This window comes from Macaca mulatta, chromosome 12 (genome assembly GCF_049350105.2).
Source record: "Macaca mulatta isolate MMU2019108-1 chromosome 12, T2T-MMU8v2.0, whole genome shotgun sequence".
In the NCBI taxonomy this organism is placed as follows: domain Eukaryota; kingdom Metazoa; phylum Chordata; class Mammalia; order Primates; family Cercopithecidae; genus Macaca; species Macaca mulatta.
Window position 1 is genome coordinate 133,107,950 of NC_133417.1, and position 112,503 is coordinate 133,220,452.

At 40.9% G+C, this 112,503-nt stretch overlaps 2 protein-coding genes across 2 annotated transcripts; one reads left to right on the plus strand and one right to left on the minus strand.

The window, feature by feature from the left end:
* Positions 1–20,541: 20,541 nt before the first annotated feature.
* LOC100424464 (protein Cripto-like) lies at positions 20,542–22,145 on the minus strand. Its single transcript, XM_077956528.1, has 3 exons — positions 22,000–22,145; positions 21,348–21,496; positions 20,542–21,032 (listed from the first exon to the last, which is right to left on the minus strand). The coding sequence occupies exons 1-3, from the start codon at positions 22,143–22,145 to the stop codon at positions 20,542–20,544; spliced, it is 786 nt and encodes a 261-aa protein (XP_077812654.1).
* Positions 22,146–36,754: 14,609 nt separating this feature from the next.
* On the plus strand, positions 36,755–88,699 carry DAW1 (dynein assembly factor with WD repeats 1). Its single transcript, XM_077956665.1, has 12 exons — positions 36,755–36,828; positions 41,278–41,422; positions 42,702–42,760; positions 45,263–45,385; positions 51,411–51,510; positions 64,581–64,688; positions 66,524–66,630; positions 67,819–67,921; positions 68,723–68,837; positions 83,303–83,379; positions 85,882–86,044; positions 88,280–88,699. The coding sequence occupies exons 1-12, from the start codon at positions 36,761–36,763 to the stop codon at positions 88,312–88,314; spliced, it is 1,203 nt and encodes a 400-aa protein (XP_077812791.1). The 5' UTR covers positions 36,755–36,760; the 3' UTR covers positions 88,315–88,699.
* The last annotated feature ends 23,804 nt before the right edge of the window (positions 88,700–112,503 follow it).

Below are 112,503 nucleotides of genomic sequence, written 5' to 3' on the forward strand. Positions count from 1 at the left end.
AAACAAAAAAACCCATGTGCTGTCTAGCTGAAATTCAAAGCTGCTGGGGTGTCCTGTATTCGATTTGCTAAATCTGGCAACTCTATCCCCAGGGCAATCTTGGCAGTCATGAGAAAGTAGAACCCAAAGATGTTGCTGGATCTCAGAGCTGCAAGAGAAGTGCACAGGAAGGCTGCCTAGATGTTAGGACTTCTGACTTCCAAAACTATAAAAGAATACATTTGTATTTTTAAGCCACTAAAATGTGGTAGTGTGGTACAGTGACAATAGGAAACTAACACATAATCTAACACATTTTTTCCTTTTTCTGTTTCTTTGTCTACCCCATAGATAGAGACAATGCTACACTTGGAAAGCAGAACCATTTTGTTCATTTTCAGAAAAGAAAACTGAGGACATAATTAGTATTTTCATTTGTAGAGTAATTCTCAGCATTCTTTCCTTGACGCTATCTACACACTTTCTTATATTTCTCTTCCTCTTCATCTAATTCTCTCCCTCTTCCCAATTCTTTCTATTCCTGTTTCCATTGCTTTTCTTTTCTCTATCAATTACCCAACCATCATCATCCATCCATCCATCCATCTATCCATCCATCCATCCATCCATCCAACATCCTCTTCCATGCTTTGTTTTCATATTTCATGTAAAAGAGTACTTTTCAAGTTCACTCATATCCACTTTCCCAAAATACTTGACACATTTTATCCTTCATCCTTCCTTTCATTATGTTGTGTCACTAGTTATAAATCCATTTGAGTAAAGAAACTTTCCTTTTATAAATACAATACCGGCCAGGTGCAGTGGCTCACACCTGTAATCCCAGCACTTTGGGAGGCTGAGGCGAGAGGAACACAAGGTCAAGAGATCAAGACCAACCTGGCCATCATGGTGAAATCTCTTCTCTACTAAAAATACAAAAATTACCTGGGCATGGTGGTATGCACCTGTAGTCCCAGCTACTCGAGAGACTGAGGCAGGAGAATCGCTTGAACCCGGGAGGCGGAGGTTGCAGTGATCCGAGATTGTGCCAGTGCACTCCAGCCTGGTGACAGAGTGGGACTCCATTTCAAACAAACAAACAAGCAACAACAAAAAATGCAATACCTCCAGTTTGGGTGTCAAATTTCAGCATGGGTCTGGGGCACTTGTTTAAAAGCCAGTATTTGGGAGATAATCATTTTGTAGGTCTGCGTGGGGTTCAGGTGTTTGTACATTGGTTAAGTATTTTGAAAAGTGATATGCAGAGACCTCCTGTTTGCAAGACTCTGGGATTTCACAGATTGGTTTTTAAAAAGTTGTGGGGGATGCAGAGCAGAGGGCTGTTTACTAACATACAGTTCCCAGTTCTTTATCAGAGCAAAGTCATTACAAACCAATGAAAAAGCAAATGTGCCACCATTTCACTAAAGAAAGGACATTTTAACACCATAAATATGGGAAGAACAATTTTGCTATAATGAAAAATGTATCTTAAGAAAGCCCAGGAGGTAAACTTATGTTGATATATAAATTTTTAAAGAGATTATATTAAGGAATTCAGATATTTTACCTTACTTGGGCTTTTTTTTTGTTTCTTTGTACAAGCTTGTCAATTTGCACATATATATTTGGTGCAGTGTGAAATGAAGTGACAATATCCTACTTCTTCCTGGATTTCATTTTTATCAGTTATTGTTAAAAATCTGTTCCCACATGCATATGTTGGCAGAAATAGAAACAACTTTCTTAAAGCTATTTCATTCAATCCAAAATATTGTGAATAAAGATGAAGAAGGAACCCCATGGTTTCAGCCATTTCTCCTGCTTTTCCTCATTCTCAGTAAAGATGAAAGCTGCTCTGGTTGGTGATCTGCCTGATTAGCAGGGAGAACAGCCAGGGCTGGCCCCAGGGAGCTTAGGGCTGAACACCTAAGGCCAGAAAAGAGAAGCCTGGCAGAAAAAACCTCATCCTAGGTAGATACCACACCATTGACTTCTGTTAGGGAGCCACTTTTCTTTTTCTTTTTTTTTTTTTTTACGTTTGGAAAATGTGATGAAAACTTGCCAGCCAGTGGTTCTCTGGAGCATATCAGAATTGAAGCAGGGTTTTTCTCAACCCCTTCATCAGACTTGCAACAGGGGTGACCCATTTATTTGGCCTGTCATGCTTAACCTCTCGTGGGAGGAAGCACATGAGCGAGTGAGTGTAGGATCTGGCTGGCCACTTTGGGCGCTGGAAGGAGCAGACTTCATGTGGGCCCTGCAGTGGTACCCAGGTGGGTGTTCCTGCAACCCTAAAGCCCCAGAGGGCATGTTATAATGCTCTCATCGCTCCACCAGTGACAGCAAAGGGCCATTGTGATGGCCTTTTTTGGTTTCCTGCACTAGATGGGTACCAAGCTCTCGTCTGGCATCCAAGGAGAATGAGGTCGCATGGACACCTGAAGGATGGTGAAAGTGGAGAATTTTATTTAGCGATGAAAATGGGTCTCAGCAGAGAGGGAAGCTGGAGATGGGGCAGGACAGACCAATAATCTCCTGAAGTCCAAAGTTAAGCCATCTCTCCTCTGAAGTCCAGCGGTCCCTCTGAAGCCAAGTAACCTCTCTCCAGTCAAGTCACTTCTCTCTTTCTACTGACTGAGTCTGGGGTCTTTATAGGCACAGGATCGGGAGTGGCACAGGCTCTAGGTAGTTTTGGAAAGGGCAATGTTTGATTGGTAAAAAGACATTATTCAGAAAGAACCAATTGGGAGAGAGCAGGCAAAAAGGGATAGAAGTTCTCACTTTGGGCCGTGGGTTTCAGGCTTTTCAACTCAAAGGTGGAGTTTCAGTGGGGTCCTGCCCCTGTCTGCCTAGAATTTATCTGCCTCCTGCCTCTATCCAAATCACCTGTATTGCTTTTAAAACAGCTACTTTATCCTAACTCAGACCTATAGGGTTTATTTTTATTTAGTTTATTTTTCTTAGACCACACAAGTGACCTGATGCTCACCTTTGTTAAGAATCTTGCCATGCATGCATCAGTGGTTCTCACCCCTGGCTGCCTGTTACGTTTACTGGGAGAAGTGCCTGGGCCTTACTCAGGAATGCTTTGCATTGGAATATCTGGTTGGGGATGATGGGGCTGGACATCAGTGGTTTCTAAAAGCTCCCCACATGACTCTACTTTGCACCTGGGGTAAAGAATTTCAGGGGAAATACATTTGGATTCACATAATTGTGCATACAGTTTCAGGAGCTCAGTGTAAGGAACCCTGCACATGACAGTTGAAGCCAGTCTTTAGTGTGACTGAATAAATCACAGGGCTTCCTCAGGAGGCAGACCCAGGACAAGCACTGTGATACTAACTAATGCTTCCTGAGGACTTTCTGGGTCCCCGGCCCCATTTGAGGGGTTTCCACTTATTGCTATATCTCTCAGGGACTCAAGAAGGTCAGCATTTTTATTATCCTCATTTTACAGGAGACAGAATGAAGGTCAAATCAATTGTCTGGATTCATGCCCCTGAGTAATGATGTAACCTGGCTCAGCACTTGTTCCCTTAACCAGAATTATGGGCAGGAGGAAGAAGAGCTTGGCTGGGAAAGGATTTGGAGGGGATTGTTGAGAAGGGAAGTTAACGGAGAAGCCCCCAGCATGCTGGCAAGCCAGCATGTTGGCAAGTAAGGGTGAGTCAGCTTTGCTAAGTGCAGAAACTGAAGGAAAGGCACTTGGGAACATCCCCGGGCGGGAAGGAGAGTTGGTGCACGAAGTTTGTTTGATCAAAGACAAACTTCCTTGTCCTATTTCAAACATTTCCCAGAGCTTTGTACCCAGAGGAGAGGATGAAGACTGTTTTTCAGTGTGAGGCATGAGGCATGTAAACTGTAAAGTGCCCTTCAGTGGTGAGCTCTTCTTATTACCATGTGACCGCTCAAAGAAAAGTAATTTGAATTGAAGGTATAGTATTATACCTGCAGTCTCTAGAATGAAGGCAGTCATGGCCCCTTTCCTTTGTATTGTTCCAACCACACCAAGAGAAGCAGCCATGCTTTGAAAGGAGAAAAGAAGATCAGGAAAATGCTCTTAGAGGATGGAGTCATAAAGACGAGGGCATTGGAAACTGTGGTGTGAGTAACAGTGGGGTTTCAAGGTGATCTTGACGGCCATGTAAAGCTGGCTTCCGCTGGGCTGTCCTATAGAAGAGAAGTTAGATATGCCAGATACAGTTCCAAGGGCTAACCTGGTAGGCAGAGGCAGGAGGTTTTATCCTATCAGAAGAAAGCTATCTATCTCCAACTGTCTTGAGAAGAGTATTGTTTGTTACCAGAAAGAACCAAGATACGGTGAACAATAGCTTCAAAGAGAGTGTATCTTTCAAGGTCTTTGTAACTAACATTCAGTAGTTCTATGATGATTCCTCAACCTCACTCAGTTACGGAACAAGAGTTTATTGGCATTGTACTGAACTTGAGTGATGCAGTGGTGAATTCGCTGACTTGGCAAGTAAGGGAGAGAAAAATAAACAACTCCATTCCTATACTTATTCCAAGACCTAGGTGTTGAGTTCAGATTCTTTAGCACTGTGTTTCCTATTTACATTTTATTTTATTTTTTGAGACAGGATCTGGCTTTGTCACCCAGGCTGGAGTGCAATGGCACCATCTTGGCCACTGAAACCTTGCCTCCTGGGCTCAAACGATCCTCCCACCTCAGCCTCCCAAGTAGCTGGGACGACAGACGTGCACCACCACGCTCAGTTAATTTTTGTATTTTTTGTAGATATGTGTTTTTTCCATGCTCCCCAGGCTGGTGTTAAGCACCTGGATTCAAACAATCCTCCCTCCTCGGCCTCCCAAAGTGCTGGAATTACAGGCATGAGCCACTGTGCCCAGCCTTCTATTTATATTTTAGAGTTTTCTCTCTCTCTCTTTTATTTTTGTGTCCCTCTTTCTTTGCATTTAATATCTTCTTTTCCTCTTCTGTAGCCATCTGTCTCTTAGTTGTTTTTGCTTGTATTTCCTATTCTTTCACTTACTCCATCCCTATTACCATTAATATGTGGGTGTACTCTATCCTATATATCTAAATATCTGCTCATTGTTTCTATATTCCTGGTTACAATAGAAAAACCAAATTAGTATAGTCTTCAAATATTTAAGCATCACACATAACTTTCATCAAACCCATGACATATTTCAATAAAAGAGAAAATAATCCCTTCTCTCCTCCAAACCTGTTCTCTGAAAGGGGAACTTCTTTCCTCCACCTTAGTCATGGGAAGTACTGAGAAGTTTACACCAGAAATGATATCTAACACTGTATATTTTGATACTGGATAATGAATAGCTTTCTTGTTCTGCCTAGGGTTATCAGGTGCCAAACATTTCCAGAACAGTAGCCTCAGTAGGACAGCCAACCCTGACACTTCATTGTTTAAAAAGTGGGGGTTTCCACTGTGAAGAAACAATTTGAAGTATTATTCTTTTCATTTCTATAGGTTAAATCATGCGTGAATTTTGATAATAAGCATTTCAATATAGTTCTGCTTTACCGTGAAAGTAGAGAGCATGTAACAACATATTTTAGGAACATTAACATTAACTTGAAGAATACTAAAAAAATAAAAATAAAAATAAAATCCCTCTAGGCAATAGCACTTTCTGCTTCAAGAAAGAAATAAATCAAGATAGTAGTGGAAGCAGAAGGCTGCATATGAACACAGTTCTGTTACCTGTAAACTATGTGTAGGTACGTTTAACCATATGTTTAAACAGTGATATAGTCCAGAAGTTTTAATATGATATTGGCCCTGTATTCTAAAGGAGGCTTTTGCCCAGATAACTTTCTACCTCCAAAAATAAATCAGACCTCAGTTAGGGTAAGATTTTCTCTGGCTTTATGCCCTGCTAGATAATAGAAATTCTTTTCTTATCATTCCTGTAATGTTGCACACTTTTTGCTCATTGCATCGCTGAAAAAGATATGGCCAGTTGTCTGACTGCCAAAGAGATTATCAATTGTTAAGGGATAGGGAAATGACATTTCATGATTTGTGCCAGGTACTTTACAAGGTGGTTTATACTTATTTCTTGGGATAATTCTACTAGGTACAGATAAACATTTGACACATGGGGTACCGAGGCTTGGCTCTGAGAAGGTCAGTAAATTGCCCACATTCTCATAGGGATTAGGTAGCAGAGTAGGAATCGAACTCCCGCCTTTCTGACCCTAACCCCTCCCTTTTTTTTTTTTTTTTTTTTTTTTTTAGTAGAGATGGGGTTTCACCATGTTGGCCAGGCTGGTCTCAAACTCCTGACCTCAAGTGATCCACTTGCCTTGGCCTCCCAGAGTACTGGGATTACAGGCATGAGCCACCACTCCCGGCCTCCTAACACCTTGAACTTTTCATCATGGCTAAGAACATGGCCCAGATTTGGGCTCAAACACCCTGCTCCCATCCTTTCTCACAGCTCAGAGAGGGCTCGGGTGGCAAGGTCACATAAAAAACTTGAGCTGGAAGGATGCCTCAGAAATGTAGTCTTTGGTTTCTCAGCCTCCAGCTTGCAGTGGAGCCAAGTCCAAGGGGGTTGGGATGGAGCTGATGAAGCCAAAGTCCAATTTTTGCCATAGACCAAACCTTTGACCACTTGACACCCATGTATCCCCATCTTCCCACACTTAAACTTTCAAACCACAACAGCAACAAAAAATGCTCTCATGATGGCAATAAAACCATTCCTCATGCAAATGAGAATACTTTTTTCCCAAAGCAGGGACCGCAAATGTCATCAGTTGCAGGGTTCATCTCTGGGGATCAGTCCTTCTTTCTTTTGTTTAACCACAGTCCTGTATGGTTTTACGATAACCTGTGGACAAAATTATGAAGTTAACACCCACCAAAGAGTCTTATGTAAAATTGTGTTGCAGGACTTTTCCTTAGTTCAGCTAAAGATGGGGTTCTTCCTCCCACGGCCATGAAAATGTAGGCTCGCAGACAATTTGAATGGTGAGTAAGACAAGAGTTTTATGGCCGGGCACGGTGGCTCATGCCTGTAATACCATTACTTTGGGAGGCTGAGGTGGGCGGATCACTTGAGGACAGGAGTTCAAGACCAACCTGGCCAACAGACTGTCTGTATCTCTACTAAAAATGCAAAAATTAGCTGGGCATGAGGGTGGGTGCCTGCAATCCCAGCTACTTGGGAGGCTGAGGCAGGATAATCACTTGAACCTGGGAGGCGGAGGTTGCTGTGAGCCAAGATCAAGCCATTACACTCCAGCTTGGGCGACAGAGCGAGACTCCATCTCAAAAAACAAACAAACAAACAAACAAACAAACAAAAAACAAAACCAAAAACCCAGGGTTTTAGTGGGTAAAAAAGTTAGAAAATATGGAAATAGGAACTCTCAGCTAGGCCAGGGTCCCTGTTAGAGCACTTCCTGCCTAGCCATTCGAATCCCAGGTTCCACACAGGAAGAGGAGGGGCCAGGCTCCTCCCTGCTGCAAATGGCATGAACTTGTGTGGCTCCTTCCAGTGTGTAGGCCGGTTGGAGAGGTTGGACTCCCTCCCACCTGGCTGTCTCAATGGTAGAAAAATGGGAGAGAGAGAAAAACATGACACAGTGTGGAAAGAAGAAATAAGTTTGCTATAACAATGAACAGTGTTCATTTCCGCAACTGACCATGAGGTTTATTTGGTATTTATTGTGTCCATTTCTTACTCCGCTTCCAATTCTGTGTTCTCTTTGCCTTGAGCAGGCTAGAGTCTTTATTTAGGGGGGTCATCCAAACCTTCCTTTGTGAATGGCATGAACCCTAGGAAGGTCCTTGTCATGTTGGTTCCCATGGTCTTCCATTGACTTTTACCACCCTGACATGACAAAATTTCTGGGTTTGAGGAATATTCTCCCATCAATGGCATGATTTAACAGGAACTCAATTTCTCCTTGATAATCAGTCTACTCTTCTCAGCCAATGTGGTAAATCCCTCCTCCTCTCCCCACCCCCCTTTTTTTTTTGGCCTGTTTATTCAGGGACAAAAGGAACCTGAAATGGCCAAAGGGTAGTTTTCAGTTATGGGAACACGGGTGTGTCTAATGGTGGAACAATTTTGTTCTTGTGATCTCAGACGTCTAAACAAGCAGAATCACAGTCAAATAGATCATGATCAAACTTTTTTGAGTAAATCACTGGGTGGAATGTGAAGAGATGCCGCTCACATCCCCACCCTTGGCATCCAGAACAACGTGTTCTGACCATAGGAGAGACAGCACCCAAGATGGTCGGGTGCTGGTTCAGAACCAAAAAACCACATCAAGAACAACACACCCCAACCTAACAAATGTTGCTTTTGTTTTCTTTCTTTTTTTTTTGAGATGGAGTCTCGGCTCTGTCGCCCAGGCTGGAGTGCAGTGGCATGGCCTCAGCTCACTGCAACCTCCACCTCCTGGGTTCATGCAATTCTCCTGCCTCAGCCTCCAGAGTAGCTGGGATTACAGATGTGCACCACCATGCCCAGCTAATTTTTGTGTTTTTGTAGAGATGGGGTTTCACAACGTTGATCAGGCTGGTCTTGAACTCCTGACCTCAAGTGATCCACCTGCTTCAGCCTCCCAAGGTGCTGGGATTACAGGTATGAGCCACCACACCCCGACAAGTGTTGCTTTTCCACTCGGCCCTGGAGCTGAGTGTTCTATAGGCCAGTTGCTCAGGCAAGGTATGTGATAAGAGAAGAGAACCATTTGACTGCCTTGATTCTTGTGAGAAACAATATTGTTTGGATACCAGGATGATAGACAACGCAGATTGTGTTGCAGGAGGGAGCACAGTAGGCAGATATAGAAAATTCTTTTTTTTTTTTTTTTTTGAGATGGAGTCTCGCTCTGTTGCCCAGGCTGGAGTGCAGTGGCCGGATCTCAGCTCACTGCAAGCTCTACCTCCCGGGTTCATGCCATTCTCCTGCCTCAGCCTCCTGAGTAGCTGGGACTACAGGCGCCTGCCCCCACGTCCAGCTAATTTTTTATAATTTTAGTAGAGATGGGATTTCACCGTGTTAGCCAGGATGGTCTCGATCTCCTGACCTTGTGATCTGCCTGCCTCCGCCTCCCAAAGTGCTGGGATTACAGGTGTGAACCACTGCGCCCGGCCAGATATGGAAAATTCTTATCTAGCATAAGTCTTTTTCACTGTGGGCAATTTTCTGTCCCCTTAGTGATGAGCAGTTCCAACATGATCAGCCTTCTGCTGGGTGTCAGCCTGGTTCTCCAGGGATGGTAAAAGAATGGGCTGCAAGGTTGATTGCTGCTGTAGGCAATTTAGATACGTAGCACAGCAATTGGCAAGCCAATTGGCAATAGATAGGCCAGCCTTGGTGACAAGGAATCCTCTATGGGCCATGCCTTACCTTTATACCTGCCTCTTACACCACTTTATTCATGAGCCCATTGAGCATAAACTGGGGTTGCTGGGGAGGAGGCTGACTGACAGCCAGTGTGGATTTTTTTTTTTTTTTTTTGAGACAGGGTCTTATTCTGTCGCTCAGGCTGGATTGCAGTGGCACGATCTCAGCTCACTGTAGCCGCTGCCTCCTGGGTTCAAGCGATTCTCCTGCCTCAGCCTTCTGAGTAGCTTGATTACGGGCACACACCACCATGCCTGGCTAATTTTTGCATTTTTAGTAGAGACAGGGTTTCGGCATGTTGGCCAGGCTGGTCTTGAACTCCTGACCTCAGGTGATCCACCTGCCTTGGCCTCCCAAAGTGCTGGGATTACAGACGTGACCCACTGATCCCAGTCTCTAATCACTTCTTTTACTAATTAATGATTGGGTAGGAGTCAGTGGTAGTTTCAACTAAAGTGATCGAAACAGGAAGTACGTTTTCCAAATCATTAGTGGGTGAGAACAGATTCTGAGCAGAATTTTCAGGTGGGCCTGCCAAAACAACACTGCAGAACTGTTCAGCTAGGTCTGTGGCCGAGTCTGCTGTGATCAGGGAGCAGGGAACTGGGACGCCAGCACACAGCTGACGGCTGTGGGACCACAATCTCGCTGGCATTCCAGATGGCCTGCACACGGCTTGTCACCATCCATGATGCTAGAGCCTAGCCGTGGAGAGCTCTGTTAGGGCTGCTGCACAAGGAAATAGACTACCCCCATGATGACCGGGCCGAGCTTGCCTACAGCAGCTCTGGCTCTACCTGCCAACGTTGCTTCTGCTTCCAGATGGCACGGGCATCACCTGGGTGCCGCCTGCTTGACGGGAATCAGGCCCCACGTGGAACCTGGGCTGTGAAGCTGTCTGGGGTCTCCAGCAGGCACCAGGCCCACTGGCAGGGGAATGAAACAGAACTGAGTGAGCCGACCCACCAAATCTGCCAATGTGGCCAAGTCAGAGTTTTGGAAATAAAAGGACTTAGCTGATTAAATATAAGGAAAAGGGAAAGGGATGTTCAGGAGGGCTTTGAAGAAGAAAGAGCTGGTTTAGGAAAAGAAAGTGCTACATGTGTGGAGGTGGAGACAGAAATGTGGAACTAAAACATAAGAGAGAGAGAAAAAAAAAAAAAAAGACAGAAAGGCGGGAAAAAGTGAAAGGAGCTTCGAGACAAAAGGGAGTGCCAACAGAGTCCGAGAAAGAAAGAGGAGGTGGAGAGGATCTGGAATCCCCCTTTGGGAGAGTAGCCAAGGTTTGCGCAGCTACACCTTCTCCTCGTTACCTACTACTGTTGCTCTTTGGAGATGCTGAGCAGTCTGTGAGATTTATGTCCTGGGAACAAAGATAACGTGGCAGTAACAAGCATAAAACCATAGGCTTCAAAGGTTTTTATCGTTGTAAGTATTTCCTGTATATATTTCCACTGAAAACAAGAAATAAGGACAAGCTGATCTTCCCCTTTCTGCTTTAAAATGTCACTTTTCAGCAAGCACATATTCAGTTCAGTTGACACACACAAAGTCAAAATCCTGGCTGAGAGGCATTCAAGCTATTATCATCTTGGAATTTGCTAGACATTACAGGAAGTCCTGCAGGGACCGTGTGGTGTTGAGCCAGCACAGACACACCTCAGAGAAGCAGTGGTATAAACAGTTCTGTATTTGTAAAAGGCAATAAGAAAATAATTTAAAAAGTAAAAACTTTAGACCAAGGCAAGTAAAGTTGGCTAAATAAAGAACTATTTCAAAATGGCCACAAACAGAGAGGGCGTATCAAGCTGTGCTCTTCTCTCAAAGCCTCAGTTTGTCATCTGTAAAATAGGAACAATGGTCCTTACTGGGTAGAGTTTTTGTGAAGATTGAAGCAGATGATTTGGGTAATATAATTAACCCAGAGCCTGGTACAAAGTAAGCATTCAATAAATGTTAATTATTATCATTGTTACCATCGCTAGCATGTTTGTGTGTCATGGCAAGGAGCGAGCTAGCTCTTTCTTTCTTTCTTTCTTTCTTTCTTTCTTTCTTTCTTTCTTTCTTTCTTTCTTTCTTTCTTTCTTTCTTTCTCTCCTTCTTTCCTTCCTTCCTTCCTTCCTTCCTTCCTTCCTTCCTTCCTTCCTTCCTTCCTTCCTTCCTTCCTTCCTTCCTTCCTTCCTTCCTTCTCTCTCTTTCTCTCTTTCTCTCTTTCTTCCTTTCCTTTCTTTCTTGGAGTCTCACTCTGTTGCCCAGGCTGGAGTACAGTGCAGTGTAATTTTGGCTTACTGCAACCTCTGCCTCCTGGGTTCAAGCGATGCTCCTGCCTCAGTCTCCCAAGTAGCTGGGATTATAGGCGCCCACCGCCACACCCGGCTAATTTTTGTATTTTTAGTAGACACAGTGTTTCACCCATGTTGCCCAGGCTGGTCTCAAACTCCTGACCTCAAGTGATCTGCCTGCCTCTGTCTCCCAAAATGCTGGAGGTACAGGCGTGAGCTACCGCGCCCAGCCAAGTTATTTCAAAGATAATTTTGAGGTAGCTAAAAGGAAGGAGTTTGCTCAATACGTAGGCTCTTTTGTCTGGCAAAGGCTCTGGCCTCGCTCCCTCCCTCCCTCCCTCCCTCCCTTCCTTCCTTCCTTCCTTCCTCTTTCTTTTCTGAGTATGTTGTTTTATTTATTGCTTATTTTATTATAAAAAGTTTTATTTTTATTATTTGTAAAATTTTGTGGGTACACAGTAGGTATATATATTTACAGGGTACATGAGATATTTTGACAGCATTCAATGCGAAATAAGCACATTTTAGACGTCTCTGAGGATTGGAAAAAAAAGCACATCATGGAGAATGGGTTATCCATCCCCTCAAGCATTTATCTTTTGAGTTACAAACAACCCAATTACATTATTTAAGTTATTTTAAAATATACAATTACGTAATTATTGACTGTAGTCACCCTGCGGAAAGAATGTAAATGCGCTTATAAAACAGGTGTACACTGCTGCCCCCTACTGGCAGTGATCCATTTAGCAGATAAATAACCTTGACCGAATTGCAACAGTCCCTCGATGTGATATTTTATTTGAAATAGACGGTTAGATATATTTTGCATATCAACATGTATTCCAGAGTCAAACAATTTAGTGATAGATGTGGTTAATTTCTTTATGATAATGTTCAAAGAAAAAAGATTTTAGGTGCCTAGAAATTGGGTATACGGCATACTGTATATGTTTTACATCATTTGTTTCATAAAATAGCCCAATGAGGCAGATAGTATTATTATCCCCCTTTTGATTTAAGCAAATCGAGGTTCTAAAAGGGACTCTGCTAGTAAGTGGCAGAACTGGCATTCAAACGTCAGGATCCTCTGACTCACATTTGTGTCCTTTCTAGGCCATCAGGCCTCCCTAAAGAGGACGAACTCATTAGCAACATCAGAAGTCTGACTCTTGGCAGGTGTGATGTCATTACCCATTACACCATCTTTCCCCACTTCCTTTTCATTGAAAAACAACTTGCAGGCAAGTACACCAGAGGAGAGTATAAGCTCATGAGGAGTGTGGAGAGGTGAAGGTGTTTTGTGAGCAGGCCTAGTCTAGCAGGCGTTTGCAAGGATCAGCTGCTCCCTGGGCACCTGTGCGGGGCTGGGTGGCCCACTGGGCAGTCTGAGTAGCTCTCAAAGCCCTGCCAGTGAGTGGGGCAAAGCCTGGCCCTTGCTCAGCTTGGGTCTCCTTGCCTCGGGAATGCCCCCATTAGGCCTGGAGGTCCTGGCAGTGTGAAGGAACACCTCCAACCCAGAGCTGATGCCCTTCCATAATCTGCCCAAAGGCATGGCTTGTGCTAGCGGTGGCACCATAAAAAGCATGACAGGATGTCTTTACCTGTCTGCATGAAATTCACAAGCCTAACCAGGGCCTTTTTCTCTGGCAAGGCAGAGGGCACCAGTGATCTGATTCCAGTCAATCCCCAGTGCCACTATCACCAGCATATTTAGAGAATGGCTCATTTAACTGGGTAGAAGGGAGAAGGAGGGAGACAATTAGTCACAGTTGGAGGTAGTCACGGTTGGAGGTAGAAGGACAGGAGAGAACTTCTTTGGAATGGTGGGATCTGAGAAGAGAGATAAATGATGCCAAACTTCTTTGAGGTGATCCTGGAAATCCAGCAAGTCTCACAAAGCAGCTTTCATGCATTGCAGAAAGGGGTGGGCACTGAGTGGAAATGGCAGCCTGATGCAGGCTGGAGAGAGATGACTAATTTATCTGTCAAACTGGCAAGTTTAGGTATTTAGAAGTTCACTGGACCCCAGAGTGGGACATGGAAGTCACCAAGAACTATAGGTTCTTTAGGGGATCCAGGGCCAAGAGGAGAGACTCCAGAAGTGGCACACAGCAGACTGTCCTCTGGGGACTGAAACAGGGTGCGGTGACATTTCAGCAAGTTGTTGCAGTGAGGTGGTAGGAGGCACCCTGACAAGCTGAGGAGGGCATTGTAATGCAAGTGGGAGCATAGAACCAATGACAACCAAGGCTGATAATTTCAGACCTTTTCTCCATAATTTTGCAAAGGGCTATTGTATCAGATCCTTTGGGAGTTTAGAATAAACCCTGTAAGAGGAAGAAAAATCAAATAAACAACACCGAATAGAATGCAGTTTTCAACACAAAATGAAAGAACCATCACTGGGGTCCCGTGAGTTTACTTGAAAGTGGCCAGATGCAGTTGTTGGCATAGGGATTGGAGGCAGGCATCGTATGGTAGACCCATCTTGGAGTGCGTGATGTGAACTCCACACCCAGCACACACTGTTGCAGAAAATCGAATTGAGCATGTGGGCAAGGTGATTATCGCTGGGTGAGGCTTTAGAACAGCTGACGTGGGAGGCTCACTGGGTGGCAGGAACGACAAGAATCAGAGCCAGAGCAGGAATAAGTGAGTCGTGGTGTGTGAGCGCTGAATGGAATGAGCGAAAATCATTTGCAGTTGAGTAACTGAGGATTAGAAGGGCAAAGGATTTGCTTAAAGTTCATTGATGAAAGGGTAGGATTGGAACTTCTGTCTTCCAAAGAGCAACCCACTGTTTCATACCTTTCCACCTTTATCTTTTTGTGAAAACACACAGACACACAGAGAGCACAAGATCATGGAATCACAGAAATGAAAGGAAAATTTTATCTAGTCCTGTCTGTCAGACGACTTAGAATCGTGTTTTAAAATCATCTTGGCAACTGGTCAAATGGCCTCAGCTAGAATATTTTCAGTGCTGGGAAATTCTCATACTTTTGGACACAGCTTAGTCTATTCATTCATTACTGGACAAACTGGCAGGAGTTCTTTATGGGGAGCCAACATCTGCCTCCATGAATCTAACTCTCTTAGCCCTGCCCTCTAGTTTCACACATAATCAGTGACTTCCTCTTCCAGATCATAATGAAAATCACTCACTAATTAAGGACCTATGGTATGCCAGGCACAAAGGGTGGCATTATGCCCACCCCAGGGTCTCTGGTTCATGTTCCAGATATCCCTGGTCTTTCTGCACCTGTGTCATTCTTCTCTGGACTATCTCTAGCTTGGTAAGGTATAGAATCCATTCTTCCCTTCTAGATCCTCTAGGCCATTTATTTAAGAAGGTAAATCTATATGGGCCCAAAGAGAAAGTAGTTATGTTTTAAAAAATGTAAACTAATTTTAATATTTAAGCCAAGTATACTGACACTAATTGACATAATTAGCAAGATATACTTGTCAAGGATCACACAAAAGATTCCAAATTGCAATTGGAGCAACTGTTGACCTAGATTATCAACTGAAATGGACGTGATATGTACATACCCTTTCCTCAGTTTCAAACAAATTTAGCATAATAAGGCTTATTTATTACTATCATCACCGTCCCTAATTCTTACAAAATGTTTCAAGTGAATCAGGCTTATAGTGACAACTCTATGAATTGAACACCATGATCATTTCTAGCTCTTTGAATCTGAGATTTAAAAAAAGACTTGTTGAGTTCCAGCTCTGCCATTTTCTTGCTGTATAACCTTGGCCAGTTGCTTAACCTCTCTGAAACTCAACTCTATGAATTGGATACCATGATCGTTTCTAGCTTTTTAATGAGGAAACTAAAGCCCAGAGAGGTGATGGACCTTGGTCAAGATCCCATGTCTAGAAAACGGTAGGCTTCAAGTCAGGCATTCTGCTCTAATGCCTCAGTGGCAAAGCTGTTTTATCAGCTGTGCTGGCTGTTTATCAGCCTGCCATGTACTGGCATTGACCCATCAGTGAATGTAAATTTGGTCACATCTAGAGGTCTGTCTCCCATTGACCTACAATCATTTCTTTCTTTCTTTCTTTCTTTTTTTTTTTTAGATGAAGTTTCGCTCTTGTCACCCATGCTGGAGTACAATGGCGTGATCTCAGCTCACTGTAACCTCCACCTCCTGGGTTCAAACGATTCTCCTGCCTCAGTCTCCCAAGTAGCTGAGATTACAGGCACATACCACCACACCCAGCTTATTTTGTATTTTTAGTAGAGACAAGGTTCCACCATATAGGTCAGGCTGGTCTCGAACTCCTGACGTCAGGTGATCCATTGCCTCGGCTTCTCAAAGTGCTGGGATTACAGGCGTGAGCCACTGCGCCTGGCAACCTACAATCATTTCAAACTCACCCAAAGTCTGATTCTTTCTGTGAATAACTCCCTTGCAATATTTTTCAGAATTAGATCTATAAGAGCAGCATGCCTGGTGCTAGCAGGTCCTTAAACATATTTATTGAATGATACAATTAGTGGCCCTGGCCCTGTCAGTTTTCAAGTCCCAGGTAAGATCAGATGCTTTTGAGTCCTGCTGTGGGGATGGAGGCAGGCAGACGAAGAGGGTAGATGGCGATGTCTGGTCCATAGGCCTCCACCCTGATGCAGTTCCTCTGCTCTGGGGCCTGCTGTGACGAGGCTACCTTTAAACCCTGTGCACAGCAGACTGCTCCTGCCTGGCTCTGAGCATCTGTGTCTTTTTTTTCTAGGAGAGGATTGCATCTCTCTTTTTATGTGCTACTCTCGGTGAGGCCCCCAACAGCAGTGATGCAGTCATCTCATTGATGTCAGCTTTCTCCAGGAGAAGGTGAGCCAAATGGAATCCACCAAGCCTAGCCGCAGCCGGAACTCTTCCTCCCTTACCTTGCCCAGCCTCAAAAATATAGACTCTGGATCTCCCAGACTGACTCCTTCCTCCCTCTCTCCTCCTCCTCCTTCTCTCTCTCTCTATAAATGTAAATATATGTATGTATAGATATACTACATCCATATATATATGTATGTATAGATATACTACATCCATATAGTTTATCTATGCTATATAGATATACTAGAGTGCAGTGGTGTGATCTCAACTCACTGTAACCACCACCTCCTAGGCTCAAGCCATCCTCCCACCTCAGCCTCCTGAGTAGCTGGGACTACAGATAAGTGCCACCACACTGGGCTAATTTTTGTAGTTTTTGTAGAGACCAGGTTTCGCCCTGTTGCCCACGCTGGTCTCAAACTCCTGAGCTCAGGCAATCTTCTTGCCTTGGCCTCCCAAAGCGCTGTGATTACAGGCATGAGCCGCCACACTCACCATACATATTTTGATTTTAGAGACTACCTCCCTCCCCAACTCCCACCCTCCCAGGTACCTTTGGATTCCTCCCTCAGCCTGATGTCCACTGTCCTCTCTCAGTGCATTGGAGCATCTGAAACCCAATTATGTAGAGAATTCCAGCTTCTTCCCATGTTGTTTCTGGGTCTCATGTACATTCGAGCGTGTGACTGAACAACCAGTTTACTGTTCCTGACAATCAAGGAAGACTGCCTGGAATACACAGAAATACCTGATCATGGGAGACGAAGCCCAATTTCACTTGCTTCATTCTGTCCAAGTCAGTGTAACCTATTAAGCTGGCACAGTGGCTCTCAAGCTTCATCATTCATTAGAATCACCAGGAAAGCACATTTAAACACGGGTTGTCGGACCTCACCATCAGTGTTTCTGATTCAGTAGGTTGGAACTCGGGGGAGGTGAGAGTGTACATTGCTAATGAATTCTTAGGTGATACTGACCCTGCTGGTTTGGGGACCATACTTGGATAACTGAAACCCAGAGTGACTTCACTGTGTTAGACTGGATTGGCTTAGCAGATTAAAATTACTGCTATTCATTATTTAGTTTCTGGTTGTTCAAGGCAAGTCCTGGTGGGAATGTTTTAGTTCAGGCTTCCATAACAAGTACCATTGACTGGGTGACTCAAAAACGACAGAAACTTCTTCCTCACAGTTCTGGAGACTGGAAGTCTGAGATCAGGGTGCCAGCATGCCCCTTTACTTTGAAATAAATCAGTATGCTTTTCCTAAGAACAAGGACATTCTCTTACATAACCAGTACAATGATCAAAGTCAAGAAACTTAACATCGATATAACACGATTATCTAAACCACAATCCCTATTCAGAGTTCATCCATTGTCTCAATGACGTCTTTTGTAAGTACTTATTATTCTGGTTCAGGATCTATCATCACTCAGTGCATTTAGTCATCCTCTTTAGATTTATTTAATCTCAAATATTTCTTCAGACTTTTCTTTCCTTGACTGTCAACGATTATTTTGTACAATTTCCTCAGTTTGGTTTACTCTGATGTTTCCTTATGATTTGAGTCAAGTAATTCATTTTGGGCAGGAATTCCAGAGAATTGCTGCTTTTTTTTTTCTTCAGAGTCTTGCTCTATCGCCAGGCTGGAGTGCAGTGGCATGATCTCGGCCCATTGCAACCTCTGACTCCCTGGTATAAGCGATTCTCCTGCCTCAGCCTCCCGAGTAGCTGAGTTTACAGGCACGCGCCACCACGCCCAGCTAATTTTTGTATTTTTAGTAGAGATGGGATTTCACCATGTTGGCCAGGATGGTCTGGATCTCCTGACCTCGTGATCCGCCCACCTTGGCTTCCCAAAGTGCTGCGATTATAGGCGTGAGCCACCGCACCCGGCCTTGCTGTGTTCTCTTCAGTGCATTGTAATATCAGGTAATATATGTCAGTTCATCCCACTATTGGTAATGTCATCCCTGACTCAAGTGCTCTCTCCCTCAGCCTCCTGAGTAGCTGGGACTGTAGGGGCGCACACCACACCCAGCTAATTAATTTTTTTGTAGAGACTAGATCTTGCCTTGTTGCCCAGGCTGGTCTTGAACTCCTGGGTTCAAGCAATCCTCCTAACTTGGCCTCCCAAAGTGCTGGGATTATAGGTAAGAGCCACCATGCCCCGCCCAAAGATGGCATTTTAAATGGCATGAGCACAAGCAATAAATAGGTGACCAAAATCTACCAAAGACTTTCTCATTTCTATAGAACAAACTCTTTGCCCCTCCCTCCATGTGTCCTTCCGGAGTGTCTTAATGGCTAGGAGAAAGTTTGAGCTGGAAGAGAGCTTGGATTTCATATGGTTTGCTGTTTTCCAAGTATGGGATGCTTACTACTGGTGAGAAAAAGATGATTTTTCTTTTTTTTTAAAATGTGTTGCATGTTTATATTAGGTTAAATTGTGTCACTTAGTAGCAAAGGCTTTGCCATCTCAATGATCTTTTCAATCTTCTGAACACATCAAGTAGGAAGGCTCAGTTGGGTGCTATTCCATCTTGTAGCCTGTCTTAACTATCTCAAACAGTTGCTAATTTCCCTCCCTCCCTCCCTCCCTCCCCCCTCCCTCTCCCATCCCTCCCTCCCTCCCTCCCTCCCTCCCTCCCTCCTTCCTTCCTTCCTTCCTTCCTTCCTTCCTTCCTTCCTTCCTTCCTTCCTTCCTTCATTTACAAAGAAAGGAATGGTTTTGGGTTCAGAGTCTTTGTGGCAGTATATAGTAATTAGTATATAGTAATATAGTAATATATAGTAGTATATAGTAATTCAATGCCTTTAGATCAATATATTTTCTATTTTTACTGTGCATACACATATATACAATGTATTTTAAAAATTGACATTACAATATGTAGTTTTATCACTTGGTTTACAACTAAATATATTGTGAACATTTTCTATAACAGTTAAAAGAATTGCATAGCTTGGAGGAGACATAATTTATTAAGCAATCTTGTTGGGGACATTGAGGCATAATTTTATTTTTATAAGGAGACTTCATTCTTTTTACAACACCTTTGGGAAAAAAATGGGAGTCCTTGTCTCATATAGCTTTCTATAGACGATGGAAACTTGCCCTTCCATTTAGCCTTTTAATTTGCTTCTCTACACCCACCTAATCACCATCAAGTAACCCATTTTATGTTTTCCAACTTCTCTCTCCCATTTGCTTCCTCTTTCCTACCCAGTCTCCCTGCATACATGCAGATGAACTTCCATTCCTTCAACCCTCTGTTTCCTCTCCTTAAAGAGGCTTTCTTTCCTTTTAAAGAGACTATTTTAATTGATTTTTATCAACTCTACTCAAAACTGTATCCTAAGGTCCACATTAGGATTAGTCTTTAATAATCTGGAGATATAATTCAATTGTTTAAAATAACATTTTAAGAAGACCTTGGTAGAATTATATGTATCAAGAAACACTGGACTTAGGCACAATGGAGATATGGCTGACTTTCTTTTGACAAAAGAAGTAGTTTTTGTGGGGAGGGCAGGGCAAAGAGGTAAGAAGTAGTTGGCATTATAAGGAAATGTTAGAGACCATTTTGGAAATGTATTCATTATTTTAAGGCAACTAACAAATGATCATCTTTCAGTTAGGACATTGTAGCAGCAGGTCATGAAATTTGCATGATATTTAAAATTGTATTTCTGGAAATAGGTCAACGGCAATTAATAGTAACTTTGTATAGAAAGGCAGATGCCGGCCGGGCGCGGTGGCTCAAGCCTGTAATCCCAGCACTTTGGGAGGCCCAGACGGGCGGATCACGAGGTTAGGAAATCGAGACCATTCTGGCTAACACAGTGAAACCCCGTCTCTACTAAAAAATACAAAAAAAAAAAAAAAAAAAAAAAACTAGCCGGGCGAGGTGGCGGACGCCTGTCGTCCCAGCTACTCGGGAGGCTGAGGCAGGAGAATCACTTGAACTCGGGAGGCGGAGCTTGCAGTGAGCTGAGATCCGGCCACTGCACTCCAGCCTGGGCGACAGGGTGAGACTCTGTCTCAACAAAAAAAAAAAAAAAAAAAAAAGAAAAAAGAAAGGCAGATGCCAGCTAGCATAAAAGTGGTACATGCAGATGGTGGTAGTTCTGGAGTCCTGGAAGCCATGAGATGCTCATCCATCACAAGGCCAGCACAGCCAGGTAGAAATGCCTGAAGAAAGCAGCGGAGCTGGCTGTGCCAGCATTTACACATGGAACACTTCTTGGACAGCTGGGTGTCATGGGGCACAGACCCACAGTTCTCTTTGCATATGTCGTGCTCACAGTTCCATCCATAGAAGGAGTGGGGGCAGGCACAAAAGGACCCCAACATGCAGGTTCCCCCATTCAGGCAGCAGGTTCTGTTTAGCTCCTTACTGTCCTGTATCCCTATGGGGGGCACAAGCTGGGAAGACGGAGGACAGATTGCAGGCTCCTCCTGGGGCCGAATGCTGTCATCTCTGAAGGCCAGGTCTCCCTGAGACGGACGCACAAGTTCCTGATGGCCCAGCCCTTAACGACCAATTCAACACCTTAAAAAAATTGCCTTTACTTTTACAGTTACTGGCTGTTTACTGAACATTTCATATAATTTTAAATTTAGAAATGAAAACTTCACAGGTGGGATTGAATTTCATATAATTTTCAGTAAACAGCCAGTAACCGTAAAAGTAAAGGTAATTTTTAAAATTACATTTTACAAAGTGAAGTAAAATAAGTGAGTCAATCTAGAGACATTTTAATAACTTAAAGAAAACTTAGGTATGGATCTCTGGAAGAGGTAAGGCGAGATATGGCTCATAGTTGTGCAGATAACACAGGAATTACTTAAGTTTGGGAAATTCCGATTTAGGCCAAATTTCTTAAAGGAAATTGACAAGCTGGCTGGCTGACTCTTTCTCTCCACAGGTTTCCTGATGGAAACGTGGCAGGCAAACAACGATGCTGGCAAGAAATAGGACAGGCCGCATGAAGGCCTGGAGAGTTTTAAGCCCAGGTTGAGAGTACAGGTGCAGGCTTTCTGGTGTAGGTTCCGACGCACCTGCCTTCAATTTCTGCCTCTACTATCCATTTAGGCTGCGACCTCTGGTAGTTCTCCACTTTCTCTAATGCTCAGTTACTTTATCCTTAAGAAGTGGTACATAACTCACACCTTGTTCGGATTATATGAGTATGTGTGCATACAGCGTTTAGTGCAACGTGTGGCACAGAGTCAAGAAACGCAGGATATTAAGTTGAGGTCATTTTTCTTTTGGGAGGACAAGGACAGGGCACGGGCTGGGGCTCTGAGTGGTAACCAGCGCGGGCTTTTCCTCCTGCCCTTCCTTTTGGGAAACGAATGTGCTAAAATAGTGCATGCAGCCCAGGCTCTGGCCTAGGCCGTCGGTTCCCGGCCATGTTTAGCTCCTCTGAGGTCGCCCTTAGTGAGAACACGAGGTGCCCCCACCCCGTTCACTCTAGACACCTCCAGAACACTCGCCTCCCGAGCACTGGAGCCCCGGGGTACCCGCAGCGGCTCCCGGAGACCGATCTCCCGGCTCTGCGTCCCGGGACCGCTTGGGGCAACCTGCGCATGCGCACCCGCGTCCTTCTGCTGTTAGCCGTTTCCATGGCTACGAAGCCCATCGGCCGGGGATAGCAGAACAGGAAAATGAAGCTCAAGAGTTTCCTGCTTCGGTATTATCCGCCAGGTACGCGCCAGCCCGGCCCGTCAGCCCCACGTGGGACCCTGGGCTTCCAGACTGGGAGGGTTTGGGGCGGAGGAGGGCACGGGGACTGAGGGGCGGCGGGGTCCCCAGGTGGGACAGGAAGTCGGGCACTTCCCAACCTGTGCCCCTCATTCCTTCAGATGCTGGACTCTTCCTCAAAACATTAACAATTACTCTTTTAGGAATTTAAAGAGTTTAGCTTGACTGTGCATGCATATCAGTCCTTCTGAATTTATTGAGTGCCTACTGCTTACACGCTTTGTGCTCTGTGCTATGAACCTTTAACGAAGTTCATAGTCCTTGATTTCAATAAGTGAAGTAATTATGGAATAAATTCCTTAACTATTACTTAGTAACATAAGCAATACATTAATTACCTAATCCTTGCCTAACTCTAATTTTAGGTGAGGACATGTTCACCTTTAAAGAATAAGTGACACCCATTGATCACCCAGCTTGTTAGGGACAGAAATAGAAGTGGAATTCTTGGGTTCTAATTCGGAACTCATTTTCTAAATTAGAAACATCTGCAAATAAACAAACAACCAAACAAAAAAATCTGCAAAACATGCCACAAGGCAGAAATAACCAAATACACTTGCCCAATGAAGTTTGGATAGAAGTGTCATAAAGATTTCAAAGGAGGGTAAGATACTTTGGACCTGTTTGGTTTAGAATAGCTTTATGAGGGATGGGACTTCAATTTAAGGTTGAATGTCTCACTTTTCCCAGCAACATATCCAACATCGCCGATGAGGTATCACACAAGATCTCATGATTTCTTTTTTCCAGTCCCATCCCAATCCTGCTGCTTCCTCAGACTGTGCCCTCCCAGTAGAAGGCATCATCACCCAGCCTGTTTTTTTGCCAGAAACCTAGGTGTTCACTTTTTGTTTCTCTCTTGTGATCATTAATTCCACCCCACCCCCACCCCCACCCCCGCATTGCTTTATCCATTCTGCCAGCTCTAAGTCCAAAATATTCTGTGAATCCATCAGATTATCCCTCTTTCCATAGCACAGATTTCTTGGTCTAACATCCCTTCCAGCTGCCAGCCTAGTCCAACCCTCCATTCCAGCCACCATTCCCTCTGGCTGGGCCATTCCAGTGGCTTTTCAACTAGATTCCTGGTTTTCTCCCTCATCTCTTACAATCCATCTGCCACTAGGAGCCAGTGGAATCTGAATTCAAGATCTCCAATAGTTTCCTACCATGCTGAGAATACAATCCGCACCCTGTGGGATTTGGCTTATCCTGCACTGTTAACTTCTAAAACTTCACTTGTGTACCCTCACTGTACTTCCAACTTCTTTCGCTTGTTCTTCTAAGACTTAAGAGAGGGTCTTTTACTCATTTGTTTTGTGGACCCAGCTTTCCCTAGAGCTAGGAAAAGCTGCTTCCTTTTCTTTATTCAGTTTCAATTGATGTCAGCCACCTGAAGAGACTTTCCCACCTATTTGAAGTAGCCTGTGCTGATTTTACTCTATGCCATAAAGTGCTTAAAAATTATATTTGTCAGCATCCAAAACTCTACTTGTTATGTTTCAAATGTCTGCCTCTTTCCCATTTAATGTAAACTTCGTGAGAACTAAGATCTTAGTGGTTTTTTTTTTTTTATCATTGTAGCATCCCCAGCTTCTAGAAGAGATTTGGGGACATAGGAGATCAGGAATGTTTGTTGAATGAATGTATGGATAAATGGATGTGTTTGATGAGAGGTCAGGTATGGAAATTACTGAGAATAAATACTGAAAATCTTAAGGGATGCTGCTTCTGCCTCCCTGGAAGACCAATCCTGGACAGCTACTTTCTCCAATGGGAAGTTGACATTTGTAGAAAAGACACTAATTTTCTCCATCATAGAATTCCAGTTAAAATAACATGAGAAAGATATATATATGAGAGTGTCTAGAGAAATTTATTTTATGTAATTAATTAATTTATTTAATTTTTGAGACAGAGTCTTGCTCTGTCGCCCAGGTTGGAGTGCAGTGGCACAATCTTGGCTCACTGTAACCTCCACCTCCTGGATTCAAACGATTCTCATCCCTCAGCCTCCCAGGTAGCTGAAATCACCGGTGTGCACCACCATGCCCAACTAATTTTTGTATTTTTAGTAGAGATGGGGTTTCACCATGTTGTTCAGGCTGGTTTTGAATTCCTAACCTCAAGTGATCCACCTGTCTTGGCCTCCCAAAGTGCTGGGATTACCGGTGTGACCCACTGCACCAGGCTGAGAGTATCTACAAAATTTAAATTAGGCATAGGTATATAGTATATAGAAAATTAAAAATTAAGACTAATAGTCTATTTCCTTTAAGTATTCCATAATTTTCTTTTGGCTCTTTTTGCCCATAGGCCTGTGCTGGTTCCCATAGGTGTACCAATAAATGAAGTTCTTGCTTTCATCCCTTGTTGTGGAGCGTAGGTTAAGAATGTGGGCTCTGGGTTCAGAATAACTGATTCTCAACATATACCATAATAATAATAAAAAAAAACTTGGGCAATTTGTTTTATTCTATCAAAGCGTGGGTGCATGGTGACAATAGCACCACTTCACAGGTCTACTAGACCCTTCCAGCTGCTTATCTTATTTGATTCTTTCTCTTCAGAGTAAAGAAACCTTTTTGGAAGAATATTCTCCCCAAGTGCTGTCCTCCCTTCCTATCATGCTTTCACCCTCATTGCCCCACTGAAACTGCCCACTCCAAGATCTCCAATGACATTCCCATTGCTAATCCACTGGCCAAGCCACTGTCCTTGCCTGCCTTGACCTGACAGCAGCATTCGACCCATTTGACCGCTCTGCTTTTCTTTGGCTTCCAGGACACATACTCTATTTTCCTTCCTGTCTCACTGTCACTTCTTCTGGGTTCATCTTGTTGGTTCCTCTTCTTCTTTTTGATTATTTAATGTTGGAGTGCCCCAGAACCCCAAACTTGGATTTCCCTTTTCTATCTACGCTCATACACTAGCCAATCTCATCCATTCTCAAGGCTTAAAAACTATCCTGAAGCTGGGCGCAGTGGCTCACGTCTGTAATCCCAGCATTTTGGGAGGCTGAGGTTGGCGGATCACCTGAGGTCAGGAGTTTGAGACCAGCCTGCCCAACATTGTGAAACCCCATCTCTACTAAAAATACAACACAATTAGCCAGGTGTGGTGGTGCGGGTCTGTAATCCCAGCAACTCAGGAGGCTGAGGCAGGAGAATTGCTTGAACCTGGGAGGTGGAGGTTGCAGTGAGCCAAGATTGCACCAGTAGACTCCAGCCTGGGTGCCAGAGCGAGACTCTGTCTCAAAAAAACAAAAAACAAACCATCCCACATAGTCCTGAGTACCTAACTGCCCACCCGACACATTCATTTGAATGTCCACCATACATCTCAGATGGGGGTCTCCTATGGTCTCCCCCATCTCAGCAAATTGCAGCTCCATTTCTTCACTTGCTCATGTCAGACATTTTGGACTCTTCCTTGTCTCCTCTCTCTCACCTCCACATCCACTAACAGATCCTGCTGGTCCTGCCCTCAAAATATATGCAGAATTCAACAATTTCTCCTATCTGACTGGTACCATTCTTTTCAGCTTGAAAGCTTCCTTCCACCTTTGCCCCTCTTCAGTCTATATGGCAATGGGGTCGTTCCGTTAGAGCATAAATATGACCATGTCACTCTTCTGCTCCAGCCCTCCAGTGGCTTCGCAGCTCGCTTAAAGTAAAAGGGCCGTGATCCCCAAGGCCCTAAAAAATCTCACCCCCTGTTGCTTCCCTGACCTCACCACTTTCGACTTTTCCCTCCAGCAACACTCCTCTCCTTGGTGTTCCTTGGATGGGGCAGAGGTGTTCCCACCCAGGGTCTGCAGTTGCTGTTCTTTCTGCCTTGAATAACCTACCCTTGGACATTTGTATCGCTAGTGCCCCAACTTTTTAAACTCTTTCCTCAACAGTGTGTAAAGTGAAGACTTAGATGACTCCTTTCCGAACATTTCTATCTTCTTCCCATGATATTTCACAGCCCCTTTCCCTGGTTTGTCTTTTCTCCTTGGGGCTATCTTTTTCCAACTCATCATTATTTTACTCATTTATTTTGCTTACTGAGAATAAAAGATTGATGAAGGTAGAAACTTTGTCTATTTTGTTTACTCCTTATCTCTAGCACCCAGAGGAGAGCCTGGTGCATAAAATGACATTAATGTTTTTGTTGAATAAGGGAGTTTAATGAGATTATGTGTGTAAGCAGAATGCCTCAAACTCATCTTGAAATGTGAAAGGGCCAGATAAGCGATCTTTGATCTACTTCAGCTCTAAAAGCCTAGGATTCTTTTTTTTTTTCTTTTTTTTTGTTTTTGAGATGGAGTCTAGCTCTGTCACCCAGACTGGAGTGCAGTGGCTGATCTTGGCTCACTGCAAGCTCTGCCTCCTGGGTTCATGCCATTCTCCTGCCTCAGCCTCCCAAGTAGCTGGGACTACAGGCACCCACCACTACGCCTGGCTAATTTTTTTTTTTTTTGTATTTTTAGTAGAGACGGGGTTTCTCCGTGTTAGCCAGGATGGTCTGGATCTCCTGACCTCATGATCTGCCCACCTTGGCCTCCCAAAGTGCTGGGATTACAGGCATGAGCCACCGGGCCTGGCCAAGCCTAGGATTCTTGTAGCGATCTTAGGCTCACATAATTCTCTTGACTCATGCTTGCGACTATTGCCTTAATGCCTATCTTGTAATGAGGTCATATTACTTAGCGTGCTTGACATTTAATTTCTGAATTCCAATCTTTGGTGAGCCAAATCATACGCAAGTTTCCAAGATACTACTGAATAGAAGGTGGGTGTTTCAATAATAGCATTATCAGATAGGAAAAAATCGTTCCACTGAATCATTCCTGTGCTACCTTTATCCCTTCTGCATATAGAGCAGTTTTGTTTTGCCTCCCAATCCTCGAATTTTCGCCCTCCCACTTTCTTTTGGATAACGTATAGGTCAGGGGCATTGTCTTGCTGCTATCTACTGAATTATCCCTCTCCCTACCTACATTCCCAAAGGCTAAATGTACATGCCAGTAACATGGCTAACCAAACATGGGACATTCCTTTCCATCTTGGTCACATTTATTAATTCATAAGCTCTTTGCTTTGGGAAAAGTGGGTGTTGACTATGTGCTTTTCAGCTGACTCAGTTGTGACAATTTTTGTATTTTGTTTATTGTGTGAAGTCCATAGTTCTTTGACCAGGAGAAGGAATTAAGTCAACATTAACTAATCTAGTTAACATTCTGAGAACTTTAAGGATTTCTGTTGATTGAATATATAATCTAAGTAAAGAATACTAGTATCATTTGAAGCATGCCCTTTTAATGTATTGAAGAATTTGAGGAATAGAAGCTTCGTTACCTAAGTGTTTTGGGAATTAGATTTGTTGAATAATGCACAATCAAGGGAAAATCAAGATTATGAAGATATGATGGGAAACAATCACTGAAGAAAAGCATGTATTTCTGGCAGCATCTTTGTTTATTTTAATTTTTAATTTTTATTTTTGAGACACAGTTTTGCTCTGTCACCCAGGCTGGAATACAGTGGCACAATCTTGGCTTACTGCAACCTCTACCTCTGTCTCCCGAGTAGCTGAGATTACAGGCATGTGCCATCATACCCAACTAATTTTAGTATTTTAAGTAGATACGTGGTTTTACCATGTTGGCCAGGCTGGTCTCAAACTCCTGACCTCAAGTGATGCACTTGCCTTGGCCTCCGAAAGTGCTGGGATTATAGGCGTGAGCCACTACTCCCAGACTCTTTGTTTTCTGTTTTTATTCTTCATGACACATATCACAGCCTTTTGCTCATATTGGAGCTCACTAATCGTGAGAGGGATGAACATATTGCCTAGATCAAAATTCCACAACGTTTTTGGCACTAGGAACTGGTTTTGTGGAAGACAATTTTTCCACAGACCAGGGGTATGGTTGCGGGATGAAACGGTTCCACCTGAGATCATCAGGCATTAGTTAGATTCGCATAAAGAGTGTGCAACCTGGATCCCTGTATGCACACTTCACAATAGGATTCGTGCTGCTATGGGAGTCTAATGCTCTGCGGATCTGATAGGAGGCTGAACGAGCTCAGGCGGTAATGCTCACTCGCTGGCTGCTCACCTCCTGCTGTGTGGCCCAGGTCCTAACAGGCCACAGACTGGTACTGGTCCACGGCCCAGTAGGGTGGGGGGACCCCTGGCCTAGAGGTTTTGTCACAGTGAAGCAGTCAAATGTACATGTTTAAATTTTGTACTTTATTTTCTAGATCCATTTGTACAGCATCCCAAATAATTTTTAGTAGTCAGCTTAAAGACTTTGAACTTTTTACTTTATTACAAACAAGTAGTGAATAAAGAAAGCAGACTTTTGTTAACTTATCTGCTAAAATGTTAAAAATGCATTTCCTTAGGGTATTAGATCATACTCTGTGTACTGCCAGGTGCTAATTCTTTCCAACCTTTCTCTGCGTTACAGATTATTATTATATTGCTTATTCATTGTGTACATCATTTATTTATGCAAGCATTTATTTCCTCAATAATTAATAGCACATATTAAATACCCTCATATATAATGCAAAAAATCTAAAATTATAGTACAGAAAGAAACACTCCCTTGATGATAATGGTGTCTTGCATTGATACAGACTTTGTATGTTTAAAGTATGTATCTTTCTTGAATTTTCAAATAGCTTTGTAGCAATCTTGATCTTCAAGGATTTATATTCTGATAATGCTGATCAACTGGGCATGGTGGTGCATGCCTTCAATCCCAGCATTTTGAGAGACTGAGGCAGGAAGATGGCTTGAGCCCAGGAGTTGAAGACCGGCCTGACAAACATAGTGAGATCTTGTTTCTACAAAAAATTAAAAAATTAGCTGGGCATAGCGGCATGTGCCTGTAGTCCTAGCTACTCAAAAAGATGCGGCAGGAGAATGGCATGGGTCCCCAGGAGTTCGGGGCTACAGTGAGTGTTGATTGTACCACTGCACTGCAGCCTGGGTAACAGAGCAAGACTCAGACTCTAACAAAATGAAAAAGAAAAGATGTCGATCCCTATCATTTTTTCTATTTTCTTATTTTTCTCTTACTTTTTAAATTTAAATTTATTTCTATTTATTTATTTATTTATTTTTGCCTAGGCTGGAGTGCAATGGCACAATCTCAGCTCATTCAACATCTGCCTCCTGGGTTCAAACGATTCTCGTGCCACAGTTTCCCAAGTTGCTGGAATTACAGGCATGCCACCACACCTGGCTAATTTTTTCCATTTTTTAGTACAGACAGGGTTTCACCATGTTGGCCAGGCTTGTCTTGGACTCCTGTCCTCAAGTGATCTGCCTGCCTCGGCCTCCCAAAGTGCTGGAATTACAGGCATGAGCCACCGCGCCTGGCTTCTCTTACTTTAATAAAATATTTGTGTATAGCCAAATAATGGAAAATGCATCAAGGAATAGCTAAGATCAGCCTCATCCCCCTGAAGATGCGATCATGACTTGAAAGGAGCCACCTGACACGTTAGAGTGCCCGTGTCTTCAAGCTGCTGATGTTGAATATTATCAGTCTTTGTGATCTTTGCTAATTTGATGGGTAAAATTTATGTCTATTCTGTTTTGTATTTTTTCTTAATAATGAAGTTAGGGACTTTTTGTTTTGGTTTGTTTATTGATCATTTTCTGTCTTTGTAAATTGACTGCTCCTGACTTTTGTCCAATTTTCTTTAAAAAAATCATTTTTGGAGTTCTTTATACTAAGTTCTTAAAGCTTTGTGTTTATGGTTCAAACTTCTTTGCTGATTATTATTTGCCTTTAACTTTGTGGCATCTTTTATTGTACAGAAGCTTACAATTTATTTTAGACAAATTTGTCAATTTTTTCTTTTATAGCTATTGTATTTCATGTACTTACAAAGGTGATTACAGACACTAGGAGACAAATACATTGTATTATCTAGAATATTTTATATTTTATTTTTAATATTAAAATTTGTAATCAACCTGGAATATTTTTGTACATTGTACGTGGCAGAAATCTATTTTATTAAGTTTTCAAAAAATCCAACTGATTATTACATCATTTATTGACCAATACATTCTTTCTCTATTAATTTGAAATATTATCACATCATTTATTGAACAATACCTTCTTTCTCTATTAACTTGAAATATACTTTCATTTTATTTTTAAATTTTGATGCATAGATGATCAAAATTGATGATTATTATACTGATCTAATTTTGTATCAAAACCACACTTTTTTTTTTATAGTTCATTGTAATATCCGGTCGAGTAAATTTTCACATTTCAAAAAGTAAAATCATTTTAATTACATTAACTTCATAAATTTGACATCTTTACAGCATTGGGTTTTCTCATCCAGAAATATGTCTCCTCATTTATCACAATTTTCTTTTATATTCAATAGTACATTTAGGACTTACACATTTCTTGTTAATTCTATATTTGGATATTCAGTAATTTTCTTTGCAATTATAAGTGTGATCTTGCCATTAACTGTATCTGCAATGGGTACAGTATCTCTTTCTTTTTTTTTTTTTTTTTTTTTTTGAGACGGAGTCTCGCTGTGTCGCCCAGGCTGGAGTGCAGTGGCCGGATCTCAGCTCACCGCAAGCCCCACCTCCCGGGTTTACGCCATTCTCCTGCCTCAGCCTCCTGTGTAGCTGGGACTACAGGCGCCCGCCACCGCGCCCGGCTAGTTTTTTGTATTTTTTAGTAGAGACGGGGTTTCACCGTGTTAGCCAGGATGGTCTCGATCTCCTGACCTCGTGATCCGCCCGTCTCGGCCTCCCAAAGTGCTGGGATTACAGGCTTGAGCCACCGCGCCCGGCCCAGTATCTCTTTCTTATCTTCTTCTAGTCTTAGCTTTTTGTATTCTATTCATCTTTTGTAAGCACCTTAAATCTTTTTTATAACATGTGGCATACAGTTAGGTTTAAAAATATTTTAACAATGCTGTAATGTCCATATTTTGCTGAAAAGTTTAATGTGACATGAACAGTCTTTTTTTTTTTTTTCACTCTAAGGAAATAAGTACTGGTTGACTCTCCACAGAATCTTTCTTTTTTTCTTTTTAAGTTTGCTTTTGAGAGTAGAGTTTGGTTTCAGGTCTTTGGTACAAAGGAACTACTTCTTGGGGGGAAAAAACCAAAACAAAATTATGCCAGACTATCCTCTAAGTAGCATTTGCTTGCTGTGTTGTAGTGTTCTGGACAGTTTCTTGAGTCATTATAAGCATTTTGCATTATTTTTCTGTTCTAAAATCTTGCCGTTCGTTACACAACAGCTGCTTGGATTTCCTGTTTAGGTTTCAGCACATCCGTGCAGCAAGACAGGGTTGAGAAACATTCCCTCCGAGAGATCATAGCTGTGCAGCTGAGTGGGTAGTGATGTCCGACTCTGAGGTAGAAACTCCAGAGGAGAAGCAGTGTTGAAGGAGAAGATCCTGGACTCTTTGAGGTGGTAGGGAGACATCTATATATCTGGAACTCAGAGGAGATATAGACTGGAGATTTGCGATTAATAGTTAGCATGTTGATGGTAATTAAAGTCATGGTACCGATGAATGTATATAGGGAAAGAATGTAAGGTGAGAAGAGAAGAATCTGTAGACCTGAAGTTTAAAGATGCTTAGTGTTTAAAGGTCAGGCAAAAGAGGACAAAGGAGAACAAAAAATAACAAAGTGATTGGAAAAAGAGAAAGAAGAGATTTTATAAAAAACCTAAAGAGGGTATATTTGAGGAAGGAGGATATATTGTTTATAGTATTGATTATTTCTGAAAGGCCACATGTTATAAGGACAGAGAATGTCAAATGCATTAAGCAATTTGAGGACGGTCTTGCTGTCATCTACCAGTTAGTTCAGGTATTCAACAAGCACTGCTAGAGCATTTTGAAAGATCATGAAGACACTGGATAAGGGCAGGCACTTTTGATAGAGAAATGGAATCCAGAGAGGAATCTGAGTGTGTTGCTTGTACTTGAACCTAAATAAAAATCACAGGCCTGCTGTGCTTAAATCATGACTTGCCCTGAGAAGGATCTTTTTGGGAATATAGGGAAGCATAGGACATGGATATGCTTCCTTTTTCAAGATGTTACAATCTCACTGGAAAGAGAAGGCATAAATGCAATTTAAATAATACAAGGTGACCATGTAGGATATGCCCCAAGGTAGCATTTGATTAATACCTAGAAAATAAGCACTGTTCATTAAGATTTTATTCCAGGTGCTTTATATACATCTTATTTAATCTCAACCAGCAAAGTGTAGGTTCATAGATGAGAAAATTGACATTTGCTAGATTATGACATAAGTAAGGGGTTGAGGATCTATCTGATGCCAAGTATACACTTTTCAACTCTGCCACGTTCTTTTTCTTTTCTTTTCTTTTCTTTTCTTTTTCTTTTTCTTTTTTTTTTGAGACAGAGTTTGACTCTGTCACTCAGGCTGGAGTGCAGTGCTGTGATCTTGGCTCACTGAAACCTCCGCCTCCTGGGTTCAAGTGATTCTCCTTCCTCAGTCTCCCAAGTAGCTGGGATTACAGGTGCCTGCCATAGTGCCCAGCTAATTTCTGTATTTTTATTAGAGACGGGGTTTCAGCATGTTGGCCAGGCTGGTCTCAAACTCCTGACCTCAAGTGATCTGCCCACTTGGCCTCCCAAAGTGCTAGGATTACAGGTGTGAGCCACTGCACCTGGCCTCTGCCACATTCTTTCTTAATGGCTCAGTGCTTTTGAAAAGTAAATAGAGTGTTTTGGCAACATTTTCTATTTTCCCTTGATCTGAAATACTGCTGGAATTATATCTGTTATACCAAACTATGGTCTATAGCAGTGATTCTCAAACTGTGGAGGACTCCTGGGCACCCTTGAACACTTTCAGCAGGGTCTCAAGGTCAAACTTATTTTTCCTAGTAACAATAAGATGTTACTTCCTTTTCTACACTGTGCTGACGTTGTCACTAATGGTGCAGAAGCAATGGAAGGTGAAACTGCTGGTGCCTTACTACAAATCAAGGCAGTGACACCAAACTCTAATGGTGGTCACTGTATTTCTTCTTCACTGACACACTCTCACAATAGGAAAAAACAACAAAAAAAATTCCAACAGAACAACCTAGTTTTGCTTGAGGATTTCCTTGATGAAACAGTGAAAATTATTAATATAGCAAAACATTAACATGGGAGTGCATGTATTTTGAGTATTCCAGGTGATCAAATAGGAAGTACTAAGAAAGCACTTCTGCTCTAGTGTGAAGTCTGATAGTTGTTGATATGGTTAGGCTTTGTGTCCTCACCCAAATCTCATCTTGAATTATAATTCCCACAATCCCCACATGTCAAGGGAGAGACCAGGTGGAAGTAATTGGATCAAGGGGAGGTTCCCCCATGCTGTTCTCATGATAGTGAGTGAGTTCTCACGAGATCTGATGGTTTTATAATTGTTTGGTAGTTCCTCCTGCATTCATTCTCTTCCTGCCACTTTGTGAAGAAGGTGCCTTGCTTCCTCTTTTCCTTCCACCATGATTGTAAGTTTCCTGAGGCCTCCCCAGCCATGAGGAACTGTGAGTCAGTTAAACCTCTTTCTTTTATAAATTACCCAGTCTTGGGAAGTTCTTTAGAGCAATATAAAAACAAACTAATACAGTTGTCTTAAGGAAAATATAGGTGGTCGCTTGAGTTCTGAGATGAGCCAACTTTTTTTCATGGAAAAGCATTTTTACTTGAAAGACTGAGAAACAACATGGTTTTCAGACTCAGACATTTGGTAGACATTTTCTTGAAAATGAAGAATGTGAGCCCACAACTTTCAAGCAAAAATATCAGCATTTCTTGCTAGTGATATATTTTAGCTTTCAGGCAAAAAGTATAAGTTCAGAAAACTTTTGTTTACCACCATAATCTTGACAGCTTACCAACAGTAAGAGTTTTCTTATGATAAAAATTGGTAGTGACAGTGGCAAATGTTACTTTCTGATATTGTGTGATGAAATATGTCAACAGTTACAAGATATGCATAACTTAGTAGATCAGTATTTTTCAAATGTTTGGTGCATGATTATGCATGGATCATGCATGAATAAAAGATCCATTGAAAGTGTGAAATAGACCAATGGGGTTTAATGCAAGTATATGGAAAAGTTCACTAACATGGTTTCAGATTCTATATCGCAACTAATTTTAAGAAGTTACCATTTGTTGAGTTTTAATATAATATAAAAAATGTTCACAATGATATAAAAGGGCAATTATAATACTCCTTCATTTTCAACTACGAATCAGTGTCTGAATACATTCTTTTCTTATACTTTTCTAAAATATTTAACAGCAGCTTGAATGCAGAAGCAGAGATGAGAATCCAGTGTCTTAAGCCAGATATTAGAGATTTGCGAAAGTATAAAACAGTACTACTCTTCTTACTCTTTTTAGGGTCATGAAAATATAGTTATTTTTACAAAAATTTTATAAAAAGAACATGCTATGAATTATTGTTATTTTACTTAATACATATTTAAAAATTTCTCAATTTTAGTTTTTAATAATGGAAAAAACCCAAAAACTCTTTGGTGTCCTAAATAATTTTTGAGTGTAAGGTGATCCTGAAGCCAAATTTTTGAGATGTACTAGTTTATATCCACAGACAGAGGTAGTAGAATTAAAGTGGTTAGGAGGCTCTGTCCAGTTTTTATTAGTGCTGGGCTGTTCAGATGGAATATATTCTATGGATCCATCTTCAAGTTCACGGATTCTATTCTCTGTCATCTCTACTTTTGAACTCACTTAGCAAGTTTTTTTTCTTTTTTTAAAATTAATTTTTTTTATTATACTTTATGTTCTAGGGTGCATGTGCGCAACCTGCAGGTTTGTTACATATGTATACATGTGCCATGTTGGTGTGCTGCACCTATTAACTTGTCATTTATATTAGGTATATCTCCTAATGCTATCTCTCCCCCCTCCCCCCACCACTTAGCAAGTTTTTTATTTTTGTTATCATATTTTTCAGTTCTATAATCCTCATTTGGCTTAATAAATATTTCCTGGGATTTTCCATTTTTTCATTTGTTTCAAGTGAAATTGTAAATGATTATTGAAGGATTTTTATAATATCTTCTTTAAAGTCCTCGGCAGATGATTCCAACCTCTGATTCATCTTGCTATTGGTGTTTGTTGATTGGCCTTGGTATAATAGATGATTTTCAAAAAATTGGCATGGTGGTTCATGCCTGTAATCCCAGCACTTTGGGAGGCCGAGGCGGGCAGATCACCCAAGGTCGGGAATTCGAGACCAGCCTGACCAACATAGAGAAACCTTGTCTCTATTAAAAACACAAAATTAGCCGGGCATGGTGGCGGGCGCCTGTAATCCCAGCTACTAGGGAGGCTGAGGCAGGAGATTCGCTTGAACCTGGAAGGTGGAGGTTGCGGTGAGCCGAGATCGTGCCATTGCACTCCAGCCTGAGCAACAAGAGCAAAACTCCGTCTCAAAAAAAAAAAAAAAAAAAATTGTATCCTAGACATTTTGATTATTACAGGGATCCTTGATCCTGTCTAAACCTTCTAATTTGGCGAAATCTGCTTAGATTTGGCATATGTGTTCTTGGGCTACTTTTGCGGGCGTTAGTTCCAATGGTGTCGGTGTAGTTTCCTAGGCCCTTGCAACGTCACTGTCCTTTGTTTTTTCGGGTACTGTTGAGGCTCCTGCTCAGTCGCTGCTGGCGCCACCTGCAGGGGGCAGAAGGTACTTCCCTAGTAGACCTGGGGTCACTGAGTGATCTTGGTGGTCACTTTGTGGCCTGATTGTGCTGCTGGCTGGAAGACAGGGAGACGCAGAGCTTTGCTAAGGCTGCCTCAGTGCCTAGGTGTGGAGTGAGGTCTGAGACATCCCTGGATGTCACTGTTGCCCCTTTTGCAAGTGGAGAGGACCATCCACCAAAGGTCTGGCTGTGGAGCGGGGTCTGGGAGGTCCCAGGACTTTCTTGATGGGGCTGCAGCCAGATCCGACTGCCTGCTGGGGCCCAGCATGTGCAATGGGAACTGGACCAGCTCCAAGCTTCCACTACGGGATCGAACTGCTTGCAGGGGCCTCATTTGTGGGGCAAGGATTAGGGGCCCTCTTGTCCTAGTTTTGGGGTGTGGTGTGCAGTGATAAAAAGAAAATCCAGGAATCTCACCATGTAGTCATTCCTCAAGCCCTGAAACCCATAGCCAGTCTACCTTCTTCCATTCGTCTTTCTATTATTTTATCATTGTCTGCTGGACAATTTCAAGGGTATTTAGTTAAATTTAGAGGGAAGGACCAGGGAAAAGTGTGTCTACATGATCTTGTTTTAGAACTAGATATCACTGCTTATGTTTTGTTAAAAAATTAAAAATTTAAAACATAAAAATGGAAAAAACTGGCAACGTAGGTTAACTTTTGACATAGGTGGTCATCGTAAGTGTTTTTATAACATGTTTGTTTATTTCTATAGGAATTATGTTGGAATATGAAAAACATGGAGAATTAAAGACGAAGTCGATAGATTTGCTTGATCTTGGTCCCAGGTGAGTTAGCTGTAGGATTCAACAAGTAAATGTTCACTGGGAAAGCCTTGACACAGAGTGATGTGTGGATGAACTGCAGAAACTGCAGATAATACATTGTTTTTAAAAAATTGTTCTTCTGTGGTGTGTCAGTTTCTGTTTGTTTCAGGGAGTTGTACCTGAGGCTCTTGCTGAATGAAAAGGAAGTGGGAAAAGGGTCATTGCCCTTTTCTTTTTTTCTAAGGTCTTAAAAAAATAAATCTTTTAGTTTATAATTTTAGAGAGGCTGTGAAGGTAGAGTTTCCACACCCCGTTTCCCCTGATGTTAACATCTTAGATTAGTGAGGTACATTTATTAGGATTAATGAACCAGTGTGATACCTAATTAATAGCTAAGGCTCACTTTATTCAGTTTTTCGTAGTTTTTCCCTAATTCCTTACTTCTGTTCCAGGATTCCATCCAGAATCCCACATGACATTTAGCCATCATGTGTCCTTAAGCTTCCCTAAGCTGCGACTGTTTCTCAGACTTCCCTTATTTTTGCTGACCTTTACTTTCTTCTTTTTTTTTTTTTTTTGAGACGGAATTTTGCTCTCGTTGCCCAGTCTGGAGTGCAGTGGCATGATCTCGGCTCACTACATCCTCCGCCTCCTGAGTTTAAGCGATTCTCTGCGCCCAGCCAGTGACCTTTACATTTTTGAGAAGTACTTGTTACTGAGTTTTAAGAATATTACTGAGCCTGTTATTTTCTTATTAAATACTTCTTTGGGCTGACTGCATATGTTCCTCCTCATTAATTGCCATGGGGCAAAAACAAGGAGCCCTAATCGCTATTACTGAAGCTTGGTATGAGCCCAGAGGAAACCCTTGTGATGTAATAATGCCCAGAGTTCATTCTCTTTAGGAAATCTAATGCAAATAGCTGGGCATGGTTGCTCACACTTGTAATTTCAGCACCTTAGGAAGCCGAGGCAGCACAGTCACCTGAGGTCAGGAGTTCGAGACCAACCTGGCCAACATGGGGAAACCCTGTCTCTACTAAAAATACAAAAATTAGCCAGGCATGGTGGCGCACGCCTGTAGTCCCAGCTCTTCAGGAGGCTAAGGGAGGAGAATCGCTTGAACCCAAGAGGCAGAGGTTGCAGTGAGCTGAGATCGCGCCACTGTACTCCAACCTAGGTGACAAAGTGAGACTCTGTCTTCAAAAAAAAAGAAATCTCATACAAAACTCCACTTCAAGGCCAAGGCCAAGTGTGGTGGCTCACACCTGTAATCCCAGCACCTTGGGAGACCAAGGCAGGAGGATCACTTCAGGCTAGGAGTTTGAGACCAGCCCAGGCAACACAAAATAGCAAGACCCTGTCTTTGTAAACAAACAAACAAACAAACAAACAAACAAAAATCCTACTTCAAGAGCGAGTCAGACTAGTGATTATCCTGTGAGAGCCTAAGTTCAGATAAGGTGAAAATAATCTCAATGGGTGAAAATTGCAAAAGAAACAAAACAAAAATGTTGTGTTTTAGGTTTGTGGCCTGAGACTGTAAGCGAAAGGACCTGTCTGATATGGGCTACTCTCTAGTTTTATAATGAGTCCACTTGGCACCATAGCTGATGAGACAGGGGCTCTCTCAATCCTGGAACTGCTGCCACTTGAGAGGTTTGGTGATTCTGGGAACACCTGTCTAGGGTGGGGATGGGGCATGGCTCAGAGGATGGTGGTCTATGTAGGGTCCAAGTCTTATTTCAGGTGCTTGGCACAAAAAAGGTAGTCAATTGATTTTTTTTTAAAGTCAAAGAATAAACAGTGGCACAGATAGTGTCATTGAATACAACAGTCTTTGTTATTTTCAGGAACAGTGAGGCCTAATATCAAACCCAACCTGTAATTTTTATAAATGGAACATGTTACTGATTTGTGTGATTATGCTAGCATGCAGAAAGTTTCTTTGTTAGACATTTGTTTATTTAGTCAGCAATTATGTACATGTGCCTTCAACATATATTTAAGAATCTAATCTGGGTTAGATTCTATAAGAGGCTATAAAGGTATTAATTAACCCCTAGACTTGATAGGCTTTTTGTCTAGTTTGAGAAACAACTTGTGCAGCATCGGATATCACACAAGTGGTACAGATAAGCTTCTATATGAGAGAATAACCTCCAGCTAGACATTCCGCAAAACCACAGATTTTTATATTTTAAAAGTATGAATTATTAGGTGATTTCAAAAAGGACTTGTGGGCTCTGACTCCAGGCACTCAACACTTTGAAGGGCTTCATATTAGCTATAGTCATTCAATCGTGCTGTGCTTTCCTGAGGAGATGTAAGGTGTTAGCCACTCATAAACATGAACTTTTGGTGATAGGAGAAAGTAAATAAATGTCTCAAAAAGGTATGAATTTTATTTCTAGTTTTTGCAAGAATCTGGAAGTATTGTGCCTGTAAAAACACTGGCACCGTAGATGACATGCTGGAATTATTGCATGAAAATCCTACAGGGTTGGAGTGTTTAGGTTATTTGGTTAATTTGGATCTTGCAAGGAAATCTGTTTTTATACAAGTTATTGAAAACTTTTCAAAGGAGCATTTTTACCCTTTTAATTCTTATGAAATTAATTATCTTTTTGATGATGGAATATCTCAGGGTTTATCCAAGTCATTATTATGGATGGTCCCTGGTTCATTTTTGTTCAAAATATTCACTCTTACTCTAATAGATTATGTTTCTTGAGAGCTGGGACCATATCTTTTACACACCCAGTGCTAAAGCAATAGTACCAACTCAATAAATGTCAATTGAATGAGCAGGTTCCTAGCTCAGTGCCTTGCACAAAACTGGAGCTTAATGTTTGTTGATGGGGTGAAGAGGGGGATATTTATCAGGGGCCACATTCATGGGAAGTGGATACTGAGACAGAGGTGGGTGAGTCAAAGGTTTATTGGGCAGTGACACTTGTGACAGTCCAGGGCATGAAGCAGAAGCAGTATCAGGCAGGAGGAGCCATCTGACCTCGATGAAGGAGACAGGACAACAGAATCTCTGCCAGTCTGGAGGAGCTCAGGAGCAAGGCTTGCCAGCTAGAGGAATGCCTCACAGGGAGAAAAGGCCAGGCTCTTGCTCTGCCCCTGCTCAGCGGTGGACGGAGAGCCCCAAGAGAAGAGGCAGCCCTGGCCTGGAATGCCAAGGTGCAGCCTGAAAGAGCTGCAGCTAGAAGCTGTCAGGCAACAAAGCTCCAAGCCTGACGCTGGGCCTGAGTTCTTTCTTAAAGGTGGGGGAACCTGCATAGTGCATCTTCTAGACACGTGTGTGACAGGACTTGTAAAATGGCTCTATTTTGGATGCTTCATGGTGTATATACATTGAAACCTTTTTTGAATGAATATTATTCTGTACCAGCAACATTTTCAGAATTTCTGTGAATTATTTGAATACTAGAGGAAATTTGAATCTATCTGTATATTTTTCAGACCAGTTATCTTTCAGGGAAATAATATTTTAGTCCATAATAAATATTAATATTAGTCTTATGATTCTTTAAATTTATGGGTTAGGCATTTTTCTCTTTTCCTAAAAATATTTTAAATCAAATCTTTCTGAACCTCAGTTTCTTCATCTCTAAAATAATTACGATAAAAGCATTACACTAGCAAATTATTACAGGATTAAATAAGAGAACATGTGTAAAGTGAAAAGTATGATGCTGGGAACGTTCAATACATGTTCATTCAAAAGAGACAGGAAAGAAGGAAAAAGAGTTCATGTTCAGAACTAGTACGGACTAGGCCTTCCTAGGTGTCTTCATTCGTTTTGTGCTGCTATAACAAAAAAGACCTGAGACGGGATTATTTATTTCTCACAGCTCTGTCTTGGAAATCCAAGGCCCCCGCAGGTTTGATGTCTGGTGAGGGCAGCACTCTGCTTCCAGGATGGCATCTTGATGCTGTGTCTTCACATGGCAGAGGGCAGAAGGGCAAAAGGGATGAACTCTCTTTGTCAAGGGCATCTAATCCCATTCAGGGCATCTAATCCCATTCAGGAGGGCTCCACCATTGTGACTTAATTACCTATTCAGGCCCCACCTCTTAATGCTGTGACATTGGTGAACATGTTTCAGCATGAATTTTAGAGGGGACACAAACATTCAAACCACAACACTAGGTGAGAACATTAGACTCTTGGCACAGCCTCCATGAAACAAGCCTTAGCTTTGGGAAAATGTGTTTTAGAAATTCCAAGCTTCTTGCTTTCCTGCCATCATCTATAAGCTTCTTGCTTTCCTGCCATCATCTATTTACTGACTTATGTGATCCCCTCCCCCCCCCCGATATCTCTTGGGAAAGATAATGATGTTTTTGACATTTTATAAGTGTGCTTCATGAAACAATACAATCAATTCTTCATGTAATAAAGATATATGCAAATTTTGACATAAAATAAAAGAAACTTTTTTTTTGGGTGAATTTCAGTACTGATGTCAGTGCTTTAGTAGAAGAAATCCAGAAGGCAGAACCTCTAATCACAGCTTCACGAACAGAGCAAGTCAAACTTTTGATACAGAGGTTACAAGAGAAACTTGGCCAGCACAGCAATCACACATTCTATCTTTTTAAGGTAATGGATTTACAAAAATATCAGATAGAAGAATTTCAGTGAAATGATTGATATTTTATTTATTTTTCTTTCCCTAAAAATATTTTTCCATGAAAAATGCATGTCAGTGATTGACTGTAGTGCCTCACATGTTTGCTAAGATTGTCCCAATAATTATTTGTTAAATGAATGAGTGAAATCCAAAACACTTATTTCTTGAGAGGTTAAATAAAGATTTCAGCTCCTCATATAATGATAAATTTAAAGGGTTATTATTAAGATAGTTTTAAGTTATGGAATAAGTAAAGCTTTTTTCTAGTTAAAGTAACATTAAGAAGTGTTTTATGACAAATCAACATTTCATATTTTCTGCTTTCATGTGAACTAAACCATATTTCAGTAAATTATTTATTGGGCATATAATTTTAATGTGATGTAAATATGCTTTTTAAATAGTTTTTTTGATGATTAAATATAGCAAATATAGTCATTTCGTACTTCAAGAAAAGCTTTTAATTTTCCTTTGTCATTATCTTAGAATTACTTCATATTACACTGCTTTTATCTTTTATGATTTAAATATAATTATGATAATAAAGTATAATTATTAGTTATATACTCACCTGATACAAAATATCCAGGCATTTGCTTCTGGAAGAAGAAATTATAGTTGTGTAACATTTCTTTGTCCAGCAGGTGGCACTGTTTAATTTCAAATATGAGCTATATAACAAGCATGTCTCATAATTTATTCTCCAAAGGGAATATTTTTGATAGTGAAAGTACATGCTATTAATAGTTACATTTTGGTAACAGACATAACTTGGACTGTCCCAGCCCAGCCAATCACTCTTAATAGACTGTCCAATCTATGTATATGCGTTCAACAAATATTCATGTAACATTCACTGTGTGTTAGATGTTGTAGGGATTGAAAGATAAAGAAGACATATTCTGACTCTAAAGGAGCTTCAGGATTCATAAAGTAATAATACATTGTCAAATCTTTATTGAAACATATTTAGTGTATTGCCTATATACCCAGTCTATACATATGTACAAACCACATGCCTTATGTAAAAGAAAATGTTACCAATTAGTGCCATCAATAAGATACCACATAGCACTAATTGGTAACACTTAGTGGTATCAATAAGATGCCACATAGCACTGTCTAAAGGTAAATCTGATGTATAATTAAGACAAAATTGAATGTCTTCATATTTGGTTTGAAGTTATAACTAACAAATTAAATTTAATTTGGCTTGAGTCTAAAAAATGGTGTTTTCTTTCACTGAAGGTTCTCAAAGCACATATATTGCCACTGACTAACGTTGCACTTAACAAATCGGGCTCATGGTAAGATTCTCTTTTTGTATCTAATTTTTAGCAATGAAACAAATTTCTGTGTTTATCAAAGATTCAAGTTTGCTAAGTACATAATACATTCATTTTTCTGATTTCAGTACCCTCTTGGATATTGAGGAGAAATATAGGCCCTTTCTCCCACTATTCTAATCCAAGTTTTCTGTCATATTCGTGCCACAGTGAATGGGAGGCATATTGGATTCTCAGCCAATGTAGCTTGTGAAGAACTCAACTCAGGAATGAGTCGGGCAGGGTGGCCTCATATATAACTTGATTGGTTGTGATCAGTCTATTCAGAGCAGGCGTTTTCCATCTAGGTCAGTGATTTGGGGTATGGCGAACAGCAGCTGCAAGTCTCTATTGAGAGCATGGCTGTGATCAGCTTGGGAGCTGACATGCTAGGTAGCAGACATGAGGGAAAAGCCTCCTCTTGACCTACAGACATAAAATAAACATAAAATAGACATACAATAAGCAGTTTGCCAGGACTTCCATAATAAAGTAGCACAAACCGAGTGGCTTACACAACCAAAATTTATTGTGTCACAGTTGTGGAGGTTAGAGGTCAGAGGTCAAGGTGTCATCAGGGTCAGTTCCTTCTGAGGCTGTGGGAAAGAAGCTGTTCCACAGTTCCTGTAGCTTCTGGTGGTTTGCCGGCCATCTTTGATGTGGAGAAGCACATCAAAGCTCTGCTCTCACCTTCACATGGTTTTCTCTGTGCGTGTCTGTGTCTATATGGCCTGTTCTTATATGGACGTATTGAATTAGGGCCCACCCTACTGCGGCATGATCTCATCCTAATTTAACTAATTCTTTTTTTTTTTTTTTTTAAGAGGGAGTTTCACTCTTGTTGCTTAGGCTGGAGTGCGTGGCGTGATCTTGGTTCACTGCAACTTCCAGCTGCCAGGTTCAAGCGATTCTCCTGCCTCAGCCTCCTGAGTAGCTGGGATTACAGGAGCCTGCCACCACGCCCAGCTAATTTCTTGTATTTTTAGCAGAGATGGGGTTTCTCCATGTTGGTCAGGCTGGTCTCGAACACCTGACCTCAGGTGATCTGCCCGCCTTGGCCTCCCAAAGCACTGGGATTACAGGCGTGAGCCACCACGCCCAGCCCTAACTTAACTATTAATAATTATATCTGCAATGACCTTATTTCCAAATAAATTCATATTCTAAGGTTTGGGGGATTAGGACTTCAACATATAAATTTAGAGGGCTTATATTTCAACCCATAAAAGTATCTATAGTACATATGTGTATAGTTGCAAATGTGTGTTTGCATCTATCCAAAGGTAGAGAAAGTCTGTGGGAGAAGATGGTAGAAGGAAAATACCGAGGAGAAATCAAAGATACTTTGTCTTGTCAACCTGCCTGTTTAGTTGAGTTTTGCTATTAGACTTTTCTTCACCTTTTCTTATTACCACTTGACATTCAGACTGGCTTTTCAATTTTGTGGATTGTTTTCTGTGCTGGGGAAATATATTTTTGTTATACTTTTGAAGCGATATTTTGATTTCAGAGATATTTTGAAAAGAAAATCTCTTTCCTAATTGAATATTGAAGGAATGATTAAGATGCTGCTTACTTATACTTTATACTTGACTCACTATTACATAGTGAGTAAAGTACATTATACTTGACTCACTATTCCTGTAGAAGAATGTTAAAGGAATCATTCGTTTATTAAACAGAATATAGGCCGGGTATGGTGGTGCACACCTATAATCCCAGCACTTTGGGAGGCCGAGGCGGGCAGATCACGAGGTCAGGATTTGGAGACCAGCCTGGCCAACATGGTGAAACCCCATCTCTACTAAAAATAAAAATAAAAATTAGACAGGCATGGTGGTGTGTCTCTAATCCCAGCTATTCAGGAGGCTGAGGCAGGAGAATTGCTTGAACTCGGGAGGCAGAGGTTGCAGTGAGCTGAGATCATGCCACTGCACTCTAGCCTGGGCGATAGAGCAAGACTCTGTCTCGGGGGTGGGGTGGGGGTGGGGGTGGAACAACAGAATATATCACAATTTACATATTGTTCTCAATTTAACTTTTTATTCTGCACACATGATTTCCATTGTAAAAAGCATAATAGGCCAGGTGTGGTGTGTCACACCTGTAACCCCAGCACTTTGGGAGGCTGAGGCAGGCGGGTCACCTGAGGTCAGTAGTTCAAGACCATCCTGGCCAACATGGTGAAACCCCATCTCTACTAAAAACAGACACAAAAATATAGCCAGGCATGGTGGCGGGTACCTGTCATCCCAGCTACTCAGGAGTTTAAGGCAGAAGAATCACTTGAACCTGGGAGGCAGAGGTTGCAGTGAACCGAGATCATGCCATTGCACTCCAGCCTGAGTGGCAGAGCGAGACTCCCTCTCAAACAAACAAACAAATAGTATAATAAATAGAGTTATTATCCTGCAGGTAAAACATGAAGTGTTTATTAATACACTGCCATTCTTCCCTGCAACACGTTTATATTCCTTGTGTTAGCTTTATCACAGGAAGCTACGATCGGACGTGCAAGCTCTGGGACACTGCGTCTGGAGAGGAGCTGAACACCCTGGAGGGCCACAGGAATGTGGTTTATGCCATAGCATTCAACAATCCTTACGGGTGTGTTCATCCTTTCACGTATTTGTTCATTAATTCATTTATTCATCCCTCCATCTGCTTGGGGAGAAAGGGAAGCAGACAAGAGGTCTAAATTGACTGAGTGCTTGGTATGTGCTTTGGAAGCCTTTTAAATGCCTCCTTCAATGCTTAAAGGGGTCTTTGGGTTACCTATCACCATCCTCATACAGAATACAAGGTTTAAGGCCAGGCGCGGTGGCTCACGCCTGTAATCCCAGTACTTTGGGAGGCCGAGGTGGTGGGTCACTTGAGCTCAGGAGTTTGAGACCAGCCTGGCCAACGTGGTGAAACCCCATCTCTACTAAAAATGCAAAAATGAGCTGGGCTAATGTATGTACTGTATGGTGGCGCATGCCTGTAGTCCCAGCTACTCGGGAGGCTGAGGCAGGAGAATCACTTGAACCCAGGAGGCGGAGGTTGTAGTGAGCTGAGATTGCAACACTGCACTCCAGCCTGGGCAACAGAGTGAGACTCTGACAAAAAAAAAAAAAAATACAAGGTTCAAGTATGCTTCCAAGGACCGCATGGTAGTAAAGAGAAGAGCTGGAATTCATGCTCAGCCAAGACTTGACTCTCAACCCTTGGAAGTCCCGACAGGCACTGACTATTGATGTTCACAGCCCTGGGCTCGTCTCTCTGGGGGAATGTGACATACACACACAGCATGGTTTACTTCATTTAGAAGTTAATTTACAGTCTTGCCAGGCAGGAAAAAAAACATGTGTGGCAACATGCCAAAATGCTAAATAACAGTACCAAGTACAACAGAAGTATTTTTAAACCAACCTCTAGATAATTGACAGGAGATTACCCAGTGTCCTCTATTCTTCCTCACGACACACTGCTGATTCCCATGGCACCCTGAGCATCTGTAGCAATGAAGATACCCACTGGAATGGGCATTCTCCTCCCACTGGTTAGGTTCTAAACTGATCAAGAGTTAGTTGTATTTGTCGACCAATGTGCTTATATTGGTTGTGCTTTCAATTGTAATTGTGTAACATAACATGTAATTTAACTAAATATTACATAAACTAATAAAATATGAGTGGAAAAGAAACCTGGTCTTTTCTAGGGAAGCACAGATAAGGCAAATCTTGGAAAAATTGTTTCACAACTAAATGAAGTTGTGGCTGAGATCAATGTTCAATTGGAAAGCATACTGTCAAAATCTAGAAAAATTCTGCACTCAGATTGTTCTGCACATATGTTTAAGTTCTTTAAGTTCTCATTCCACTTGCAAGGAAAGAAAACTAGATATTGTAGAGGTTTGATAACATTTCTGAGAGACAAATGGTGAACTCCACTTAGCTGACACATAATCAAAGAAAGACAGTGCCCTCTTGTGAAAAGATTGGCAAATAAATATATATTTATATCTAGTGGAGTATACATTTTTTAGACAAGCATGTATGTTTTCATGATTGCACCTGCTAAATGAATTTTTCCATAGATGAAGCTGGTTCTATAAATGTGGCTCATTTACTATAGTGTTATGATGACTAGAACAAAACAGTAAATGATTTAACAACTAAGAGAAGAGATCACTGTGATTTCTCCTGGTGAGAGTCTTTAGAGATGGTGTGAGCCGAAAGCGGAAGCCAGAAGGATGAAGGTGGTGAGCAGTGGAGAGGACGCATGGAGCAAAGAGACCTCAGCAGCTCAGTGTTTCAAGGAGGGGATTCATCAGGCACACTCAGTGGCCAGTCTCTGCAGCGAGCATTTCATGTTGAGAAACAGAAGTGTGTGAGGTCAGAGCATTCAGTGGAGTTTAAACTCTGTCCTGTAGGACTGAGTTGCCATCAAGGGTTTAGGAACAAAAAGTGGAACAATGAAAGTGATGTTTTAAATGGAAGGATAGCTCTGGCAGAGAGAAGAGGTCAGAGGGTTTGGATGTGAGAAGAAACAGGACACAAGGAGGTCATTTAGGATGCAGATGCGACAATACACTCGTGTTAAAGTAATACACTCATTGCCTGGGTAGGGGCAGAAAGAATAGAGGAATTTCATAAAAATTTGATATACTTAGAATAGATATTTTATACTATAGTTTAGAAACTTGTTATCTAGGTTGCCCATATCATATCTGTAAAAAATGTAATACCCTTTCAAAACATGTTAATTGTGATGGCACCAAACTTAAATTGGTACATTAAAATGATTAAACATTCCAATTAAGTTTTAGAAAGTTTAACTTTGATCTATGCATTTTTATATTCCAGAGAATGACAGTTTTTATAATACCTTATTACACCAGCTTATGAAAAGATAAAGATTTTATTGAAATTATAAATGACACTATTTTACTTCTGGTATAATTCCTACTTTCATTGCAATGCTATTTAAAGGGTATTCTCTATAAAATAACGCCATATCCTTTAATAGTCTACTTAACAAACGTGATGTGTTTGGGTGTCTGTCTATCTGAGGATGATGTTTTCTCTTGTTGGAGAGGTGAGGGATACTTTTTGACCCTTCAACTGAATTCTACCAAGAGCCCCTGATGAAAAACCCCCTTGTCCAATCAGTTATCCTCGCCTGATGATTCATGTATGCGTGAATACAGCGTTTCTCATTGCACTTTGGGGTCACTGGGGTTTCAGTAGCATGAATTCAACACAATCACCAAAGAGTAAGAGGGAGTGTGTGTGTGTGTGTGTGTGTGTGTGTGTGTTTATTAGACAGAGAGAGAGAATAAAAAAAACTTCAACCAAATTTACTGTTTATCTGCTTTATACCTTAGGGCAGGTGTAAGCTTTGATTCAATGCAGTAATTCTCAAACACATTGACATGAGACATATTGTTGCGGGAAGTCAGGGACCCCGAACGGAGGGACGGGCCGAAGCCGCGGCAGAAGAACATAAATTGTGAAGATTTCATGGACATTTATTAGTTCCCCAAATTAATACTTTTATAATTTCTTACACCTGTCTTTACTGTAATCTCTGAACATAAATTGTGAAGATTTCATGGACACTTATCACTTCCCCAATGAATATCCTTGTGATTTCCTATGCCTGTCTTTAATCTCTTAATCCCGGCATTTTCTTTGTAAACTGAGGAGGATGAACGTCGCCTCAGGACCCTGTGATTGTATCAACTGCACAAATTGTTTGTAGAGCATGTGTGTTTGAATATGAAATTTGGGCATGTTTAAAAAAGAACAGGATAACAGCGATGTTCAGGGAGCGAGAGAGGTAACTTTGAACTGGCTGCCGGTGAGCCAGACGGAAACAGCTATATTCCTCCTCTTTCATAATAGGAGAAATATCGCTAAATTCTTTTTCTCAGCAAGGAACATCCCTGAGAAAGAGAATGCGCCCTGAAGCTAGGCTTATAGACGGCGCCTTTTTAAGGCGTCCCGTTTTTTATGGTCGAAGCCGATGGGATGAAATAAGCCCCGGTCTCCTATAGCGCTCCCAGGATTACTAGGATGGGAAAATTCCTACCTAATAAACTGTGGTCAGACAGGTTATCTGCTCTCAAACCCTGTTTCCTGATAAGATGTTATCAATGACAATGCATGCCCGAAACTTCATTAGCAATTTTAATTTCACCTCATCTGGTGGTCCTGTGATCTCGCCCTGCCTCCATTTGCTTTGTGATATTTTCTTACCTTGTGAAGTATGTGATCTCTGTGACCCACACCCTATTCGTGCACTCCCTCCCGTTTTGAAAATTGCTAATAAAAACTTTCTAGTTTTATGGCTCGGGGAACATCATGGATCCTGCCGACGTGATGTCTCCCCCGGACACCCAGCTTTAAATTTCTCTCTCTTATGCTCTTTCCCTTTATTTCTCAACCCAGCCGAGACACTTAGGAAATAGAAGAGAACCCACGTTAAACATCGGGAGCAGGTTCTCCCAATAAGATATCTTCTATAACGTTCTCCCAATAAGATATCTTCTATAACGTGCTCCCAATAAGATATCTTCTATAACGTTCTCCCAATAAGATATCTTCTATAACGTGGTGTCATGTGGATATAGAGAACAGTTGGTGATAGAATAGATATCAGTCAAGAAACAACAACAACTCCAGACTCATATGTTTGAGGGACAGGAAGGGTGAAAAAAAATTGAGGAAACTGATAAAGAATGCACATAATGAGACCTCATCTCTCCAAAAAAATAAAAAATATTAGCCAAGCATGGTGACATGTACCTGTAGTCCCAGCTACTCAGGAGGCTGTGGTGGGAGGATTGCTTGAGCTCTGGAGGTTGAGGTTGCAGTGAGCTGAGATCGCACCATTGAATTCCAGCCTGGGCAACAGAATAAAATTCTGTCTCAAAAAAAGAAAAAAAAAAAAAAGTGCAAGGCTTTGAGCCTTTCTTGAGCACATATTGGAAGACATCAGCAGCTGAAGTAAAATACCCTGGGCTGGATGCCAGAGGAGAAAGCCTGGTCAGATATGCTGTTAGGAAGCTTTGGGTGGGTGAGTGTTTGCCAGTACAAACTGCCCTTCGATCATTGACAAAGAGGGTGCCACTTTGCTTTAGTCTGAGAGACCACATAGACACTACAGAAATATGGGTGTCCTGGGACAAGGGAGAGAATGAAGGCATCATTGTTAGTCTGGGTAAATATAAATTTCTAGTCTGCTTTAGGATATATGTGTTGGTGAGATCTCTTACACTTTGGGAAAATGAACTTGTGCTGTAAATGATAATCCAATTGAGTGAACATCTTGAAGAGCTGGTATAAAAGACAGATGTAAGCCAGGGTTAAAAGGAAAGGTTTTAGTTCCAAGATCAAAGGCCAAACAGGGTAATCTACTCTTGCTTGTTGGATGTTGACTACAGCCCTGCCCCTCAGTCAATGTGAGAAGCCTCTTAGTTGAAAGTCACTGAAGTCTTTGTATTTCCTTTCTAAGCTCTCTTACAACTGGAATAATATAGGCATTATTTCCTTAAGAGGACAAGCACTGTCTAAATTCTCAAAACCTTATTTACCCATATTTTTAATGGGATTTATCTTTTTTCATTTTTCTTTTACATTCAATGTTATTCTTTTCCATATATTTATTAACAGAATTTTTCTATGTTTACACAGTTCATACTATAAGTTATTTATTTTAATTTGTAAGTAATTTTCTAAACTAAACCTTTTGCTACATTCATTAAACTCGTTTTAAAAATTGTTATAATCCCTGTAAACTGGTTCAACCATTGTGGAAAACAGTATGGCGATTCCTCAAGGATCTAGAATTAGAAATACCATATGACCCAGCCATCCCACTACTGGGTATATACCCAAAGGATTATAAATCATGCTGCTATAAAGACACATGCACACGTATGTTTACTGTGGCACTATTCACAATAGCAAAAACTTGGAATCAATCCAAATGTCCATCAGTGACAGACTGGATTAAGATAATGTGGCACATATACACCATGGAATACTATGCAGCCATAAAAAAGGATGAGTTCGTGTCCTTTGTAGGGACATGGATGCAGCTGGAAACCATCATTCTCAGCAAACTATCGCAAGAACAGAAAACCAAATACCGCATGTTCTCACTCATAGGTGGGAACTGAACAATGAGATCACTTGGACTCTGGAAGGGGAACATCACACACCGGGGCCTATTATGAGGAGGGGGGAGGGGGGAGGGATGGCATTGGGAGTTATACCTGATGTAAATGATGAGTTGATGGGTGCTGACGAGTTGATGGGTGCAGCACACCAACATGGCACAAGTATACATATGTAACAAACCTGCACGTTGTGCACATGTACCCTAGAACTTAAAGTATAATAATAAAATTGTTATAATCCCAAACAAACATACCTATAACTTTGAAATCTTCAAAATTAAATGTGTAAATTGATACCACTCAAAAATTAGACTTTTATTATCCACTGAAACAAATTTAAGATTGCTTATAGCTTTAGAAGTGAAGTAAATTTTTTACTCATGTGTTAACATCTCTTATCTTAGTTCAGTTTATTATATAATGTGTCTTTTTTTTTTAATATTCCACATTTCTTTTAAATCTTAGTGACAAAATTGCCACTGGGTCCTTTGATAAAACTTGCAAACTCTGGAGTGTAGAAACAGGAAAATGTTACCATACCTTCAGGGGTCATACAGCAGAAATAGTGAGTATATTGAACAATTTATTATTATATTTTATGTTACTGTTTCTTTTTAGGATTCTATTATAAAAGTAGTGGGGCTACTTTTATAATTAGTTTTCAAATTCTACCCCATGTTTTTAGTCTGCCTATATTTATATGGTGGTACCAATACAATTTAAAAATTACTCTAGTTAATATCTTGCAGATTCTATAAAGAATTGTATCCTGTATTGACTAAGTAGACACGTAATATGATACATTTATAAATATAATAACCAATCTTACTTTTTCTTTTTCATTGACTTTTCTTTAAAGTACTGACTCAATGAGGGTCAATTAAGTGATAAAAACAGTTTTTAATATAATTTTTGTTTTGTTTTGTTTTGTTTTGTTTGAGACGAAGTCTCGCTCTGTCGCCCAGGCTGGAGTACTGTGGCCGGATCTCAGCTCACTGTAAGCTCCGCCTCCCGGGTTTACGCCATTCTCCTGCCTCAGCCTCCTGAGTAGCTGGGACTACAGGCGCCCGCCACCTCGCCTGGCTAGTTTTTTGTATTTTTTAGTAGAGACGGGGTTTCACTGTGTTAGCCAGGATGGTCTCGATCTCCTGACCTCGTGATCCGCCCGTCTCGGCCTCCCAAAGTGCTGGGATTACAGGCTTGAGCCACCGCGCCCAGCCTTAATATAATTTTTAAACTACTATATGAAATATTTAGGCTGATTGTTCTCTGTGTATCATTAGAGCCCAAATATGCATGAATAGTCTGGTACTTGAAACAGCTTTCACTATTGGGAAGCCCTTTTCCTTGACCAATTCTGAGATATATCTTATAACAATTAGTGCAATAATTGGCATTCCGTAAGAACAGATGACAGCTCTTAAAAATAAACAGGCTGCTGCTCTTAATGATTAGTAATACCTTAAATGTTTTTAATCAAAGATTTAAATAAGGAAAAATTGATCTGATTTTAACAAATCCCCAAGTTATGTTTTGGCCTGTTAGTGGGGATCACCCCTTTCCCTCCATTTCTGGCCTTCATTAGGTAGAATGATTCTTTAGATATTCAACTCACTTTCCTTGTTGTACTTTGAAGTTACTCTTAAGTGGATAATACCAAAAGAGAATCCACAAATAGAAGGTACCCAATGCAGTAGTGGTATAAAAATAATAGAAACTTTTAAGGGTGAAAGAGAGAAAAGGCTAAAGCAGGAAACAAAATATAACCACTTCTCCCATAATTGTCAGTAGGGAAATATAGCTCAGTACTTTTTGAATTGAACAGAGACATAAAAAGAATGTGCTAATAGCTATTATTAGATGAAGAGGGGAAATTGGTAACAAAGAGTGATAGATCTTTTAATCTCAATATTCACTGGAAAAAAAGATACCTGCTGTGAACCAGAAAAAGCAAACAAGAACATACAGGGGTGGAGGGAGGGAAAGCAAGCCACAGCAGCGACAGCTTTTGCAAATAGTTGGTGACAGCCAATCTGCCAGCAGTGTTCAAGTTCTAGCACCCACACCCACCCCGGGAACTGAGGAACAAGATATGTTATGCCCATACCGTTTATTCCCCGAAGAAGACCACCAGAGTCCAGAGTCAAAGCTAAGCAGCAAGGATCTTTATTACAAGTTCGAACCTGGAGCTCTCACTTGCTCGTGAAACGAGACGGGCAGGAGAGCTCCCCCACTGAGCTCCGAACAATGTTATATAGTCTAAGGAAAGTAGGCATAGAATCATTATACAAATTAGAGGTATGATTGGCTGGAGTTTGAACAAAGCGATTTGGCAAACTATGATTGGTTCCCGCCATTTCTGATATTTCAGTACAACCCTTGAGGCGGAAGAGCAGTTTTACACAAAGGCAGTTAATTATATTGCGTCAGGTTGCACAACCAGTTTATGGCTATCTTGCTTAAACGCACCTTGTGACCTGGCTATCTTACTTAAACATTCCTTGTGACCTGGCCTCAGAAAGAAAAACATGTACTTACAGAACTTACGAAACCTCTGGTACGTGCAGAGATTAGAAAGCAGAACAAAGAGTTTAGCAACATCGGGGGGAGGAAGGGAGGGTACGCATTTTTGTATCTTTGTGTCCTTTCATTTCCCCCTCCCATAAGTAACTGGATGTCCAATCTTGGATTTCCAGAGTCTTATAATGTAGCCTCACTTTCTGGGTGCAGGAGAGGCTGGTGATGGCTACGGAGGACCATTAGTTGGATGGTATCAAACCTTTCTCTGACAAATTGTAAAATTTTATTTACCACACAGGGGCCTATAGTGAATAGAAGTAGTAAAGACATTAGGGGGCCTAAAAGGGGTGCCAGAAGGGAAAACATTGAAGAGCTCCACCAATTGTTAGCGGCTGTAGTGAATTGTTGCTTTTTCATTTCTAAGCTTAGTTTGTGTAGGTGTTGGACCCTTTCCTCAACTAACCCTGACTCATTTATATAGAAACAGCATTCTTCTTTGAGGAACATACAGGTACCTCCTTTCTCAGCTGTGAGTAAGTCTAAGGCTCTGCGGTTTTGAAGGGTGACCTGTGCTAGGGAGGTGAGCTGCCGCTGAAGGGAGGCTAGGGAATAGGCGGAGTCTTCCATAGCAACAGAGAATTGTTGTAACAGCTTGTCGTTTTCTATCATGGAGTGTTGTAGGGCCCCTCCTGCTAACCCCGCTGTGACGACAGAGGTGGTTAAGGATATTCCGGCAATTAGTGGTAGAAAAACTGCTCGTCTATGTCGCGCAGTTTTAGTTGGGGCGGTCCCTGCCCAGCCTATGAACTCTGCCGGGGTTAGCAGTGTCAGTCGGGCAACTAGGGTAACAGGGATACACAACTGTCCGTCAGAGATGCTTTTGGACAGAGTTTTTAACAGAGTCATATTACACCAGAAGAACACACCAGGGGGAGCATATATGGGACTATTAGGGTATGTAGCCGATTGGTTACAGAGGCTGTTGCTAAATGCCGAATAACAATAGGGGTATTTCTCTTGGTATGGGTCATGGTACAGGGCCACATCGGGTATCGTGACTATTGATGAGTTAAAACCTGTATAGTTTGTGGGAGGGGAGGATAGAGGAACAGCCGTTAATGGTGGTCTTCCTAGGGTTGCACACATAAAGCAAGAGGACAGGTCGCCTAAACCGGTGAGGTTGGCGAATGCTAGCCCTTCCTGTAGTAGGGTTAGCCAGGAGAAGGGCTGCAAGTCTTGTGATAGCTTGGTTTCTTGCCTGTGGATTTGTGTATGGATTAAGGGTTGAATCTGGACTAGACTTCTCCACAGATATAAATGGCTACTGGGCCAGGTACTAGTTGATGAGTAATATACTCCCCCATGTTGTGGGGTTGTCCACCGAGAGTCCCATGGGTCTCTAATTATCCAAGTGTAAGTGACGGGAGACTCAGTTTTCTAAAAATACCACCCTTGTTGTTCTCTCCAGTATCGGACAGAGTGCGTCTTACAGTAGCTATATGGGCAACCTGCACTCTGGTGCCACCAATAATTTTTACAATTATATTCAGTTTGATCATATTCAAAACAGATCATGGGTATTGCTGGTTGGGCAATCTGGAACCTAGTGAAATTGAGGTAAACTATAGTATTACACCCTGAGGGGGGGCAGTCTGCGCTAGCTAGCAGTTTACCCGCTTGGGGGGTTTCCCCGGGGTGAGTTTTGTTCTCATAGAGCCAGAACCTCCAGACATAGGGATTAGACGGCGCAGCAGTGAGGAGAGTCAGATGCATAAGGCATAAAAGCATAGGTAAGCTAGACATGGTTACGGTTATGGGGATGACGGCGCAGGGTTAGCTTTAAGGGATTGTTCTTAGCTTTGTCTACAGTCCATGTAACCGGTGCTCCAGAAGGCCCGAGAAGGTCGGATGCTGGGTCCACTGGTTTGACGTGTGTGTAGTGGATCCACGAAGAGATGCCTTCTACCTTGAGAGCGGTGGGAGTAGTCAGGAGTACTTGCAGTGGTCCTTTCCACCTGGGTTGAAGAGTTTCTTGCCGGTGGTGCTTGACTAGGACCCAGTCTCCCGGCTGGAACGGATGAGGCGTCGGCGGAGGTCCTGCCTCGTACAGTTCTCGTAGTCTGGGCCAAATTTCCTGGTGAATTTTCTGTAAGGCTTGTAAGGAGAACAAGAGCTCAGAGACATTTTCAGTTTCAGGTTTGAGTAAGTCATCTTTTAGACTGGGGACCAGGGGTGGGGGTCTGCCATACATGATTTCATATGGTGTGAGGCCCAGTCTGTAAGGGGTATTTCGGGCCCGGAACAGAGCGTAGGGGAGAAGTACTACCCAATTAGCGCCAGTCTCCATGGTCAATTTAGTTAAGGTCTCCTTTAGAGTCCGATTCATCCTTTCTACCTGTCCTGAGCTTTGGGGCCTATAAGCACAATGTAATTTCCAATTTGCCCCAAGAATGGAAGCCAAATCCTGACTTACCTTAGCAACGAAGGCTGGTCCATTGTCTGACCCTATTTGGACGGGAAAGCCATACCTGGGGAGGATTTCTTCCAAAATTTTCTTTGCTACAACCTGAGCAGTTTCTCTCTTAGTTGGGAACGCTTCTGTCCATCCTGAAAAAGTATCTACAAAGACAAGTAAGTACTGATACCCATATTTTCCAGGCTTTATCTCAGTAAAGTCTATTTCCCAATAGATACCAGTCCTAGTTCCTCTACACCTGATTCCTGCGGCGGTCTGGGTTTGGGGGCAAGCGTTGTTCAGTTGGCAGGCTTTGCAATTTGTTGTGACATCGCTGGCCAGTTCAGCTATGCGTCTGATTCTGAACTTGGCGTGCCTGATTAAGTCTATCATTCGCCGGGCACCCAGGTGGGTTGTCCGGTGGATATGTTCCAACACCTGCCGTCCTAATTTTTCTGGTAGGATGGTTTGGTCATTTATATCAGTCCACCACCCATTTTGAACCTGTTTTAGGGGAAGCGTGTCCATCCATTCGCGATCCTGTTCGGTATAGTCGGGAAAACATGGCAAATTTCGCGGGCCAGGATCAGGGAGCTGGAGCGTGAGGAGCTGACTGGGAGCTTTTGCTATGCTCTTTGCGGTTTGGTTGGCTAAGAAGTTGCCTTGAGCAATTGGCGTAGTTGGTTTCTGATGCCCAGGGCAATGTACGATAGCCAATTTCTTTGGTTTCCACAAAGCAGTTAATAGAGCTAGGATCTCTTGCTTGTTTTTTATTTCTTTGCCTTCAGCTGTTAATAGTCCCCTCTCTCTGTAGATGGCCCCATGTATGTGCGCAGTAGCGAAAGCATAGCGGCTATCCGTGTATACTGTTAGTTTTTTCTCTGCCCCTAGGGTGAGGGCCTGTGTGAGTGCTATCAACTCGGCTCTTTGGGCCGATGTCCCTGGAGGCAAGGGTTCCGCCCAGATTACCTCAGTCTCTGACGTTACAGCTGCTCCTGCATACCGCTGGCCTTGGTGGACGTAGCTGCTGCCATCAGTGAACCAGATGAGTTCTGTGTCGGGGAGCGGACGATCTTGCAGGTCCTCCCGCACCCCATGCACCTGAGCCAGTATCTCAGTGCACTCATGGGACGGGGCATCCAAGTCTGGATTTGGCAGCAGTGAAGCAGGGTTTAAAGAGGTTGGGGGCAGAAAAGTTATTCTGAGGGGGTTTAACAGCAGTCCTTGATAGTGGGTGAGCCGGGCGTTACTCATCCATCGGTCCGGCGGCTGCCGGAGGACGCCTTCAATGGCATGCGGGGTTATAACGCGCAACTCTTGCCCCATGATAAGTTTATCAGCGTCTCGGACCATTAGGGCGGTCGCCGCGATTATCCGGAGGCAGGGTGGCCAGCCAGCAGCCACTGAATCTAATTTTTTTGACAAATAGGCAACTGGCCTCTGCCAGGGGCCTAGGTACTGTGTTAACACGGCTTTTGCAACACCCTTACTTTCATCCACGTATAAGTGGAAGGGCTTGGAGACATCAGGGAGCCCCAGCGCGGGGGCTGATAACAAGGCAGTTTTGATTTGCTGAAAGGCCAGCTCAGCCTCTTCCGTCCAATTGAAGGGCTGCCGTTCCTTTGTTGCCTGGTATAGGGGCTTGGCTAACTCAGCAAATCCGGGTATCCATAACCTACAGAACCCTGCCGACCCCAGGAATTCTCTCACTTGCCGTGTTGACTGGGGTCTAGGGATGCGTAGGACTGTTTCCTTTCGGGCTTTGGTTAGCCAGCGTTGCCCCCCTTTTAATAGGTACCCCAGATAAGTTACCTCCGACTTGCAGATCTGAGCCTTTGTTGCTGAGGCTTGGTAGCCTAGCTCCCCCAGAGTCTTCAGGAGGTCCTCAGTCCCTTGAACACAAGTTTCCGGGGACCTGGCCGCTATTAAGAGATCATCAACATATTGCAAAAGAGTTATTTCAGGGTGTTGCCGCCGGTACTCACCCAGATCTTCATGAAGGGCTTCATCGAACAGGGTTGGCGAGTTCTTGAACCCTTGTGGCAGTCTGGTCCATGTTAGCTGACCGTTGATGCCCCTCTCAGGATCCGTCCATTGAAATGCAAAGAGTTCTTGACTTTTGGGAGCCAGAGGAAGGCTGAAGAAAGCGTCTTTTAGATCAAGAACGGTATACCACTGTTTTTCGGGATGTAAGGCACTCAGAAGGGTGTATGGATTGGGCACAGTGGGATGTATGTCCATGACCCTTTTATTAACTTCTCTTAAATCCTGTACTGGCCTGTAGTCCGTACTGTTGGGTTTACGAACAGGTAACAGTGGAGTATTCCAGGATGAGTGGCAAGCCCGTAGGACTCCCTGGTCTAGGAGTCGGTGGATATGGGGCGTAATTCCTTCTCTTGCCTCCAGGGGCAAAGGATATTGCCGAACCCGAACCGGGTCCGTCCCTGGCTTAACTTCCACAAATATGGCAGGTCGATGTTTAGCTAGCCCCAAGCCCCCAGTTTCTGCCCACGCTTCAGGGAAACGCTGGAGCCAAGAGTCAATTTCCTGATCGGGGGGCTTTTGCTCTTGATGGAGTCGGTACTCATCTTCTAAGGTGACAGGATAGATATTGGCCTGTTTTGGGAATCAGTTATCTTGGGCCCTTCTGGCTCAAAGTGGATTTGGGCCCCCATCTTTGTCAGCAAGTCCCTCCCTAGTAGAGGGCAGGGGCTCTCTGGGATGACTAGGAAGGAATGGGAGACTTTTCCCGTTCCTAAGTCTACAGTCCTCTGGGTTGTCCAGGGGTATTTTTTAATGCCTGTGGCCCCGTGCACCCAGGATGTTTTCTTAGACATTTTTCCAATTGGTTTGGTTAGGACTGAGCGTTCCGCCCCAGTATCGACCAAAAAGCGAACTGGGGACCCCTCCACTTGCAAGTTACCCTGGGTTCGGGGAGGGGGTCCGAACCCCGTCCTCCCTAGTCAGAGTCCTGGGTAACGAGTACGGAGGTAGGGTTAGCTGGTCTCCGTTTCTTTGGGCAGTCTTTAATCCAGTGGCCACGTTCCTTGCAATAAGCACACTGATCTTTTTCTAATCCTTGCCTAGGGCCTTGCTTTTTCTGCTTTCTGTTTTGGCTATTTCCTGCCTGGGGGAAAGCTGCTACTAAGACTTTGGTCATTTCTTTGGTTGCCTTGAACTGTTTTTCTTCTGGAGTATCCCTATTATTATAAACTCGCTGGGCCATCTGAAGGAGGTCCTGAATCTGCTTTCCCTCTAAACCTTCTAATTTCTGGAGTTTTCTTTTAATATCTGGTGTTGCCTGGTTTACAAAGGACATTACTACCGCTGCCTGATTTTCCGGTGCTTCCGGGTCCATAGGGGTAAACTGTCTGAAGGCTTCCATTAATCTCTCTAAATACACAGCGGGGCTTTCTGTCTTACCTTGTAACACAGAATATACTTTAGCCAAATTGGTGGGCCTGCGAGCTGCAGCCCGGAGACCTGCCATTAGAGTCTGGCGATAAATGAGCAGTCGTCCCCTACCTTCTGCCGTGTTGTAGTCCCATCTGGGCCGGGTCAAAGGAAAAGCCGCGTTAATGAGGTCAGGATTTGCAGTTGGCTGGCCGTCATCTCCTGGAACCAGCTTTCTGGCCTCAACTTGGATTCTTTCCCGCTCCTCCGTTGTGAACAGGATTCGGAGGAGCTGTTGACAGTCATCCCAGGTCGGCTGGTGAGTAAACATGACACTGTCTAACAACGAGGTTAGATCATTGGGATTATCTGAGAACCGAGCATTTTGGGACTTCCAATTGTATAAATCACTGGTGGAAAAAGGCCAATACATGAGACGGGAGAGACCGGTATCATCGAGCGATCCTATTTCTCTGAGAGGCAGGGCTACAGTGGAGTCAGGGAGTCGGGAAGCTTGGTCCCGCTGTACGCGGCCTCGTGTTCGGCCGGCCGGCCCCCCCAGGTTACTTTCGCTCTCGGCTGCTTCCGCTTCTTGGTTTCCCTCTACGGAAGCACCACCCTGGGGGACTGGGTCCTGCGGGATAAGGTGCGGATATGGTGGGGGAAATGTGGGTTCTAACGTTAGGGGGTCCTGGCTGTCCGGCAGCACAGGGGCCGAGGGAACAGAGGGAGTCCTTTGTCTTGTAGGTCGCGTTACTAGGACCTTGCAAGGCTCAAGGATGAATGGAGTTATCCAGGGCGGTGGGTCTTCCACAAGATTTTGCCACACTAGAATATAAGGAATTTGATCAGGATGTCCTGACTGCTCTGGCAGGAAAATCTTAGTTTTTACCTTAGTAATAATAGAGAGACAGAAAGTTCCTTCGGAGGGCCACCCTACGCCGAAAGAGGGCCATTCTGAACGGCAGAAAGTAACTAGCTTTCCTTTCTTTAGCTCTACGCTTAAGTTATGCCCCCGAGCCTTCACATCCTTAAAATTGGTAACAAGGAGTGAGAGCGGCATGCTATGGTTGTTGCCCATCTTTGGACTGCTCCTACAAAGAGAAGGGGGGACGAAAATGAGTGTGAAGCAGAGGGGAGTATCCGACAGGTCCGGTCCTGGAAGGGGAAGAAAAGGTTTTATGTTTCGTTTTGGGCTTACACTTAACACTTAACAATAACGGACAGACAGTGATAACGATGAGCATTCGCGAGCGTGTGTCGGACTTCCGACCTGAGTCAGACGGGGCAACCAAGGATGGAGGCCCCCAGATGGGCACTGGGGAACGTCTCCCACCAGTCCCGAGTGGCTGTCTTCTAGCGCGTCCGCCAAGACCGTGCCACTTACAGAACAGACCAATACAGATTACAGATTACGGATTTCGCGAAATTTCAGGGAGACAGACAGAGACAAAGACAGAGACAGTGACAAAGCCGGCTTACCTACAGATTAAGATCCGTTGACTTGGGGGTCTGGTGGGCTTGGGGGAAATCCCGGACGAGCCCCCATTTGTTATGCCCAGACCGTTTATTCCCCGAAGAAGACCACCAGAGTCCAGAGTCAAAGCTAAGCAGCAAGGATCTTTATTACAAGTTCGAACCTGGAGCTCTCACTTGCTCGTGAAACGAGACGGGCAGGAGAGCTCCCCCACTGAGCTCCGAACAATGTTATATAGTCTAAGGAAAGTAGGCATAGAATCATTATACAAATTAGAGGTATGATTGGCTGGAGTTTGAACAAAGCGATTTGGCAAACTATGATTGGTTCCCGCCATTTCTGATATTTCAGTACAACCCTTGAGGCGGAAGAGCAGTTTTACACAAAGGCAGTTAATTATATTGCGTCAGGTTGCACAACCAGTTTATGGCTATCTTACTTAAACATTCCTTGTGACCTGGCCTCAGAAAGAAAAACATGTACTTACAGAACTTACGAAACCTCTGGTACGTGCAGAGATTAGAAAGCAGAACAAAGAGTTTAGCAACATCGGGGGGAGGAAGGGAGGGTACGCATTTTTGTATCTTTGTGTCCTTTCAGATACTTAGGACAGACTGTAGAATGCTTGGAAATATTTCTTGAGGATAAGGAAGTTACCTGTAGGTGGGAAAGGGTCCTGTATCCTGCTAATTTATGTACACCTTAAACAAAACAAGAACAAAAGCAGTCTGCTTATTTTAGAAGTAAAATTCATTTACACTCATCCTAAACATTCATGGTGTATTAATCCACCAATAACTCATGCTCTGTTGAAGGTATTTTGCTAGTGACTGGGAATACTGCAGTGAAACATAACTGACCCTTTGACAGCTCTTGCTGTTTGAGAGGCACTGTCCTAAGCCCCTTTACACAGACAGGTATTAGCTTAGTTGTGCCTCATAGCAACCCTAAGAGGAAGGTATTTCCCCATTTTACAGAGTAGGGTACTGAGGCATTGAAAGCTTAAGTAACTTGCCCAAAGTCAAAGAAAAACATAGTGCGTGTCCTTAGAGTGTGACCATTTTCCCACACTCTTTTAGATTCTGGGAAATATTTTCTTTATCTATAATTCCTAGGGAGACGTTCATCTTTTTCAGTCAACATTCATCCAATAAATATTTATTAAATATTGACTATGTGTGGAACCCTGGCCTACATGCTTAGGGTACCTGAGAGAATCTGACACAGTTCTTACTATTTAATAGAAGGAGTGAAAGCATCAGTGGATAAGTTCAAAGATGTGTTGTAAGTGTCAGAAGTGGATGGGGATTTCAGTGTGGACACAGAGGGAGCAGTGTGGCCTCCTGAGCCAGGGAAAGGTGTTCAGGAAAGACTTTCCAGAGGGGTGGCATGTGCATTCCAGGCAGAGCGAGCAGTCCTGGTAAATGCTGAGAAGTGGTGTGTGCCTGAAACTCAGGTGGCTCTGTGTGATCAGAGCAGAACTTCCTGACCCTCCATGTGGTGCCATGTGCAGAATATGCAAATGTGGTTTTGTAGCACACTGAGGGGAGCCGCATGGCCAGAGATGATGGGCAAGGATCCCTGCTGCTGCCCAGCTGCCTGGGTTAACAGTGTCCATGCCTTAGCGCACCTATAGCCCATTCAAATTCAGATCACAGGGTGTGAGCAATTAAAGTGGGAGAGGCAGGCAAGGGCCATATTATGCAGGAGGTTATATACTATGCTAAAGAATTGGATTTTATTTTACAGGTAATGCCACACTGTTGAGACTTTTTGGCTAGGAGATGGTATGATCATCTGCGGTCTTTGGAAAGATTATTTTTGTGCAGTGTGAAAAAGAAATGGGAGGGTGGTAAGATCAGCGTTATTGGCCAGTGGGTGGGGATCTTGCTGCAATCCAAGTGAAAAATGATGAAGGTGTGTTGTAAAGATAGATGAAGAGAATGTGAGTAGAACCTGGTTACTAAGTAGTTATGAGGCATAAAAGCAAAGGGGAACCCAGGATGGATTCCCTGATTTTGTGCTTGCATGATGGGCAGTGCCATTCACAAATTCTGTGCATGAAAGAGGAGGAACAGGTTTGCATCGATACGACTTGTGTGTCTTAGATTGATATAAGCTGCCTGTGTGATAGCCAAACAGAGGCATCCATTTAGCAGTTGGCACTTTAGGGCTGGAACTGAGCAGTGAGGTCTGGGAAAGAGACTTGGATGCATGAGTCACTGGTATCTGGGTGGCAGTAGAAACCAATGAGCAATTGAAATTGCCTAGAGGAAAAGGTAGAGTGTGGAGAGGAGACTGACAGAATCTTGGGAGGATAGAGAAGAGAGAACTTCACATGATACAAAAAGAAAAAAGAAAAACAAGAAGAAAGGGAGGGAAGCTAAAGAACAAAGGAGTCAGTGCTGCAGATGTCAGGGAGGTTAAGTGGGATGACTGACCAAACCTGGATTGGACATTTAGCCAGAGTGGTTTCAGAAGAGTTAAGAGTGAGCAGAAGATGGACAAAAATGATGGTAGACTGTTTCCCAAGAAATTTGGTTGTAAAGGCAGAAGAAGGGTAGCTAAGAGGGGTACATAAGGTCAAGGAAGGATTTACTCAAACATATTTACAGGTCACTGAAAAGCATCTAGTCTAGAGGGAAGGAAAACTAGTGGGCGCATCTCCCCTAGTGGGCGCATCTCCCCTAGTTGTGCAGGGAAGGGGGTCTTAGAATAGATGGAAGGATCCCTCTGCATCTGAGACTGAAGGGAAGGAAAGTAAGATCCAAGTGGGGAAGTTCCTACCTGACAGGAGAGTTTTCTTGGGGAAGTGGTAGGAGGCCAGCTTGTCTGTTGAGGAGGGGTGAGGATGGAAGTAGAGGCAGGAGTGGGGAATGGGAGAATGTATGGAGCCAGAGGCATCTTAAACAAAGTAGGGAATGGTGCTGAGGACTCTGTTGAGGACAGAGGCATAAATGAGCAATACCAGTAACTTTCTGTGCAGTTCTCTTAAGCTACCTTGGCTGGGTGATGAGGCAGGGAGGCAGATGATTGGATAAAATCCTTACCTGATAAAAGTTAATGTTAGGAGTTTGTACGAAAGGTACATTAGATAGATAGGGACTAAGAGTGTCGAGGATAATGGCAGGAGTGATGCTTCCAGGGTGTCAGTTGAATGGGGAGGATGGACCAGGAGAAAAGGCGGATGTCTCAATGAGATGAAAGATCTTCTAGGGGAGGGGAGTGGGAAGGGAAATTGTGACCCTGGATTGGTGAATTGGTGGTGAATCTTCTAGAGAAGATAATACCAAGGTCCATGGTGTGGCCATGGGAGAGACTACTGAAGAGTCGTCTGGGGCATGGGTCTGGGGGAGCTGGATGGATTGCCCATGTGAAGGACACCTAAGACTTGGCATTGAGACTACAAGCCTGTAGTCTCTTGATGAGTGAGGGGCCATGATTGGAAGGACTGTGGTGACAGCAGCAAGGAGAAGGAGAGCCAGATAGCAGGGATCTTGAAGGAGATGGGCTTCACTTTTGTTCATGTTCTTCTGTGGTCTGCAAGTGGCAAAGGGAGCCAGTGCCCCTCCAAGCCTGGGCTGGGTGCTGTGGGAGAACAAGCAGCCTCTTTTCAAGAGGAAGACTCTGAAGGACTCAACCTGGGGATAGCAGGTCACACATATGTGGTGTTTTGTACAAAGAATTAGGCTGAATCTGGTAAGGTAATTGCATCTGGAAAATTTTCTGTGTATAATGAACACTTTGAAACTCTATCTTCCTAAAATTTCTCCCATTTCATGTAATTTAGGTGTGTTTATCATTTAACCCTCAAAGCACATTGGTGGCGACTGGAAGTATGGACACAACAGCCAAATTGTGGAACATTCAGAATGGCGAGGAAGTTTGCACCTTAAGAGTATGTCAATAATGTTAATGAGCCTGTTATTTGTGTTAATTCTTATTCGTGTTTTTGTTACAAAATGAGCTCTAAGTTGGATGTTGTTGAGTTGCTGGTTTTCAGACTGTAGTGGTGAAAGAGTATTCCTACTGGTTTCTGTCTATTCCAAAAGACTTGGGTGGAGGTGCTGGGGAAGTCCAAGGAGCTTTTTATTTTGACTAACTTTAGTCTGCAAAACACATCAACTATAGCTTAGAACCCATCACCATCTCTCTGGCTAAAAGGAAAGCAGGTGGAGGCTGGCACTTTTGCAAGAGGCAGAACTGGAGAACCATGCCAAGAGAATCTTTAAAGCGATTGCTGTGAGCACACTCTCCTCTGCCCGCTGCTCTTTGAACCATCCTTATCACAAAGTCTGAAATGAGAGAGGGGCAAGTGACCAGAGGGAGAAGGTCAAAGGGCTCCGCCCACAGAGTGAGTGCTGGTGGGGTGTGCTCTTGTGTGTCACCACCATGCGCCCAGCACCTCCCGGTGACCTGCCACCCTCCCCTTCCTCCCACCCTCCCCTTCCTCCCACCCTCCCCTTCCTCCCACCTTCCCCTTCCTCCCACCCTCGCCTTTCTCCCACCCCAGCTCAAGTCACTGCAACAAAAATAGGGTGACCCTATGTTGTACTCAGTGGGAACAGCTGGATGGGAAATTCAGTTTCCTTGTCCTTTCAAAACTATAAATACATTTTTAAAAACATGATTTGTTTCCTCAGAAAGCTTTTTCTAAGAAAGTTGAAACATGGACCGAGAAAGAAAAAATTCTCCATTTAAAAATAACAGTAATGGCTTTTCTTTCTTAAATTTGAGCATCTAGCATTATTAGTATAAGTATACTCTTTCTGTTCTCAGTTCTTTTTTTTTTTTTTTTAAACAACAACAACAACAACATTACTATCTCTTCTTTCAGGCAAATGTGCAGGGAAAGGCCCTATTAATGCTGCACTTTCAACTAAAACGACTCCTTTTACAGACTGCCTAAGAGCACTCGAAGGGAGGGGTCCTGCTCGGCACACCTGTCTGCCCCGGAGAGTGCATTTGTTTTGCGTACTTAGAATTCTAATATTCAACTACATGCATTTTTGTCCTTTGAAATCTATCAGAAATATCCAGTTATAAATCAACTTTTCCATTTCTTTGTATTATTTAAAAATATAACTATGTGAATTTACTAAAATAGTGGAGGAATCATGGGCTATACGTACTCCACCCAGGATCCCCTTATCAGAGTTCCCGAATCTGCTCTACAGAGGGGTTTCTTCCCATTGTCTCACAGTTTGATTCACTGACACTAGACAGTAACGAGCTGAACATCAGGCCAAAGGCAGGAATTTATCAATCGATTTCATGTCAAGTTATCCTAATAATTGCCTTTTTAAAAGTAATTAGTTTTATTCCATACACTGTTTACTTTTGCACACCATGCGTTATTAGCCCATGTAGTCCCCAGCTCTGTAGTGTTTCCAAGACAATGTAAAGGACGCCCTCTAGTTTCCCCAAACACAACCTCTTTCTTTTGTTTTTAATCAACATTATTAGGTTAAATGAACTAGCTGTGTGTAAGTCACTAATTTTAGTAAACTCACAGGATTGTGTAGCTAAAACCTAGTTTTCAAACCTTTCCATCACCCCAAAAAGAACCCTGTGCCCACGTGCAGACACTCCTCATCCTCACCCCAGCCAACTGCTGACCTCCCTTCCTGGAGCTCGGCCTTCTCCAGCATTTCCTTTTAGACTATGATATTGTACACTTGCAGAAATTGTTTTATCTGCCGGTATACTTGACGGTATCTGCTCTTTTTCTAGGGACATTCTGCCGAAATCATCTCCTTGTCATTTAACACCTCAGGAGACAGAATCATTACGGGGTCTTTTGATCATACAGTTGTAGTGTGGGATGCTGATACTGGAAGGTAATTCTTAGTTCTTAAGCATTGTTTTAACCTGGATCAGGGGGTTCAGAAAACCCTCTGTTTTTTATTAGCTTAAGCTGCTCTCTATTAACTCTGCTGTGGGTTCCATAAAAATAGGACATATTGAAAATGTAAATTAATTCATTCTTTAATGATATTTCTGATTCACAAAATATGTGCATTCTTGGAATTCAGAGCAAATAATGACAAATAGCAACATAAAAGGAGAATGTTAGCAATAGTCTGGTTACATAGCTACTATTTGTTCCAGGGATAATCAAATTTCAATGGCTTGTCATTATGTTAGGCATGAATATCATGTATAAATAAAACTCTTAGTTAATTTCCCAAATTTAATTTAGTCCAAGAACTTCAACTTCCTTCCTAATGATTTTTGGTCGTAGTTGCTAGGAAGTTAACTAAATTAGCATATTTGTGTTGGAAAACTACTCTTGGATTTGTCTGTGATTTAATAGAGGGGCTAATTATCAGGGGTGCCGACCAAGATGTATGCAACAAGAAATGACAGAGAAAGAAGGACCTTTCAGTTACTTGACATGTGGTTTCTGAACAACCAGGGTGCACTCGTCTGGTGTAAGAATACTTCTTACGGCTTTTACTATTTGTTACCCATTTCTTTTTGAAATGTTGCCTTAAGTAGCATTATTTTGATAGTTTAAAATCTAAGTACATTTTTGTTGAAATGATATTATTTATTTATTTGAGACAGAGTCTCGCTCTGTCTCCCAGCCTGGAGTGCAGTGGCGCGATCTCGGCTCACTGCAAGCTCCGCCTCCCGGGTTCGCGCCATTCTCCTGCCTCAGCCTCCCGGGTAGCTGGGACTGCAGGCACCCGCCGCCATGCCCGGAGAATTTGTTTGTATTTTTAGTAGAGGTGGGGTTTCACCGTGTTAGCAAGGATGGTCTCGAACTCCTGATCTTGTGGATCCACCACCTTGACCTCCCAAAGTGCTGGGATTACAGGCGTGAGCCACTGCGCCCTGCCGAAATGAAATTATTAGTTTCTTTTTGAGCACTAGTAAAGCCGTATTTGTTTTGTCATCAAATATATTATTTTATAAAAACCAAAATTTAGATTAGCTTACACAGATGGGCTTGGCCTCGTTATTCATGTGCATATACTGAAGTAAGATATCTTTCACTAATTTTAATTATTTTTGTGTTGTAGGAAGGTAAATATCTTAATTGGTCATTGTGCTGAGATTAGCAGTGCCTTATTCAACTGGGATTGCTCTCTAATATTAACTGGCTCTATGGACAAAACCTGCATGGTGAGCTAAATAAATAAATATCTTTGCTTTATATTGTGTCTATACTCTTTACTGTGTCAGATATCCATTGTAACATTAACAAATTTCAAACGTGATATAAAATTAAGATATTAATTTACAAATAATAATTGGTAATTTTTTAAATTTCAAGTTTTGGATTTTCCAAATTGAAGGAATTGTGATGTAGTAAAGCAATTTGAATTTCTTCAAGTATATTAAATATCTTATTTGAGAAGGCATTTTATTTTTATTTAATATCCCACTTTTCATTTATAGAACTTCAATTAGTAGAGTGACCGTCAAGGAGCCTCAAACACAATGTTTCCTTGTCCCTAAGTTTCTATACTTAAAAAATGGTTACTAAGAGATTATACTATGGAATTATCATTTGTTTATGTAACAAATATATAACAATTTTATAATGTACTTTTCATTTTCCGACATTGTCATTTTATATGAAGCTCCTAATCATTTGATGTCCTTCCTACAAAAAGAGCAAAACTCTTCCCCAACCAGTAAAGCATACACGTTGAGATATTTTTTCTTTCTTTAATGTAGTGGCAGATTCTAAATGTCTGACTTTGGTTTTCTCTGTGATTAGGGTGTGCCTTCCTTGATGGTTGGCTGTGGTCTCTGGTCATGAATCAAAGTAAATCTAACCGAACATGCGAGAATTACACAAGTAATTTTTGCACAGTTACTTAACCAGCCCTAAGCATGTCATGAAGACCACTGGCCATCTTCACACTTGAGACAGAAAGTCATAGTCTTTTTTTTGTTTTTTGTTTCTTTTAATTGTAGCTGTGGGATGCTACAAATGGCAAATGTGTGGCAACCTTAACAGGCCATGACGATGAAATACTAGACAGCTGCTTTGATTACACTGGAAAGCTTATTGCAACTGCTTCAGCCGATGGTAGGTGATCTGTTCATACTTTTAATTTTTGGAGAGATTTATGCTTTGCTTGATGACCATGCATGATTCTACACTATGGGTCATTTCTCTGATGACCAGCTATGATTAAAAACCATGTCTCATCTCTGTGGTGACCATGTATGGCACAATAGTATGTCTATATCATATAGCTGATAACCACATGTAATGTTATACAATGTCTGTGTCACCTGCTAGATAACCAGGTATATGAGGTCTTTGTCATCTTCTTAATACCTGTATATGATGCTATATTCTAGGTCATCTCCATGATTATTAGTATTATTATTATTTTGAGATGGAGTCTCACTCTATTGCCCAGGCTGGAGTGCAGTGGCGCGATCTCGGCTCAATGCAACCTCCGCCTCCCAGGTTCGAGCAATTTTCCTGCCTCAGCCTCCCAAGTGGCTGGGAATACAGGCATGCACCACCATGCCTGGCTAATTTTTGTATTTTTAGTAGAGACGGGGTTTCTCCATGTTGGCCACACTGGTCTAGAACTCCTGACCTCAGGTAATCCACCTGCCTTGCCCTCCCAAAGTGCTGGGATTACAGGCATGAGCCACCGCGCCCGGCTTCCCTGATTATTATGTATGATGTTACCCTATGTTGGCCTTGTCAACTTAATTGCCATCAATGGTGCTATAATCTCCCTTATAACCACATGTGCTGTTCCACTGTGTCTACCACATTTTTGTGATAAGCATACATGATGCTATGCTATACACTGTCTCTTTGATTACCACTGTGATTCTACACTATAAGTCATCTTATTGATAACCATACATGGTGCTATCCTAGGTGTGCTTCAATCCTGTGACAGTCACATGTGATACTACACTATATCTGTCATCTCCCTGTGGCTCACATGTGACATGATATTGTGTCTGTCTTATCACCCGAGGATCATGTTTATTTCTATGCTGTATCTGCATCATCTTGTTGAAAGTTGAATATTATGCTACACCGTGTTTTCATCTACCCCTTTAAAACCACATTTGACGCTGGGCCATATCTACATCATATCCTTGATAATCATATATGATGCAAAACCTTGAGTCATCTTGCTGACAAATATGTATGATACTAACTCTGTGTCCACATCATCTCATTGAAGCCACATGCAATGCTATACGACGTCTTTATTCTCTCAGTGACAACCATCTGTATTGGTGTATTATGCATGCATCATGTCCTGGATAACATTTTATGATACTGAACAACAAGTCATTCCCATGACAAACATATATGATGCTGTATTATGTGTCATCTCTTTGACAACCACATGTGATGATTCATAGTGTCTGCACTATTTCCCTGGCAAGTATTTATGGTGCGACTCTATGTCTGCAGCATATTCCTGACAAACATGTGTTAACACTATACAACTTCTACATTATCTCCCTGACAATTTCCTATTTTACACTGAACTATGTCTACACTATATCCTTGATAACCACATGGTACTATACTATGTCTCCATCATCCTATGTCTCCTTGGCAAGCATATGTGATGCTATACTAAGTCTATGTTATATCATGGCATCACATACCATGCGTGATGCTATTCTATGAGGCATAGAATATGAAGTATGAACTATGTGTCATCTTCCTGAAGACACAGGTGATGCTAAACTACATCAATACCATCTACCTGATAATCACGTATGAAGCTACACCAAGTCTATGTTATCCATCTGACGACCACATATGATGCTATATTTTATCTATGTCATGTATCTGACTACTATGTTTTAATTTACACTGTTTGTTATCCTCTTTATAATAATGTATGGTAGTATACTATATCTTTATCCTATTCTTTATAACCATGTATGATACTGTTCCATATCTTAGTATTTCTTGGAAATCCATGTATGATGTTATAGTATTTATACCTCATTGCCCTGGCCAACATGGTCTGCAGGGTCCACTATATCACATCGCCACCTTTAGAAAGGTGGTGATATTTTATGTATATATCCTATTGGTTCTGTTTTGTACATATGTATATATCCTATTGGTTCTGTTTTATACATATATCCTATTGTATTTTATATGTATATCCTATTGGTTCTGTTTTATCCTATATATAATTATATATATTTTATATATTTATATATTGTATATATTTATATATTTTATATATTATATATTTATACTTATTATACTATATTTACTCTATGTATAATTCTGTTTATACTATATATAAATATATAACCAATAGTATATAAATACACACACACACATATAGTATGTAACCAATATTATATAAGTATACACACATACATATTTATATATGAAGGCTGAGAAATCTTGCGATATGCCATCTGCAAGCTGGAGAATCAGGAAAATCAGTGGTGTAATTCAGTCCAAGTCTGAAAACCTAAAAACTTGGGGAACCAATGGTGTAACTCTTAGTCTGAGGCCAAAAACTTGAGAGAACTGAGGAGGGCACTAGTGTCAGTCTTGGAGTCTGAGGATCTGAGAACCAGGAGCTCTGATGACCGAGGGCCAGAGAAGATGAAGATGGATGTCCCAGCTCCAGAAGAGAGAAGAATTTCATCCTTCCTCCACCTTTTGTTGTATCTGGGTCCTCAATGGATTGGATGATACCTGCCCACATTGGTGAGGGTGGCTCTTCTTTACTCAGTCTAACACCCTCACAGACACACCCAGAAATAATGTTTTAACAACTACCTGGGTATCCCTTAACACAGTCAAGTTGATGCATAAAATTAACCATCACAATGCCACACTGTGTCTGTGTATAACCTGTTACCCACATATGACACTATACTATATGTGCATCATCTCCCTGATAACCAAATACATTGTCATGATGTTTCTGAGTTATCCTAAAGCATGCGTTATGCCTACCTTATTCTTTGGTAGTCATATATGATGTTGTACTATGACAATTTCCTTGATGATCATGTATGATGCTATATAATATATGCATCATGGCCAGGTGTGGTGGCTCATGCCTGTAATTTCAATACTTTGGGAGGCCAAGGTGGGAGGATCGCTTGAGGCCAGGAGTTTGAGGCCAGCCTGGGCAACATAGGGAGACCCCATCATTACAAAATATTAAAACAAAATTAGCCAGGTGTGGTGGCGTGCACCTGTAGAACTAACTACTCAGTAAGCTGAGGAAAATAACTTAAGCCTAGGAGTTCAGGGTTACAGTGAACTATGATTATGCCTCTACACTCCAGTCTGAGTGATAGAGCAAGACCCTGTCTCCTTGATGAATATATTCGTTGATGAACACACACACACACACACGCACACACACACACACCCCTCATATTCTAGACAGCCATATGTGGTGTTACATTATTTGAAATATATTGGACAACGATGTGTTATGTTATATTATTGCTATATCACCCCTTTAATAACCCCATAAGATGCTATGTTACTTTATACTATTTCTGCATCATATTCGTAATAACCATTTATTACACTAGGCTACAATTAATCTCCAGGACAAACATATATGATACTACACTATGTCTGTGCCATTTGGAAAACAGGGTATGATGATACAATATTTTTGTGTTACTTTCCTGACCACTTAATTTATGATGCTGCAATATGTCTGCTTCATTTTCATGATAAGCACCTGTGACATTACAACATACCTGTGTCAAATCCATGGTATCTTCATATGACACAAAATTATATGTCATCACCCAGATACCTTTTTTTTCTGTATCCAATCATCCATGAGACCCCGATGCCTTGTATGGCACTATGCTATGTGTCATCTCCCTGATAATGTATGACACCGCCCTATATCTGCATTATGTCTCTGACAACCTAAGTAAGCTTATACTATTTTTTGAGCCATATCCTTGACAATTGTATATGAAGCTATACTATGTCTCATCATGTTCTTGACAATGGAAGAAACTATGCTATGCTTGCATATATTTAAGAATCATGTATAATGTTATATATATGTGTGTATATATACAAACATGTTTGTATATATACACACGTATATACATATATACATGTGTATATGTATACCCATACATATATATGTATATATACACACATACATACTATGTGTATATATACATATATATGCGTGTATATATATTATATTTATATATAATATATATGTTATATATACACGCATATACATAACATTATACATGATTATATATTATGTGTATATATATTACATTCCGAGATACTGGGAATTAGAACTTCAACATATGAATTTTAAAAGGACACAATTCAGCATACAATAATATCACATATGACATACTGTGTATTTGCTTCTTCTGCCTGAAGACTGAATATTATTTTATGTTTTTATAATCTTCTTGAAGCCACTTAAATTACACTGTAACTTCATCATGCCCTTTGCAAAGGACTGTGCTACACCTTATGGGTGACACAGCCTAGTTATTTAAGGATGATGCTACAATATATTTACTTTGTCTCCCTGATGATCATTTTATTTGTTAGAACGTGTTTTCATCCTCTCCTTGGCAACAACTTATAATTCTCCACTATGTCTGTGTCATTGCCTTGATAACCACATGTACTCTTTCTGTATCATCTTTCTGACTACCACATATGATGCTGATTAATATGTGTCTTATATCCCTGATAGCCACATGTGATGCTCTCTTACCTCTTACCTTTCTGTAGGACCTTTATGAGATTACACTATGTCTACGTCATCTCCCTGATGGCCACAAATGGCAGCTGCATTACATGTGTGCCATCTCCCTGACCACATGTGCCTCTACGCTGTCTGATTCATCTTTCTCATGACCATATATCCTGCTTCACTACGTGTAGATCCTTTCATGACAACAGTTTTTGGCTCTGTGCCGTGTCTGTGTGTGTCTATGTGTCCATACTGTGCTACACTATGCTCTGCTCTGCTATGCCATATCATACCATACCATACTATACTGACTTATGTGTATACGTTGTCTTTTTTGGAACCAAGTATAATGTTACATTCTGCCTCATCTCCATGGTCAACATGTATGATGTTATGTGATACCGAGGTCGTCTTCTTTCTCTTTTTCTTTTTTCTTTGAGACAGAGTCTCGCTCTGTTGCCCAGGCTGGAGTGCAGTGGCATGATCTTGGCTCACTGCAACCTCCACCTCCCAGGTTCAAGCGATTCTCCTGCCTCAGCCTCCCGAGTTATGTCATGTTCTTGGTAATCATGTATGATGTTATCCAGTGTGTTATCTCTTTGATCACTGGATGTGATGCTAAACTATGCCTGTGTCATCTGCTGTCAACAATATGTTATGCTGCATACTGTGTTCCTTATCTTCTTGATGATCATGTATGATGCTGCACTGTCTGGTATGTCTGTTTCATATCACTGGAGGCCTGGACATTGCTACACTTTGTCTTCATCATCTCAGTGATGACTGCCTATTGCGCTTCATTTGTATTCTTCATTTCCTTGAAAACAGAAATGTTTTCCTATGTCTGTGTCACCTTGTTGAAAACCACACCTAAGCTATACTGCTGTCACCCCCTACCTGTTAATCATGTAGGATGGTATATTCTGGGTTATCTCCTTGGTGATCATATAAAAGGCTGCCATGTGTCTGCAATGATAAACATGCTAATTGTGGACTGTGCTCTCATATGTTTGCATCTATGTGTCTTAGACAACTATGTATGCTACAATATCACTCCAAATCTCCTTGGCAACCATATGTGATGCCACATTTTGGGTCCTATCACTGATGGTCATGTTTGATGCCCCAAGACATCTGCATCATCTCTGACCACTATGTGTTGTACAATATTATCACTGCGTATAGCATCCTAAATGCTACAAAGGAGCGTGTAACATTTGACAAGCATGTATATTGCTAAACTATTTCTCTGTCATCTCCTTTACAATCGCAATTGTGTATGAGTCTGTACTATATCTGAATCATCTCCTAGATAACAAAGTGACGTGCAATTTTAGGATTCGTCTTTCAGAACCACACATGAGAAGACCATCTTGATGATGATTTGTGACACTATCCTTTGCTTGGGTCTTGGTATCACCACATATTGTGTTAAAACATGACTGCATGATATCATTCATATCCACATGTGATGTTATACTATGTGTACTTCATTTCCTTAAAAACTATAGATGATATTATACTAAGTTATTGCCTTTATAACCATGTGGTATACCTCCCTATTTCTGAGTCATCACCTTGATAACCACACGTGACATTATATTGTCCCTTTCATCATGGGTAATGTTTTTGTCCTTGGTAACCACATATGATGCCTGCTGTTTATACAGACCAGCTCCTTTGTGATATTTATGATGCCATAATATAGGTTATTTCCATGAGGAAAACCTACAGTGCTACATTTGTGTAAGTCATCTCCTTGATATTCATGTATAATGGTATCCTATGTGCCATTTTAAAATTACCATATGTGATGGTACTCTACATGTACATCATCCCTCTGATGACCATGTGATACTGTAAGTGTGTCATCTCCTTGGAACTAGGTATGGTTCTAAAAATCAATCTTTGTAGAGTCCTTGTACACCACATATATCCCTGCACTATGCATATGTCATGCTCTTGATGGCCACTAGTATGCTACAGTGTCTCTGTCATCTCCCTGATGATCATGTATGACATTACAACATGTCTACACCTTCTGCCAGAAGATAGTCATCCTATCTATCTATCTATCTATCTATCTATCTATCTATCTATCTAATCTATTGAGAGAGTCATCTCTCTCTCTCTTTCTCTGCATTAGGTCTGCTCATGTTCCTAAAGGCCTTTATAATGCAACAATATTTCTGTGGCCTTTCTTTGATAAACACGTAGGACCTCACATCACATCTGTGTCTACCTCATTTACTTTATAACCATGAGTGACACTGTACTATGTCTGCACCACCTCCTTGATAAACAAATATGGTGCTATACTGCATCTTCATCATCTTTATAACCATGTATGATCTTGGAACCTGGTCTTTTCCCTGATCCCGTACTGAGGATTATCCTATATTTTGGGTCATTTCTCTGACCATAATGTATGATGCTACAATATGTCTGCATCATAAACTTGATAACCATGGATGGTGCTGCAATACTACATGCACCATCTCTTTGATAACCACAAACGATTCTCTACTATGTGTACCACAGCTCCTTTACAATCATTGATGATCTATTTTATTTGTCACCACTTCGATTACTACTTATGATTCAACACTGAGCCATCATGTTGATATCCATATATGATGCCACTCTGTGTCATCTCTTTGAAAACCATGTATGATGTTACACTCTGTGGACCTTACATCCAAGAAGACTACATATGATGTTACACTAGATTATGTCATCTCCCTTATCCCCCCATTTGGCATTATATTGTCTGTCTTCCTCATCTCACTGATGATCACTTATGAGGATACATGATGTCTGCTTCACTGTCTGCATTAATATGTATGGTGCTATATCTTATCAGAGTCATCACCTTGAAAACCACCCACGATGCTACATGTTTTCATCACCATCTTGAAATTTATGCTGGATTCAATACAATATCTGTTTTAGATAATGTTGCACCTTTGCCAATCACATGTTTGCGTCATTGATAATCATATATAATTCTAGGCTATAGCCCACCATGACAACCACATATCATGCTATACTATGTCTGTATCACCTTTTAACATACTATATATGTTGTTACATTATGACTTTTTCACCTCCTTGAGAGCCATGTATGATACTGCTGTACTATGGCTAAACTTCCTGATGACAGTGATGCTACATAATGTCTGCATCATACCCTTGACAAAAACATGTGGTGCCACACTCTGTCTGCATCATAATTTTATTAAGTATGTGTTATGGTATAGTATTACTGCAGCACACTTTGACAAATATATGATGCTCTGCTTTAATTCATGTCGTGTAGTGATGTAAACTATATTTGCATCCTTTACTTGATGACAATATATGATGCTATACTATGATTTTATTATTTCCACAATATTCTCAAATGACAATCTATTATGGGTCATCTTTTTGATGGTAACATATGGTGTTACTCTATGTATGTGTCATCAAGTTAAGTACCATGTATATGCCATTCTATGTTTGCCTCTTTTTCTTGATATCCATAAAGTATGCTAATTTGTGGGTCAGTTTCCTGATGACCATGTTTGATGCTGGAAGATGTCTGCATTATCTCTTTGAACATCAAGTGGGATTAATACTGTGTGATGCTAAACTATTTATGTGATGCCTCCTTGACAATAACCTCTGATAATCATCTCCCTGAGAATGATGTGTGATGCTGTAACATACCCTGTCTGTAGTAAATCCTGTGATACTAGACTCTATTTAGGTCTTCTTAATAACACTGAATATATGTACCATGTTTCATCTCACTACTCCCAGTTATTATGCTACAATATAATTGTCTCTGTCAACCATATGCAATGCTATCTTATGTGTCATATCCTTAATAGCCATATATAATGCTACACTATATCTACTTCCTCTTCTTGATAACCACATGCAATGTTATACTGTTGTCTATATCATGTCCTTGAAAACTCTTTATGATATTATGCTGTAGTTCATCTCATTTAGGACAGTTTATAATGCTACAATGTTTGTGCCATCACCTTGAAAGTTACATATGATTATATATTATTTCTGCATATTTTCACTATAGCTATTTTATCAGTCACATATTTCTAATAAACATCTGTGACATTTAAACCTTTGTGATTTCCCTGACAACCATGTATGATGCAACATTATGTCTTCGTTGTCTTACTGAGACCCTATATGACTATTACCCTGAAAATAATATACTGCTACACTATATCTAATATGTAATTATTACTTGACAACCACTTATGGTTACATACCATGTCTGCATTGTTTTTAATAGCAATACATGAATTTGTACTACGTTTACATCAATTTTAAAATAACTATGCATGATATTATGAGTAATCTCACTGATGACAGTATTTGAGGCTGCAAGATATCTGTGTTATCACCTTGACAACTATATATGGTGCCACAGTATATGTGCAAAATCTGCTTGAGAAGTACATATTATGCTGTTATGACTGCATTATCTCTTTGATAACTATGTATGATGTTTAAACCAAGGTTGTTCTCTTTGATAGTCACATATTATGAATGTCAATGTGCATGTCATCTACTTGAAAACCAAGTATGATGCTATACTATTTCTCTGTCATCTCCTTGATAACCTTATAGAGTACCATACTATTCTGCATCATCTTCTGGACAATTACACATGATAATCATGGACATGTGTCATATCCATGATGGCCATGTATACTATGTTATTTGGGTATCATCTTTTATAGTCCACATATGACCCTACACGATGTCTCCATTATTTTCTTGATGATCATATGTGATGCTACACTATGTCTTTTTCATCTACTTGAACTTGACAATGATCACACCTCAGGCTATACTATGTCTGCATTATCTCCTTTAAATCCTTACGTGATGTACAGCATGTCTGCATTAACATTCGGACTCCTGTGTAGGTACTACTATACATCCGGATCATCTTATTGATGATCATGTATGATGCTATACTGTGTATGTGTCAGCTCCGTAATTCTGACCTATGTCTGTATAATCTCCTTGTCAACAATGTATGACACTACACTATATCTGCATTATCTCCTTGATAACCACATTTGACCCTACAGTACATTTATGTCATCTCTCTTACCACATGTAACACTAAGCTATGTCTGTGTCATCTCCCTCATGGCCATGCATGACATTACTCTATGTCTACATCTGTGTTGACCACATATGACACTACATTATATCTGTGTCACCCCCTGTGATATGTGTCATGCTGAATTATGATCATGTCATTGCTTGGCAATCATATATGAGAATACATTGTGTCTATACTATCGTCTCTTTGACAGGCACATATTTCTGTCTGATTCCTCTGATGACTACATTCCTCTGATTCTTCCGATTCCTCTGATGACTACATGTGGTGACTCGACATCATGTCTGCATAAACTCCTTGACAGCCATTTAAGAGATTCTGGAAGTTCATCCATTCACTAATGGACAATTTAAGTTGTTTTTATATCTTGGCTACTGTGACTAATACTGCAATGAGCATGAGGGTGCAGATACCTCTTCAAGTTACTGATTTTATTTTCTTTGGATATGTACCCAGTAGAGGGATTGCTGGATTGTATGGTAGCTCTATTTTAATTTTTTTTGAGGAGCCTTCATACTGTTTTCCATAATGGCTGTATCAATTAGCATTCCCACTAGCAACATTCAAGGGTTTCTTTTTCTCTACACGTTTGCTAACATTTTAAAATCTCTTGTCTTTTTGACAATAACCATCCTAAGTGCAGGTGATATTTCATTGTGGTTTTGATATGCATTTCTCTAGTGATTAGTGAAAGGAGCACCTTTTCATATGTACCTGTTGGCCATTAATATGTCTTCTTTGGAAAAATCTATTCAGGTTCTTTGCCCATTTTTATTTTTTGCTATTGAGTTGTGTGAACTACATTTAGGATGTTAACCCTTTATCACATATGTGATTTACAAACATTTTCTCCCATTTCATGGGTTGCCTTTTCATTTTTAAAATTATTTTCTTGGCTGTGCAGTAGCCTTTACTTTCATGTGGTCCCACTTGTTTATTTTTGCTTTTGTTGCCTGTGCTTTTGGTGTCATGTCCAAAAAGTCATTGCCAAGACCATTGTCAAGCTGCCTTTTATATTGTCTTCTAGAAGTTATACAGTTTCATATCTTGTGTTTGTCTTTAATTTATTTAGGGTTAATTTTTGTAAATAGTGTAATATTCTTCAGCATGTGGATAACCAATTTTGCTAGCACCATTTATTAAAGAGATTTTTCTTTCTCCATTGTGTATTTTTGATGCCTTTGTTAAAGATTAGTTGACCATATATGTGTGAGTTTATTTTTAGGCTTTCTATTGGTCTATGTGTCTGTTTTTATGCCAGTACTATTTTGATTACTATAGCTTTGTAGTATAGCCAAGATATGGGAACAACCAAAGTGTTCATTGACAGATAAATGGATAAATAAATGTGATATATATATACATACTTTTATTTTCACCATAAAAGAAGAAAACATTGCCGTTTGTGACAATATGGATGAACCTGGAGGATTTAAGTGAAATAAACCAGACACAAAAGGACAAAACACTGTATGATGTACTTTGACGTGGAGTCTAAAAAAGTTGAACTCATGAAGATAGAGTAGGAGGGTGACTAGTAGGGGTCAAGGGGTGGGAAAAATGGGGAGATGTTGGTCAAAGGGCACAAACTTAGATTATAAGAGGAACAGGTTCTGGGGTCTCAAGTATAGCATGGGTGGTGGTGGATGTGCTAATTAACTCAATTTTGATGTCATTACACAATATATTTGTATATAAAATCATCATGTTGTACAATTTGAATATATATAATTTTTATTTGTCAAAACCAAACATTTTTAAAAAGTACTTATAAGAAATTTTTTTTAGACAGCAGTTCTTCTCTTTTATTCAATATAATGATTGTATAACTACATTCCCTGTATGCCTCAGAATCTCTTATAAAGGTCAATATTTGCTGGATAGACAAACTTGGAGTTGCAGAACTTAGATATGTGATTTGCTGGCTGAGGGGTTATGAGCAAGGTTTTTATTTTTATTTATTTATTTATTTTTAAATTTAAGTTCTAGAATACATGTGCAGAACGTGCAGGTTTGTTACATGGGTATACATGTGCCATGGTGGTTTGCTGCACCTATCAATCCTAGGTTTTAAGCCCTGCGTATATTAGGTATTTGTCCTAATGCTTTCTCTCCCCTTTCTCCTCTTGCCCCTACCCCCAGACAGACCCTGGTGTGTGATATTCCCCTCCCTGTGTCCATGTATTCTCATTATTCACCTACCACTTATGAGTGAGAACATGCAGTGTTTGGTTTTCTGTTCCTGTGTTAGTCTGCTGAGAATAATGGCTTCCAGCTTCATCCATGTCTCTGCAAAGGACATGAACTCATTCTTTTTTATGGCTGCAATGACATTTTTGGATACAAAAATTCTGGCAAAAATGGAAACACCTTGTGACTAACATACTTTTAAGCAGTCACATATCCTTTATGTTATAATCAGGTGTAGAATTTTATTGGTGATTTATTGTAATTACACAGTATTTCATTGTCTCCTTCAAAATTACATTTGCATGCTTGCTGTCTTACTCGCTAGGACATTTCAAAAGTGATCCCTTGCTGATAGATATAAGTCTTCCTTATACCCTAGAATGTAAACATCCTGAGGCTGGAGAATTTAATTGTTTTAAATAACTATTTACTTTTTTTTATCTTCTCACAGATCCTGGCTTTTAATAACCATACCTTAAGTGTAATTAATCCACCCCTCTCATTTTAAATATCATTATTGATAGAAATAATTTACTCAACAATATGTATCAAAATATCTACTTTGTGCCAGAATTGTTTTAGGAATATAGGATAGTTGAGTGAACAAAAGAGATAGGGATCCCTGCCTTCATGGAGTTACATTGTGAAGGGAGAGGCAGACAATATGTAACACCATACTCATATCTTATATAGAATGCTAGATTATATGGAATGTTTGACTGTATAGAATGTTAGAAGTTGGTTCACACTAAGGGGGGATAAAAAAGGTAGAATTAAAGAATCAGGATTCTTAGGGTGAATGAGAATAAAATCAAGCTCAATTCTAGTTTTATTTTCTATATAATCTGGTATTTGCTCTGGCCATGATTCTGTTCTTTCCTTGTCTGATAAAACATTACTTTGAAAATCTCTCTCTCTCTCTCTTTTTTTTTCCTTTTGCATGCTTTGTAAACTTCTTCTCATTCTAGGAATGAGAAGTCTTTCTAGGAAGTCTTGATGTTTACAATGATCTTTTTTTATTTATCTCTGGTCTTTGCTCCTAATTCCCTTCTTAAAATTTAGATCTCATCTAATAGTTACCCGTGCAGCAACATCTATCTATGTATCTATCTATCTGTCTGTCTGTCTGTCTGTCTGTCTATCTATCTATCTATCTATCTATCTATCTATCTATCTATCTATCTATCTACTTTTTCTTCTTCATTGGAATTATTCTGAAGGCTGATTTTTTTTGTTTCTTTAGTTGTATCCCTATCTGTAAAAAAATTACAGTGTTTCAGGCCATATTATTTCTGAGTTTTCTGAAGTTTAGAAATATAGTTTTATAAAATTTAAAGTGTAGATCTATGCAGGACATTCTCTTTCATGTTATTGACTCTGAAACCAAATTGGTCACTTCCCTTTGAGGCTTTTGAAATGTCCAACTGAATTTCAAGTTATATGTTTTTAAATTACATTAATTCTAAAATAGCAAGTTTTATCATTTTTGTACTTCCTCATGAAGTTGACATTGTCAGAAAGGCAAGTAAAAAATTTATTACAGTATTTTACTTTTCTCTGGATGCAAATCAAGTACCTACAATTTTGTATCCTTGCTATATTTTACTACTATGTAAAGCTATAATTAGAGATTTTAAAAAGCAGTCTTCATCTGGCAAGGCAAATTATAACTTTTCTTCTAACAAAAATGTTACTACTCATGTTTTTCTCTTTCAATACTTATTTATTTAACTTATTCATCCTTTACTTATAAGGAAATGTCCATAGTACTTACTCCATCCATTTCTCCATCCATTCATCCATCATCCATCCATCCATCCATCCATCCATCCATCATCCATCCATCCATCCATCCATCCATCCATCCATCCATCCATCATCCGTCCATTGTCCATCCATCCATTCATCCATCCATCCTACAGCTATTTATTGAATGGCTACTATAGGCTTGGCACTTTTGGTCACTGGAGGCAGAGCAGGAACAAAGTGTTCGATTAGGTTTTTCTGTGGAAAAGAGTTTTTGAAGCCTATTTTTTACCTGTTGAGTAGCAGCTGATGCTTCTTCTTGGGATGTTCCTTGTGCACCTTGCAGAAACTCAGACTCACACCTAGTGTATCATGCTGGGCTTGCTGCTTATTTTATCACTTGCCTCTTGAAACTTGCTCTAATTCCTCTTTTTCTCTTAAAGGTTTTTCTTTCTGGATTCCTGTTTCTTGCTCTCTTTTCTACCTTAGAATACATCATTTCTTCTAATAAGCTCAGGGCTACCAGGGAGCTCCCTCTCGCCCTCTCCTGCAGTGGCACCAGCAGGCATTTAGAGTATTAAGTATCCAGCTCTTACCATTGGCAAGAAGATGAACTTAGCACAGAGCTCGTGTGTCGGGGGATAGATATTTATACAATGCAGGGTCTTTTATCCAAAGTTCTGTATTTAAGATGAATTTATATATATCCCTACCCCTCTCAAAAAGGAACAGCAAGAATTTTCAGTGCTGCCACAAGAAAATGCATTGCCAAACTGGAAGGCCATGAAGGTGAAATTTCAAAGGTGAGTTGCTTTCTCATTTGGAGGAGTTTATTTACTTTCAAAAAATAAAGAGCAGGGTGTGGGTGCAGTGCCTCATACCTATAATCCCAGCACTTTGAGAAGAAGAGGTGAGAAGATTGCTTGAGGCCAGGAGTTCAAGACCAACCTGGGCAACATAAGGATACCACATCTCTACAAAAAAAAAAAAACAAAAAAAGTCAGCTGCGCGTGGTGTCACACATCTGTAGTCCCACCTACTCTGGAGGCTGAGGCAGGAGGATCGCTTGAGCCCAGGAAGTCAAGGCTGTAGTGAGATGTGATTGCACCACTGCATTCCAGCTTGGGTGACAGAGCAAGACCCTATCTCAAATTAAAAAAGCAAAAAGCGCATGCTTATTATGAATAGATCTACTGGAACTGAAGTACTAAAATTTGTTCAATTGTCTCTTTTTTTTTTTCTAGAAATCACTCACCTAAAGACTTTATTTTTAACTGTGCCCTCAAACTTAGCATAATAATGATTTCTAAAACCTCTTAAAAAGTATGGAGCAACATTCTCTTCCACTCTCAGCAAAAGATTTAGTTAGCTGAAAATACTTAATACAGCAATTTAAGGAGCGTGTAAAGTGCTTTTCCTGGTTCCAATAAACACAGAAGTTTATGTTGTGCAAAAAATATGCTGTGCAGCAAATGTGAAGTGTTCTGTAAGTTAGATGCAATTGAGGAAGTAGTTCCTGGAAATACGTAACAACTAAAATATAAAATTATCCACTTTGAAACTATAAAGCTGTATCTTAGGATTTGTATAAACTTCCCCCAAAAGATCATTCACAGAGCAGGCCCACCTAGTCAGTGATCTGAAGTTCAGATGTGTCATCAGAACTTCGTAGAGTAGACTAGGACTTGGTGGCTCTCACCTCCCAGCTCAGCCCAATCCCTTGGTTCCCTGTCTGAGATCAGCTGTGTTCCTGCTTTGTAAAATATCAGCTTGATGATTTTAGGTTTCTGAAGGCTCCATCTAGACCCTGGAACTCTGCCCCATGCTGTGCTCTCGGCTCTTCTGCCTCTGCACCTGCAGCTGGTGATCATTGCCCTCTGGCTGGTCAGTGGAGGTCTGCAGGGCATGCAGACTATGGCCTCTTCATAAGCTGGGAGGCTTATGGATGGCAGGAGGGGATGGAAAAGTGGGGTGTGGGTGTGGGAGGCAGGACGAGGAGGAAGCCTGGCCCACGTTTCTGAGTGTCTGACTAGGTAGCTATTGATACATCTGGTGTGTCCCCTCGACAAGTAAACATCTATTTTCATGAATGAGTGACTATAAAGAATTCTCTAGTGCTATTTTATTAAATGTTATGCTTTTTAAGTGAACATACTATTGAATTGGCATCTGGTAAGGGCATTTCTATGGGGTGCAAAGCTAAAGTATTCAGTCATTCAGCAAACGTTTTTAGAGAGTGTACACTATGCTGGGCATTGCACAGCCACTAGTAACACAGTGATAAAAACAGAAATGGCACTGCCCTCCTCAAACCTTCAGTCATTGACGAGATGGCCCGAATCACTGTCTTCTGGTGATTAGAGAGGGATGTAAGCATGATGCCCAAAGGAATGCAGGACTAACAGGTTCCTCTGATGGTCACTCAGATACCAACTGGCAACACCTGGCACATGGGAGGCACAGAAGGTTATTTATGGAAAATGCTATACTTGGGGTAGCAGTAGATGAGAATTTCCTTTCTTGTAGGTTCTAACATTCACTTATTCTGTGGCACAGATTAGAGAAGGATCTGTGTGCTTTTTTGTTTTTTATTTATTTTAATTTATTATTATTCTTTTTTTGAGACGGAGTCTTGCTCTGTCACCCAGGCTGGAGTGCAGTGGCATGATCTCGGCTCACTTCAACCTCCACCTCCCGGGTTCAAGCGATTCTGCTGCCTCAGCCTCCTCAGTAGCTGGAATTATAGGTGTGCGCCACCACACCCGGCTAATTTTTGTGTTTTTAGTAGAGATGGGGTTTCGCCATGTTGGTCAGGCAGTCTTGAACTCCTGACTTCAGGTGATCCACCTGACTTGGCCTCCCAAAGTGCTGGGATTACAGGCCTGAGCCACCACCCCCCGCCTGGATCTGTGTGCTTTTGACTACAAAGACAACACCAGGGTTTGGCTATGAAGGATCCTGACTTGTGTGTTCATTCACACCAGGGCCCTGCGTCTTTGCATGGAGAAGGGCATCATGCATCTTTGGAAAGAGGCTGGGTGGGGAATACTCAAATTATATGGATGCTTTGGTCTTTATGCTTAAAAATGTGTGGAGTAGGCAATTAAATTTTCTCTCTGGATTTTAATTTCCATGTATTAATCCCTGCAATATTTTTTTTTCCATCATGAAGAAATTGTTCTATGCAAGAATAAATACCAGACTAGGAAGGTGACATGTGCTTAGTAATGTCCTCTTTTTGCTGATAAGAAATGTGTTTGGAACCATTACACAAAGCCGTGATCATTTTTCTTTCTTTTTTGCAGATTTCTTTCAACCCTCAAGGGAACCGTCTTCTAACTGGCAGCTCTGACAAAACGGCTAGAATCTGGGATGCTCAGACTGGCCAGTGCCTCCAGGTTCTTGAGGGGCACACTGATGAAATCTTTTCATGTACTTTCAACTATAAAGGCAACATAGTCATTACAGGTATGGAAGACATCAACACCATAGACTCATTTTTTCTTGATTGGCTGTTAGAGTTTCCAAGCTGAATACTAACAGGAGTTCATCCCCATTCCCTACCTCTTTTCTATAGTCACTAGCTCATCTTGGCCTGCCCTCATATTTTCATTATTTAATTTTGTTTTATGAGGACCTGCAGGAGTGAGCTCTGCCATTGACTATAGTAAGGCTTTGTGAACTTTGAATTTTATTTGCTCTAGATAAGGTAATAATTTATCTAGATTTAGTAACCTTACTGGTTACTAAGTGAGGGCAACATAGTGAGACCCTGTCTCTACAAAAAATAGAGCATTAGCTGGGCATGGTGGCATGCACCTGTAGTCCCAGCTGCTCAGGAGGCTGAGGCTGGAGGAGCACTTGAGCCAAGAAGTTGGAGGCTTCGATGAGCTATGATCATGCCACTGTACTCCAGTCTGGGTGACAGAGTAAGACCCTGTCTCAAGAAAAAAATTCAGTTTATGGCAGTAAGTGTTAGTAACCAAAACAAGTCAGGATCAAAATTCTCCCTAGTTGGCTTTACAGCCCATTAGAGATTTATTCTTTGAGCAGAGTTGTTTTCTCCCCTGCTAAAGCACTAATGTTTGGGGGGAAAAGAACATGTATTAACCATTTTTCAACCATTAACAGTTTATGGTGAATTAATAATATTAGCAACTTTTCATAAGAAAAGGGTAGCTTAGATTGTGGAAGGGGGAGAAAAATGACATCATGTTAGTGCAGTGGCTCGAGGGGAGGCCTTGGCAGGGAACGGGTGCCACAGTGGTGTGGAGTAGGGTGCCCTAAGTGAGCACGAAAGACCGGATCTGCCTAAGTACCAGTGATTCTCATTGTGTTGAGCAAATTTAAAAATTACTGGTCTAATAAGTTAAATGCCACAGGCCCAAGGTTGGCTTTACATATTGGCTAATTAGGTGGTTTCCTAGTCAGGTAACTTCAGGAGTGCTGAGAATTATCTCCCCTTACCAATTAGAATGCCTCCCCAGTCTACTTAATCATGGACAGTTTCCAAAATCACAGGGCTTATGATCTTCAAAATCTTCGGGCTTATGATTTTCAAGTGTTAACTAAAATGTAGGTACTTCAAAAACACTGGGAAAATAAGCCATAGATTTTTGTTGTCAACACAATATCAAATCCTTCTCCTTGATGAGAAAAGAGGTGAGGGGCAATGATGGAGGGCACAGGGCGCTCCTGCAGGGAGTGAGAGAAGGAAGACCAGCCTTTCCTAGTCCACATGGCCTCATGTGAGGCTGGCTCTGCAGTACCTCTTCTCTCAGCCAGTTTTCACAGAGGACCCTGGAGGGTTTAGCAAAAGAAATTTTGTTGTTGTGCCTTGCTTTGGTGCCGGCACATACATTCCTGAGTGCTTCTAAGATGCCACTGAGTAATTTAGTGTATCCCAAAGCACCAAAGTGCTTAACGTTGGCTCACTAGACAACAGAGCCTATTAGAACGGGGTGACACTTCTCTCTTGCCATCGATAGAGCAATCACTTTATTTGAAAGAGTCTACTCTATTTTCTGGGTGGACGCCAGCGTGATTAACTGCAGGCATTTTGTAGTGGGCTGCCTGAGGCTGGGTTTAGATTCACAAAGAAAACGGCAGAAAAGTAGCTGGCATGGTCTTTACATTTTTTAAAACATGAAGTGTCATTTTGTGAGATACGGTTTTTATACGCTTTCCTAGTTCCTAAGGCACTCACACTTCTTATACTGATGTTATGTGCCTAGTCCCTGAAGGTGAGAAAACCAGTAGTGCCCACTGATGATGAGAAAACTCCCCTAAAATTTTGAATGGTGGTATGTGCTGCCTCCTCCTAAGCTTATCACCCAAACCTGGAGATATTCAAAGTTACTTTCCACTGGGTGGTGATGTTTGAGGGGACAGCAGAGGAGATGGCTGAGGTGGCTGCATTCCCAAGTTCTCTCCCATTCTAAGAAGCCATGAATCTTGCCAGTGTAAGTAAGCAGGATGTGTACCTGCTTAATTTACAACTAGCTGGTATCGTGGGAAAAAAAAAAAAATCACTACTTCAAAGGTGCCTGAGCTGCTCAGAGACTCTGCAGTTAGGCGCGGAGAACCTAGTCCATTTAGCACATTGCTAATTACCGATGGCCCAGAAAAGGTCAACTTGTAGAAAGAGAGAATGAGGTGAATGAAATGAAGAAAAAAATAACTCTGTGAAATCTGTTTTATTAGGCAGCAAGGATAATACCTGTAGGATATGGCGTTGACTGAAGGAAGCTGGTCAGTGAGCAAACTTGCTAGCAATGGTAATCCAGAACTGGAACTTCCCAGACAGCTGCTCCTTTAATATTTCTTACGCTTTCTCTTTTTCTACAAGTCAACTATTTATACAACTGTCCTTTATTTCACGGATATGACCATTAAACATGACAAAGTTATGCCACTCCAATATTATTATTTGATGGAGATGGCAGGACACAGCGTAATGTTTGGCTAATGCCACCAGTTATTTCCATTGTGTTTGTTTTTTAAAAGCATTATGATACTGAAAAAGGAAACCAGAGTAACTTAACAACGTGTCTCCTGGATTTTACTTTGAAGCCTATTGTTATAATTTCTGTTGAATAAAGTCTTTGGAGGAAATTCCTTGTACATTTGTATTTATGATGTATGTTTTTAGGGTGAAGTAAGGGAAATAATGTGGATCTTATTTAATAGCAAATATCTTCTGTTCTGTATTGATACATTGAAAAAAATGTTGGCAGGTTTATTTCTAAGGAAAAGTTAAACAGAATATTCAGACTATTGCATTTGAAAATCTGGGTGGGGCCAGGTGCCGTGGCCCACACCTGTAATCCCAGTGCCTTGGGAGGCCGAGGCAGGTGGATCACTTGAGGTCAGGAGTTCGAGACCAGCCTGGCCAACAGGGTGAAACTCCATCTCTACCAAAAAAAAAAAAAAAAAAAAAAAAAAATTAGGCGGGCGTGGCGGTGGGGGCCTGTGGTCCCAGCTACTCAGAAGACTGGGGCAGGAGAATCGCTTGAACCCAGGAGGCAGAGGTTGCAGTGAGCCGAAATCGTGCCACTACACTCCAGGCTGGGTGACAGAGCGAGATGCCGTCTTACACACACATTAAATAAATAAATAAATAAATAAATAAATACAATCTGGGTGGAAAACGATTGAAGCATGAGAGAAAATGATCAAATACCAACCTTAGTACTGCTGAAATATTTTAAAATGTTTTTTAAAAGCTTGGTTTATGTAAAAGTACCCAAATGCATATTAAAATTAACGTTAAAAGAAAAGCACAAGCATTAATAAAGCCTGAATCTGAAGCAAGAGAATGCCTGAAAATCTTATAAAATTATTTTTCAAAAAGAGCTTCATTGATATATAATCAATATATAAAATATTGCATATATTTAATGTATACATTTTCATGAGTTTGAACATATATGACACCATCATCAAAATCAAGGTACTAAATATACTCATCATCTTCAACTATTTCCTTGTGTTGTTTTGTGTTTTTTGTTGTTTATTGGTATGAGCGCTTTACATGAGCTCTATCCTTTTAGCATATTTCAAGGTGTATAATACTTTATTGTCAACTATGGGTATTGTGGTTTACAGCAGATCCCCAGAACGTGTTCTAGAACTCATTTTCTTAATAATGCGAATAATACCAGTATGGCTGAGTGCTTACCATGTGCCAGTAGTGCCCAACCACTTCATGTAGAACATCTCATTTAATCTTCCTGGCAACGGTTACAAAGTAGATACAAGCCCTGATTTAAAAATGAGGAAACTGAGTCCCTGAGAAGTTAAGGAATTTGCCAAGGGCATCTGGATATTAGGTGGTGATGTTGGTTTTAGAGAGATGAGGAAGGTACAGAAGCAAAGTTTGAAGCTAGCAGAGGTTGGTACATGAAGTTTAAGGAACTGCTTCCATATATAAAAGTGCAAGGTGAGCAGCACGTGCTGTAGAAAGTTATCCAGAAGGTCTAGCTAAGATCATTAATGAAAGTGGCTACATTAAATAAAAGAGTTTCAATGTAAATGAAATATCCTTTCATTAGAACGAAATGCCATTTAAGACTTTCATAGCTAGAGAGGAGAGGTCAGTGCCTCACTTCAAAGCTTTAAAGGATAGGGCTGATTCTCTTGCTAGGGGATAAGACAATTGGTGACTTTAGTTGAGGCAGTCCTCATTTACCATTCCTGAAATCCTAAGGCCCTTAAGAATTAGGTTAAATGAACTCTGTCTGTGCCCTGTAAATGGAAAAACAAAGCCTAGATGACAGCACTTCTGTTTTTATCATAGTTTACTGAATATTTTAAGTCTACTGTTGAGACCCACTGCTCAGAAATAAAAAAGATTTTTTTTCCCAAAAATATTACTGCTCATTGACAATTCACCTGGTCATCCAAGAGCTCTGTTGGAGTTGAACGAGAGGATTAGTTTTGTTTTCATGCTTGCTAACACAACATTCATTCTGTAGCCTATAGATCAAGGAGTAATTTTGACTCTCAAGTCTAATTATTTAAGAAGTACATTTTGTAAGGCTATACCTGCCATAAATTGTGATTCCATTTTGTAAGGCTATACCTGCCATAAATTGTGATCCCCTGGATCTTGGCAAAGTAGATTGAAAACTTTCTAAAAGGGTTTTACCATTCTAGTTGCCATTAAGAACATTCATGATTCATCCTGAATGATGAATCATTTTGAGGATGTCAAAACATCAACATTAACAAGGGTTTAGTAGAAGTTGATTTCAGTCCTCATGGATGACTGAGGGGTACAAGAGATGTGGTTCAAAATAGCAAAAGAACTAGAACTAGAATTAGAAGGTGTGACTGAAATGCTACAATGCCACAATAAAACTTCAGTGGGTGAGGAGTTGCCTCTTACGGATATACAGAGTGGTTTCTTGAGATGGAATCTACTCCTGGTGAAGATGCTGTGAACATTGTTGAAATGACAACAAAGGATTTAGAATGTTATATAAACTTAGTTGATAAAGCAGCAGCAGGGTTTGAGAGAATTGACTTCAATTTTTAAAAAGTTTACTGTGGGTAAAATGCTATCAAACAGCATCACATGCTACAGAGAAGTCTTTCATGAAAGGCAGAGTCAATTGATGCAGCAACCTTTATTGCCATCTTATTTTAAGAAACTGCCACAGGCATCTGAACTGAACCTGCAATATCTCCAAGGTCTGCCTGCATCTATATTATACATCTGCATACCTGCGTTCATTGCAGCATTATTCACAATTGTCAGGATATGGAAACAACTTCCTAAGTGTTCGCTGATGAACATATGAATAAATAAAATGTGATATATATGAGATAAAGATATATACATATATGTGTATTAGATTTTCTTACATTACATTGTCAGATAAAGAAATATATACATATGTATTACATTTTCTTTATTGATATAGACATATATGTATCACTATATCCATATAGATATCACATATTCTTTATCCATCATCCATCCATGCACGCTTAGGTGGTTTCCAAGTCTTGGTTATTGTGAATAATGCTGCGGTAAACATGGGAGTTCACACACCTCTTTGAGATACTGATTTTATTTCCTTTGGATATATATCTAGAAGTGGGATTGCTGGATCATATGGTAGTTGTATTTTCAATTCTTTGAGGTTCTTTCATACTATTTTCCATAATGACTGCATCATAACTCCTTATCTTACCTATGGTTTGCAAATATTTTCTCCCATTCTATGGTTGCCTTTTCTTTCTGTTGATTATTTTCTTATTTGTGCAGAATATTTTTAGTTTGATGTAATCTTATTTGCCTTTTTTTTTTTTTCTTTTACTGCTGGTGCTTTTCCTGTCATGACAAAAAAAAAGAAAAGAAAAGAAATCTTTGCCACAACCAACTCCGTGGAGCTCTCCCCCTATGTTTCCTTGTAGGATTTTTTATAGTTTCAGGTCTTATATTTAAATCTCTAATCCATTTTGAGTTGATTCTTGAGTATGATGTAAGATAAGGATCCAATTTCATTTGTTCTTATGTGGATATCCAGTTTTTTCAGCATCATTTATTAAAGAGACTATCATTTTCCCATTGTGGTTACTTCTTTTAAAACTCCAAAGAAATAGAAGCAGACGCTGACTCTTGCCTATCTAACTCTTTGATGGCTTTAGGGAAGGGTGATACTGTTTTGTTACATTATTCAAAAGAGTCGGCCAATGTATGGTAGTGGAGATCCAATGTCCCATAGACCAATTTAGGTGGAGGAAGGCCTTGGCCAGAAAATGGCTTATTTTGCTAGTTTTTATATGTTGAGGAAGTCTTTCTTAATATTTATTACGATTTTCAGATATTCCAACCTACTTAAAATAAGTGTTTGATTACTTACAGTCATAAGAAAAGTGATAATATGCCCACTTTATTTTCATTTGCCGGAAAAGGCATTGAAGAGTTGTAGTGCGGTATGTGTGGGGTCTGGAAGTCAGATTGCCTGCTTGTGGATTCTGATTCCAACTCTTAATCATTAGGCAAGTTACCTGACCAGTTTACTTGCTGTGTCTCAGTTTCCTTACTGTGTCTCAGTTTCCTTACTTCAAAAGTGCTAACAATAGTTCTCTTCTTTAGGATTAGGAATACCTGGTGCAGGCTGGGTGCGGTGGCTCATACCTGCAGTCCCAGCATTGTGGGAGGCTGAGGCAGGAGGATCACTTGAGCCCACGAGTTTGAGACCAGCCTGGGCAACAAAGTGAGACCCTATTTCAAAAAAAAAAAAAAAAAAAAGGAATACCTGGCACATAATAAACATAGTAATCAACATTTACTATTATTATTATTATTGTTTGAGACAGGGTCTTACTCTTTTGCCCAGGCTGGAGTGCAGTGGTGTAATCTGTAACCTCTGCCCCCAGAGCTTAAGCAATCCTCCCACCTCAGCCTCCCAAATAGCTGGGACTATAGGCACATGCCCCCACACCCGGCTAATTTTTTGTTACTTTTTGTAGAGATGAGGGCTTCCAATGTTGCCCAGGATGGTCTCAAACTCCTGGGCTCAAGCAATCTGCCCACCTCAGCCTCCCAAATTGCTAGGATTACAGGTGTGAGCCCCTGTACTGGCCAACATTTACTACTATTTTTATGAACAAAACCTTAGTCATCTTATTTAAACACATTTCTCCAGAAAGAACATGATATTACTTCCTCAGAAATCATACTTGAGATATAACTGACTTTAATGTGTTATAGGTATTGTAAGGAGAATTATCTAGATCAATTTTTTATCAATTAGAAATAAAATTTAAGGTTCTTTAGAGTATTATCCTTTTAAAAGTTCTGTATTGAACAGAGGAACTGAGAAGTAAAGAAATCAACGATGTAGACCATTATGATCTAATCCATCTTCTTCATATGTTTAGATTTCTTATGAGTCTATAAAAGAGGATTATTCTTACGAAAAGAAATAGTTTCCAACAGCTCATATATAAAAATATATTAGCTCATGATTTAGCATAATTTCCATTTTAAAATTAAAATAAATGCACTTTTGAACTAAACAATGCTTTTTATACATGTGTGTTTCACATTGCCATTTAAAAACACATCAATCATCTTTAAATTACAAGTAAATTTATCTTCTATATTTTCACTGCTAGTGTTACTCTAAAACAACTTATTTTTTTAAGTTTCCGAAGGAGTAAAATTTGAAGTTAAAAAAAAAAAACTGTTATCTTACCAAGATTACTTCATATTTTGCTGAATTCAAATTTGCTATTGTCTTGGTTAGAAATGCTTTGGTTGCAAGCAACAGAATACTTGCCGTGGTTAAATACCACGATTAATACCATGATTAAACCAAGGTTAGTCCCAAAGGTGGTTATGCAATGGCACGAGGACTCAAGGACCCAGAGTTTGGTGACTTTCCACTTTTTTATCGTTAGCATGTTGGCTTCTGTCCTCCTGAGTAACCTTCCTGCTTGCAAGATTGAGGACACAGCTTTATTAGCTTAAGCATCTTGCCATCTATTTTAATCTCATCAAGGCCAAAAGGGAACTACTTACTCCCCTCCCTATTCCTTCCATTTTCTGTATCATCTCAGCAATGCTATTTCTGCTAACAATAGACTTGTCATTCCCTTTTTTCCTTTATTTTCTCTATCTATCCGCCAAATCATAAAGATTTCCCTCAGTTAAAAAATCCTAGTTACCCAGTCTTATTCCATTTTAATCTAGAATCTAGAATCTCATGATCACCCTGGCACTAGAAACTGAAACAATCCTCTAGCTAATTGTCCTAGCTTCCTCCTGCCCTATCAGGCTACTTCTTTCTACTATAAACAGAAAACATTCCAAATATCTGCATATTTTATATTTTGCAAGACTTTTGCATTAGCTAGTTCATTTAATAATAGGAACAAAGTAGGAATTATTAGAGCCTTAATTTAAGCTGACAACGCATGTTTAGGAGTTGGTATAACTTGGAGTCTTTTAACCCTTTTTACTACCCGCCCCCACCTTCTTCTCCTTGCCTTTCCTCTGGAACACCCTGGTCTATATGAGAAATTCCGAGGATGAACATCGATTCAGCATATGAAGGGGAAGTGATACAGTTGTGGATGCTGCACATCAGAGCAAAACCATCAGTTTCTCTCTAGTCCGAATTTTTCTCCTGTGCTTTGTTGTTTCAGGTTTTATTACTTAGAAGCTTAAAAATGAGTTCATGGGTACTTGTGGGCATGCAAACAAGAGGAATTCTAGAAAGGCTCTATGGCAGCTGTAAAGACCATGAAGGTGAAGTTTGCTCGTCGTCTTACCTTTTGGGAAATGTTGGATGGATTGCTTTGAAAAAAGTTGCCTTTGCTACTATTTTCTTGGGACTATAGGATCTTAATCAAGTAATCACCACAACAGGCCAGATGTTCATGTATTTCACTTAACAACGAAGCGAATACGTTTTACTGCTCTCACTAATGAAAACTAGAAAATGTCGCGTTTTAGAAGTGCATAACTTCGCACACTTTTGTTAGTTCTCTTATCTCAGCAGGTGGCAGTGTTCATCTTTCAGCAGATAAGTAAACACTTGCTTCTTTTCTTGCAGCTACACGTGAAGAATATAGAGTAGGCTTTGTATTGTGTCCCTGACCGATCAGGTTTATGGGTGAATACATAACAATGCTCAGATTGTGGTATAAATTTAGGACCACACTGGCAGATTGGGGCAAATGTCTTATTCTTAATCCTGATGCACTGTAGAGGCCTCTTCTATTCTATTTGTGAGGACATAGACCAATAAGGCGAGTAAGTGATAGTTCCATTTTTCTTTGCAGGCCCCTCTGTTGAAAGCCATATTATGATCATTTATCTTACAGGACTGCTGTTCAAATTAAAGCATGAGAACACCCTGGGAAATATTTTACCCTTAATATATATATTTTAAAGTATTTGATGAATTCCCTCTAATTTTTCTTATAAAAATACTTTATCGTCTCAAGTGCTGGGAGGAGGATTTCAAGATTTGTCAATTGCTCTTAATGATATTTACATCTTCCTCCTCATGAACAATGATTTGCATTGCTGTGCAGAATGGAGGAGGCTTCTTAACCTACTTAGAGGTTTAGAGATTTGCAAAGGGGAAAAGTTGCTATAAAGCTGGATTGATTCAGAGTCATGACTACCACGTGTGGTCCAGGGAATTCAACACTCAGTTACGTCTTTTAGTGTTAGTATCCGATCAGAGTATGACATGGATTATTTTTGTTTTAATAAAGTTTACTGTGTTTTCAGTGGATTGAGTGTCTAATAATTGTAAGTACTTTGAATTTGATTACTTTTGCGTGATTATAAACCTAAAGGGTCAAACTGATTTGTGTTTGGTTGTCAAAGACTAAAGTAAGTCTGAGACCAGATAGGGAAACCATCTGCTGTCACTTGCGTTTCAGCAGGAGATCAGAGGTTCAGAGGGGAATCCATTTTATTGAGTAAAAAGAGGAAATGTGAGGCAGCCACTCATTAGCAAGCGTTCTGTGAAGATAGGGAGCTTTGGAAGTCGGGAGACTTTCTAACTGGTCTTCAGGTACATTTGGCAGTTTCTCTAAGGATTGCTCAATGCTATGGATGGAAGGTTTTCTGTGGTGGCTGTTTCCTGGAATAAGTGGAGGTCAAGGGTGCTTTGTTGACATCAAGCTGTCATAATGGTTTTTATTTGAGAGGAGGGGTGGCTGCCATGACAGCCCGTTTCTCATGAGTGGCAGTATTTTGGTGATTGAAAATACGGACTCTGGAATCAGAATGCCTGTTTTAATATCCTGCTCCACCACTTTGTGGTTCTGAGACCTTGAGAATTCTGTTTGTGACTCAGTTTTCTCACCTACAAAAGGCCTTCCCTTTCTGCATTGAGAATGTGCCACTTTGAGGCTGGAATCAGTTCTGTCTGTGTGACGGGAAGGAAGATCTTGCATGCACTGCCCTTCCTGCAAAGTGCAAGGGCAGCTCCTCTGCCTTTCTGAAGACCTTTCATTACTGCTGTAGCAGAGCCTTTCTCTCTCCAATGTGTTCTGAGTCACTCAGGTTTTACTGATTCCCTTGGGGAAAGCAGGTGGTCTATATTTAGAATAGCGTTAGCGTCTTTCCCAAGCATTTGAGCTAATACTTAACGAATATTAATCCAAACCTTTCTGTAGCATTGGCTATATGTACATTTCAGATAATCTCTTGCTATCTATAAGATCTTCCTCTTAGGGTTGGTTTGAAAGAAGAGGATAAAAATAGGAGAATGTGAATATATATATCTCTATATCTGAAAGCGAGTTTCTTTAGAGGGAAGTGTTGATTGCTACAAAATACACATTATAACATTCAAAGATAATTTATTTGTAAATGAATCATGTTAGCAGATTTAACCTTCAATTTTGAAGGTTAAATGAGTGAAGTATGTCATCTCAGGTGTTCATATAGCTCACTATCTAAAGAAGTTCAAGTTTCCCATTCTTATATTCCCAGGCATCTGTGAGCTGACCCTAATCTGCATTTCTGACTGCATCTTTCCCGTGCCTGTATATCCCAGATGTTATAGGTTGAGTTGTGTCCCTCCTAAAATTCATCTGTTGAAGTCCTAACGCCCAATACCTGAAAATGTAATTATTAGAAGATAAGGTCTTTAAAGAGGTAATTAAGTTAAAATGAGACCACGGGGGATGGGGGGCGGTCCTAATGCAATATGACTGGTATTCTTTTTTTTTTTTTTTTTAATCCATTCCCTCAAGCATTTATTTATTTATTTTAGTTTAAGTTCTGGGATACATGTGCTGAACATGCAGGTGTGTTACATAGGTATACATGTGCCATGGTGGTTTGCTGCACCTATCAACCTGTCATCTAGGTTTTAAGCCCCACATGCATTAGGTATTTGTTCTAATGATCTCCCTCCCCTTTCCCCCACCCCCTCCGACAGGCCCTGGTGTGTGATGTTCCCCTCCCTGTGTCCATGTGTTCTCATTGTTCAACTCCTACTTATGAGCAAGAACATGCAGTGTTTGGTTTTCTGTTCCTGTGTTACTGTGCTGAGAATGATGGTTTCCAGCTTCGTCCATGTCCCTGCAAAGGGTATGAATTCGTTCTTTTTTATGGCTGCATAGTATTCCATGGTGTATATGTGCTATATTTTCTTTATCCAATGACTGGCATTCTTATAAGAAAAGAAAGAAACATGAGGCAGGAAAATGGCCAGAGGAAAGAGCATGTGAGGACACAGCGGGAAGGTGCCATCTGCCAGCCAGGGAGAGAGACCTCAGAAGAAACCAAACTTGGGAGCACCTCGATCTTGGACTTCTAGCCTCCAAAACTGGGAGTAAACAAGTTGTTTAAGCCACACAGTCTGGTATTTTGTTATGGCAGCCCTAGTAAACTAATACAGCAGATAGACTGCTCACTAGGTCTCAAAAATGTGCCATGCTTTCCTTTCTCTGTGATTTTACTTTTACCTAACTACTCTAAAATTCCTTTTCCTATCCCCACAACTGGACAATCTTACCCCCTCACATTTTAGAATTTACTCCAGATATCATTATTTTCTTGTACTCTTTTTTGAATTTCTCCCACCGACTCTTGCCCTCCACACTGGAAAAGATAGGCTTCCCAAATTCCACTCATGCATGCCTATTAATTATCCTCCTCTTGCAAATGTGGACTAGGGTTTTCAGAACTTGGGGTGGAGATGGAAAAGGTGAAGGAACCGTGGGTCATTGGAGGTAATTGTGGTTTGTTTTTAGAGTGAAAGAGGCTTACATCTGACTGAGAAGATGGTCCTAGGGGAAAGAGAAATGAAGAATCACAAGAAAATTGGTATTTGCTGATGCCAGTTGCTTAAGGCGGAAGAGGAGGGGTGAAACAGCAGACAGAGGGGGGAGGCTGACATTATAAGGAGGAACAACTCCTGTTCTGAGACCGGAGGAGAGGATGTGAGGAAGACAATGGTCTTGCTAACTTTTCTTAGTTTTTATTTCTAAAATCATTAAGAGCATGAGCTCCGGAGTGTGAGACAAACTCACTCACTCGTCCAAACCCAAAGGATGGACTCAGAGATCTGGAGGTGAGGCCAGAAATGAAGATTAGGATCAGCTCACAGGTGCCAGTAGACTTTTAATGAGGATCTTGCAAGATCAGGTGTCTGATAGGCAGGTACACCCAGCACAGTTTCCACAAGCAATTTAACCTCTAGAGCGCAGGTCCCTCCCCTGGCTCCTGGTAGGCTGAGTACTATGGGGTCACAATCTTCCCGGATGTCACCTATTAATTGTTGTGTAGGGCCTTCAGGTGGTTTTTTTTTTTTTTTTCAGGGTCCTCTTGCTGCATTTTGTTGCAGCCCACAATGCATTGCAATCCTAGTTAGCTCAGGGGCTCTTCAAGTATTTGATTTATGACCTAAGTAGCTGGGCAGGCTGATAACAGATAAAACAAGCTATTTTGCAGGCTAGTAAACTTTCATCTTAGACTAAACTTCTTTGGTTTGGGTAAAGGCAACTAAGTTGGTGGGGGGAGGGGGAGGCTGACAAGCAGGCATCGGCTATCCAAGCAGGGGCCTAGTATACTCTGTTTCTTCTGTAGTTTGCTGACCTAAGCTGATTCAAGGCACTTTGTCTTAGAAATGGACCACTGTATACATTATTTCATTCAGGAGCCAGACTCCTGAATCCCTCTATCCTTCATGCTGGATCTGTGACTTGGATGGCTTTTTATTTGATTCAGTGTTAGTGTTTCCATGTGTACAATGGGTACAAATCCTCACTATCACCAAAGGATAAAATGGATAACACATGTAAATTACTTAGTATGGAACCCAACGAAAACAATCATTTTTTTTTAATCACTCTTGTCAATATCCTCCAGCTGAACACCAACAGGAACAGGACTATAGTTGAATGAATTTGGTTGATGATGCCTTGCAGAGAAAATGCACTCCCTGGGAAACCATGGAATGTCTCAGAGAATTTTAGAGATAATTTATTATAGGATGTGAGCTTGTGTTAGGTTGGGTTTAGGGACTTCGCTCTTTGCTCTATATTGGATGCTATCAGGAAGTGAGGATAATTCTGCATGATGGGGTACTTCATAAATTATCCATAGGGATAGCAGACTAAAGCAAGGCTAACGTAATTGGTAAAGGAGCAGCTGTCACTCATATCAGCCAAGAGAGGGGGTTGTTTCGTCATTTTTGTGGCTTGGACAATGCTCACATTCTGTCCGTTCGGACATGACTCTAGCGTGGTCTTGCTTTTGGTCTTGATCTCCATCATGATCACAGAGTAGCCTTGTTTATGTTGATGTTCTGTGAAGTTGTGTTCAACTGGAAAACACCGAGACCTGGCTGTGAGTATCAGCCCAGTAGCAACACCAAGACCTGAATAATGAATGCCTGATGACTTTGCTTTCTGGTGATGTCTGCTGAGAATGAGGTGTTTAAAGATGGAGATGGACATTGGCAATTTTTTTTTTTTTTTTTTTTTTGTGGGGAGAATAGTCACTGAAGAGAATCATAAAGGGCTGATGGGCAGCATCAGAGGTGCAGCCAAAGTTGGAGGTGATGGAGTAACTGTAGCGATCAGCATTCTGATTGGGCTAGGCTGTGCAGCACTGGTGTGGAGAAGGCACAACCTAACACTGGCCCTGGGCTGGGGGTTTACAAAGAGATCAGGACAAAGGACAGGAGTTCAGAGTTGAAAGTGCCAGGGAGCACAGATCTGTTGGTTCCTTGTGAGGAATGGGCTATTCCACGAATAAAGACAGAATATGAGAAAAGACTAACCACCAAGAAAAGAGGAGACTAGATATCTTTTAGAGAGTGTTCTGAGCTGAAGCCCTGCTGGGTGACGGGAAGATCATTGTCTGGAAAGAGCCTAGGCCATTGGAAATAAGGAGGTTGGGGAAAAATGGAAAGTCTTGCAAGAAGGCCCAGGCAAGTAGACTTTGAATTCTCCTTGGGACTCTTTGGATTTGTCAAACATCCTGGTTTTTCCAAGACAGGATGCGGGTGAAGTGACAAGTACTTTTATCTCTGGGATCATCACCTTTTCCTGTTAGGATAGATAACATTTTCTCATATTCCATTTAAAAAATCTATTCCACCTCAAGTCCCTTTTAGCACTGCTTTAGCAGTTTGCTGTGTGGACTGTAAAGCAGCTTTGCTGCTGCCCCAGTGTTTCACAGAGAAGTTTATGATGGAACACTTTGTTTTTAACTCATCTCCCCAGGGCTGTGGCACAAGTTCATAGAGAGATGAGGTCAGGAAAAATCTGGCTAGTATACATCCACAGTGTTCACAACAGTCCGCCTCTCTGTCAGGGACTCATTGTCTTTGGAATAAGCCTCATAGAACCTGGAGGCTGCTGCTGGACCTCAGTCATGTCCAGAAAGACTTGCAACCTCAGGAGTGTTCTTGTCCCTTTTCATTCTGGTCCCACCACCAGGAGACAAAGCTTCTCTTCTTACTTGGAGCTTCTCCAAAATGTGGCATGTTAGAGTTCTCTAAATACTGAATTAATTGATTGATTGATGGAGTAAATACATGAATGAATTAATACTAATATGGCATTGAATTTCAAACTCAGCTTTATGGAGCCTCAGGTATTTTTTAAAGCTCAGTGAGTGAGGAGCTGAGTACACTGAATCCTGTCTTCCACGTTGTACTTTAGCCAGTGGAGTGCCATTAAAAACACTTTGTTTTCGTCTTTGATTTTAGCCTCCAAGTAAAATGCATTTGAAGAAAAAAATTTTGAATCTTGAGATAGAGAGATAGTTAAATAGATAAATAGCAAGAAACAGCTGGCTGAAAGAATGAAGTTCTGCATTTAATTGTGCAACATCTGGTCATGATCTATTCTTCCACATTTGTTTTCCCTCACTTGCTCACATGAATTCTTTGTTTAGTTTATTTTGTACGATGTGTCCAGATATGTCCTTTCTAATCTCTACACTTTTGTTCCCCCACTCTCTATCCTTTAACCCCAGGTCATATTATAAACCTTCCCTGATCTCCATGGCCAGATGTGCTGAATTCTGATAGCATTTATTATGGCTCAAGGCCCACCCTTTATGTTGCACGTTTTGCCTCTTCAACCAGATTGTTCCTCCTTCCCTTCCCTTCCCTTCCCTTCCCTTCCCTCCCCTCCCCTCCCCTCCCCTCCCCTCCCCTTCCTTCCAGTTTTGGTGTTTGCTCTAGATGGAATGCTCTCAGGAAGTGAGAATAATTTTATATTATTGGGGATCTTCATAAAATTATCCATAGAGAAAGCAAACTAGAGCAAGGTTAAAGTTGTAATTGGTAAAGGAGCAGCTATCTCTCAAACCAGCCAGGAGAGGGGGCTGTTTAGTCATTTTTGTGGCTTGGACAATGGTCATGTTCTATCTGTTCAGATGGCTGTATGGTGATTTTTTTTGTTTTGTTTTTCTTTTGTCTTGGCCCACATCACGATCACAGAGTAGCCTTGTTTGTGTTGATGTTCACTGGGTGCCTGTTATGGGCCAGGCATGTTGCTAGGTACTGGGATTCATGAAAAGGAAGACAGACACTTCTCCCTCACGGTTTACCATTTATTGAGGGTGATGGAGTATATCAGTTGAGGTTCAGACAATGAACAGAGTAAGTAGAAAACATAAAGAGATTTACTGTAAGGAATTGTCTTCCAGGCTTGTGAGGCTGACTAGGTAAGTCTGAAATTCTTAGGGAAGGCCATCAGGATAAGTGTCAGCTGAAACTTTTGTCCACAGGAGGAATATTTCATTCTCCTGAGAAGCTTTTATTATTCTCTTTAGGTCTTTCAGCTGAGTGAATCAGGGCCATTCAGACTATGTAAGATAATTGCCGTTACCTAAAGTCGGTTGATTATGGATTTTAATCACCTCTACAAAATACCTTCATAAGACCCAGTACAGTGGCTCACGCCTATAATCACAACATTTTGGGAGGCCGAGGTGGGAGAATTGCTTGAACCCAAGAGTTGGAGACCAGCCTGGGCAACATAACAAGACCCTATCTTTACCAAAAATTAAAACAAAATACCTTCATAGCAACACATAGATTAGTGTTTGATTGAATAACTGGGGACTGTAGCTTAGCCAGGTTGACACACAACTGACCATCACAGGGAAAAATATTTTAAAAATTATTTTAAAAATCATGATATGTTTCAGGAAAGAGAAATGCATTTCTTTTAAAAATTCATTTATTATGCTTTCATTTGTTTTTTAAAATTTTTTATTTCCATAGGTTTTGGGGGAACAGGTGGTATTTGGTGGTATAAGTTCTTCAATGGTGATTTGTGAGATTTTGGTGCACTCATCACCTGAGCAGTATACACTGAACCCAATTCGTAGTCTTTTATCACTTACCCCCTCCCACACTTTCCCCAAAGCCCATTGTATCATTGTTATGCATTTGCGTCCTTATAGCTTAGCTCCCACATATCAGTGAGAACACACGATATTTGGTTTTCCATTGCTGAGTTACTTCACTTAGAATAATAGTCTCCAGTTCCATCCAGGTTGCTGCAAATGCCATTAATTCACTTCATTTTATTACTGAGTAGTATTCCATTGTATATATAGGACAATTTCTTTATCCACTTGTTGACTGATGGGCATTTGGGCTGGTTCCATATTTTGCAATTACGAATTGTGCGCTATAAACATGAGTGTGCAATTAATGACTTCTTTTCCTCTGGATAGACATAGGGGGATTTCTGGGTCAAATGGTAGTTCTACTTTTAGTTCTTTAAGGGATCTCCACATTGTTTTCCATAGTGGTGGTACTAGTTTACATTCCCAACAGCAGTGTAGAAGTGTTCCCTTTTAACCACATCCATGCCAACATCTATTATTTTTTAATTTTTTGATTACGGCCATTCTTGTAGGAGTAAGGTGGTATTTTATTGTGGTTTTGATTTGCATTTCCCTGATCGTTAGTGATGCTGAGCATTTTTTCATATGTTTCTTGGCTGTTTGTATATCTTCTTTTGAGAATTGTTTATCCATGTCCTTAGTCCACTTTTTCATGGAACTGTTTGGTTTTTTTCTTGCTAATTTGTTTGAGTTCCTTGTTGATTCTGGATATTAGTTCTTTTTTGGATATATAGATTGTGAAGATTTTCTCCCATTCTGTGGGTTGTCTGTTCACTATACTGACTGTTCCTTTTGCTGTGCAGAAGCTCTTTAGTTTAATTAAGTCCCACCTATTTATCTTTGTTTTTGTTGCACTTGCTTTTTGGTTCTTGGTCATGAAGCCTAAGCCAATGTCTAGAAGGATTTTTCTGATGTTACCTTCTATAATTTTTATTGTTTCAGGTCTTAGATTTAAGTTCTTGATCTGTCTTGAGTTGATTTTTGTATAAGGTGAGTGACAAGAATCTAGTTTCATTCTTCTACGTGTGTCTTGCCAATTATTCCAGCATCATTTGTTGAACACAGTGTCCTTTCCCCACTTTATGTTTTTGCTTGCTTTATCAAACATCAGTTGACTGTAAGTATTTGGGTTTATTTCTGGGTTTTCTATTCTGTTCCATTGGTCTGTGTGCCTACTATTATATCAGTGCCATGCTGTTTGGTGACTATGGGCTTATAGTATAGTTTGAAATCAGTTAATGTGATGCTTCCAGATTTGTTCTTTTTGTAAGTCTTGTTTTGGCTATGCAGGCTCATTGTGGTTCCATATGAATTTTAGGATGTTTTTTCTAGTTCTGTGAAGAATGATGGTGGTACTTTGATGGGAATTGCATTGAATTGGTAGACTGCTTTTGGCAGTATGGTCATTTTCACAATATTGATTCTACCCATCCATGAGCATGGGATGTGTTTTCATTTGCTTGTGTTGTCCATGATTTATTTCAGCCATGTTTTGTAGTTTTCCTTGTGGAGGTCTTTCACCTCCTTGGTTAGGTATATTCCAAAGTATTTTATTTTTTTGCAGCTATTGTAAAAGAGATTGAGTTCTTGATTTTGTTCTCAGCTTGGTCACTGTTGGTGTATAGCAGAGCTACTGATTTGCATACATTAATTTTGATGAATTAGTTTTATGAAACTTGATGAATTAGTTTCATCAGTTCTGGGAGCTTTTTGGAGATGTCTTTAGGGTTTTCTAGGTATATAATCATATCATCAGGAAACAGTGACAGTTTGACTTCCTCTTTACCAATGTGAATACCCTTTACTTCTTTCTCTTGTCTGTTGGCTCTCGCTCGCTAGGACTTCCGGTACCATGTTGAATAGAAGTGGTGAGAGTGGACATCCTTGTCTTGTGTCAGTTCTCAGAGGGAATGTTTTCAACTTTCCCCCATTCAATATTATGTTTGCTGTGGGTTTGTCATAGATGGATTTTATTACATTATACATTACAGAGGTACGTCCCTTGTATGCTGACTTTGCTGAGGGTTTTAATCATAAAGGGATGCTGGATTTTGTCAAATATTTTTCTGCATCTATCAAGATGATCATGTGAGTTTTAGTTTTAGTTCTGTACATGTGGTGTATTAAATTTATTTGTTACACTGCATCCCTGGTAAGAAACCCACTTAATCATAGTGGATTATCTTTTTGATATGCTATTGGATTTGCTTAGCTAGTATTTTGTTAAGGATATTTGCATCTATGTTCATCAGGGATATTGGTCTGTAGTTTTCTTTTTTGGTTATGTCCTTTCCTGGTTTTGGTAATAGGGTGATACTGTCTTCATAGAATGAATTGGGGAGGGTTCCCTCTTTCTCTATCTTGTGGAATAGTATTAATAAGATTTGTACCAATTCTTCTTTGCATAGCTCTTCTTTGTGTGGCTTTGAAGGTTGCTTTAGAGTTGATTTTCAATTTTATTCCACTGTTGTGTGACAGAGTACTTGATATAATTTCAATTTTCTTAAATTTATTAGACTTGTCTTGTGGCCTATCCTATGGTCTATCTTGGAGAAAGTTCCATGCACTAATGAATAGAATGTGCATTCTGAGGTTGTTGGGTAGAAGGTTCTGTAAATATCTGTTAAGTTCGTTTGTTCTAGGGTATAGCGTAAATCTATTGCTTTTTATTGACTTTGTGTCTTGATGACCTGTCTAGTGCTGTTAGTGTGGTCTTGAAGTTCCCCACCATTACTGTGTTGCTATCTCATTTCTTTTCTTTTTTTTTTTTTTTTTTGAAATGGAGTTTCACTCTTATCACCCAGGCTGGAGCGCAATGGCATGATCTCGGCTCACTGCAAACTCCGCCTTCCAAGTTCAAGCGATTCTCCTGCCTCAGTCTCCTGAGTAGCTGGGATTACAGGCATGCACCACCACGTCTGGCTAATTTTGTATTTTTAGTAGAGACAGGGTTTCTCCATATTGGTCAGGCTGATCTTGAACTCCTGACATTAGGTGATCCACCCACCTTGGCCTCCCAAAGTGCTGGGATTACAGGCGTGAGCCACCTTGCCAAGCACTATCTCATTTCTTAAGTCTAGTAGAAATTGTTTTATAAATTTGGGAGCTCCAGTCTTAGGTGCATATGTATTTAGGATTGTGATATTCTCCTGTGGGACAAGGCCTTTTGTCATTGTATAATGGCCCTCTTTGTCCTTTTTAACTGCTGTTGCTTTAAAGTTTGTTTTGTCTGACATAAAAATAGTTACTTCTGCTTGCTTTTGGTGTCCATTTTCATTAATGTCTTCTTTTCACCCTTTTACTTTAAGTTTATTTGAGTCCTTATGTGTTAGATGAATCTCTTGAAGGCAGCAGATACTTGGTTGGTGAATTCTTATCCATTGAGCAATTCTGTGTTTTGTAAGTGGCGCATTTAGGTCATTTACATTCAACATTAGTATTGAGATGTGAGGTACTATTCCATTCATCATGCTATTTGTTACTTGAATGTCTTGTTTTTTTTGTTGTTGTTGTTGTTTATTTGTTGTATTTTTGTTTTATAGGTCCTGTGAGATTCATGCTTTAAAGAGGTTCTGTTTTCATGTGCTTCCAGAATTTGTTTCAAGATTTAGAGCTCCTTTTAGCAGTTCTTGTAGTGGTGGCTTGGTAGTGGTGAATTCTCTCAGCATTTGTTTGTCTGAAAAAGACTGTATCTTTCCTTCATTTATGAAGCTTAGTTTTGCTGGATACAAAATCATTGGCTGATGATTGTTTTTGTTAAAGGAGACTGAAGATAGGGCCCCAGTCCCTTCTAGCTTGTAGGGTTTCTGCTGAGAAATCTGCTGTTAATCAGATAGGTTTTCCTTTATAGGTTACCTGATGCTTTGCCTCATAGTTCTTAAGATTCTTTCCTCTGTCTTGACTTTAGATAACCTGATGACAATGTGCCTAGGCAATGATCTTTTTGTGATGAATTTCCCATGTGTTCTTTGAGCTTCTTATATTTGGATATCTAGAGCTCTAGCAAGGCTGGGGAAAGTTTTTTTGATTATGCCCCCAAATATAGTTTCCAAACTTTTAAATTTCCTCAGGAATGCTGATCTTTCTCAGGAATGCCAATTATTATCAGATTTGGTCATTTAACATAGTCCCAAATTTCTTGGGGGTTTCTTCATTTTTAAAATTATTTTTTCTTGTCTTTGTTGGATTGGGTTATTTCAAAAACCTTGTCTTTGAGCTCTGAAGTTCTCTCTTCTGCTTGTTCAGTTCTATTGCTGAGACTCTCCAGTACATTTTGCATTTCTCTAAGTGTGTCCTTTATTTCCTGAAGTTGTGATTGTTTTTTATTTATGCTATCTGTTTCACTGAAGATTTCTCCCCTCATATCTTGTATCATTTATTTGATTTCCTTAAGTTGGACTTCACCTTTCTCTGGTGTCTGCTTGAATAGCTTAATAATTGACCTTCTGAGTTCTTTTTCTGGCAATTCAGAGTTTTCTTCTTGGTTTGGATCCAGTCTTAGGTGCATATATATTTAGGACTGTTGGTGAGCTAGTGTGACTTTTTGGGGTGTTAAAGGACCTTCTTTTGTCGTATTACCAGAATTGTTTTCCTGGTTCCTTCTCATTCAGGTAGGCTATGTCAGAGGGGAGATCTGGAGCTCAAGGCTGCTGTTCAGACTCCTTTGTGCCACGGGGTACTCCCTTGATGTAATACTCTCCCCCTTTTCCTAGGGATGTGGCTTCCTGAGAGCCAAACTGTAGTGACTGTTATTTCTCTTCTGAATCTAGCCAGCAAGCAGGGCTACCAGGCTCTGGGCTGGTACTGGGGGGTGTCAGCACAGAGTCCTGTGAGGTGAACTGTGTTCAGTTCTCTCAGCTGTGGATACTAGCACAGTATTTGAGCTGTCTCCTGGGCCCTGCAGGAGCAATCCACTTCCTTCAAAGGGTCTGTGGATTCTCTCAGCTTTTCTGGTGTATGCCTGCATTTAGTTTTTGGAGCAAAAGTCCACAATGCTAGTCTCTACATTCTGCTCTGTCCATCCAGAGTGGGAGCTGCAATTTAGTCCTGCCTCCTATCTGCCATTTTTTTTCAGTCACCTGTCAGTTGAGAAATGTATTTCTACTTTCCTTTGGATAACTGGAAGCTAACTAAAGTTAAATTTAATTTTTAATTTAATGTTTAATATTAAGACAACTTAAAAGACTTATCCCAGGAGCTTAATGCAATTATTAAAGTCATTGAATCTGAAACTAGGGAACTTTGAAAAATACCAAAGCCTAGGCTCCACTGTGCACCAATTAAATCAGAATCTCTGACAATTAGGGCCCTGACCTTGGTATTTTGAAAATGTTCCCCAGGTGATTCTGAGATAGCCAAGGTTGAGAATAAATGCTCTAAATATATTTGAAACCAAAAGTTTTCCTGTTTTATACATGTTTTGATAATGAAATGATCATTCCATCATCTTTGGAAATAAATGCCTTCATAAGTTGGAAATAACTAATTATTTCAGTAAAAATAAATGTATGTTATCAAAGCCATGGAGACACTTGATATCATCTTCCTAGACTGTAAGCACATGGAGGGCAGGTACTATGTGTTACTTAGACATTCATTAGGATAGGCAATGTTGTGCTATAGAAACAAACAAACAAACACAAAATACACAAATTGCTCCCCTCTCAATTCTTAGATGATTAATAAAACAGAAGTTTATTTCTCACTTCTGTAAAGTAAGTCTGCTGTGACTCTAGGTGACTCTTCAGGGCACCATTTCTCTGTGGATGACTCATGTGCCACTCCACATCAGCATATGGTCTCAGGATCACTGAGACAAGGGAAGAGAGGTTGTAGAGTTCAGAATTGACAACTGACACATGACACTTCTGTTCAGTTTTTTTGGTCACCTGACCATACATAACTTTAAAAAAAAGGGGGGAAAGGGCTGTGCACAGTGGCTCATGCCTGTAATACCAAAACTTTGGGATGTCAAGGTGGGAAGATCACTTGAGTCCAGGAGTTCAAGACCAGTCTGGGCAACATAGTGAGACCCTGTCTCTACCAAAAAAAAAAATAAATAAAAAAATTAGTGAGGCAAGTGGCATGTGCCTGTAGTCTCAGCTATTCAGGAGGCTGAGGGGTGAGAATTACATGGGCGCAGGAGTTTGAGCCTGCAGTGAGCTATGATTGTGCCACTGTAATCCAATCTGGGCAACAGAGTGAGACCCTGTCTCTATAAAAAAGGTGGGGAGGAATGTAATCCTTTGAGTACGTGGAAGTTGAAGAAAACTAGATATTGATGAACTTTAGTAATATCTAGTCTGTTTGGCTTTATATTTCTGCACTTCCGCCAATAACTGTCATAGCGTGAGAACTTACTAGATATTCAGGAATCCACGTTAAGTTATCTCTCTCTTATCCTTACAGGATATGTTCCAATCACCAGTGGATGCCTGAAACCTATACATATAACATTGATCCCTATACATACTATGTTTTTTCTGTACATGTATGTCTATGATGAAGTTTAATTTATAAATTAGGCACTGTATGAGACTAACAATGATAATTAATAGTAAAATAGAACAGTTAGAACAGCTATCACAATATACTGTAATAAAAATTATGTGAATGTGATCTCTCTTTTCCCTCAGCTACTAAGTGACTGAGGGCAGGTAGTGTCTATAGCCACGTGCAGGTCAAAGGGATGATTCACTTCCCAAATGGGACAGAGTGGGATGGCATAAGATTTCACCATGCTACTCAGAATGGAAAGCAATTAAAAATATATGCATTGTTTATTTCTGGAACTTTTTACTGATTATTTTTGGACTACAGTTGACCTTGGGTAACAAAACTACAGAAAGTGAAATTGTGGATAAGGAGCAACTACGGTACCACATTTTCTTCACTGTTGGAGATTATGCATCATTGTGTGTGTTCATGCACATGTGTGCATGTATATTTTTCTCTCCATGCAGGTGCATCTCAGCATACTGACTCTGCGAGTCTATAGCTCTGCAGATTTGTTACCACTGGGAGTGGAAGAGCAGAGCTGGGATCCCCATACCTATAGCTGTGAGATCCAAGGTGACCTCAACCACAATGATAGTGCCACTGAAGAGCAGCTCCCTTGACACCACAGACACTCCAACTACTCATTGATCCTCACTCACGTTTTCAGACTTTTCTCATTTACACTCAACAAAAAAGCAAATAGAACTTCCAGAGTGTTTGAATAACTGGGGATGATAGTCTCACCAAGTAGACATATAAAACTGACCCACCTTGGGAAGAACAGTGAACACATTATTCAAAAATATCACAATAAGTTTCAGGAAGGAGACAAACCATTCTATTTTCTATAGTTAAAAACCATCATTTTGCCACAAACCCAGATAAGTTCTGTTGTGAGTCAGTAATGTGGTTCCTGGATTGCTCCCCTGGTCAGATACATACCACTGGCTAGTGCTGTGCCTGCATCCCCAGATCTGCATAGCTCTGGAGAATGGTGACTTGACTAGAAAGGGAAGGACAGGCTGTCCGGAGGTCAAGTCTTCTCAAGAGTCTTGCCAGTGGCCTGACAAGCCTCTGCACTTCCCAACGCCAGCTGTTCAGGTGTCACCACCTCAAAAGGAAGGTTCACTTGACAGAGACTTCCACAGGACAAACTCACCAGAAACCCTCCTTCCTGAGACAAATTAGAATGAGAACATTTTTATAGTAGAGAGAAAATGAGGACAGACTCATATTTATTCAGACACTAAATTTTCACTGGAAACACCGTTTGTATTTACGTTTTATAAAATCCCCAGTTGAAAAATTAGATTGTGATCCAAGTTGTTCCAACCATATTGTAAAAATTGTTTAATAACTAAACCGAGTACCAAATAATCATTTTTCTTTAATAGTCACACCCACATTGACAGGTCTGGTATATCTTTTTTAGAAGAATTGATTTTTTTTTTTTTGAGACAGAGTCTCACTCTGTCACCCAGGCTGGAGTACGGTGTGCTATCTTGCCTCACTGAAATCTCCGCCTCCCAGGTTCAAGCTGTTCTCCTGCCTCAACTTCCAAGTACCTGGGATTACAGGCGCCCACCACCACGCCTGGCTAATTGTCATATTTTCAGTAGAGATGGGGTTTCTCCATATTGGTCAGGCTGATCTTGAACTCCTGACCTCAAGTGATCTGCACACCTTGGTCTCCCAAAGTGCTGGGATTACAGGCGTGAGCCACTGCGCCCAGCCAGAATTGATTTGACTTTAAAGCAAAAGCATCTGTTTCAAAACTACATTTATTCAAGTTAAGTAAATTTGTTAATTCTTGTGTCAACTCAGTATGATTAACATCAAATTAATAAAGTGAAAATGTCAGTTCTTTAGTCACACCAGCCACATTTTTGGTACTCAATAACCATATGTCACCAGTGGCCACTATTTTGGACAGCATGGATATAGAAGATAAAATATTGCTTCTGCATAATGCAGTCACATGTATTTACAGCTGTAAACTCTAGCCACATCAAGACAATGGCCAAGGTCAGGGCAGTGAATAGCATTTGCTTTTCCTCTACCTAGCTTGTAAGTCTTATACTTTATGGGCATATTTGTAATCACCTGATGTATTCTTGCCTGCTGCACAGATAAACGCAATTCACTGAGACAGTGTGATTGCAGTAAAGAAAGAGTTTAGGCCAGGTGCAGTGGCTCATGCATGCCTGTAATCCCAGCACTTTGGGAGGTCAAGGTGGGTAGATCACAAGGTCAGGAGATCGAGACCAACCTGGCCAATATGGTGAAACCTCGTCTCTACTAAAAATACAAAAATTAGCCAGGTGTGGTGGCACGTGCCTGTAGTCCCAGCTACTCGGGAGGCTGAGTAAGAAGAATTGCTTGAACCCAGGAAGCAGAGGTTGCAGTGAGCTGAGATCGTGCCACTGAAATCTGGCCTGGGTGACAAAGTGAGACTCTGCCTCAAAAAAAAAAAATTTAATTAACTTAAGTCTGGTCAAGCAGAAAGGCTGGATTTATTACTCAAATCAGTCTCCCTGAGAACTCAGAGGCTAGGCTTTTATGATTTGGTGGGTAAGGGGCTAGGGAATGGGTGCTGCTGATTGGTTGGTGGTGAAATTATTGGGGTACGGAAAATGGTCCTTGTGAACTGAGTCTGCCTCTGGGTAGAGGTGGGCACAGTACCAACTGAGTCACGAGTCACAGGTCTGGGTGGGGTCAATCAGTTGCCAGACTGCAAAAATCTGAAAAACATCTCAAAAGACTAACTTTAAGTTTGTAATAGTGATGTTATCTATAGGAGCAATTGAGGAAGTCACAAATCTTGTGACCTCTGGCCATGACTCCTGAGCGATAAGGGATTATAGAAACTATGCTTGACCAGGCATGGTGGCTCATGCTTGTAATCCCAGCACATTGGGTGGCTGAGGCAGCAGGATCAATTCAGCCCAAGAGTTCAAGACCAGCCTGGGAAACATAACGAGATCCCTTCTGTTAAAAAAAAAAAAAAAGAAAGAAAGAAAAGAGGAGAAAAATAAAGAAAGAAAAAGAAACTACATGGACA

Bases quoted from the DNA above. Each gene is read 5' to 3' on its own strand.
- LOC100424464 (XM_077956528.1), bottom strand. From the start codon at position 22,145: ATGGGCTTCGTAGCCATGGAAACGGCTAACAGCAGAAGGACGCGGGTG. The intron at 21,497-21,999 runs GCGAGTGTTCTG...AAAACTCTCCAG, and splicing joins GGGGCTCCAGTGCTCGGGAG to GCCTTCATGCGGCCTGTCCT. The intron at 21,033-21,347 runs GTAATTCCTGTG...TTGGTCGTTAAG, and splicing joins TCGGAATTTCCCAAACTTAA to GGCTGGGCCATCAGGAACTT.
- DAW1 (XM_077956665.1), top strand. From the start codon at position 36,761: ATGTTGGAATATGAAAAACATGGAGAATTAAAGACGAAGTCGATAGAT. The intron at 41,423-42,701 runs GTAATGGATTTA...CTTTCACTGAAG, and splicing joins ACACATTCTATCTTTTTAAG to GTTCTCAAAGCACATATATT. The intron at 51,511-64,580 runs GTGAGTATATTG...CATGTAATTTAG, and splicing joins GGGGTCATACAGCAGAAATA to GTGTGTTTATCATTTAACCC.